This window comes from Fringilla coelebs (genome assembly GCF_963513975.1).
Source record: "Fringilla coelebs genome assembly, chromosome: 3".
NCBI lineage: Eukaryota > Metazoa > Chordata > Aves > Passeriformes > Fringillidae > Fringilla > Fringilla coelebs.
This window is the reverse complement of record NC_140030.1, coordinates 104,968,904-105,090,911: the sequence shown is the minus strand read 5'-3', so window position 1 is coordinate 105,090,911 and position 122,008 is coordinate 104,968,904. Positions and strand designations below refer to the sequence as shown.

The 122,008-nt window shown below is 46.9% G+C and overlaps 4 protein-coding genes and 1 long non-coding RNA gene across 10 annotated transcripts in view; 4 read left to right on the top strand and 1 right to left on the bottom strand.

The window, feature by feature from the left end:
• The first annotated feature begins 22,387 nt into the window (after window positions 1-22,387).
• ACSS1 (acyl-CoA synthetase short chain family member 1) lies at window positions 22,388-57,601 on the top strand. 2 transcript variants are annotated; one of them, XR_014616029.1, is made up of 15 exons: window positions 22,388-22,735; window positions 25,959-26,055; window positions 34,150-34,349; window positions 35,485-35,660; window positions 37,564-37,716; window positions 39,337-39,484; window positions 39,737-39,874; window positions 40,461-40,553; window positions 44,918-45,030; window positions 45,378-45,504; window positions 47,749-47,876; window positions 49,638-49,701; window positions 50,226-50,344; window positions 51,709-52,500; window positions 57,585-57,601. XR_014616029.1 is itself a non-coding variant. In XM_084202414.1 (14 exons), exons 1-14 carry the CDS (start codon window positions 22,441-22,443, stop codon window positions 51,880-51,882), a joined length of 2,025 nt encoding a protein of 674 aa, XP_084058540.1. In that variant the 5' UTR covers window positions 22,388-22,440; the 3' UTR covers window positions 51,883-55,144. The 2 variants fall into 2 exon arrangements, 1 of the variants encoding a protein (XP_084058540.1); XM_084202414.1 differs by lacking the exon at window positions 57,585-57,601 and having other exon boundaries at window positions 51,709-55,144.
• Window positions 57,602-58,769: 1,168 nt separating this feature from the next.
• LOC311151952 (uncharacterized protein) lies at window positions 58,770-92,696 on the top strand (the record flags this gene model as incomplete). The annotated part of the gene is made up of 30 exons (XM_084202664.1): window positions 58,770-58,798; window positions 58,889-58,991; window positions 60,015-60,061; window positions 62,069-62,124; window positions 62,322-62,399; window positions 63,314-63,525; window positions 64,453-64,535; window positions 64,626-64,728; window positions 65,342-65,466; window positions 65,751-65,797; window positions 66,209-66,417; window positions 67,949-68,109; window positions 68,570-68,616; window positions 71,041-71,228; window positions 72,754-72,914; window positions 73,380-73,426; window positions 75,240-75,461; window positions 76,822-76,895; window positions 77,851-77,998; window positions 79,095-79,262; window positions 79,989-80,121; window positions 81,750-81,855; window positions 82,609-82,844; window positions 84,358-84,510; window positions 85,650-85,767; window positions 86,725-87,080; window positions 88,412-88,613; window positions 89,714-89,930; window positions 91,012-91,098; window positions 92,461-92,696. 30 exons carry the CDS (start codon window positions 58,770-58,772, stop codon window positions 92,694-92,696), a joined length of 4,152 nt encoding a protein of 1,383 aa, XP_084058790.1.
• A 91-nt stretch (window positions 92,697-92,787) lies between these two features.
• LOC311151389 lies at window positions 92,788-97,357 on the top strand. The gene is made up of 6 exons (XR_014615995.1): window positions 92,788-92,906; window positions 93,364-93,569; window positions 95,109-95,269; window positions 95,725-95,771; window positions 96,435-96,651; window positions 97,082-97,357. It is a non-coding gene; the product is annotated as an uncharacterized lncRNA (long non-coding RNA).
• A 4,811-nt stretch (window positions 97,358-102,168) lies between these two features.
• APMAP (adipocyte plasma membrane associated protein) lies at window positions 102,169-114,738 on the top strand. 5 transcript variants are annotated; one of them, XR_014615986.1, is made up of 10 exons: window positions 102,169-102,306; window positions 105,128-105,244; window positions 105,741-105,856; window positions 107,040-107,132; window positions 110,353-110,469; window positions 110,970-111,144; window positions 112,204-112,338; window positions 112,701-112,893; window positions 113,152-113,339; window positions 113,894-113,999. XR_014615986.1 is itself a non-coding variant. In XM_084201578.1 (9 exons), the coding sequence occupies exons 1-9, from the start codon at window positions 102,215-102,217 to the stop codon at window positions 114,101-114,103; spliced, it is 1,248 nt and encodes a 415-aa protein (XP_084057704.1). In that variant the 5' UTR covers window positions 102,169-102,214; the 3' UTR covers window positions 114,104-114,738. The 5 variants fall into 5 exon arrangements, 2 of the variants coding, with proteins under 2 accessions (XP_084057704.1, XP_084057705.1); XR_014615987.1 differs by having other exon boundaries at window positions 113,152-113,249; window positions 113,894-113,986; XR_014615988.1 differs by having other exon boundaries at window positions 113,152-113,334; window positions 113,894-113,933.
• Window positions 114,739-121,485: 6,747 nt separating this feature from the next.
• Window positions 121,486-122,008, bottom strand: part of CST7 (cystatin F) — a 5,908-nt gene continuing 5,385 nt past the window's right edge. The window contains exon 4 of the mRNA XM_084202884.1: window positions 121,486-121,666. Coding sequence (XP_084059010.1) covers window positions 121,574-121,666 — 93 coding nt within the window. The 3' untranslated portion in view covers window positions 121,486-121,573. The remainder of the gene's footprint in view (window positions 121,667-122,008) is intronic.

Genomic DNA, 122,008 nt, shown 5'->3' with positions numbered 1-122,008 from the left:
AAATTAAAATACAGAGAGATAACTTGTGCCTGTGGTGCTCATCTTGCCCCTTTCTCCTGCCTTTATATGGAGCTCCAGATAGCCTATGTTGATATTAATTTTAAGGGGTTTTTGTTATAAATCTTCAGCAAAAATGACTTTCAGAAACACATTAACTCGGCTTTCCTAGAAGAAAATGAATGAAAGAGGTCTAATAAAAGATCTTGCTCAGATATTTTACTGGCTTTAGAAGTAGGCTGTATCTTTTACTAAGCATGGATCTTGGCAATTCTATTGTCATTCCCCAAAAATATGAATATCTTCCTTTCTAAAAATGAGTGTTACTGTAGCACTCTGGTTGCAAACTTAGATTAACAACATAAATACCAAATTTTTAAAAAATACTAGAGCTGGTCACTCAAGCATCACATTTCTTCAGGTTCAAAAAAAGGGCAAAAAAGTTACCAGTTAATTATGAGCTCAAGTAGAGAAAATAACTCATTCCCTTGCAATAAAAGGACTGAGAGGGAAGGCTGTGAAGGGGCCAGTATGTAATGTGCACAAGGAAGCAGCAGACAGAGGTATGTCAAAAGTGCAAGACAAAGGATGATCAAATAAAACACGAACAAAAGACCTCAGAGATCTTATAAAAATCTTCACAAAAGAAGATTTCATTCCAGATATAGAAGATAACTACATGAAAAAAAAAGAGCAGCAGACTAACTCAGCAAGAGGGCTGCTGAGAAATGTTCAATTCAACATCTGCTAAAGGATAATCAAAATAATAGAAGAGAAATAAGAAAAAACTGGGTATTAAAGAGATTCAGAAGAAAGGTGCTGCAAAATGTTCCAAATTCTCACTGAAGGAGCCCTGCATCTGTATGGGGTAGCCGTCAATCACTGGGTACAGAAGGAAGAAACTGGAAAGAAAAAGTACCTGCTGTGTTTGGCAGCACAACATTTGTGCTTCTTTGTCTAATGAGCAAGTGGAATGCCATTCCCAAGTTCCTTTATGCTCCTCAGAACACCTGAACCAGCCATACCTAAACTACCAGTGAGCACTGAGCACACAACCTCCCTGCACTTCACCTCAGGGGGCACAGGACAGAGAACCCCTGCAAAAATCTCCCTTAATGTTGACTTTTCTTCTGGTATTTAAAGAAATGTTTGTTAATTATAGACTGCCCCAAACTTTTAGCATTACAAACAGTGATAAGACACAGAAATAAGTATCCCCTCCCTACTCTTGAAGGTCTACTCACATCACTTTAGTGATGCACCTGCATAGTAAGATTTCAGTCTGGTGACTGTGGTGGAAAGTAATCCCAAGGAATAATTTTGGAGGAGAGACTGAGCATGAAAGTCCATGAGCACTCAAAGCCAGGCAAGGTACAATCTCTTTCCCCAGTGCACTATTCCACTTTCCTTTATCAAAATTTTAATACATGTGTACAAAGATATCATGTCTGTTATTTAAAGGAATCTGGCTTTGAAATAGAATAAAATCCTCCTGGGCAATACCATGAATAGCAGCCATTTGGCAATATGGAATTACAGGACTGAGTTTACAGATATGTTCTGGTATCACCAGAGTAATGCAGCCAAAGCAAATGCCAATTTAATTATAGTCTGAAAGGAATTCCAAGCTGTTTTAGATCACAGTAGCAGCACAATCTAAACTTTATTCCTGAGGTAGTACAAATACTGCAGAAATATGCTCAGGCCTATGGGCCAAGGATTACCTACATCAACCTGAAAACCCAGGAGGGTCACAAGGGGCAGAAGAAGCAATGAAGGTACATTTGTGCAGAAAATATCTGCACAGAAGGGAAGAGGCAAGAGATGGCCAGTGGGAGAGTGGTAAGGCAGTTCCTCTCCTTCGCAGTACACAGCAGAAAGCATCATTTCTGCATGTTAAATGTTATCCAAGCATCTTAAACCCAGATGCTGCACCACTCTCCTTAGCTTTGAAATGTACTGACTATTGAATATAAAGAAACATAATTTATACCACAGTGACTGTGAAAACAACAACTTTCAGTTTGTCTTTTTCTGTAGAAAATGGACAAGATGTCAAGAGATTCTTCTACCCCTGTCCTTTGAAGTCATGCAAGGAAATTGAGCAAGCTTAGGATACTCTAAAACTGCCTTCCTAGAAATAGCAAAGGAAGCACAAAGGAAAGCAGCTGAGAAATAAACAGTGACAACAGCAGGACCAAATTCCATCTCCTGGCCAACCTCAGCATGAAGAAGTGTGAAATCAGCTCTTCCACACTGATATCTCCTTCAGTCAACTATATAAATTTTACAGACAACAAACTTTATTGTTTTATAAATTTAGTCTTGGCAATTATAATAAAAGAAATGCAAAAAAAATCCCATGTTCAGCAGTTTACTGAAAGTGGCAGAGAGCAGCCTGAGGAGTCATTTTATATGCCTTTCCAGCTTTTATTCTCTATCCCAGATACCCATTCCTAGCTAGCTCAGGTCAGGATACTGGCCCAGATGGACCTGTGGTAGGACTCAGTACAGCCCAACTTTTGTTTTGGTGGGGTACTTTCAGCAGAAGGAGTGTATATATAATGTATATGTCTTCTTTAGCTCTTCAAGGTGGCCAGAGAACAAAAAATAAAGAATCAATGGGAAAAAGTCTCATATACACAGCCCAACCACCTTTACAAGGTTCTCTTTCATACAAGCAAAATTTTAAACAGCTTTATTGGAATAAAAACATTTCCTAATTTTACAGGATAATAGCATTCTTAAAATTAAACTTATAAATACCAAGCACACCCTGTAGGAATTCCTAATGAATAGATGAGATGTTTGCTATGCTGGCTTGCTTCAGTCCCAGTATACCACAGTTGGAGTGCTCAAAATACAACCTACTCACATCAAGCTCAAAACTCATCAGACACGAGGTTGTTCTTAAAGAGCAGAAGAAAGCTATGGAATTCTGTCTCTCACCACCTTACTAAGGGTCTAAGGGCAAAATCCCACTTCATTTCAGGACACATCCTTACCTCTGGAAGTATACAAATTAGAACAATTTAGACTGCTGTAACCCACGACCCTCTTTATTTGATCAAATTTTCCATCATGAACCAACTCAGGAGCAAGATCCACCCTAAGAGTGGATCCCAGAGGTGTTATGGAACGTTGATGGAAACTACAGCTTTTTTTGCTTGAGACAAAGTTGGATAACTGCAAAACCAAAAGATGTAGCCCAATAAACTGCAGTCTAGAAATCAGGTCAATCTCCCTGTCCAATACCTGCATGAGAGGAACAACCAAAAAATAGTTGTAAATAGAATTTAAGCATAATTTAACCGTTCCCAATATGAACATGAATGAAACAGATGGGCTGGGGAATAAGATGAGAATATAACAAGTAGGACTGAGAATGCTTAGAAGTCAGGAAACAAAAACCAGTGGAGTTTCCAAGTGCCACTTCTTAGCAGCACTATTTAATGGCAGCAGTAGCTGCATGGGCTCAGTGACCCTCACTGTTTTCCAACATCATCTCCTTCCAATACCAACCATAAAAATTAAATCACTCACATTGAAACAAACAAAAAAACCCCTTACATCTTTGTACCATGCACTAGCATTCTGTTATCAGGGTAGCAATGTGTGTAATGGTACAGGAAAATAAGTTGGTTAAAAAAAATACAGTGCACTGGACTAACAGCCCCTCAGCCCTGGAATGCACCATACTCCCTGCTGAACTTGAAACAGCAGTGAAAAACAAGCCATACACTGTTAGGGTAGGTCTGACAGCAGGAGCTCATAAGGTTCTGAATTATTCCTTGAAGACATCTCCCTTCACTGCCTGCCCCTGCTGCAGCAAACCCCGCTTAGAGAGCAGGCTCAACTCCTATCAGCTGCAGCCTAAAGCCTCCCCTGTGACATGTTCTTCTCATAGGCAGGGAATGGCACCAGCCTTAGAAATTCTGGACTTGCTGTTCACAGCATTTCACTTCTGTAAAAATCAAAGTATCTAAAGGTGAGGTTGCAAGATGCTGGGACTATTTTTCATCTTTGAATGGTTTATGACCATTAAGGAGTAACTGGGAAAAACAAACCAAAAAAAAAGCTGCAATCAAGACAGACTGCAATCAATCAAGGTCCAGATTCTCTGCTAACACGAGGCTGCACTGAGCAGAACATACATATTAAACACAGTAACAGATGCACCTTGACAGCATTATTATGGCTACCCAGTTGCACAGCCAACTGAATTATCACTGCCTGCTCAGTGAAAGCAGCAGCAAAGGACTAGAGGAAATCAAACAAAACCCCCAAACAAACAACACCACACTGCCAGAGCCTGCATTCACACACATTACAGAGCAGTCAGACACACCAGTAATTTCTGTGCCAAACCCACCTATCTGCAGGGAGAATCAGCACAGGTAATTATGACAACAAATCATTAGGAACACACACCAGATAAGCACGCCTACACTGCCAGGGGTTTATGTGATCCTAATCCTCCCCAAATACATCCCAGCAGTAAAAGCAAAACAATGGGGAGCAGGACAATTTGAAAGGAAAGTCTATTGTTATCTTCCACCAATCTCCTTGATAGAGTTGTTCCAAATTTGAAACAAGCAGAATATTAAATCCAACTCCAGGAAATCCCTCTGATATCATAACCAGCTCAACCTGCACTAATTTAACAGGCAAGCATTATGGTTTGCTTACAATGAACATTTAACTGCAGCTTAAGTTTCTGTACCTGCAAAATCAATATAAATCACTGCTGAAAAGCTTGAGTAGTCTGCTGGCAGCCAAAACAAATATATCTGAATAAAAGCAAGAACTAAACATAGGTTGTACTTATGATATCAGACTCAACCTACACCTGAGACACAAGGGTATGTTGTCATCACCTGATCCTGGACCAGGGTGACCAGATCCTCAGGTAATGCAGAATGTCCCATCAGGCATGTCCTCTCCCTTCTCTCTGCTTTTGTGCAGAGCCTGTTATTCATCTTCCATCAAATGTGGCCATTCCAAGTCAGTTTTCAGAGTGGTCAACAGGACCTTCCTTGAGGCCTTATTCTTGAAGAACAGGATTTTATCTTGGAAAAAACTACTCAGGCACACAGCAAACTGATAACATCTGTTGCTCAATGGTCTCATTATAACCTATTATATCAGGTTATTAAAGGGCCCACAGCCTAAGATCAAACATTTTCAGCCTCCATTCCAGAGAAAGCTGTGTTCATCTTACCCATTCAAAAATTTTTATGACAGATGCAGTCACCATAACCATCAGTTATTAAATAAACTTGCCAAAAAGTTCTTTAGAGGTTAGGAACATAACAGTAAGTTCCTGATGAGTGATGTCATCTGATTCAAATTCTGGAAGACAGGGTATTTTCCTAGGAAAATTCATGTATTTATAGATTTGCCATGTAGACTTCCTATTACCAAGCACATTCATAATAAAAATTAGCATAAGTGGGGCAACTGCCACTTGCTGCACTGATGTCAGATATCAGACTAAATGAGACTAAATGGGACAAATTTTTTCAGTCTTCAAGCCCAATGCTGATCACAACAGATATTCTATTTGTTATTACACAGAAGAGGTTTCCTGGGACTGACAAAAACATGACAAATCATGCCAACTGTTAGTCACTTTAATCATCCTTCCACAGCCCATTTTCCCATTTTTGTAAGGAACTCTTCCCCCTAGTTGGAGCATGCTCAGGGAAGCAGGTTCATCCCTCCTCTACTGCCTGCAAATTTACAGTTTCATTCTCTGATCTCCTGTCTCATTCCTTTTTAGTTTGCAGACAGCTGGCTAAGGAAACTTTCCTGTTTGAGCATTCAGGACCCACTCTGGGAGTCACACTGGCACCACTGGACTTTTATGCCCTTACAGGCTGTGTTCCTCTCGTGCTCTTGGCGCCCCTTGCACGTGCCTCTTCGTAAATGGGGATATTTGGTCTGGGGTCTTGTTTTATCTGGGTTCCACAGAGCCTCTGGATGAACCAGCCAGCCAGCTCTACATGTCCCCGTGCCCTTTCTTTGGTAAAGGGGTGACACCAGTTCATGGCCCCTTGCCTGGGCCTCCAGACATTTCCTGCCATCCAGGGCACAACCTGCAGCTCCCACTGCAGCTACCTGCACCAGGTGGGTTCCTCAACAGTTCTTCCTTTATCTTAATTAATCTCATCTGCTAACGTAGTAAAAGGAAAAAGAAAACAACTTTGAGGCGTTGAACCACTGTCCTTCTACAACATTACTACAAATAACAAACTTAACAGAATTGAAACTAACAAGATTACCACAGGGTAGAGTCCAAGGTTAGAGATTCCTGTGCACAAATACTTATGTGATTCCCAATACAAAATCATGAAGGATTCTCAGAAGCCAGTCATTTATCAACTGGTTGATCATCACTACTTGCTTGATGTGTGAATGGCATATTCAATTTTCCTTACCTAAATCTTTAACAGCAAACTAGGAACACAATAAAACAGTACATGGACCTTCCTGCACAGGTTCTAATTTGGATTTCCTAAAGAATGCCTTAATTAACACGTCACTTACAGGCTGTATATAATGTACCTGCATTCCAGGTGGAGTGGATGGATACTATACTTTGCTCTTAGAACTCTGTGCATATAGAAAACATACTGGATCAAGTGTACACATGCATCCAGTAAACTAGACATCACTGGAATTTAAGTTCCTGTTAGCTAAACACCTTCCAAAGAGAGTTTGTGATTCTCTGGAGCCATCCATGCCTTTTGTACTTTGTTAACTATTGCCTCTGTTCCCCCTGGGGCTTTTTCATGAAACCATCCAGCCAGAGTGATTAAATATTTCTTTGGCAGAATCAGTTTTACCTCAATTGTCTCTACTCCATCACCATTTTGGGTTGCTTCCCACTTTTCCCACTGTCTCTCTTCTTCTGTTGAGCAATCCTTCCTATGCATAGTCCTGGAGTCTATCAAATTTGGCCTTTGCCTCTGGTCACTGCCACAGCAGCACCTCGTCCCAGAGGCTGCCTGGCCACAGCCTTTACAGCTGCACTGGACTGGGTAATTCCTACAGATTCCCACAGTGCCTCTCCTGTGGGCTGGGAATGCATCACAGCAATTTCTGCAGGTAACTGTACTGATTCTAGCAAATTGCATATTTCCCCTCCACTATACACTCTTCCCTGCTGATATGGAAACCCTCCATTCTTTCCATAAGACTCTTGCTGCATGACCCAACCCAAGGGCACACTGAGGGTCCACACAGATGTCATTTTCTTTTGGAAAGAGTTAGTGCAGTTTCAGGTTTTGTGGTTGAGATGACCCCTCCCTGAGGTATTAGAAAGTCTTTTTTTCCCCAGACCCGCGACCAAAGAAGGAGTCGAGATTTGTTGGTTCTGCTTTTCAAGGTTGTTTATTTTTTCTTATTTATTATGTTCTTTTTCTGACTTGCTGAGATTTGTCTGGCAGGTCGGCTTGTGGCACAGTGTTTGCCTTTGGGGTGGTGTTAATTTTTTATATTAGGAATTATGTGCATTTTATTTACAATAATTTTCTAATACCTATCACCTACGTTAGACAGTCTGTCTCTACTCTAAATCAATCAAAAAGTGTTAGCATCTCAGCAGAAGATGGAGGACAAGAAGAAGAAGAAGAAGAAGAAGAAGAAGAAGAAGAAGGACAGGACACGCCTAGATTCTTCTGTTTTGCTTCTTGAATCCCCATTTTAAACCCCTAAAATTCTACTTTTTCACTTTGTGACAAATTAACCATCATTCTACTTAAATTTTTGTGGCTTGTAAATCTTCACACAAATTTGGTAATTGTTTTCATGGGCTAAAATCGAAGGCACAGGTGTCTTTGACTCCATGCCAAGGTCTCTGAGCCCCCTGCCAGGATCCCGAATCACCCAGGGCAGCCAGAGGAATGTTCTGGGTCCTGACAGCACAGCAATGATGTAACATCTCAAGGTGGGGCCTCTGAGGAGAAGCCTCCAACAAAGGAATCCCTGGGATACTGCACCCTCACTGTCTGTGCACTGCTTCCAGGGGTGGTATTTAGTCTATGCAAGAACATCCTAGTAAAAGACACAAAAATTCTTGTACGTGCAAGTGTGGTCTGTTTCATTCCTTTCTACACTGCTGTGAGAGTCAGTTTCCAAGGAATAAAGGTTACCAAGATTATGGAGAGCTCTACAAGCTGGTCAGGACTGCCTCTCTAAAAGCCACTTCCACGTGTGCTGAGAATACCATCCAGTTCACAACTGTCAGTACCTGCCTGCCCTCTCCCAGAACATGCAAACAATTGCTTCCCATCCAGGAGTTCTCCTACCTGTGGAGTAAAGCAGCTCTATGACTGAGCTCTATGCCTTCTCCTTCTGCTATCAGATTTTACACCAGCTCGTTGTGTCAGGGAAAAAAAACCCTAAAAATCAACAAACCCCCCAATAAAAACAATCAAAAACCACACCAGCAAAACCCCCAACAAAACTTTAAAATGTGTTCTTCTGGACCAATTCATTGACACAAACCACATTTATACTTTGATCCTTAATTTTCCAGTGCTATGCCAAGTAACTGGATTCTGAGAATTTCCTATTACAGAACTAATATGGTCAGAACTTGTTTCTATGAAAAAGCATCACAAACCTTACGCCATATTTTAATGTAAAAATTATTTTCTATTCATAGCTGTAGTAAAGTACAGGAAAAGTAAATTTTGTATGTGACTTGGTCAATGCTCATAGCAATTCTTCAAACCTATCTCAACCTGAAATGAGTAATTGTGCATTCTGTGCTCAGCTTGCCAGAGTAAGCTGGCTCCTGGTGAATGCTTCTAATAATAAATACTCCACAGACAGAGCAATTACTGGTTCAAGTCCAGCCTGGGATGTTTGGAAGGGGAAAAAATGTATATCATCTCATCCCAATCAGAAACACAGGCAGCAAGGTTAAAGAAAATGTGCTTTGCAAAAGAAACAACAAGCACACCAGAAATACCAGCTTCTGAGCTGCTACCAGGCTTGAAAAGCTGCAGGACCTATGCAACAAGATAGTCTGAGCCCTGGAAACCAAATGGCTCCTGTCATTTCCCCCAGATAACTGTCACAAGAGTGACAAACTACTTGACTACCTGCCCTTTGCATTTCCACCTTTTACATTTTCTTTTCTGTCCTGTTGGCTCACTGGACAAAGCCCCATAAGCCTTGTCTATGCTTGTGAAGCACTTTATTTCTTCATAGAAAATGGGGAACAGCAGAAAGAAAAAAGTGCATCTTCAACAAAATGCTTCTTAATACAACCAAAGTCATGCTTAGACATCTATGAACAAGCCATAGAGGTCATGCACACAGAGCAGAGCACTGCTACAGAGAGAAGCACAAAAAAAAAAAAAAAAAAAAAAAAAAAAAAGGGGGCAATTCTTTGCCTACTGGTGAAAGACAGCAGAGACTGGTAGAGTCCAGTGTCTCATGGTTACTAAAAATCCTGAATCAGAAAAAAAGGCTGGAAGGTGCCTTCACCTGAAAACTTAACTCTCTAAAAATGCATGGAACTTCGCCCAAATAAACCCCCAAAAGCAAGGGAATGTAGTGGAGAAGTACTTCTCTATTATGAAAATTTAAGAAACTGAAGGGCTCTGACATTCTAGCTCACCTTCTGCTAGAAGCTGAAACCTGACAACTGCAAATTAGTTTTTCATGGGTGTTTTCCTTAAGGACAGGATCTGGAACAAGAAAGAGGGTGGATGCTCTTTTCAGACCAAGGCTGGGCACCTCTAAGAAGGCATGCTTTAGCTACTACCAATTTTACTAAAAACAAAAACACATTAAAAAAAACCACCCAAAAAACAAAACAACAACAACCAAAAAAAAAAAAAAAAAAAAAAAAAAAAAAAAAACCCCAAAAACCCAAAACCCAAAAAACCCAACACCCACCCAAAAATCACATTTTGGGTGCTTAGACACTAATGAATGAAAGGTGAGAATTAATGGGAACACTGTTACACCATATAACCTACACTACCCCATAAATTCTACAGACCCCAATGCTGGATCCACAGCTTCAGGTTTCTAATTAGCCAATCTAAAATCCTGCCTGAAATGAAGAGAAACAGGTCCCCTCTCTCCTCCCAGCTCTGAACTCACGTGTGTAGGATTCCATCATGGACCAGTGGTCCACCATGGGTTCAGTGACCTGTACTAGCAGAAACATGATTCCTCTTCCTAATAAATAAGAGCATTTCCTTGGCTTAGAATTGGTTCACTGTAGGGTCAGTCAAATGCAAGTGGCAGCACAACAAGCACAACAGAGGAGCAGACCTCAGATCCATTTCAGCTTCAGTCAAGCTGTGCTCTGTGTTTGTCTCCACAGCAGGAAGCTCTTGGCCTTCTGTGAGATGACAAGATTCAGTCCCTTCTGCTTAAAAACAGCAACTCTGGAGTTACTGGAGTAACTCTGCCTGAGGCTAGCCTTTTTTTTTTCCCCCCAGGGATAACAAAATTTACAGAAATCAGTTAGTTTCAATAAATTACGCGCACAACTCCTAAACTAGTAAATTTTAGAAGTCTAATGCAGCTAGATTCTGTTTAAATAATTCAAGACATAACTAGACCACAAAGTCTAAGTTTCCTAATACAATGTCACCACAAAGGTGACTTCTATTCTCAGGCTGAGGTGCTACAGGAAGCAAACAAGCAACTTTCATGAAATGAGGGAAACAAGCCAGACAATTTATTAGATGTTCAATCAAGAGAAGCGCTGTTCTGATGCCTCTGTGAAGGTGAAAGTATTGGACAGCTACACCATACCCTTGTTTCAGTGAGCAGAACAGGTACCAAGAATTTAAGCTGCATGTCAAGAAGCTACAGATAAATCTGGGGTAGGAGAGGCACAACAGGTGCTGGGAGGCAGATTCTAACGAAGAGCTACAAGTTCAGGGAAAAAATGGGCTGAATTTTAGAAGAAACATCACACACACAAAGAAAGCGTAGTTTCAGGATTATAAGGTATTTAAATAGAACCCCAAAAAACCAAAGAGATGCAACAGGTTTCAGAGGTATGATAGGGAACAAGGATAAACGGATTCAAGGGTGAACACAGAGCTACCCAGGCACATTCTCCAGTGCTGCATGGAAAAAGTACACCGAAAAAGGCCAGGTCACTCCAGGGGAGAAATACTACTACACACTACAAAATAAACAGACAGATTCACAGGAGATAAAGAAATAATTTTGTATCAAGGCTAAATGGAAAAAAATGTAATAGTAAAACTACCCCATCAGACCAGAATAAAGCAGCAACAGTGATTTGCCATGTGAGAACAGATGGCCTGTGCCTTTAGGAAACAGGAGGCAATGGGGAACTTCAGTTTCCTCATGCAGATCAGGATATATTATCAAGATGAAATTTTAAATATAACTTACAAATAATTCCACTTTGATGAACAGAAATGTATCACCTTAAAAAAAAAAGAAAAAAAAAAGAAAAAGAAAGAAAAAGAAAGAAAAATCTTTCTTGTTTCCAGTGCAACTTCTACTTCGTTTTAATTCTGACTTACTGGGCCAACAGAAGGTTTTTAGAATAGGAAGATGTGTGCAAAAGAAGAAAGCAGTAAAAATTATTCCAAGTGATGATGCTCTTTCCTGATTATATAGAAGAGATTAAGTAAATTCTTCTGGATAAAATCTACATATTTTCTACCCATACATGATGGAGGCTACCCAGCCAGTCTGCAAAATGATGGACAGATAAGAAATAGAAGGACTGAAGGAAAGATCAGAAAGAAGATACCTAGGATTTTTGGCTGCTGTTTGTTTTGAAGAGCTCAGCAGAGGATCTGGAAAATCAGTCTTCCACAACAGACATGTTTAGAAAACTGAGATTAAAAATTAAACTAAGTGGCAAGCAGAAGGGAGAAGCCCTGATTTATAGATCTATTAAGATAGGTTTTAGGAAGACTCAACAAGCACATGTGTGGTATCAGACCAAAGGCCTTGGAAATTAGGATATCCCAGGATAAAACTAAAGTTTCTCTAAAACTAGTAACTGGCTAAAAGAGATGAAAACACATAGGAATGCAGAGCTGGGTTTCACAACAGAGTGCTCTTAGCACACAGGTCACACCTTGTGTACATGGAAAATTACTCAGGCCAACAAATAAAAAGGTTGAAAAGCTGCATCCTGCACCCCCCAGGTGATAAGGGGTGTGACCAGGGCAAGCACAGTGTGCCCATCTTCTTAGCCTTTCCTTGAGCATCATCTCTTGGTCACTGGTAGAGAAAGGACTGGAGCAGTCCAGGGGTTTGGCCTGAGCAGCTGAAATCAAAACCTTTTCACCAGACATCAATGCCTCCCTTTGTCTTTTCCTGTCTGACTGGGAGGCCACCAAAGCTTTGTACCCAGGCAGCTCCTGGGCCTGACAACATCTCCTGCTGCACAGACAGAGAGGAATCCACTTCCATCTGCCTCAGCTGACACCAGACCTCTTTCTGAAGGCTGGGATGCCTCATTTCTTCTAAGAGGAAATCTGTGCCCACAGGCATTCTCTGCTCTCCATTGCACCTATCCGGCTGGAGCCAGCCCAGGATCCAGTTTGTTCCTTTCATATTGCTCACCAAATTAAAGATGACACAGCTTGACACCAAAAGGAAGGGGTTTCCAAACACATCTTGTTTGATTAGCTCTACAGTCCATCACACTGTCAACATCTTCCTTCTCAACTACGAAAAAAGATCCTTTCCCATGTGTGCAGTTCTTGAGTAGAGGAGAAGGCCCAACAGTGTGGGACTGGGTAAGACCCATTTTTTTTATATTTTCTCCATTGAGTCTTAATATATTGATGTATCCACCAGTCTCCAAAACCAGAAAAGTTCATGTGAAAAACCACTTCATACATTAATGTCCAAGACACATTGCCATTGCTAGATTATTTTCCATATTTTTGGGGATAACTGCTGTGGCTCTCAACAGTGATCCACAGGCACTGGGCACTGTTGTGGAGAAGACCATGGACTGGCCTGACCAACAAGGATTGCCACTGTCCAGTTCATAGCTGGGCAAACTCTCACATGCAAGGGACTCTCAATTTTCAGATGCACCATGTAAAAGCCACACCATCTCCCTCATCTCTCATTCCTGAAGTTTCAACCAATACCCAGCAGATTCTCCCATTCTTCCTCTGGACTAGGGAGGGAGGTCTCATAGCTGGCCTTCCTTATTCCTCCCTCTCAAAGCAGTCTTAACATTTATTCCAAAGGGACTGTGTCCTACGAGCACATTTAAGCGGATTTCATGATGTTTCAAAGGAATACCCATTTTTTTGCTATATTTGATGGAAGAAGGGGAGGGAAGCACTGGTTCTATCCGCTCTGTATCTTGCTTAGTAAACTAGCAGAGCTAAAATAGTTTTTTAGCAAATGCTTCCACAATGGCTCCAGCAAATATTCAGACTGTGCCTTGCAATACTCTAAGTAGAAGATACCAACAAAGCCCACATGTCCTTAAAAATTAAGGAAGTTTATGAAGTCCTTGAAGACTTTATAAACACCTATTCCTCCATAAGGACCTATTTTCTGTCCTCTGCTCTGTTTTCAAAGTGAATCAATGTTACTGGAAGGTCACTATGGAGCTTTGGCAAACAAATCTAACCTAGGAGCTTCCCAGGATGAGGAACCACTCCTGAAGTGTTTTCTGTAGACTCTGCACATCGATACACTCAGAATAAGACTAAGGCAAAAAACTGAAAGGACACAATTGAAGAGATGAGCCCACAGCAAGACCCATGTGAGAGGCGTGTGCTACCTGATAAACCATAAAGAGATGAGTCAATCTTTCCATAAGAGAGAGCAAGAAACAGTATGAAGGGATTCCCACACTGAAGATAGAGAAGAAAGATGGATTTGGCTCTTCCTGGATCTATCTGATCATTCCTGCTTTAAAAAACAAGTGCCAACTGCTTCCACTGGAGGAGAGCTGCAGGCTGCTGTACCCTTCACCAACCAACACTGGGGATGGAGAGGGAAGGAAATCCACACATGGGCCATGAGCACCACTTGATCAGCACCAGTGGTGGGGACTGATGGAATAGATTTCCTAGCACTTGAGACACTCCTTTCTGGAGGACCAAGAGCATTGATAGGGATCTGACCTCTCCCTTGAGGACTATTCCAAAAACAAACAAAAAAAAAGAAAGGTTAGGCAGGTGTCCCCAAGGTGTGATAGAAGAGCCCTACAAGAGATTCCAGTGTTTTAGTTCACCAGAGCAGAGGAACACAGCCTGCTCCTGAAGGAATGAGATTATCACAAAGCACAAAAAAGCACACAGCAGTAACAGCAGTGAATACCACATACACCATTCATGAGCACCACATCTCAAAAGTTTCTGATTCCACCTATATCACCACGAGGATGCTCCTTGTGAGCTGGATGGTCACTGGCACACAAAGGAAGAAAGCCAAAACATTAACACATCATTTCTCTTCTGCCCCTCTTTCTCCTCTCAAAAGAAGGCAGCACACTGAAATGTGGTGACACACTGACACTCGTGAGACAGAACTGATGCTCTTTAGTCAGAGCACCTGTACAGGCAGAGCACCTACGAGCTGAGGGAGCATTAGCACACCCCGTGGCACAACACAACACGAGGCTAAATTCCACTCGTAGGAAGTCCCCAGGCTGAAAATCTCTGTTGTGACTCACTGAGAAGTTTATTGCTAAAAGGCAACATTTTCAGTGAGACTACAAGAAATCCATGTGAAATTGTAGAATTAAGGAACCTTTCCTTCTATCAATCAAACCACGTTGCAAGCCTAAGAAAATTCAAAACGGGTTTGGTTTGAACTGCTCAGAAACACCATACCAACAGGTATTGAAGTCCCCACCCCTCAAAACACACACTGGGTCTTGAACTTGAGCTGTCAGAGTGACAGTGTGACTTCAGTGCTTCGTGCAGCATTCTGGTTCCCTGTTAAATCCTAGACGCACGTCAAGGTCACGGTGTTCATGTGGAGAGTCCTCAGTGGGTCAGACCCAGGTTACCGGATACCTCCTCTCGCGGAATGCAAGGAAAGCACAATGACTATGGACACATCCAGCAATGTCAGCTTGGGCGCCACGAGCCATACCGACACCATAGCGGGAGACTGAGCCCCAAAGCTTCAGGAGACACGGCCACGCACACAGGAGCACCATTTCCACCCCGCCAAAAAGGAGAAACTCTCAGCCTCGCGCCTGAAACCCGAACACCACGGAGTTATCCCAACGTAACGCGGCAGAAGCGCTCGCTCCCCAGAGCCCTCCACGGAGCGGGATGCCTTTTCCCATGCGGCTGGACAGGCACCGGTGGCCCCGGGCGGGATGCCGTGCCCAGCCCCGGGCAGCACCTGACCTCCCGAGGTGGCCGACACCCTCCGTGCGTTTCCCTAGATCCCGGCCCGCCACAAGGCCGTGGCTGCCTTCGCACCTCGGCCCCCGCCCGACACCGGGACCGGCGGCGGCGGCCCCCGCTACCACCCGGCGGGGCCGCTCCCTCCGGCGGAGCCTCTCAGGGCTCGGGGCGCCCCCTCCCCTGCCGTGCACAGCGCAGCGAGGCCGCTGCCCGCCCCTCCCGCGGCGGCAGCCCCGGGCATCGCCGCGACCCCCGGCCCGGGCAGGAGCGGCGCTGAGGGGCGGCCGCCGCCCGGGCCCCCGCCCTGCCCTGCCCTCACCTCGGGCCGTCCCGCCTCCCCCCGCCGAGGAGGTGGCCGCGTCCGCCCCTGCACTGCAGCTGCCGGCACGCCGCCCCCCCACTCCCCGCCGCCCCTCTCGGCAGTTGGTTCGCCCCACCCGGCCCACCTTCTCATTGGTGCCACCGGGCCGTCACTCCGCCGCTGGCCCGCCCACCCCCGCGGGCACGCTGGGAACCCGAGTCCCGCGCGCGGGACGCTCTCCCTTCGGCTGGAGGCGCCGGGTGGGGCGGCAAACTACATCTCCCGCAGTGCCCCGCGCGCAGCCTCGGCACGGCCCGGCCCGGTGCGGTCCCCGGTCCCGCATCTCGCATGCTGCCAGCGGGACGATCCCTCCGTCCCTCCCTTCCCCTCCCGTGCCCGCCGCGGCGCGGCCCGGCCCGGCCCTGCTCACCTGGCCCCGCCGCCGCCGGCGCCTCCCGCTGCGGCCGGCGCAGGTAGCGCATGCCCCACGCCCTTCAGTGCGGCTCGTCGGGCGCGGTGCCGCCGGCCCGGTGCGCTGCGGCTGCGGCTGTGGGACGGGCCGGCCCCGAGCGCATCCTCCCCCTCGGAGCCGCGGCGGGCGGCGGGATTCGCCCACAATGCACCGCGCGCCGCACCGACAGCATCAGCCTGACATCACCCGCGGGCCGTCCCCGCCCGGCCGGGCCCGCCCCGGGCCCGCCTCCACCGTCAGCCGGCACCGGGCACCGGCTGGCGGCACACGCGGCTGGGCACCGCAGCGCGCCGCGACTCCGCGTGCTGGGAAGCGCACTGGCGTGGGACTCGGCCCGGGACCGGGAACGGGACCGACACGGCGCTGCCCCGCCCTGGGAGCGGGAACGGGACCGGCACCGGCAGTGCCAGCGCGATGGCGGGCCGTGCCAGGACGGGGAGCGGTGCCTGTCTCTGCGCTGGTGGCAACAGCGCTGGCATCGCCAGCACGGCCCTGGGCACTGCACTGCCCTGGGACCGGGGCCAGCGCTGGCACGGTCTGCACAGGGCCGGGTGACTGCACTGCTGGGACCAAGGCCAGAGCCAGCACATCTGCCTGAGGCTGGGCTTTGCATTGCACAGCGACTGGCAGCGTCACCACCGTGGGCCCCGTGCTGCCCTGTGCTGGCAGTGCAGTCAGCCCAGCAGTGCTGACCTGCAGCTTTCTGCTCCAGTCCTCCGGGGCCAGCGCCAAGAAGGGACTGGTGCACTACGCTGCTCTGCAAGTGGCAGCATCTCCACGGTCTGGCCAAGACAATATGCTGGGACCAGGACCAGCACCACTGGCACTGGTCTGGGCACTGCACCACTAGGATCAGGACATTCCCCATCCATACAGGGCCAGATCTTGCCCTGACAGGGCTGGGAGCAAACCCAGCAGCTCACAGCTGGGTGCGGCACCCAAAAAAGGCTCAGACAAGTGAACCTGTCCCTGCATGCAGCTGAGCAGTGTGCCTGTCCCTGGGCAGTTTCCCTGTTCCCCTACCCTGAGGGGCACAGCTGTGCCCCTGCTCCAGAGAGGTGCCATTCTCCCTGCTCCAGCTCACTGTGGATCACGTTGTACTTGAAGCACAGATAAGCACGTGGCTCCTACAGATGTGCTGTGCAACGCTCATGGCTGTGCCTTCTTGTTCCCTTTTCACTGCAAATCATCCATATTCATGCCTCTGTCCCTAACTGTGGATGGGCACTGTTCTGGGCCTTATACACCTTCCCAAAACATGCTGCAAGGGATACTGCTGCCAGACCCTCCCTGCCACACACTGGTGCCTTCTCCCTGTCCCAATCAGAGTGTCCCCATCAGACCCAGCCTGGTGTTGATCCATAGATGGAGGCTCCCATCTGTGAAAAACGACTATTTTATGATTGGCTTTTCACAAATATTAAAATGAATATTATATGTGTTGTGCTAGAAAGTTATGTTGTATTAATTCTCTTAAGTAGTGTGTTAAATATAGTTTTAGGTTAGAAAAAATGTTAAAATAGAAACTATGCTATGTAGGATACTTTTTTAAAGAAAGAACTCATACCACATAGCAGCCACAAGACACCAAAATCTTTCAGGCAAAAAGAATTTATTGCTCTCTTATCAGAAGAAATGAACTTCTTCCTGCCTCAAAGACACTGTTAGGATTCAGAGGAAGAAGTTGACACTGACCAGACAGAATCCTGTGTTTGAATGGAATTTATGCATCATGGATGGGGTGTATGAATATGCAACAGGCTGTTGCTTTTAAGGGTTAATCCTCTGTTAACGTGGGTCCTTTTTGGGGCTTATGCTGCCCAGAAAGAGGTACCTGGACTGTCTGTAACTCTTTGTTTCTGTTGTCTCATGTTGTCCTAATTCAAATTGTCCATGTTATTATTACTCTAATTGTATTACTATTTTTATAAGCATTATATTACTATTAAACTTTTAAAATTTTAAAAACAGAGGCTCCAGGGGATCTCTAGCCCTGTAGCAGCTCATCCTGCAGGCATTAAGACACCTGCAGATGAAGCTTATGCCAAGGTTCCTGTCACTCCAGATTAAGAGATGACTGTCAGTTGCCATGAGGGCTCTCTGTGCTGCAGGTCAAGACCCCACCCCTTGTATTCCCAAGCACTGGTTCCTGGTGCTGAGGCAAAGGAAGTGGGCAAACCAAAATGAGGTGAGGGAGCTGGTTTTCCCCAAGAGGTTGTCTTTATTTCTCAGCATCCTTCAGATCTCTCTTTCACAGTGCTGCTGGAGCACCAAGCACAAACCCAGCAGTAAATTGGGTTGAGCAACAGTACCAAGCTGGAGGGGATGAAAGGATTTGATGCTGGAGCCTTTATTCCACCCTCAGGCTGGGCAGCCCCAAATGCTGCCTAAGGGGAGATGTGGAGATTCATCAGCAAGGACTTTCTGGAACAAAGCACATACCAAACCCAGTGTGGGCTGCTGATGCAGGAGAGGAGCCAAATGGGGAGGGAAGTTCTGTGCTGATGGGTGTCAGCAGCAGCACTGAATCCCCTTGGTTTGAAATCTAGCCTTGAGCAGAAAACTCTTGAGAATGGGACAGCTGATGGCCTGGCCTGTACAAAAGCTGTCTAGTTATCTGGGTATTTTTAAGTATTGTTTTTCTCCCTTATCACTCACTGGGCATTTATTAGACATTCATAAATGGAAGCGCAGCAGATCTACATTTTTCACACAGTTTTGACCTTTGTTTCAGGTGTGACCAGATGTGAGCAGATCTGACAAAGATTCACATTCCAGATTAGCTCAGGTACTCAGCTCCTTCAAACCTGCTGCAGTTCCCGTTGCTTTGGACACAAGGTCTGTGCTCATCTGCTAAAGTGGTACCTGAGCAACTGCATTTTAGCTTTATTTCATCCTTGGTCTAAACCTCTCTTCTGCAGATGGAGTTGAATGCGCTTAGAAACCTGCTAGAACAGCCACCTGGGAACATGTCCAATTTAATCTGCAGGCAGAAATGTAGCTGAAAATGATCAAAAGATTTTATTAAAATCTGGGTTAATTGTGGCTTGGGAGAATTTCTAACACAGACCAGCGTGTACTTTTGCTCTCTGGTGGTGTTTTTGCCTGGCCCTGACTTTCTTTGTGGAGTCAGATATCAACTGTGTGCACACCGTGTGAGAAGACCATTGGAAAGGACAGCGAGGAGCCGATCAGTGATAACCAAGTGACAGTCCTGGATTCCACTACTTTACTATTCTTCTTTTTAGGTCATTAAAAATAGGAAAAACAGAGGGATGAGCAATTGAGAAACATAACACCTCAGTAAATATTTTATATACTGACAGTATTGTATTTGTGGGGTGCCCTGTGACAGGGAGGAATGATGGATCTGACTCCATGTTCTCAGAAGGCTAATTTATTATTTTATGCTATTATATTATATAAAAGAATGCTAAACTAAACTATACAAAAGAATACAGAAAGGATACTTACAGAAGGCTCAAAGATCATGATGAAAACTCGTGACTCCTTCCACAGCTTGGCCTTGATTGGTCAATGAGTCAAAACAATTCCCATGAAACCAATGAAACAATCACCTGTTGGTAAACAATGTCCAAACACATTCCAAAGCAGCAAAACACAGGAGAAGCAAACAGGTAATTATTGTTTTCCTTTTCCTCTGAGGCTTCTCAGCTTCCCAGGAGAAGAATCCTGGGCAAAGGGATCAAAGGGATTTTTCCAGAAAATATGACTGTGACGCTGACAGGAATCAAAGATAAGGCCAATAAGTAACTGCCGGTAGCAGTTAAGAATAGGAGTAGAAAGATTTGGAAAGTTGGGAGGTCTTGGGTTCGGGTTTTTTAAGGTTTTGGGGTTTTTTTGCTATAGTTCTATCAGCAGAAATCTCAGCCCCTACTCCAGTGGCATTGCTCATCAGTGCCTGCCACAACACCAGCACAGAATACCCTCAATCCAGGCCAAGATCTGCAGCTGTTCAGCAGCTGTGACTATTACCTGCTGAAATCTCCTGCAGGGCAGTGAGATTGCCTGGCTGGTTTGGGAGACTGTGCCAGGAGGCTTGGCTGTAGCAGGGAATGATTTCTTCTGCCCTGGCAGCCACAAGCCTTTGGAAGCTGCCACACAGAGGTGGCATTTCCAGATGACAGTCACCAGGCTTCTCCAGAGTTGGGAATGCCAGCATTCCTGTTGGGGCTCCACAATGCCAGAGGGCCCTAAGAATGGAGAGAGACACAGTGAGTGGAGGAAGCAATTCTGTGACCTGTCTTTTATCCAGCACCAGCCTTTCCTGGCACACTCAAATTACCTAAAAGGAGAATTGCTGTAATACCCCTTGGTCCTCAAAAAGTCAACAGCCTGATGTGCCAGCCTTCATTCCCTTGTTCAGGAAGTCATGGGTTGAACAAGAAGCATTGCAAAGTCTCAGGGACTCTTTTCCTCTTTCCTCATCTCTTTTTGAGGCAAGAAAGGAGATTTGGGCTTGTGCTTGGATTGAGCAACCCATCTCACTGGGGTGATCAGACTGGATTTGGGTTGTGTTGCTGCTGGCCATGGTTTTCTCTGAGGAAAAAGGCAGCCAAAATTTGAGAGCAGGGGATGTTCTGGTGAATCATGAGCAAAACAAAACTTCCTGGTAGAAGAGGAAAATCAGCCTTGGTGGAAGAAAACCAGAGAAAGGTTCCCAGATTTCAAAGGCTGCAAATGAAGCAGGTAAGCTTTAAGGCCAAATATTCAAATTCATACTTTCTTTTTTTTTTTTTTTGACAACTCGTTTGTTTTGTTTTGTAAAAAAACATTCCTCCGAAATCCTGAAAGGAGTAGGATTTGCATATGAGTCATCTCTGATAGGAACCTCTTGAGCAATCCTTGGGCAAACCAAGCGAAAGCTGAAGCGCTCTCCGTGCCCCTGTCTGGCACCAGGTGGCACACGTGCTGCTGCTTGGAATTTAGGGCTTGGGCAAACCGAAAGTGACAGTCAAAACACAACGGAGCAGGATCGAACTACAGCAGCCATGTACTACTAATGCCAGCTTTGCAAGGAAATTAAAATTGTATTTATTCTTGCTTTTTGCCTATAAAACACAGTAAAAAAAGTTCAGCAGTGTCAGAAAATCTCACACAAAACTCACAAAAAAGGGCCTGGTGATATATTTAGAACAAAACCCCACAATTTTTTTCTACCACTGCTAGAAGAAGCTTCATAGTGTGCAGAGTTATTTCAAGTTTTTAATCTTGAACATGAAATGTGTTTTACCTACCCAAACCCTGGGGGTGAGTAGAGTTGGTGCTCAGGTAGTTTGGCACTTCTTAAGGATGCCCAGACCATGCCACTCTGAGCTTTCAGACTTTGTGCTGGGAGGCTGGACCAAGCTATCTAAACGAATTCGTGCCAGAAAAGAGCTTGTCTCTACTATAGACAAGGAATAATCTCTGTGCTACCTGCTGTAAAACCTTGCTACTCATTGTTGAGGGTTGGCACCATGAAGTCGGGGTGAAATCTGGTCCCTAGATTAATATGGAGGAAGAAGTGTGATCCCAAAGCCAGGGACTCCACGTTATGGTAATGATGGTGCTCGTAGGGCTGCCGAGTAAAAAATGGAAGCGTACGCTGCTTAGAGACACCCACCCCATTTTGAGCAGAGGGGACAGGGTTAGGACTGCTGTGTGTATGGTGGTGTACGAGGGCACAATATGTTTGCCACCTACCCAGGAGCACAAGCACTGCTTGTGCATGGGGACTGTGCCACCGGCGGCGCTCACTTTGTGCTCAGTGTCCGGTAGATACGACAGCGATAGCGTGTGTGTGCCGAGAGCTGCTTTTTATGTTAAAGTGCCTGGCTGTACCTGGGCAACCCTGTTGTGGCGGTGAGGATGTGAACTGGATGTGAACTGGGCGCCCCTCTGCCTGCACATCCCCACAGGGCAAAGTGCTGGGTCTTTCTCTCCGGGTGCAGCCGTATCTCTGGGGGTGCTCCCGGGTGCAGGGTGTCCCTAGGTGTGGGGTGCTCCCGGGTACGGGGTGTCTCTGGGTGCGGGATGCCCCTGGGTGCGGGGTGTCCCTGGGTGCGGTGCTCCCAAGGGTGCGGGGTGTCCCTGGGTGCGGGGTGTCCCTGGGGGCGGGTGTCCTTGGGCGCAGGGTGCTCCCGGGGGTGTGCGGGCTGCGGCGCTCCCGGAGCCGCCCCGCCGGGGCAGCCCCTCCCCGCAGGCGGTCTCTCTCTAGCTCTCTTTCGCTCGTTCGGTCGCTCCCTCTCGCCCTCCCGGTCCGGGCGGGCGCGGCGGGGACAGCGGCGCAGGGCTGTGTCCCCATGGCGCTGGCGGCCGCCCGAGCGCGGACCCTGCGCGCCCTCAGCTTCCCCCGTCCCCCGGGCCGGGTCCCGGTGGCGGCCCGGAGCTGCTGCAGCCCGGCGGGATCCCCCGGGGCGCTGCCGCCCGGCGGGTACCGGGCCTGGCGGGAGCGGGCGGCCCGCGACCCCGCCGCGTTCTGGGCGGACGTGGCGCGGGGGTGGCTGCGCTGGGACAGTCCCTTCCACACGGCCTGCCAGCCCGGCGAGACCGCGGGGTCCGCCCGCTGGTTCCTCGGCGGCCGCCTCAACGTCTCGGGTAAGGGGTCCCGGCCGCGCATCCCCCCGGTGGGGCCGCCGGGCTGGACGGGAGGCGTTCCCGCGGGGAGAAGTTTCACCGTCGCCCGTTTTTGGGGGTGAAAACGAGGATTTCGGTTGGGCGGCGCTGGGAGGAAACAAGCCAGGAGTTGCGAAATGCTGGAAGCGGGGAGAAAATCCGAAGCCGGGATAACCCTGGCTGAGCCTCTTGCCCGGGCGCTGCCGCTCTTCGACCTGCGGAGATCGGCCCCGGGATGGGATGCTCAGTTTGGGCTCTGCCGGGTGCTGCCCGTGATGGCTCAGGACGATCCACAGGTGGGGAACGGTCCCCAGGCTTTTATGACAGAAGCTGCAGGGTTTTTGTTTTTGTTTTGTTTTTTTCTTTTAAACGAGGATCTTGGTCTTTTCCTCCAATGTCACCGCTCAACATGAAACAAGAGTAAAATTTTCCGTGGCTGCGCTGACTGCCTCTGAGTTTTGTCCGTGCCATGCCTTGCCCTGAAGGCTCGTGTGTGCTGCGGCTGTGCTTCATCCGGTGGGAGTGAGCCCCAGCCCCATCCAGGGTACCACGCAGTGGTGATGTCTCTTAGCAGGGATGAACATTTCTGACCTTCATTTCCTGCTCCTCGTGGAGGGCGCTGGGGCACTGGTTCAGTAGCGCAGTAACTGTAACATCTCTGGCCACTTTTTTTTGACAGCCATAAGAGAAAACCCTCCTCAGGTCTTCCAGAGAGCACAAGGGAGTGTCTCCTCCCAGGGGATGCTGCCCAGCAGTGGATCCCAAGCCTATGGAGAAATGTGTACAGCCCTGTGCCCAGCACCCAGCAATCAGAGGATTTTAGAGTTTTGTTGGCATTAATTCCTGGTGAAAGGAAGATCTTGTCTGAGCACAGCCTATCAGGGGTCTATTTCTTTCCTCTGTAGAGTGGGATCAACACTTTCTTCTGGATCCCGTGTCAGATCTTTGATACCCAGATATTGCTTGGCCTTGGGTCTGGTTCCTCAGCAGGCAGAAAATGCCACTTAAGTTTTTATTGCATACATAGAAGGAAATCATTGGCCTTTGAAACAGATGCACAGAATTAAACAGGTTTGCTGTTGCTGGTTTTGTTTTCAAGCGTGATGAAGGCAGTGTGGGGGGGCACAGGAAGTGGTATTTTTTTCAGTAGTTTGCCACAGCCAAGTGGCTGTTTTTCTCTTAGGAGATTCTGATTTCGTCCTTTCACCTCTTGATTTGAACACTGTCTGTGCAGAAACATGGCAACAGTTCAGGTCCCTGATCAAGAACATCCTGTGTGCACGTCTCCCAGCACAGCTGAACCATGAGCAACTGAGTCATCTGATGCTCTTTGCTTGGGGGCCCTTGCAGAAGCATTTTGGGGACCTGTGAGCTTCAGGGCTTCTGGATTTCTTGTGTTATAACTCCTGGCCAGGAGAATAGCCTGGCAAACCACTGCATTTCCCACCAGGACACATTCTCAGGAGCTTGTCTTACTGAGATTAATTGTTTCTGAGCAGTCAAGGAAGCAAGAAAATGTATGGAGAAACCACTAGGGTGTAGTAGTAAGGGGAAGGTCACTAAATTCTATTTTGTAAAATGAGCAAAAGGCTCATGTAAGCCTAAGATCAGGAAGGAAATAATAGCACTTGGCTCTGGTTCACCTGCTGGTTCTTACTGAGCACAGGGCTAAATCCCCCACTTGGCTCAGCCAGGGCTCTCAGCAGCAGAAATTCCCTCTGAAGGCTGTTCTGGCTGCTCATGAGTAAGAAAAGTTGTTTGGGCAAGGAATGCCATTTTGTGATGCAGTGTAGCGTGGCGCTTTATGTGAGGGTGGAGCTGTGAGGAGCTTGGAGGTGGGAGTTGCTGCTTGTTGTGGACCAAGCCATGGACACAGGCAGAGAAAACCAGTGTATAACTGCTTAAAAAATTCCCCATTTGGGCTTTTGTCCTCTTGTATCATATTAGGATGGCTTAAGAAATGGCTTGGTGTTATTTTTATAGTACTGCTGCTGGGTTTTGCATTAATAATAAAAGACTTTAAACAGCTGAAGGACGCTTTTTCAAATTTTTGAGAATAACACTTGGTCTTGCAATGAAATGTGTTAAATTTGGAGGAATTTCTTTCTCTGTGCACCTTTAGGGGCTCATTCCCACCCCGTGTGGTGGTGTGATGGTGTGATCACAGAAGAGCCAAAGCTACTACAGCACACAGCTTTTTACAATTTATCTAGAAAAATGAAATCCTTTCCCATCAGTATTAATATTTCCAAGAAATATGATCTGAAATCCAGCAATTTTTAAAAAGGTTTTCTCTGAGTTATACAGCAGTGTCCATGACTAGTTGCCTGTTGAAATAAAGTAACTGCCTTTGAAAGATTACAATGCAATAAGTAAGTGTCATATAGGCTTGGAATTAATATTTAACAAGAATGTTCTCTAACTATCAGGCAAGTTACTACTGGACATGCAGGCAGGTTTCTTTTGTGGATTCTATAAATTTCTTCAAGTTGGGTGCTCTCCCTAAGTCCTCCATTTCAAGTTGCTGAGGGGGACAGATGCACCTTTAAAAGGTAATTTTATACCTTTAAATTTTAGGAGGTGGCATACACAGCCTGAGACACATTAATCTTTCCCATGGGTCTGAAAATGTGTAGATGTCTGAACTTTGAGTTTACCACAGATCCTACAGTTTTAGACAGTTCCAGTTAGCGGAGGTTCAGCTCTTTGTTATACCCTGGAACAAAAATGTTTCACATGAGCTTTAATTAGAAAATCCAAATGGTGCAGTGCTAAATAAGCCAGCTGGGGAAGACTGTCCGAGTTCTGTAGTGAAATGCTGCTCTGGGGAGCAAAAACATCAAAAGGGTGTCTTGCCTTTGTGCTGCTGGGAGCAGGGGAAGGATTTGGGCTGCCTTCAGTTTAGCCAGTGGAGCTAAATGGCTGAACTGAGCCATGAATTCAGGCCATGTCTGGATTTGCCATGGCCTCTCATGGGTATCCATCTCCAAGGCCACTGTGCCAATTAAGTGTAGAATTTGTTGTATAGCTTTACTGGAGCTGCAAATGCTCTCAGTTCCTCTGTTATACATTAGTGTGTGTCTAGCAACCCAAAACCTGATGTTTCGTCCTGCACTTGCTTGCTGTTGCACTTGACCCAGCTAGGTTTGCAAAGCACCTTTCATATGTTCAGGCTTTGTTTAAACCTTTGGGGTTTTTTTTACAGTAAATTGCTTGGATCAGCACGTCGAAAAGTCTCCAAACAGAGTGGCTTTGATTTGGGAGAGAGATGAACCTGGCACTGCAGTGCATGTCACATACAGGTATGGCACCTTCTCACTTTGCCTGGCAGCGTGGGGGACTCAGGAAATGGGATTTTTTTCATCTGACAGTTTCCTTTTTGCTTGCTGGAGAGACACAAAGGGAAATTTCTGTGAGTAGCTTCTGGTTTCTCAGAGTAGAAAACACCTTGAGTTGGTGGTCAACAGCTTGATACTGAGCCCTGGCTGGAGGGCATTTTAAGCTCTCCATGTTTCTCTTTCCCATCCTCAGTGCAGTTTAGAGCAACCTTGAGGCTGCTCTGAGTGACACTGACTTGTAATTGATGCCATAGGTTGCAGGGTTTGTTAGAACATGGCAGGTTTAAGCACATTTCTTTTCTCCTTGCTAGGTGTCCTCATTCAGGAGACAGTCCTGCCTTTTACATCATCTCTGCCTCTAGTGAGATTTAAATGTTTCCCAGACTTGTACCTTCCTCAGGGCATGTTTTAGGGAGCCAAATGTTTGAGCTGCTGAATCTCAGGGAGCCAGATGTTTGTTCTGCTAGATCAGAAAGCGGAGGAGATGAGGAATGTCCCTAGCATCAGAACCTTTGCAGAATGTTTTCTGGAACTTGTTGGGATTCTTAGAGCTCCTTGGGTCAGAATATGTTCTAGTGGCCTGATTAATCTCCAAAATTTATGAAAGCTCCTGGAATCATTACTCATTCAAGTGAGGAAAGGGGTCAGCAGGGAGGAGTGGGTGTAAAAATAACTTTGAGAGGTTAGTGCTCCCTGCAACAGAAATAAACACTGTCTGATCTAAATCTCTGAGAGGAGTGCATTGGTTTTAATCTTGCTATTGTTGTTTGGCAGGGTGTTTAGGCCCGTTTTGTAATAAATATGTTGTAATGAGCTGGGCAGCTTGGCTAAGTGCTTTTGCATTTTGCCATTCTGGTGGTAAACATGGAGATGGAGCCTGAGGTTTCTCCCGGAGTTTATGTATGGTATGTTTTTCTCCCAGGTTTGTGCACTTTTACCTCTCTCTTTGTGCCTCAGGCACGAACACTAGGGGTAGGAGAGAGGTGACAATTGTGCTCAGATCAACCTGATAAGAGAAGCAGCCCAACAGACAGCACAGCCTCATTCAAGGCAGCTCTAACCTCCCCCTTAGGCTACTACTTGAAATGTACTGAGCTGCTGCAGACACTCAAACATCTTATCTGCAATCTCTGGAGATAAGGGACAGCTTTTCTGAACAGCAACAGGACTGGCTTTTCCCCCCTGGCCGTGCCCAAGTTGGGCATTTGGAAGAAAGTATATTTTCAACCTGTGGGATTGTGATTGCTGTGACACGAAGACGAGTAACCCAGACCTGAAAACTGAACCCTTCTTTGTGCAGCCTTACAGAGACACAGTGACTGCTACCAGAAAGGAGAAAGACCTACTGGCAATCCCTATTTTCAAACTTCTGCCTGTATTTGAGAGCCATGTTTCTGTTTCTGCCTGATACTCTGGGTCAGGTGTGACTGCATTTGAGTTTTCCAGAGACTTTGGTCCTACCACGTGGTAAAACAGGTCACTTGGTTCTCTGCTTATCTCATTAAGGCAGGAATAGCTTTGTTGAAAACAGCAATACCCTATGAGCATTTTGCCTTTTCTGTCATCTTTGGGCTGCATTTTTACAGGTTTTAAATGGGTCAGGAAGCTTTTCCCACAGTGTGTTGGCATCGAATTCCTTTTGAGACAGAGCTCAGTTGAAAACCTTTTGCAGTAGTGCCTTCTTTCAGCTGGAAATTTTGTGAGGGAAAGCCTATCAGAGAAGGAGGTGGCCCAGAAGCTGGGATGCTGGCAGTTCTTGGTGAGCCTTCTGCAGCACATCAGCCTCAGCACAAAGGGGGAATCAGAGGGATGCTGGGCATGCCTTGGCAGAAGAGACATGCCCCTTTCCTTAGGATCTGGATGCCCTTTTAATGGCACAGCAGCCTCAGAGTAAGGACTTGGCACTCTAGGAAAACAAAGACTTTAATTTGGGCACTGCCTTACGGACCAGCTTTGAGTAAGGTCGTGGATTCAGCTGGGAGAGAGCTGTCCAGGGCTTATGTGCAACATACTGCAAGGCACTCATTTCCTCATTATCTGCTTTGCAAAGCTTGCTGCTGTGAGCTGCTTCTCCTCACAGATAAGCCCTGGGCAACACAAGGAAAGACGCAGCTGCTGGCCTGGTCGTCTGCCTTCTCCTCTGGGAATTGTCAGGGAGAAGAAAATAGCTGAGTGCTGGCCCTGTTCCCATCACAGCCTGCAAAGGAAGAAGGTGGATGTGCAGGAAAAGGGCTGGAACAGGCTTTCTCCTCCCTGAGGAAGGGAAAAACCTTCATCAGTGGGTTGTCCTCCATGCAGTGGCTGGAAACACAGCTGCACTGGAAAGTGCTGTCCCAGCTAGCTCACCTTTGGCAGAAATAAAAGCCTCAATTTTCCTCCACTGTGGGCAAAGAGCTGGTGGGCTGTGCTGTCAGTGAGCCCACATCCCTGTGCACACTTGTCAGCAAGGTGGGCTGTATTTGTGCAGCAGAGTCCAAGTGCTGTGTGCTAGGGAAGGAATCCAAACACCTGCTGGTGGGCAAAGATACCCAAAGCCATGGGTGAAACATTTCACTTCTGCACCAGGAGATGATGGCTGCCCTTACAAGGTCAGTTGTGGTGATCTTTTTCACTGCTGAGTTTTGTCTTGTCTCTCTAGCTGATGCAACTCAGCCTTTCAGGAAAAAAAATTGTTCACTGGCCATTTTCTGCTTTTTCTTCCCTGTGGGTTCCATTTCTATCAAGTAGAAATTTGGCTGAGTTTCAGAGCATCTCTGGTTTTGAATGAGAAGGCAAGAGACTTGGTTTTTTTACTGCTTTGTAACAGCAGAAAGACAAACCTCTTGGGCTTTGGTGGCTGCAGTCAGCCGAGTGGGAACAGGTCATGCAAATCAGTTTTCCAGAGGTTCTCTGGCTCTCCAGAGGCTGAGCCACCAAAAGCTCATTGGCAGGGCAGTGGCTTAGCAGCCCTGTGGTGCTGTGAGCTGACAGCTGAATTTATTGTCAGAAGGGTCCAACCAGCCCAGGAGTATTTTGTCCTGCTCTGTGGATGCTGTCAGGGCTCAGGGCCTTGGAAACCTTGCAGAGGAATTCCCCGGTGCGTTGCTGAGCCTGGCTTTTTAAAGGTCCTGTGCCTTTGAAAAGCAGGTGGAATTGGTGGCTGGGGCTGTTGGGTTGCAGCCTCTGTAAGTTCAACAACAGGATGTGTTGAAGACAGCAGCTAAAGTTCTGCCAGCCCTCCCCCTGTCTGACATGGAGTTATTTATTCTCTCTGGTGCTCCCTGGTTTACCATGGTCTCTGCAGTTTATCCACCCATGACCCAGTGGATCTGCAAAATCCCATGGCTGTTATCAATGGGAGCTGTGGGAAGTGAGCAGCAGAATGCATTAGCTAGCCTGTTTTTCAAAAGGGTTGCAGGTCTCAAAAGAAGGGTGATCACTTTGGTGCAGATAATGTTGCTGCCAGAGAGAGAATTCAAAATGCAAAATACAAAGTAGGGGGAAAGGAAAGCTGAAGGACCAGAAATCAGGGTCCTAGGTAGGTGGGAGAGAAGTGGTTGGACATCTTCATGAGCAACATGACAGCTATGCCTTTAAAAACCCAATGGATTGCTCAGCCTGAGCTAAAATAGATGAAATTGTGTTGGAGATCACAGTGAAGACTGGAAGCCATGCTGGTACTTGCCATTGGCAGCAAAACTCTTTTCCAGAGCTGCCTTTGTAAGCTGAGGTTGCAAGTACATCTTGCCCAGGCTTGAGCTTTCCCCATCCAAGACAGCTCATGGATTTTTTACTTTCTCACCTGAAAAAGGTTGCAAGGGATTTCCCTTGCCTTGGGTTCAGGATATCTGCAGGAAGGCTGGGCAGTTGTTCTCTGATGCCCACTTTGGACACTCAACCTGAATTTTCAAACAGTTTCAGCCTAATCCACACTATGGTTCCTGGAAATAAACTGATTGCTCCCAGAAATAGTCAAGCCAGCTTTTGTGCCATGACAGCAGAGAACATGGCTTGGGCTAAGGCTCTAAACCAGGTACTGTCAAAGCCTGTACATGGCATTGAATGTATTAAGGATGAGTCTAGAATAATCTTGCAAAAGGCTGCTTCCCAAAGAAAGTCTTGCTGCAATTTTTGTTTTTATGTAAAAGGAACTGGCTTCCTTTGTTGAGAAAGCTGTACACTGTCTTGCTGTGGCAGAAGGTAAATCAGACTGACTGGAAGGCTGTTTGTGCAAAGCATCCCTGAAATGCGTCAGAGAAGGGCCACGTGGTGCTGATGGGTTTTACAGGAGTTGTTCCAGACACTGCACTGAGCAGTGGGCTCTGGAAGCTGTATCTGGGCAGGGATCTGGGAGAAATATGGTCTGTCAGTTCCTGAACAGAGATGTGAGGGCAGGGAGAGGAGTGCTGTCTGTCAGATTAAACAGAAGGCCTGAGCAGTGATATGCTGGCTCTGTGGGAGGGCCAGCCTTGTAGGTCCTGTGCTTAGGAGTGATGCTGTGGTAGCTGAGGAGATGCCTGCATAGAGAGTGATGAGTCTGGAAGACAACAGGCTCAAACCTTGTCTATGGACAAAATGGAAGCACACCTTATGGAGAGAGACACAAGAGTTAATTATTAATTTTAACCCTTAACACTCTAATCTTCTTACTCGAGTCCTAAATCATATAGAAAGAAATAGGTTCTGTTGGTGACCACTGATACCCACATTTGTCCAGCAGCAGGTCCTCATGTCTCTTTCTGGTCCTTCATCTGTGTTCATTAATGCCTCTGCCACCTTCCTGGCTTGCTTTGTTCTAAATGCACAGGCTGGATCTATTGCTCTTTCTCCTTAGCAAATGGTCTCCCCTTCTGGTGGCTGCTTCCCCGTTTCTCCTCTCTGCTCTGACACTTTACCCACTGGAGCGGTGTTTTTCTGTCCAATTTGTTCTCTTATTTGCTCTCAGCTCTTGTAATTTGCTTTTGCAGAGGATCCTCAGACTGCTGTTGCCATGGACCGACTCTGTGGTTTCTTGGTTTCTCAGCCCCCTGTCAGGAGGGCCTGGGCACTTCCCTTTGCTTGCAGCACATTTCCTTCTCCTGCAGTGGCTCTGCTGAGATCCTCCTGCTGTCTGCCCTGCTTGCACAGAGCCTGCAGGAGCCTCTGTGTGCCCCCTTTGTTCCTCTCTGGTGGTTATTCCTGCCTCCCTGTGCTGAGTGCAGTGCCTTGCCCTCTCAGAGATATCCTGCACTGAAATCCTTGGGCATGCAGGCAGCAGGTGGATGTGCCATGCTACCAACACATCTTCTGGCCATGCCACTGCCTCTGTGTCAGGGGTTTGAGGGTTTCAGTTGCTCCTGGCTCTTCTCACCTTGTGGGATGCAGGAACTACAATGCCAAGCTTGGCAGTAGCAGCAGATGGGGAGGGTGATGGTGGCTGTGGTCCCCTCCTGCTCAGGTTGTTTAGGTGCAGTGACTCTGCACAGTGCTCATTCCTCCCCAGGATGTGTCTGGGTGGAGGACTGACAGTGTGTAACACGCTGCCTCCCTGTTAGATAACCAAATGTGCTTGAAGGAGTCAAGGGAAGGATTCCTGACACAGTATTCCTGCTAACTCCCTTTCCTGAACTGGAGAGCAAGCCTGACTTGCTGCCACAGGAGCCAAAAGACATACCTGATGCTCAGGGATTTCTGGATGTCTTTGTTGGAGCTCTTGGCTTCACCTTTTCCTCGCCTGTGTGTCCATTCCTCCTCCAAGGCCTTTCTATCCCAGCATTTCAGCATACAAAGAAGAGGCAGATAGATCCATGGGTAAAGGCTGATCCATGTTGTCTGTCACCTCACTTGCACATGCTCATTAAGCAAATGTCAAATTGGGGTTGATCATAAAAAACAATGAGAGCTTCTGCCGTTGTGGTCACCAAATCCTGGATAAGCAAAAAGAGCAAGAGGAATCGTGGAGCTGCTCAGAAAACAAACCTCAGCCAGAGATACTCTGGCATTTCTGTCTAGGAGAAAGGCTGCAGCTCAGAAAGCACTTGAGTATTTTTCATTGCAGATAAGTAGTTTCATTTTACTTTCTCACAGCTGTCTCTCTGGGGCTTGCTTCCCTTCATGTGCTTTTGTTTTGCCTCTTTGTTATTTATCCACATTGAAATTTTTCTTCAATGTAGCATCAGATAAATTCCAGACTAGAAAATGTGGCCTCTTTTAGGACAAGGCACCAAACCAATGGTTGGCTGGGAATTCATCATTGCACAGAGTCACTCAGTTCATGAGCTCAGTAAAAGCAAAATAATAAATCTGACTGACTGTGCACCTCCATGGTCATGAGGGGCTTGGGAAGAGGTGTTCAATGTTGTGCTTTTGAGTTTAGGCTGATCTTCCACTATAAGGGGTTAGGGAGAATTCAGTCTGGGGTGCAGCTACTCCATCTCTGCTTTCTTCAGGCTTGTGGTCACCCTGCAGGGGCAGCTGTTACCAGCTACTGCCGGAGAACAGGCACTGAACATGTCTGGCCACCTCTCAGAGTTCAGAAATGGACTCTATACTTGATGCTACAGGAATAGTCTTAGAATAAATAATATGAAGTGCTGTGCCTTGGATTTGTCTCATTTTCCTTGTCTTCTCTCTTGGTTTAAGACAAGTTAAGGGGTTGACACTCCAAAAATTACTTATTCTCAGCCCATAGTTTTGATAAGGTGTTTCCAGAGCAGATCACTTCAGCTTTTATTTCCAACTTGCAGGGGTTTAAAAAAGGGAACAAAATAATTTTTAATGAGCCAGAAAGAACTTTTCATTTTATTTGCAGCTTAGCCACCAGTTGAAAATTGGGGTTTTCTTTGCAGCTATTGCCAGTTATGGAAGAAGAGGATACCTAAGATAAGGATTCATGCCTTACAGCTCATTAGGGAATACAACCCCCTGCCAAATTAATATATTTGTTAAAAGTTATGGGGGTCCCTGGTGTTATAGCTTAGAACCCCTGAGGGTTCACAGGTGTCAGGTGGATGATGAACATTCTGGAGAGTAGGAGATGTCTCTCTTCTCTGGGTCTCAGTACGCAGAGGATTTGTGAACCCAAAGGACAATTCCTGGCAGACTCTGTCAGTCTGCTCCTCTGAGCTGATGACTGGCACCAGAAGGAGTGCTCTGCTGCCCCTTGTCAGCACCCTGTGCTGCACCTCCTCCCTTGGCATGGGAGCACTCCTCACCTGGTACTTGTTCCCACAGCGCTTCCACTGCAGGCACACAGAGCTGTCCATGGCAGCATCGTGGTCCCAGGTGTGCCTGCAATTCTGTTATCCCATGTGCAGGCATCAGAATAAGGGAATGTGCAAGCTCTTGCCCACAAAGTGCTTTTTCATTCCTCAGAGGAATGTTTTTGCTATTGTCAGCATGCCATGGCAGAGTCCCATGAAAAGAGACTTTGTTCCCGTTCTTGATGTTCCCGAGTTTCTCTGTGCAGGAGTGGCAGCAGTACCTGCGTTCTGCAAGGCTGTTGGGCTGCAGGTGATCCAGCTTTGATGAGAGTCTTGTAAAATCTGCCCCTCATACAAGTGCCTCCAGAGTCCTCCTTTCTTTCCTTGTGCATGCAAACATGTTCCTTACCCTTGCAATTTGAAGAGAAGCTCCTGGTTGTGGAGCACTTCCAGCCGTTGCCCGACTTGAGCAGTGTGGCAAATCTTTGGACAACACTTCCATTTCATCTTGTGTTTATCCCACTTGTGTTCCCAGTGGCTTCTGGCTGACCCTCATGGGGAAAAAAAAGGCATCAGGAGTGACTGAAATGAGCCCTGATTTCCGGAGGCAGCATGACAGCACCTGGCTTGCTGCCTGCTGTGGCCGCGTTACAGCCCGGCAGCTCTGGACAGTGCCTGCAGCTCTGTCCCCTGTCCTTCTGCAGCAAGCCCCACTCTGCCCTTTCCTCTCCTCTCCTCTCCAATGGCAGGAGGAGCCTGCCCCAGGCCAGCCTTCTTTAAGATGCCCTGAATGAGGTGCAGAGGTGCAGCCTCACTCTGCCCAGGTTGTTCTTTTCTTTGCTCGCCCCGTGTATATCGGGTTGTGCAGTCGCATGACAACATTCCTTCTGTGCCACAGGGAACTTCAGGATCTGACTTGCCGCCTTGCCAACACCCTGAAGAAATATGGGATCCAGAAAGGGGACAGGGTGGCCATCTACATGTCTGTGTCCCCCTTGTCAGTGGCAGCCATGCTGGCCTGTGCCAGGATCGGCGCTGTTCACACCGTGGTCTTCGCTGGATTCAGCGCCGAGTCCTTGGCTGGGAGACTCATGGACTGTGAGTAGATGCAGCCTGGGGAACAAACACCTCTGTTTCAGTGCTCCAAGGCATGTCCCAGCCCTGTGTTCTCTTGGCAGAAAGAATTTTCTTGCTTCATTCTCGCCTTGCAGGGCAGTTCACTCTCCCCTGCAGAGTGCAGTGAGGAGCCTTTTCCTCACTGCGAGCGACACGTGCAGTGTCCTCTGGCCTTAGAATACTTAATAAATTGCTTAACATTCAGTGTACTCTGGTTATTGCTTGACAGCAGTGAAACTGGAAGGAAAACCAGAGCTTAGGGATAGGGCCTGATTTGTTGTTTTGCAACAAGTAATTGCAGTGTTTCTTTGATACTCTTGGACAGAACTAATTCTGCATTCTCAGCTGGGATCCTGTGATTTATGTGTGGTACTGGAAGTGTTGGCAGCCTGCCCCTGCTCTGTGAGCCCTTCTACCAGCAGACAGAGCTGTTCTCAGCCCCAAAGTACTTGTGTATTGTGATTAGGTAAAAAGTGATGCTAAAAATAGCAACAGAGGAGGGAAATAGCCAGTGGCTCATGCCCTAGCAGTCACATCAGTTTCTTTGTGGCTAGTGTAGGGGAATAAGTTTTACAGAAATGGTCATGTTCTTTTCTTCTTCTTAGTGGAGTTGATCTGCAGAGAGCAAGTGCATGTTTTAGTTATCCCTCACACAGGGAGCTGGGAAGAAGCTGTTCTGCATGTCAGCTTTGCAAGGCAGGGATGGAGGATTGAAGCTGCAGTGAGTGACACTGAGGCTGGATGTTGGGAAAGACTTCCTCACATTCATGGTAGGCTTTGGAATGGACTGCTGGGGAGAGGATAGAGTAGATGCCATTGGAGTGTTTAGGAAGATGGAAGGGATAGCTGTCAGGAGTGGTTTAGCTGGAGCAGACCCTGCCTTGAGGTGGGGGAGATGGACTGGATAACCTCTGGAGGTCCCAGCCACCCTTAATCTCTTTGTGTCTCAGGTTTTAAAGTGTTTTCACCAGTGACACTGACTAGTTTTGACTGACAGCAGTTCTGAGTGTTTGTCACACGTGTTGTCCTATACACCCCCCCCAAAGAAATGAAAGCTGGGTGTGCATACTAGCCTGGAAGACAGGCTGGCATGTCTGCTAATTCTTTCTCTTTTCAGCTGGATGCAAAGCAGTTATCACATACAACCAGGGAGTCAGGGGAGGCCGAACCATAGGGCTGAAGGCAACCGTGGATGAAGCTGTGAAGAACTGTCCAAGCATCAAACATGTGTTTGTGGCTCAGAGGACAGATAACAAAGTCCACATGGGCGACCGTGATATTCCCCTTGAAGAGGTATGTTCTTGTTGGATAACTCTCTTTAGGTCTGAGTGTTGGCCAGGATAATCTTTCTCTCTGTAAGTGCTTTTGGGACCTGAGTTCTGCTCCTTGCAGCATCTGGATCTTCATCCTCAAATGGACTGCCTGTATTTACAGTCTGCTAGGACTGGGAGTCCATGCAGCTCAATCTGTGTCTGGTCTATCTCAGCATGGGCAGGGGTTGTGCTGCTCCATTTCAGAAGTCTTGCAAACAGTGCTGAGATTTCAGGAGCGATTCCTGAGACCCAGAGGCCATGGAGACCATCATGGCTGTTGTTATTCTACCATGTTCAGACACTCTGTTAGGGATTGCATGTGCACACAGACACTGCTGAAAGGCAGTGCAGAGATAATGAAGTTCCTAGAGAGGCTTCATCCAGACATGAACAGTGTTGTGGCTGTCCCATGATGGCAGAACAGCAATGGCTTGGAAATATTTAGAGCCTGTGCTTCCTGGGGAAGAGAACAGCAGTTGTTTTTATGTGTTTAGCTGGCACACATGGGATTCCAGCCTAATGCAGAATAGCTTTATCAGTTTGCTGGCAGCAGTAAACAGGAACTACTCATGCTAATAATGCCTGGAAAAAGCTAATCTGCTGGCAAGATCATTGCTCAAGAGTCTCTGTGGTGGTCACACGAGATAGGAAGAAGTACTAGTGTAAGTTAAACAGAGAAGACAAGCTTTACTCGGAAATTGTCTTACTCCTTACTCCACAAAGGATGTTCTGATTGTTTTCCTTGGTCTGCAAACAGCCTGAGGTGCCTTGGTGATCCAAGAGCTGAGCTCATCCCATTGTCAGTTTTGGGGTCTAAAACAAAACAAGAATGAAACAGTTATTGATCTTTACAGCAGCTGTGCTTTCCAGCTCTTGTGCAATGGCTCACTGCAAAATTTAAGCTCGTGTTGTAATGGAGCATATGAGGATTCCATCTTTGTTTAAGAAACTGACAAGTCAGCCTGAATTGGCAGTGCTGAAATGTCATGAGAAATACCTGAGATGAGCAGCAGTGCTGTAACTCAGAGGCTAAGAATTACATTTTGTGAACTCTTCCTATTTTATTAAGCTTTGTTTGTCAGACACTTTTAAACAACTGGACCTACTGATGGTGATGTTCACTTGTAAATACTCTGTGTTTACAGTGTATTCTCATAAAAAGGCAGTACCAAGAAATTCCTCCAAGGAGCCACCTAATAATTCTTGTAGGAATTATTCATCAGGACAGTACAGATCTCGAGAGAGGCTCTGACCTAGCAGGGCATTGCATCCTTCCCTCCTGTGGTTCTGACTGTGGGGGTGAGGAGAGGATCTCACCCAGCTGGCCAAACAGGGGAGTGTGAAGAGAGTGACAGAACCAGGAGAGAAAAGCACTCTTCTTCTGGGTAGAAAAATTAGAATTTGAGGATCAAATGGACAGGACAGTCATCCACTGCTGGGGCCAGGGAAAGGAGATGAACACACAATTTAACTGTAGCACTGCAATTTTTACAGGAAAAGGAAAGTACTAAGCAGTACCCAGCCAGCCTTGCTGCTGCTGTCAAGTCTTTGCAGTCACATTTTGGATTCCTACCAGCACCTTGCAAAGGCTTGAAGTGTAAGCAGCTATGACTTACCATTTTTTCCCCAGAAATGTTATTTTATCTGGCCAGTTCTCCTTGACTTCTCTGCCCAGCAGAGGTACTGGTGGAAATGTTAGATGCTGTGGTAGGAACCTTTCCACCAGGTGAGCCCATTTAAGCTATGATATATCCATGGACATTTGTGAGGGGCAGCAGCAATGGTGGCTCTTGTCTCTGGATGCTGTTGCCTTGCCTACAGAGGGAGTGATGCTTGGCTCCATATAACCAGTCTTTCTGTCATCACCACGTTTCCTTTCTTAGGAGATGACCAAGGCAGATTCCACCTGCCCTCCAGAGAGCATGGACAGTGAAGATGTGCTCTTCATGCTGTACACCTCAGGCAGCACTGGGAAACCCAAAGGAATTGTTCACACCCAGGCTGGGTACCTGCTGTATGCTGCTCTCACACACAAGGTAACTCAGCTGCCTCCCCTGAGAAAGGTTCACTTACCTTTTATCAGTGCTGACAAGAGAGACCTGGATCAGGGAGGAGTGCTGCATTCTCTGCTTGCTGCCCAGTTGGCTTATTGGTTGTAAACAAGCTAGAAAACATCTGAGCTGTGTAATTAATCTTCAGGATTTGTTCTGAGGAATATGATGAAACCTGAACATAGAATTATGAAAGCGAGGAAATGGCAGCGCTGCTCTTGCATTTAAAATGTGCCAATGTTGGCTGCCCAGAATTTGCAGCTGAGGAGATTCTGGAAAGTATCTTACTGGCCTTGGTAATGTGGATATTATTGTAGTATTGGCACTGGGATGCTGCACTTTTTTTATTTCAGAGAGGATCTGGGCTCTTAAAAGAGCCTCTTCACATAGTACTTGTCTGAAGAACAAAAATTGCATTTCTCCTCTTGTTGTTGCACTTCTCTTCTGCTTTTCTGGGTGATCTAGGGAAAATGTTTTAACCTCCTTTCTCATGAAAATGGAAAGAGTCAAGGCACTGCTTCTTGAAGCTTCTGGTCTGAGGTCTGCATATTAAAAGGTAACAGTGAAATGAGGAGAGGACTGAGGACTGTGGTGAAAGATCTCCATCTGGTTTTAGTGGTATCATCCTTTTTGTAATCACACACAATTCATGTGAAGGCTTTCTTTCTTTAGGCTGACATGGTTGAACTTTTAGAAGATTTGAATGTTCAAGTGTCAGCCTTCTCTGCATGAAGGGCATTTTTTTGATAGCAGCTTTTCTAAGTGACAGCATAAACACCAAGGCATCTCTTTCTTAGTCCAGAAGGTAGATCTGCACCTTGGTGCACTTTCTCCACCTGCAGAGTGCATGAGAGGGAAAGGCACTTGGAAAAGTAAGGTGGGAATTGTCTTTTCTAGATAAAGGGATCAGCTGACCTGTGTGATCTCTGTGGTCTTTGCACTCACATGTGACACTCTTGTCACACACTCATGGGCTTTTTTTTTTTAGTTCTGATCCATAAACCTGACTCCTTATGAGTCAGGACCTCTTCACCATATGGTAGAGGAGTTAGATTTACAGTGGGAAGCATTTTCCATATCCAAGAGAAGATAATGAGTTCTCCAAGATCTTTATCTTGAATTTGATGAGCATGGAGAGGTAGCATCTGGAAAGTGATGCAGCTAAGAATATTTCTCAGTAAATGTTGGCACCTATGGGTTCCTCCAGATCTCTCCTGGAAATCTGTTGATATTGGTGAAGGGTCTGAGACTCTGTGGCCTGCAGTTTCCCTGCGACTCAGAACCAGCTTTACCTTGTGGACCACCTGGAGCAGGCAACCTTAGGTATCCAAGGCTCTGAGCTTTGGCTGGAGCTTTGTTGCTCCGGCTGAGCAGCTGCTGGTACAGCTGTGCTTCTTGTCTGTCTGCAGACGTGCCAGGAGCCTGGGAGCCCTGGTACTGCTTCCTCTGACTGCCTTCCTCACCCCAGGCTGCTCTTCTCATGTCCCACACCCTGGCTCCACTTGCCCCCTGCACTCTCCTGCTCCCAGCTGGATGCCCAGCCCAGCACCGTTCCTCTGAGCACTTCCAAGAGGAAATCAGCTGGCCTTACGTTTATCTTTGCAGTATGTGTTTGACTACCAGCAAGGCGATGTCTTTGGCTGTGTGGCTGACATTGGCTGGATCACAGGACACAGCTATGTCGTGTATGGACCACTCTGCAATGGAGCCACCTCTGTCCTGTTTGAAAGCACTCCGGTGTACCCTGACCCAGGTGAGGAAGTGGTGGGAAAAGGTTTGGCTGGATGTGGCAAAAAGAGGTTTAGAGACCTGTCCAGTGTGACCTGGGAATACAACACTCAGGAACATCTGTGAATCCAGGGCAGGAAAAAGAAGCTGTCATTGCTTTTGCTGTGTACTCGCAGTAGTAACAGCTCCAGCTTTGGCTGTTAACCTTTCAGCTGAGGGTTTGCAGCAGTATGTCAGTGCTGGAAGGAAGGGTAAAAAGCCAGTTTGTGATTTGCAGGTCGTTACTGGGAAGTGGTGCAAAGGTTGAAGATTAATCAGTTCTACGGCGCACCTACGGCGATACGCCTGCTGCTGAATTATGGAGAGGAGTGGGTGAAGAAGTATGACAGATCTTCCTTGAGGGTTTTGGGTTCAGGTAAGGGACATGAAATCTTCATCTGAAAAAGACAAAGAGTTCTAGCTGGGGAAATGAAGATGCCAGAGGAGCTCAGCTGATCCCATGGAATTTGGTTAGAAAAAAAGATGTTAAAGCAGGCTCTGTGTCTGGCTTTTCAAATATTTTCTCAGCAGAAGAAGCAACAAAATCACATTTTGGATCCATTGAACTTTTGTATGATTGCCTGTTTCCTAGATTATTTTGCAGGATCACATTCTTGACTAAAAAGATTTATCTAATGTTAAAGGGCATCACTTGGAATTTTACTGGCACAGGTGACCCAAGCAGCATTTTCCTGCATTATTTCCTATTCTGGAGGTTCTTATTACATGACCTACATTGATGAGTTGCTCTCAGTGATATTCATTTCTTGCCTTTTGGCCCTTCTGGAAAAAGTCAGTCCTCAGTTACACGAGTGCATCGCAGTCCTTTGTGCATCCCAGGAAAAGTGTGCTGAGCCTTCTGCTAGGAGATGATGTGCTCAGCTTGCTGTGCACCAGGAGGGAGGATGAACTGCCTGCAGTCTCCTGGCTCTCAGGTTATTTTCTTTCTTGTTTTGGTCCAGTGGGAGAGCCCATCAACAAGGAAGCCTGGCAGTGGCTCTACCAGGTGGTGGGAGAAGGGCGCTGTACCCTCGTGGACACGTGGTGGCAGACAGGTAAGGGGCAGCCTTGGGGGGCACAGGGGACCCTGACCAGTGGCAGGGCACTGGTGGGGAGAGAGGGGTTAACACATTTCAGTTTGATCCAACAAGTCTGTCAAAAAAAAAACCCTCCTGGCACTTGGATAAGCTTTTGAAAGTCACTGGGGAGTTTCTGCACAAAACAGCAATGTTATGTGCAGAATGTCTTTTACAACATGTAAAAGCAGTAGCAGTGTGGTTTTTTTTTTTGTTTTCCTCTAAATATTCTTTGATATTTTGAGTGCTGGAAAATGCCAATTGCTGCTAGAAATATGAGGCAGAGATTGAATTTCTGGGCAAAGCTGGCAATAGTCAGCTTGAATTGCAAAACTCATTTTCAGTTTATTAACTGTACTAACCTTGTTATGGTGTTATCATGCAAAAGCGTGATAACTGAAATCACCACATAGCCACAATCTATACTTGGGTGTGCTTTGTTCTCCTTTCTGGGAATGATCAGGGCAGGATGGAAAACTCAGCTGTGTGGTCAAAGGGACCTGGTGCAACTGCTCTGGCAGATTGGAAGGGAGTGAGGGGAGACTTGCTGGCTGCCCACCAGGTGGCTGGAGGACAGTGGCCATCACCCAGCAGGGCTGCTGAAGAGCACCTTCTCCCTTGATTGAGTTGATATTCTGGAGTTGCATTGGCCCTGGAGCTCTGATGCCTCAGAAAGGATGCACGTGTGTATTGGCAGCATGCTTGGCCCAGCTGTGTGCAGCTGTTGAGGTGTTTTTGCTGTGTACAAGCTGCTGGACACAGTGACTGCTGTCTCCAGTCCAGCAGGAGCAGAGCTGGCCTCTTCCTCCTGCCCCCCTGGCCAGCTGCAGGGAGAGGCCATGGGCTGTACCCAAAGTGGGGCTGGACTGCCTGGTGGGGCCCTCTGCTCTAAGGAGCCCTGCAGCTCCTTCCTGGCTCCTTCCTCAGCACCCAGTCCTCTCTTTTCTGGGCACCAGCACTCAGGAGTTGCTAGAGGTGTCTTGCAATATGTCCTTCTCAAGTCATGAGATCCAGTTTGCCATGGAGACAGGAGCACAGCTGCTGGCATTCTGCCTCTGCTGAAAAATAGTCTTAAACTACCATTGAGCAGCATGTTCATTCCCTTTCCAGTCAAGCTGCTCCTGATTTTGTCCTTATTCCTGCTAGCAGGCTCTCTATCTCAGTGTGATAAATTTTCTTCTGGCACACAGCCAAGTTCCATTTAATCCAGACCAGACTTGCAGGCTCTTATTTTTTTTTTTAATTTTCAGATTTGAAATAAAACCACCTCAGGATTCAGAGCAGCAATGTTAACTGATATCTACTTCACCTACTGATTTCTTAAATCTTTCTGGTTCCTACATGCTGAGCAGAAGGGAAGATGACTGGCTAGGTCTTTGCTCATCATATGCTTTCTTCCTCACTGCTCTGAAAGAAAACACCATGGAGAAGCAGTTGATTACTGCACATTGATGTAACTGAGAAGAATCCAGTTTTGCCCTAACACTTGTTGGTTTGTTTAACTGGCGCATGGAGTGTTATCTGTTTCCTCCAAAGTACAGTGTTACATCTTGTATTAAGCTGTATCTCTTCTGGGATGTTGTCAGGTGAGGGGTTAAAAAACACCCACTGGAGAGTCTGTTAGTGCAGAGTTCTTGGTCTTGCCTTGAACCAGGCACGGGTTTGTAGGTAAACAGTTACCAGCTCCTGGAAGCATAATTAATGATAAATATTCATGACATTGATTTTATTAGAAAGTGGAATCAATCTTTTTCTACAGTTGATGCTTTAATGAAGAGGAAGCCAATTTAATCTTGGAAAGATTATATCTGCCATTTAAACATGAAAGGAGCGTGGGAAGAGATCACAGGAGCGCTGTGATGGATGCTGGCTGTGGTCCTGCAGTGTCACCTTTCCTATACAGTTTCAGAATAGCTGGTTAATTGTGCTGCCATGTGCAGTGTCCTCCACGGGACACTGCTCTCCAAAGCAGCAACCTGTTGCCAGCTAATAAAGCCTGGCAGGCATCAGCAAATGGTGATTTAAGAATCCACTTTAAAGTCTTTGGATGAGGCAAATGAGTGAGAGAGCAATTATGAGAAGCAATTTTAAGAGTGTGGTGTGTGCAGATGAAAAATTCCTATGGATCCTGCTGTTAAGGTATCAGGCTGTGACTGACAGGAGTAGAATCAAAGCTGTTTGAGTTTTAGGTGTAGTTCTTCATGATGCAGAAGAGAGACTAGGTATTTTCACTTTTGTCACTGATTTCACAAAAAAAAAGCAGCCATGAAGAGTCTTGGCTTTCTGTGCTTGAGATGACCCCCAAGATATTGGAAAGTCTTTTCTTTCCCAGCCCTGCGACCGAAGGAGAAGCCAAAATTTGTTGGTTTTGCTTGTCAAGGTTGTTTATTTTCTCTTATCTAACACATTCTTTCTCTGACCCAGTGAGGTCTGTCCAGCAGGTTGGGTTGTGGCACAGTGCCTGCCCTTGGGGTGGTGTTAACTTTTTATACTAAGAACTGTGTGTTCTTTATTTACAATAATTTTCCAATACCTATCACCTATGTTAGACAGTCTGTCTCTACTCTAAACCAATCCAGAAGTGTCGCCATCGCAGCAGAAGATGGAGGGCAAGAAGAAGAAGGAGGACAGGACATGCCCAGATTCCTCCATCTTGCCTCTTGAACCCCCATTCTAAAACCCCAAAATTCTACTTTTTCACCCTGTGACAAATTAACTATCATTCTACTCAAACCCTTGTGGCTTGTAAATCTTCACACAAAGTTGGTAATTTTTTGAAAGGGCTAAAATCGAAGGCACAGGTGTTTTTGACTCTGTCCAAGGTCTCTGAGCCCCCTGCCAGGCCCTTGAGTGATCCAGGGCAGCCAGAGGAATGTTCTTGGTCCTGACAGAAGGGAAGCTGGTTTTGAAGGACATCTTTGAATATCCCATGGAAGCTTTTGTTGTTTGCATTGTCTCACATTGGTTTAGGCTGGGCTGGTGCTTCTGGAACAGTGCAGAAGCAGTCACTCCAATCTGTCTGTGGTGGCAGAGAGCTCTACTCTGCTGCCAGCCAGGATCTCTCCATGGCAGAGGGGAGCCTTGTTCAAAGCATCCATCCCCTGCTCAGACTCTGCTGTCCTTGCCCAAAGTCTGGGTGGGTTTGTACCCTGCTGACAGCGTGGGCACAGGCAGTGTGGAAACACAGCTTTTCTCTGCCAGCTCTGCCTCTGAATAGAAATGCTTCATAAGGGCAGAGTACAGCCTAGAAGTTTTGCTTGATGTCATCTGTCAGCAGCTAAAACAATTTATAATAGGTCTTCCCCTTGCAAATCATTTTTAAGGCACCCTTGCTACCATGCAGCTCCCTCAGGAGTGAGACTTTACTGTCTGGTGTGTGGCTGGCCACAGGATGTGGGGGATGTGGCAAACATCATGCTGAAACCCAGCCCTCAGTAGGATGAGGACTGGCTTAGCAAGAGCAGCCTTCAGCTCAGTCAGGGTCCCTGCTCTGATGCAGGTTTTGTCTGTGCAAGCAGAGGGCAGCAGGTTCTTCCTGGAACAATTCAAGCTATTCTTTTCAAAAGTTACAGAAACGAGAAGTGAATGCATGCCCATCGATGAAATGGGAAATGCTTCTATGTGTGAGCCACATGTGAAAACATTTGCCGCAGATCTAAAGCTTAAGGACATCAGAGACCCTTCTTCAGAGCTGAATGCAAATTCAGGGTCAAAATCAACCATTCCCCCCCCTGGTTTCAATTTTCACAAGCTCAGCAAATCTGCTAGAGGAATGCACTCTCCATGTGGCAGAACATACCTTTATTTATAGAGCTGTATTTTTAAAAGCCTTACTCTCCTTTGTTTTTGTTTCTCTCTTGTGTTTCTGAATTAGATTTAGAATAGAAAAGACCTCATTAAGGTTGGAGTCTGATTTAATGTTCATCCCAGCAGGAATGCAAAAGGATGATTAAAAGGTTCAATTTTGACTAGAAAATAAGCTCAACCTGCCTGTAAGGGGTGGGTTAATCTCACCCTCTGTAATAACAGTAATTCAGACTCCTGAAGTGTTGTTCCTGCTAACCTTAGACAGCTGTAGAAACATGAGAGGGAGATAAATCCCCTGACATGCTTATGCTTACAAGTGTAAAATCACTTCTTGGAAGAAGTGGGGCTGCTGAGTGCTGCCCAAGCCTGTGCTGCTTTCAGATGTCTTTGCTTTTTGGTCCTGCAGAAGTTATTCCCAGTGGATCTTTCTTGCAAGGTGGCTTCACTGTTTTCTTCTTGACCTAAGAAGAGATGGAATTTGCTTTCACCCAGCAGTGGATGGACTACATATATTCTGTTTTTCATTTTTCTTCCAGAAACTGGTGGCATCTGCATTGCCCCACGGCCCTCAGAGGAGGAAGCCGAGATCATTCCAGCTATGGCCATGAGACCTTTCTTTGGGATTGTGCCTGTGCTCATGGATGAGAATGTGAGTTGGGGCTGTGCTGGGTGCCCAAATGAGAAGCTGGTGTGTGTTTCTGCTTTTGGATGGCAAAGGAACAGGATCCAGAAGGATGCTTGTTTCTCCTTAAAAATGGTGGAATAGATGAGCAATTTATATTTATATATTGAAACATATATATATATAGAGAGAGCATATCTCAGTTGTCCATACAGGTTTCTCAACATGGCATTGCAAGTGTCTAGAAGAGTTGTTTGCACTTATTTTCTCCACTTTTGACCTTCCACACGACTCTTGCTGGATCAATGACACAGAAGCTCTTTATTATTCCTCTTTTGTTCACCTGTTCATCCTTCCTGTGCTTGGACCTGCAGGGAGAGGTTATAGAGGGCAACGATGTGTCTGGTGCACTCTGCATTGCCCAGCCATGGCCTGGCATGGCCAGAACAATCCATGGAGATCACCAGCGCTTCATTGATGCCTATTTCAAAGCCTACCCAGGTAAGGAGAGTGCCAAGGGAAGGCAGTTTCACTGCACTGTAAGCACAATGAATATTTTCAGCATGAAATTATTGAATGTTGAATATTCAGCATGAATACTAAATATTTCTGTACCGTGGTGGCTTGGGGTGTGTGTCACAGGTTGCAAGCAGGCCCTGATGGTTTTAGGTAGTGTTGACCTTTCTAGCTGTCAAAAGGGATGTATTTTCTAGAAAACTTTAATGCCCAAGCTTTAAAGTCCAAGTACCTTTTCTCTGGAGCTTTGCATCTCACTTGGAAAAAGGCATATTGGATGGGAAATACCTCATGCATCACTGAATCTTAACCCTGTGATGCAACCTTCTTTTTTCAAATACGGTCTAGTTGTCTGGTAAGTAACTAGAAGTGTCAGGGAAACATTTTTTGTAGGACATTGGACAAGAAAACTGTCTTCACTCAGGAGAAAAAACTGAAAGGGATTTGAAAGCTGCAAGAATTACACAGGCAGTCTTGAAAATCGTACAAAATGGGCTGGATAATAAGAATGGGAAACTGGTACAAGAAACTGAATGACCCCATAGTCTCTTATTACTCACTACATTTGCATCTGATGTCTTGTTGGTATTTAGTTGATAGTTGTTTAATTGATCTGGAAGGGCAGAAAACATGACTGAAAGTCCATGAATAGGGCAGTAATGGGTCCTGGCAAGAACCACCTTCAGATTTCACAGCAGTAGCTGCCTGCTGCTTCTCAGATGTGCCACTGGAACAATTCAGATCCAAACGTGGGCTTGGTGACGAGCCAACACAATCTGTGTTACAGGATGTTCCTCAGTGACACTGGAGTTTCCAGGAAACCTTGGGCCTTTTCCAGTTTCCATCAAATGTTTTAGACCCTCCATGCTTATCATGAGGTGGTTTGGAATTTTTAGCTGATCTGATTAGCAATGTTTCTCCCACATTCACATGGTAGAGGGTGGCTGTTATCTGGGATCTGGATCTTCGTTAGCTGGGAGGGAAAATGGCTTTTCATCCATCCTAGTGTAAGGGATTAAAAAACCTGGCAGTGTTCCCATGTACAAAATGTAATAGAGCTGCTCTCTTTCAGCTGAACACCTGGAGTTTTCCACTGTGTGCTGCCAGCAGCAGTTCTGAGCTTGACCAGTAGCCTGTGGCATGATGGCAAATGGCATTTGAAGTGGTTTTGCCTTGGTGCTGTGTGTGCACCAAGAGGTGTGAACACACAGCTGCTGTGCAGATGAAGGCAGGCAAAGCCTGGAGAGATCAGAGAGCCCCTCCTGGTTCTGTAAATCCAGCTGAGCATGGCTGGGTTGTGTGGCTGGGCTTGGTTTTATTACAGGAACATCAACCACGGGTCGCTGCTGATTGCCTGCAGTGATTTGTCCATCTTGGCAGAGACCTGAGCTTCACCATCTTGGTGCTATTCAGGTGCTTATTAGGAGTCAGCACAGCTCAGGTAGAGCAGAGGAGGGCAGGGAAGGCAGAGGGAAGTGGGAAATGGTGGGGGACAGGTCCCACAGCTGTGAGCTTGGGAAGCACCCTGCCCTATGGCCATCCTACAGCATGGTCTGTCCTGCAGCACAGCCCAGCACTGGTCTGGGGGTCTCTGTGCTCCTGGCTGACCCCAGGATGTGTCAGAGAGTCTTTTCCCAGCCCGGCAGCCAAAGCAGGAGTCAGGATTCTTCTGTTCTGCTTCTCAAGATTGTTTATTTGCTGTTATCTATAACATTCTTTCTCTGACCCACCAAGGTCTGTCCAGCAGGTCAGGTTGTGGCACACCTCAGAGGCGGTGTTATCTTTTATACTAAAAACTACCTGTGCATTATTTACCATAACTTTCCAATACCTATCATCTATGTTAGACAGCGTGTTTCTACTCTAAACCAATCCAAAAGTGCCACCACCACCCAGAAGATGGAGGCTAGGAAGAAGGAGAAAAAAGGACAAGGCACGCCCAAATTCCTCCATCTTGGGACCCTGAGCCCCCCTTCTAAAACCCCCCAAATTCTATATTTTCACCCTGTGACAAACTATCATTCTACTTAAACTTTTGTGGCTAGTAATTCCTTGTATAAGGTCAGTAATATTTCCATGGGTCAAAATCAAAGGCACAGGGGTCTTGGGCTCTGTGCCAAGGTCTCTGAGCCCCCTGGCAGGGGCTCGAGCCATCCGGGGCAGCCAGAGGAATTTCCTGTGTCCTGACACACTGGCACACTTGCTGGTCTGCCTTGTGTCTTTCTGCAGGTTACTACTTCACAGGGGATGGTGCTTACAGGTGCCACAAAGGCTATTACCAGATCACAGGGCGCATGGATGATGTCATTAACATCAGTGGACACAGGCTGGGGACGGCAGAAATTGAAGATGCCATGGTAAGCTCCAAGCAGGTGGGGGTCCCTTGACAGAGCATGTCTGTGGGGTAGGGTGACCCTTTCGAAGCAGCTTTGTCTCTTGCCTTCAAACCCTGCGCCTGCACAGACATAGCTCGATGCACAATGAGCAGCAAAGGTGCAAGAGGAAGCAGCTCCCTCATTGAGGAGACCACAAATGAGCAAGTGAGGGGAGCCACACTGTGGGCAGTACCTGCAACTGAGCTGTCACAGCTGTGTTTCCTCCCAGTGATGCAGTTTTATTTTGGATGCTGGTGGACACTCCAGAAGTGTCTCTCCTATTTCTTCCTTCCCCTCTGCCTTGTGGTGGTGTTTTCAGGGGTCCCAGGACGAGGGAAGAGATGAGAATCTTGACTCCATGTTTCAGAAGGCTGATTTATTATTTTATGATATATATTATATTAAAAGAAAATTGTATACTAAAACTATACTAAAAGAATAGAAGAAAAGATTTCATCAGAAGGCTAGCAAAGGAAAGGAGGGAATGATAAAATCTTGTGGCTGACCAGAGAGTCTGAGACAGCTGGACTGTGATTGGCCATTAATTAAAAACAACCACATGAGACAATCAAAAACCTGTTGCATTCCACAGCAGCAGATAATCATTGTTTACATTTTGTTCCTGAGGCCTCTCAGCTTCTCAGGAGAAAAGATCCTAAAGAAAGGATTTTTGATAAAACATGTCTGTGACAATAATATCTGTGTCTTTCCTAAACCTGTGGTTCCTGCTTACCTGAACTAGCTTAGTATGCCTGAGAATTCAGCAATGTTAAACATAAACTAACACTGATTTATGTCAGCTGCAAAAATAGCCTGTCATTCTGAGAGAAAATAATATTATCTCTGGGAATTGAAAACAAAAAGTCCTCAGAGGGTTTGTATTTAAAACTTGACCCATATATTTATTTCTATATTATGTGCCTTTATTTCTGTATTAAGTGTGTACAAATGGCACTTAAATGTAACATCTGATGAACCTAAGCTGTGTTTGCATGGAGCACAGGATCCTACTTTATCCTCTGTGAGTAATTCTTTTGTCTGTGCAAGTTTCTGATCATAGCTATAGGCTCCACTTCCTCTCACAATCTATGTACGTGCATGCATGTGTAAAAGAAAATATATTTATGTGCCTAGATTGCTCTATGATGGTTACTTTCATATTTTAAGCTAATTTAAGATAACATAATCCATTCTTTGGTGTGGGATGCAGATGCATGGTTTCTTCTGGTCTGTGCACTTCTTATTGCAGAAGAATGTTAAATAAAACTCTGCAGTGCAACAGAAGTAGTCACTGATGTGTAGCATAGTAACAAAAATACATTTGGGTTAGGGAATGAGGAAATCTGATTCTTTCTGCCTTTTGGTGTGCTTTGAGCACCTATAAACACAAGTCCAGTGCGGGCTGTAATGCTGAAAACTTCACTTTTTACCTCTGCTGGCCCCAGTTCTCTGTAGCACTGAGCAGTGCAAGCCTGGCTTTGCTTGTGATTTGGCAATGGCCAGTTGCCATCTGGGACCACAGTCATGCACAAAGAAAGAGAAAGAGGGTTTCCAGCTGCTGCAAATTCAGCAGTGGGTAGTTATTTTTTATTCATAAAAGCAGGGCCAGCACAGAGTTACTCCCTGAGACGTGGCTTTGGCCATGGGCACCAGCTGACCCCACAGTAGGAGGTTGGCATCCAGCTTTCCTGTAGGGCTTGAAGCAGTTCTGATTTGTGTGTTTTTGCTTGACTTTTTGTGAAGGCTGATCACCCTGAGGTTCCTGAGACAGCTGTGGTTGGGTATCCACATAAGATCAAAGGAGAAGGTATGTGAAAAGCACTGTCCTGTCATGATATCTGCATATACTTCCCTTAAATTCAAGCCCTGCATGTTAGGAGTTGACTGGCACTGCAGCCCCAAGAGACCAAGATAGCCAGGAAAATAGCTGCATGTTCCTAACCTGGGTGTTACTCCCTAAACTGTTTTCATACATAGTGTTCATGTATATGGTGGATCTTCCTTTGATAGGATTGTGCTTAGAAATGTCCTTTGAACAGAATGGGAATGGCTGATTCACATTGGCCAGCCTCTGATCCCAGTAACACTTTGGTCATTTATGTTGGCTTGTCATTGTCACTGACATCAGTCACAGATGCCAAGAAAAGGCTGGGCCATCATTTGAGGGCTGCAGTATGACTTGCTTTTGTAAAAAAAAATGGTTTTCTTGTCAATCCCTAGATTCTGCATAGGAATGATGTGAAACCTTCCTTGGCATTCAAATGGGCATCCTTGGTCTTTCCAGACAGTATCTAATGTGATGTTTGTGGCTTCTGCTCACTTGTCTTCCAGGTGCCTTTGCTTTCATAGTGCTCAAGGAGCAGACAGCTCGTGCAGACCACATCAAAGAAGAGCTCAAAACCATAGTGGCTTCCAAGATAGCAAAGTATGCTGTGCCTGACCACATCTTGGTAAGTTGGAGACTGAAACTAGCAGGAACTGGAAATGGTCACATCAAGCAACCCTCACTGTCCTGCCTGCAGTGCTGCTGCTGTCCTGCTCTGGCAGGATAAAGAGGCAGGAAAACAGAACTGGCAAGAGGGATCCAGGGAGGGGGAGGGCAGGTGCAGTGGTCTGTCTGCATTGAGAGAGGCACTGAGAGGCAGTGACACTGCCCAGCTAGCTTGCAGTGATGATTAGCATCAACATCAGACCTCAAAGCACTGACTGTCAGCTGCACAACAGAGTCCTGTTGTGGCCCTGGAAGCCCTGATGAGCTCCATGCTCTGTCTCAAGCCTCCTCACCTTTCAGCAGCTCCCTTTATTTGTTAGGGGGAGAGTTCACAAAGCTGCCCCTTGGCTGTCCCCCAAGGTCTGCCTGCATCCATTTCTCTCATCTTGGAGGCAGTGACCAGATACTTCTTTGAGGGGCTCTGCTTTAGCCACATGCATGTTAGGTGGACACCAAGGCATAGGCAACAGTGGCTCCTTCAACTTGGAGCACCCCAGGATATCCTCAGTGGATTGGAGAAGCTTCCAGAACTTGCAGGTGTGCAAGGGAATGGCTCCATTTCCCTGTGTTTTGGGGTAGTCCTGCAGAGAAGTCCTCTTAACTCTTTCCTTGCATGCCAGTTAATGCTGTAGAACTTTGTAGCCTACTGGCCTGATTGTGCAGCAAAATGTGAGACCTGTTGGTGTCTCTGCTCAGTGTCTGAGAACTCTTCATCAGGCTCACATTTATGCTAAAGCCTTTGAATTTGCTGCTAAGTCCTTCCCAGGAGACATAGTCAAGACATTTAAGATTGTTCTGGTTATGAAGGAAGGTGTGTAGGCTGACAGATACCAGGCAGAGAGAAACATCAGCAGACAGGAGATATCCCTTGAGTAGGAGACTCTGCAGCTGATGTGCAGAATTGTGTTGTTTTATATTCCTGCTCTGTAAAGCTGAATATATATATATATATTTCTGTCTGTTCTGGTAATGTGTTGGGATTTGTGTCACCATTCGTGCCTAAGTTTTCATGTGGAATTAGATTTTAATAGTTAACAGCAAATTCAGGACTTGATTCCTAAGAGAGCTGTGCATCCTGCAGCACTCAGTCTGGACCTGGAAATGGGGAACAAAATCCACTTAAAATAAGAATAAAATGTATGGCTAGTGACACTCCTTTCCTTGGATGTTATCTTGTGTGCTCCGTGATCTATTTCCCAGGAGCCTGAAAGGAGCTGTGGCCACGAAATAGTGTGCCAGGCTTAGGATAGTCCAGCCAGATTTCCTTGTGGTTTCCAGCAGGACCCAAGTTCCATTAAAGGTTCATCCTTCCCTCCTTTGCAGGTGGTGAAGCGCCTCCCTAAAACCCGATCTGGGAAGATCATGAGAAGGCTGCTGAGGAAAGTAGTCACTGAGCAATCAAGCAACATGGGAGATGTCACCACACTTGATGATCCAAGTGTTGTCAAGGAGATACTGGATGCTTATCAGAAATACAAGGAGAAGAATTCCTTGTAACAGACAGCCCTGGAATTTCTCTCCTTTGGAAATGTGGAAGGTCTCAAATAACCAGGCAAACAACATTGTCCTCTCTTGGTGTTTTTTTTAAAGACTGTTTCCTTCTAGGGGAACAAGATTTTCCACTCCACAACATTTTTTGAGGTGGCACAGGGCTAGGAGCAGTCTGCAGTTTTCCACCATCAGTGAACTCCTTTTCCTTGTGCTCAGGGCTGCTGTAGAGCAGCTGCTAGTGGTCTCCATGAGCTATGCTGAAATTTAACATGAGCTAAAGCAAGATGCAGATGCTCTTTTTAATGTTCCTCTTTTTAATGTTACTGTACAGGGAAATGTTTTTTACATGATACTTCTTGCTGTTTTAAAAGAAGCCCTGAAAAACACTTCTTCAATGTTTTCCTTCAGCTTGGATATCTGAGTCTAAGCAGCTGTGGTGCCTTTTCAGCAATTTTGGGTATTCTAGTAAGTGTTTCATGCATTATTTACTGGGGACATGAGAAGGACATGGCCACTCTCCATTATAATTCTTCCTTGACTTTACCCATTATTCTAATATCTCTTTTGGCTTTCCTTGTATGGATTTGTTCCAGCCACCACATATCCTGGGACTTCCCAGAGAAGGTGAGTCTGTGACCCTCCATGTCCCACCTAGGTAACCCAGCACCAGCCCTTGCAGCTGCAAAAAGGAGCCACAAAGCCCCTCAGTGACTGGACTTCATATCCTCAGTGCACTGCTGCCATGCTGATTTACCAAAGAGTTAAGTGCCATGTGGGTACCCACAAACTGCACAGTCCTCTAAAAAAAAGTGCCTCTTGTCTTTTGGAAAGTGAAGCAGCATTCCAGACCAGCAACCTCAGAACAGCAGGGAAGATCAGCCTTTGTCATTCCTATGCTTTCAAAATTGCAACTAATGTAGTCAGTGTTTTATTTCTGGGTTCATTTTATCATGACCACATTCCAGTTGAAGTGCTCCTTACATCTGGGCTGCACAGAAGAATTTGCTAGTAGGGTTACTTATTCCTGAATTTAATTGGAGCAACACTGCTTTTTCCAGGGGACTGTGCACCAGAAGGATAATTTGTACACCTAACTGGAGGCAGGGAAGGCAGGAGGGAAATGGGCAGGTGATCTGTAGGACTGGGAAAGGTGTGGGGAGTTTTTTGGCCAGCAGAGATTCTGGTAGCACAATGGGAAGCAGGCTGCTTGAAGTATGATATGTTCTCAAAGACAGGTGTGGTGTCTTAGATCCCAGTGTTCCTCTGAGGACATCAGCTGCATTTGCTTTTTAAAAAAATTATTTTAAATGTCTCTAGGGACTGATTAACACAGTAAGGAATACCATGCTTTGTTAAATATCCCATCCTTCTGTCTGAAATGCAGTATACATAAGGTAAGTAGACATCCTGTGGACTTCCTGGGAAGTTGAAGATCAGAAGGTTTGAAGGTTTGACAGGATATTAATATTTTAGGAGATAGACAGTACTTTATTGCCATTGCAATGGAAAAAAACCCAACCTGCTTCCTTAGGTAATTTTCAAGTGGGAAGCAGACAAGAGTTAATGTTTTTGACAGAAAAAGTGCACTCACTTGTTTAAACAAGTTGTCTCCACACAGCCTGAAATGACAGTGTGGAGGAAGAATAATTACTTTTGAACAAGATTATACACTTTTCATTTAATCAAGAAATCATTTCTTACATCATGGACATAGAATTTCCTTGTCTTGTTAACCTGAAATTTCCGTGTGTGTTGTACCAGTGGTCACAGACCCGTGGTTTAATTCATCTGAACTGTCTCACAAACACTGTCTGTGTGAGCAGCAATGTGCTTTGGTGCATTGGGACATTTGGCATCCAATTCCTCTGCTCAGGGAAAATGAGAGATGGGTGCACCTCCTCACCTGCATCCCTTTTGGCTCAGCTTGCATGGGCTTAGGGACCATGGCTGCCAGGGAGGTTCCAGGCTAACCAGGAAGCTGCAGAAGCACAGTGAATTCACAGCTGGCACAGCTGTGGTGCAGATGGAAAGCTGTGGATGCCCCATCCCTGAAAATGTTGAAGGCCAGGTTGGATGGGGCTGTGAGCAGTCTATTCCAGTGGAAGGTGTCCCTGCCCATGGCAGGGGGGTTTAACTAGATGATCCTTGAGGTTCTTTCCATACAAACCTCATTTCCACAGCTGAGCTGTGGTGCTTGGGATGCCCATCTGCTCAGGGGCCTGCTTGGGGTATTCCAAGAGAGCAGGTGGTGCTGCTGTGCTGCCCACATGGTGTTCTGCAGTGGACACAGCTTGTGCTGGGCAGCCTCAGTCTCTTGGTAAAACTGCACTTCTGCCAGTGTCCTAGCATTGGCTCTGGGAGCTGACAGCCTGTGCCCAGCCCTTGCAGTGGCACCCTGAGTCTGGTAAAAACACAGCTAGGCAGGGCTTGGAAAGAGCACTTCTTATGAAAAGAAGGATACTGTGCTTTACTGAGTAGGCTACTCATAGAAAGCTTTAAATTGAAATGAAAATTTTACGTTTTCCTTCCAGAGTTTAAAGTTTCTATCCAGAGAAGTCCCCATTTCTTCTTTCTACCCACTATGTCTGCTAGCTGCAGCAGTTTCCTCTTCACTGCAAACTTGAGCTGAGCTTTGTATTTTCATCAACAACCAGCACTGGTGTGTGGTGACAGTGCTTTCTACTTCAAATGCAGCAGGCTTGTGGCTCAGGGAGGGATTCAGCCCACAGAATTGGCACTGGTTTCCTCAGTGCCTGAATGCCAGGAAGGAGGAAGTTTCTGAAGTACCCCAGGCCTGCAAGGCTCTTAAGACAAGCTGATCTTCACCAATGAGTGGTCAGGTATCAGTGGGATCGTGGGACAAACTTGGGGGCAATTGCTTCATTTAGAAAAGCAGAGTTGTTGAATTTTTCTAAACCTTCGTGTGTTCATGACTGATGTATGGGTTGTTTGTCAGACTGCCTTTGTATCTTCATTAAAAGAGATCCAAAGTCAATTTTACCTGTTGCCATTTATTGCAAAGGGCCAGTGTGCTTTTTTTTCCCCACTCAGTTTGCCAAGACCTGGTCATGGTGCTTTTCCCCCCAGGTGGAGACAAAGACCATGATTTTTCCAAGTCTATAAAGGGAAAGCTCCATCTGTCTAGAAGTATGTTTTGTACAGTCTAATGTTAAGCCTTTCATTGGATTTTGTTTACTTGTAATCATGCTTTAAGCACATTTCTTGTCCTTTACCAAAACCAGTGTCTTCATTGATCTCTGTATTCATATTTTCAATAAAGGAAATAGGTGTGATGTTCTGGCTTTCCATTGTAGGTGTCAGACCTGTCCTCTCAAGGGTCTGGGAGTTTTCTCAGTTCTCTGAAATTTCAAAGAAAGGCAAAGGAGTTTGAGATCAGCATGAATTGTGATCCAAATTGCTGTTTTGCTTTGTTCCTTTTCTCTAAGCAGTAGCTCAGAGGAAATGAGTTAATGCCAGAAAACTGCCACTGCAAAAAAGAGTAAAGTTGAAGAACGTTTGGATGTCAATAAGCTGTATGTCTCCTATAAATCCTGAGATCCCACTGCTTTGCACTTTTTCCTGTGTAATGCAAACAGAGAATAAGGAGTGGGAATATTTAACTACCATTAGTTGATATGGATAGTTCAGTCACTTGCTTTGTGCACACCCTGCACAAGTAGAAAGGAGTGCAAGCAGGGTGTGTGTGGGCAACATGAGAGACAGCATTGTGTAGAAAGTGTATAGCTATTCCAGAGACAAGCAGATGAGAAGGAATTTCTTTCCAGGTGCCTTGGATCATTTGTAAGTGACACAAAACACATCCTCTGCAGGGTGTCTTGTTCCTTAAGGAGTGAGGAAGACTGAGTTTCACCGTCTGCCTACCCCGTGGATGAAACAATAGGTGTAATGAGGGGATGAACACCATTAGCCTTCTATCTCCAGCAGCTGCTTTTGAAAAGGTTCCAGTGCCACTTGTAGCCCTCTGGCAAGTCACAGAAAGATATAGACAGGAAAGCAGGTGTCCATCTCCTCATTTGTCTCTCAGTGCAACCCAGAACTGAGTGGGAATTACAGGAATAAAGGTCGTGAAAAGTAGCTCTGGAGAGGGTCTACATCCTAGACAGTGTGAAAGCCTCAGGCCTGGCCAGGCTGGGCTTAGGGCTGGCTGCCCTTTGGAAGGGAATGGAAGGGGATGGAGTTGGGCTGGGGTTTGGCAGCCATGGGAACGAGAGAACCATGGCCAGCGTGTCACAAAGGGGCAGCCCCAGGCTGGGCTGCTGAAGGTTGTGCCTGACACGGCCACAGCGGCAGCAGACGCGTCTGGCTCTGCCTCTCTGTGCCGAGCGCTGGCAACTGGAGTCACCCGGCCTTGTTCTGAGGCTGGGCACCGAGCTCCCGTCACTGTCAGCTCCCAGAGCGATCCCAGATTCAAACCCGGACACTTCTGCCTGGCAGAAGCACGGGTGCGAAGATGGATTTCACTAGAAAAGGAAAGGTCACGGAAGGGAAAGGTGAGGATAGAAGGGAGCTGAAAGGCTGGAGCCAAACAGAAAATAATCCCACCAGATTTCAGGGAAAACTGGTCCATGGTGGTGAGTGCTGGCTCTGTGTCAGAGTAGGTGGCTGACAGCTGCAGATGATCCTGCAAGGACACCCATGGCATCACACAGTGTCTCATTAGTTTATGGTGCTTTCACCTTTCTGACAGTGGCCAAAGGACTCATACTGTCAGCCAGGACAGGGACTGTGGCCACAGCTGACCCCAAACTGGACATGGTCATGAGATGCAAGTCCTGTTGCTTTCTCTGCCATCGATGTTGGGTCCCATTACAGATAAATTTCCCGTTCTTCCTCTGTTTGCTGATCGGGTCCAACACTGAGGATGGTGTGATGGTGCTACAGAAACACCAATAAAACCTGTCTGGTGGCTGAGAGGTCTTGGTGGCTTGCAGAGCTAGCAGTCACAGCTGTGTGGGTTTTTCCTGTGGATTCACAGAAGGCCAGCCTCAAGAAGGAATCTTTGTTCCCCTCTTACCGTTTCAGCCGTCTATCATTCCCTTCAGACTTGCTACATCATTTCTGTTCATTGTAATTATACAGAGGGTAGTTCCAGAAAAAATAAACCCAAAGGCATTGTCTCAAAAATTAAAAAAACCTTGAGTGTCTCACCCATTAGATGTGCTGATAATAAAGGTGGAAGTTCACTGAACCCACTTCTTCCTTGTGAGCATGGCTCAGCCTCACACAGAGGTAAGGAGGGAGCTGGGCCACTCTCTGTTGGGAGGAAGGTTCTTGTGGCAGCCCAGAGAGGCTGTGCACATTGCCAGGGAACAGTGGTGCCCTGCATGTGCCCCCTGCAAGGAGCTGTGCTGCTGCCAGTGCCCCATGGAGCTGTAGGGCTGCTGAGCTGTGGGGCAGGGAGAGGAGCAGGAGGCTGCATGTGCAGCTGAGCCATTCCTGGAGAGCACAGGGCTCTGGGCTCCCTGCTGTCCCAGGGCAGCCCAGAGGCCAGGCTGTTCCTGTGCTAGCTCTGGGGAAGTGGGGCAGGATTTTCCCCCTGGTCTGCCTCAAGTGTCTGCCAGCAGGAGCATGTTTCCCTGTGCAGCAGTTAGGAAGTTTCCAGGAAATGTGTCCCATGAAATACGGAGCTTCAGATACTTGAGGTTTGCATTGCAGGTTCTGATACATTTTGTGTCTCCACTTTGCAGGCCTGACTGGCTACCCTCTTGCCAAGAGGTTTCATCGGACGACTCCTTCCCTGCTCCTTCCATCCAAGCCGTTGCTGCCCATCCCCAAGATCTCTGCTTCTCCCAAGGCGAGCAGGCTGTTCCATGGAGAGCCAGAGACTGGGAAACCTGGCAGCGGCTGGGGTGAGGAGAGCAGAAAGAAACAGATCATTCCAGAGGAAAAAGAATTTAAGGTAAGGAGAACAAGCCAAGTCCAGTATCGTAAATTTTCAGTTTGTGTCCTGTTGGCAGAGCTGTGAGACCTTTTCCTGACAGGAACAGACCCTTGCAGTGAACTTTGAACAGGTCCTGATTTGGCTCTTTAGCTGGGCCAGAAATGATGGCATACTAAGGATGGGTGTGCATCTGCCCCTGCTGCCTCCAGCCCCATTCCTGGCCATGGCATGGGGGCCCTGGAGCAGCTTGGGCAGGCAGAGAGCTTGCAGAGAGCAGCAGGGCAGGGAGCTCTGCTGAACTTCCTAAATGGCAGAGAGCCTGAGATGATGGATGTGTGGGAGCTGGAGAGCAGCGAGCATGGCGAGAGCTCAGCAGCATCTGGGCTCCAAGGCTGCTGGGGAACTGTAGGAGGGAAGGGCAGCAGCAGAAGGAATGAGGGGCTGGAGAAAAGCAGGTTTGGACATGCTGCAGAATGGCTTTGTGGGGCCATGGCTGGAGATCAGCACTGGCTGTGAGGCACCTTAGGGGCAGGGAGAGAAGAGTGATCTAAACCCACTGCCATGCCATCCAAAAGGCCAGTGGGGGCAGTGGCACCCCAAAACATCTTGGTGTCAATGCCAGCTGGGAATGCAGCCACACTTGCAGAGAAGAGAGCATGAGGGGAGAGGTGTCAAATGTGTAACATGGTCTCTCTTTCATGAGTTCCCTTTGCATTCCCCATTCTGTGCCAATCTGCTCCATCATTTTGACTTGTTTATTCTTGGCAGTTCCCTGTGGAGTGCTTATCTAAATGACTTGAGGTAGCAATGTTGGCAATGCTGGGTGGTTCATCTGAGCACTGTGTTCTACTCTTTCCAGGCTTCCTTGCCACATGCCACTGGTGGGGAAATGAAGAAGGCGTCACTGAGACTGCCTTTGATCCCCCCAATTCCCAAGGCAGGAAGTCTCCCTGTTGACAGCGCTGCTGGGTCCTTGTGCACCTCTCCCGAGATGGATTTGCAGGAGTCCCCGGAGATGAGGTAAGCCAAGGTGTCTGCTGCTCCAGTGTGCTGTTCACCTCACTCTTCCCATCTCCTGTGGTGATTTCCCACAATCTCCCATATATTTAGGCAAGCCTCTGCATATTCACCATTTGGCCCATCCAATGTCAAACCCATCAGCAATGACCCAAGAGCAGAGGTGGTGGTGGGGAAGAGAAGGCAGGGCTTCAAAGTACCTTCAGAAGGGTCCTCTGTTGGACTTGGCCATTGATTCCTTCTGTAATTGTTGTGGGGTCATGTGGGAACTGTTCTGCATGTGTCTGGATCCTGCAGAACTTTGAATGCTGTGATCCTTGACTGTTAAATTCTTCCGCCAGGAGAATATGCATGGGCAAATATTGGCTACAGGAGAGGTGTCTGCAAATTCAGGTGCTGCTTCTGTAAACATCAGGTGTAATTTCTCTGTGCCTGGGCCTCCACTGTGAAATGAGATCCCTGATAATTTTGGGATACAGATTCACAGTCTGATCAATGTTTAATGTTTAGATCAGGGCATAAGATGAAAGAGGGCAAGGTGCTAGAGAAGAGTTACTGGACTATAGCCGATGGAAAGATATTGGCTTGGATATGTGTGAGAAAATGTAGCTGTGAAGCTTATCCCAGTGGTAACCATAAAGTGGGAGTCACAGAAGTTTCATTCCAATTGAAAATCTTGGGTAGGGCTCTGAAGTGCAAAGTGAATAGTCTTCCCCTAGCAGCTGAGTTGGAAAAAGCCATTTTGTTCTGGAAAGAGCCAGGAGGTGTAATTTCATTCTCAGGGGGCAGCAGTGCTCTGACCACATGTAGCACGAGGCTGTCACCAGTGCAAGGCACGGGCAGGCAAAGTCAAGCTTGGGCAGCAGAACAAAAGTGGCTGCCCTCCATGCAGACTCGTGTCTCAGCCCAGCAGCTCTTGCTGCTTCAGAGAGGCTGTAGGAGCCACTTGGCTCCAAAAGGAGAGACAGCAGCATTGGGGAGTTCTGAGGCAAGTTGTAGAATGACTGCTGCATTTCAGCCAGAGCTTGGCAGGTTCTGTGTGGCTCCAGAAAGCTTAGGGACAATTAATCAGCTTTGCACCCTCTTGGGTTTATGTGTTGCATTTCCTGCTTCATAGAAGTGACCATTCTAAGTAGTTTTGCCTCCTTTCATGGTCCACCCATTCCTTCGCTTCTCTTTTTGCCTCTTCATATATTCTTTTGTCCTCCATTTTCTCCAGGCTAAGATCCAGCAGCAGAAGACAAGAGAAGTCCATGGAACATGCAGGTAGGTAGAGGGCAGGTCTGTCTTAAAATGATGTTTGGAATCTTGACTCAGAGGTGATATTTGGAAAGCTTGGTTAAAACCCATTTTTTAAAAATTTCTTAAAATTAATTTCAATTCCTTGACGGGCTCAGTGGACTCTCCCAGATCCTAGTCAATGGGAGTGTGCTCTGGTGGTGCAATGAAAATTCCTGCAGTGTAAAATGTTCAGTGGCAGGAGCTGGAGTGGTACCTTGGGGTCCTGGAGATGCAGTGCTGAAAAAGAGATATCCCTCTCCATCCTGCACATGCCTTTTATTTCCCTGCAGCCTTTCTAGTGTCAAAATGAGAATAGAAGAGGAAGGCATTTAGCAGGAAATGAGAGATGTTCCCACTCCTTTTCTCCTGCTTTTGAAGGACAAAATCTTTCCTTGGGGCTGTTTCTGAGCTGAACCCTCTGAGATGTGAAGGAGATTCATGGACATTGCCTGGTTTGACACTAGGAGAAATAGGGAAACTTCCTATGACAGAAAGTCCTTTTGAATTTCCCAATGAAGGAGAGGCAGACACTTTCAAATGGATGCAGCCTGGGCAGGGTGTCAGTTTGTCATCCTCTGACAGCACAAGCCCAAATCCACCTATGGCAGGTTCACAATGACAAATCTCTTCCCTGGCTGTCCCTGCCTGTGTCAGGGTTGCAGGCTGAGGCTGGGGCAGGAGATGCCTTCTGCCTTGTCCCTGTCCCTGCCTTGGCTGGTCCCTGACAAGTGGAATTGTGCCAGACAAAATGCTGTGTCTGGTGCATCTGGGTCAGGCAATGCTTACAAGTTGGAAGCCCCATTGACACTGTTGTTGTTCCTTTGGTATCTCTGGGTGTAAAATGATAGGAGAGATGAGAGTTGAGGAAATAATTCTGCTGATGCAGGAAAAGGGATCAGATCCCCTGGTTCCTTGGCTTAGGGTTAGTTCTGCCAAATCCTGGATAAGGCCCCTTTGGAATGACTCCACTGCTGATCTGCAGCTGGAATGTTTAATGCAGCTAGGGAGAAGTACTGGTCATTGAAGAAGTTGAATTTTTTTCTGGATTAATTCTGGACTAGGAATGACCTATGTCATTAATCCATAACTCTCTCTCTTTTCTTACTGAGCGGAACATCTCACTGAGGGAAAAAAATCAGTTTTGAGACAGGTATTCCTCTCATAGTGCTTCGTTGCCCCATTATTTTATCCTCTGTGAAGCCATGTAAAGAATTAGTTCTAGTTCTAACAACTCTCTCATGCCGTATTTCAGAATGACCAGCCATCAGCTATTTCCATTAAGCACATTTTGAATTGTCAGTATCAGCTAAGATGAGAAATGTTTTGATGCAGATCATGTATACGTTAGTTTAGGTGTCTCTGCAATAAAGAAAGCAGGAAATAAACCCCTGGAACAATGAAATACAGCAAGAGAGGAATGTTTGGATGCTCAGTGAGCCTGCAGCTCTTGGCCAACTGAATTCTGGGGTCATCTGCTGGGGAGTGCAAAGCTTCTTTTACTTCCACCGCACAGAGCCATTGTTTGTGTCCCACAATTTTGTTTGATGTGAAGAGAATGAAACAAAATCCCACACAAACAAGCTGCAATCCAGGACTGAGTGGGAATTACAGGAATAAAGGTCATGAAAAGTAGCTCTGGAGAGGGTCTGCATCCTAGACAGTGTGAAACCCTCAGGCCTGGCCTGGTTGGGCTTAGGGCTGGCTGCCCTTGGGAAGGGAATGGAAGGGGATGGAGTTGGGCTGGGGTTTTGCAGCCATGGGAACGAGAGAACCATGGCCAGCGTGTCACAAAGGGGCAGCCCCAGGCTGGGCTGCTGAAGGTTGTGCCTGACACGGCCACAGCGGCAGCAGACGCGTCTGGCTCTGCCTCTCTGTGCCGAGCGCTGGCAACTGGAGTCACCCGGCCTTGTTCTGAGGCTGGGCACCGAGCTCCCGTCACTGTCAGCTCCCAGAGCGATCCCAGATTCAAACCCGGACACTTCTGCCTGGCAGAAGCACGGGTGAGAAGATGGATTTTACCAGAAAAGGAAAGGTCACGGAAGGGAAAGGTGAGGATAGAAGGGAACTAAAAGGCTGGAGCCAAACAGAAAAAAATTCCCCCAGATTTCAGGGAAAACTGGTCCATGGTGGTGAGTGCTGGCTCTGTGTCAGAGTAGGTGGCTGACAGCTGCAGATGATCCTGCAAGGACACCCATGGCATCTCACAGTGTCTCATTAGTTTATGGTGCTTTCACCTTTTTGACAGTGGCCAAAGGACTGATAGTGTCAGCCAGGACAGGGACTGTGGCCACAGCTGACCCCAAACTGGACATGGTCATGAGATGCAAGTCCTGTTGCTTTCTCTGCCATCGATGTTGGGTCCCATTACAGATAAATTTCCCGTTCTTCCTCTGTTTGCTGATCGGGTCCAACACTGAGGATGGTGTGATGGTGCTACAGACACACCAATAAGGCCTGCCTGGTGGCTGAGAGGTCTTTGTGGCTTGCAGAGCTAGCAGTCACAGCTGTGTGGGTTTTTCCTGTGGATTCACAGAAGGCCAGCCTCAAGAAGGAATCTTTGTTCCCCTCTTACTGTTTCAGCCGTCTATCATTCCCTTCAGACTTGCTACCTCATTTCTGTTCATTGTAATTAAACAGAGGGTAGTTCCAGAAAAAATAAACCCAACGGCATTGTCTCAAAAATTAAAAAAACCTTGAGTGTCTCACCCATTAGATGTGCTGATAATAAAGGTGGGAGTTCACTGAACCCACTTCTTCCTTGTGAGCATGGCTCAGCCTCACACAGAGGTGAGGTTGGATCTGAGCTGCTCTCTGTTTGGGAGGAAGGGTCTTGTGGCAGCCCAGAGAGGCTGTGCACATTGCCAGGGAACAGTGGTGCCCTGCATGTGCCCCCTGCAAGGAGCTGTGCTGCTGCCAGTGCCCCATGGAGCTGTAGGGCTGCTGAGCTGTGGGGCAGGGAGAGGAGCAGGAGGCTGCATGTGCAGCTGAGCCACTCCTGGAGAGCACAGGGCTCTGGGCTCCCTGCTGTCCCAGGGCAGCCCAGAGGCCAGGCTGTTCCTGTGCTAGCTCTGGGGAAGTGGGGCAGGGTTTTCCCCCTGGCCTGCTTCAAGTGTCTGCCAGCAGGAGCATGTTTCCCTGTGCAGCAGTTAGGAAGTTTCCAGGAAATGTGTCCCATGAAATACGGAGCTTTAGGTTTGCATTGCAGGCTCTGATACATTTTGTGTCTCCACTTTGCAGGCCTGACTGGCTACCCTCTTGCCAAGAGGTTTCATCGGACGACTCCTTCCCTGCTCCTTCCATCCAAGCCATTGCTGCCCATCCCCAAGATCTCTGCTTCTCCCAAGGCGAGCAGGCTGTTCCATGGAGAGCCAGAGACTGGGAAACCTGGCAGCGGCTGGGGTGAGGAGAGCAGAAAGAAACAGATCATTCCAGAGGAAAAAGAATTTAAGGTGAGGAGAACAAGCCAAGTCCAGTATCATAAATTTTCAGTTTGTGTCCTGTTGGCAGAGCTGTGAGGCCCTATCCCAGACAGGAACTGACCCTTGCAGTGAACTTTGAACAGGTCCTGATTTGGGTCTTTAGCTGGGCCAGACATGATGGCATACTAAGGATGGGTGTGCATCTGCCCCTGCTGCCTCCAGCCCCATTCCTGGCCATGGCATGGGGGCCCTGGAGCAGCTTGGGCAGGCAGAGAGCTTGCAGAGAGCAGCAGGGCAGGGAGCTCTGCTGAACTTCCTAAATGGCAGAGAGCCTGAGATGATGGATGTGTGGGAGCTGGAGAGCAGCGAGCATGGCGAGAGCTCAGCAGCATCTGGGCTCCAAGGCTGCTGGGGAACTGTAGGATGGAAGGGCAGCAGCAGAAGGAATGAGGGGCTGGAGAAAAGCAGGTTTGGACATGCTGCAGAATGGCTTTGTGGGGCCATGGCTGGAGATCAGCACTGGCTGTGAGGCACCTTAGGGGCAGGGAGAGAAGAGTGATCTGAACCCACTGCCATGCCATCCAAAAGGCCAGTGGGGGCAGTGGCACCCCAGAACATCTTGGTGTCAATGCCAGCTGGGAATGCAGCCACACTTGCAGAGAAGAGAGCATGAGGGGAGAGGTGTCAAATGTGTAACATGGTCTCTCTTTCATGAGTTCCCTTTGCATTCCCCATTCTGTGCCAATCTGCTCCATCATTTTGCATTTTGACTTGTTTATTCCTGACAGTTCCCTGTGGAGTGCTTATCTAAATGACTTGAGGTAGCATTGTTGGCAATGCTGGGTGGTTCATCTGAGCACTGTGTTCTACTCTTTCCAGGCTTCCTTGCCACATGCCACTGGTGGGGAAATGAAGAAGGCGTCACTGAGACTGCCTTTGATCCCCCCAATTCCCAAGGCAGGAAGTCTCCCTGTTGACAGCGCTGCTGGGTCCTTGTGCACCTCTCCCGAGATGGATTTGCAGGAGACCCCGGAGATGAGGTAAGCCAAGGTGTCTGCTGCTCCAGTGTGCTGTTCACCTCACTCTTCCCATCTCCTGTGGTGATTTCCCACAATCTCCCATATATTTAGGCAAGCCTCTGCATATTCACCATTTGGCCCATCCAATGTCAAACCCATCAGCAATGACCCAAGAGCAGAGGTGGTGGTGGGGAAGAGAAGGCAGGGCTTCAAAGTACCTTCAGAAGGGTCCTCTGTTGGACTTGGCCATTGATTCCTTCTGTAATTGTTGTGGGGTCATGTGGGAACTGTTCTGCATGTGTCTGGATCCTGCAGAACTTTGAATGCTGTGATCCTTGACTGTTAAATTCTTCCGCCAGGAGAATATGCATGGGCAAATATTGGCTACAGGAGAGGTGTCTGCAAATTCAGGTGCTGCTTCTGTAAACATCAGGTGTAATTTCTCTGTGCCTGGGCCTCCACTGTGAAATGAGATCCCTGATAATTTTGGGATACAGATTCACAGTCTGATCAATGTTTAATGTTTAGATCAGGGCATAAGATGAAAGAGGGCAAGGTGCTAGAGAAGAGTTACTGGACTATAGCTGATGGAAAGATATTGGCTTGGATATGTGTGAGAAAATGTTGCTGGGAAGCTTATCCGAGTGGTAACCTTAAAGTGGGAGTCACAGAAGTTTCATTCCAATTGAAAATCTTTGGTAGGGCTTTGAAGTGCAAAGTGAACAGTCTTCCCTAGCAGCTGAGTTGGAAAAAGCCATTTTGTTCTGGAAAGAGCCAGGAGGTGTAATTTCATTCTCAGGGGGCAGCAGTGCTCTGACCACATGTAGCACGAGGCTGTCACCAGTGCAAGGCACGGGCAGGCAAAGTCAAGCTTGGGCAGCAGAACAAAAGTGGCTGCCCTCCATGCAGACTCGTGTCTCAGCCCAGCAGCTCTTGCTGCTTCAGAGAGGCTGTAGGAGCCACTTGGCTCCAAAAGGAGAGACAGCAGCATTGGGGAGTTCTGAGGCAAGTTGTAGAATGACTGCTGCATTTCAGCCAGAGCTTGGCAGGTTCTGTGTGGCTCCAGAAAGCTTAGGGACAATTAATCAGCTTTGCACCCTCTTGGGTTTATGTGTTGCATTTCCTGCTTCATAGAAGTGACCATTCTAAGTAGTTTTGCCTCCTTTCATGGTCCACCCATTCCTTCGCTTCTCTTTTTGCCTCCTCATATATTCTTTTGTCCTCCATTTTCTCCAGGCTAAGATCCAGCAGCAGAAGACAAGAGAAGTCCATGGAACATGCAGGTAGGTAGAGGGCAGGTCTGTCTTAAAATGATCTTTGGAATCTTGACTCAGAGGTGATATTTGGAAAGCTTGGTTAGAACCCATTCTTTTAAAAATTTCTTAAAATTCATTTCAATTCCTTGAAGGGCTCAGTGGACTCTCCCAGAGGCTGTCTCTGGGATTGTTCTCTGGTGGTGCAGTGACAATTCCTGCAGTGTGAAATGTCCAGAGGCCAGGCTGTTCCTGTGCTAGCTCTGGGGAAGTGGGGCAGGGTTTTCCCCCTGGCCTGCCTCAAGTGTCTGCACCCAGGAGCATGTTTCCCTGTGCAGCAGTTAGGAAGTTTCCAGGAAATGTCCCCCATGCAATATGCAGTTTCAGATGCTTTAGATTTACTTTGTGGAGTCTCTTATATTTTGTGCCTTCACTTTGCAGGCCTGACTGACTACATCATGTTTAAGAGTCTTCCCCGGACACGTCCCTTTTCACTCCTTCCCTACAAGCCATTGCCTCCCATCCAGGAGAGCTCTATTCCCATCGAGCCAAGTGGGATGCATGATGGAGAGAATGGGAAATCTGGCACTGGCGACAATGATATCAGAAGAAGCAACCAGGAGCAGAGTGAAGAGGGAAAAGGACATAAGGTAAGGAGACCAAGCTAGGTCCAGTATGGTAGATTTTCACTTTATGTGCTGTAGGCAGAGCTTAGAGACCTTTTCCTGAGCTGTGAGCCCAGGGAAGCAGCTGAGCCAAGGAAGAGCTCAGCTGGACACCGTGCTTCAGGCTGTCTTTGCAATGGGTGTGTAGTGCAGACTTCATGTCCTCAGCATATATCAATAACAGGAAAGGTCTTTGAATGGTTCCTGGGCTCTGTTGTGGCTTCCTCCTCTGTCTCATGGCTGAGCAAACACCAACAAAGCAGTCAGAGCAGCTAAAGTTGTCCAATCTGGAAAAGCAATCCTTCTCCATTTACTAACCTCTTGGTATCTATGAAGCACCTCTATGTCTTGGTGGTGTTTTCTGTCAGCTGTGTCTGCTTTGGATGGAAAAACCTGTTTTCTGGAACCTGCCAAGTCAGGTTGTCTCAGCTAGTCAGTTGTACAGCCATGCCCTCTGCACAGTTGTCTCTGATGCTATTTCCCTACTCCATCAGCTTCTGGGCAGCTGTGTGCTCTGGCATGGCTTTGTCCAGAGGGAAGGGATGGGAGGTGGCCATGGGGAGAGCAGCCCAGAGCCCAGGCACAGAATTGCCTTTGCAGCAGGGCCAGGATCTGCAGTTGTTTTGGGTTTGCCGTGGGGTGCAGGAGGAGGCAGATGAACAACAGCTTTGGTAGACACAATGTCCAATCCAAGGCCTGGGTACTTGATTTCAGCCTTGCAGAGGAAGGGCCCAATGTATCCCTGACAGGAACTGACCCTTGCAGTGAACTTTGAACAGGTCCTGATTTGGCTCTTTAGCTGGGCCAGAAATGATGGCATACTAAGGATGGGTGTGCATCTGCCCCTGCTGCCTCCAGCCCCATTCCTGGCCATGGCATGGGGGCCCTGGAGCAGCTTGGGCAGGCAGAGAGCTTGCAGAGAGCAGCAGGGCAGGGAGCTCTGCTGAACTTCCTAAATGGCAGTGAGCCTGAGATGATGGATGTGTGGGAGCTGGAGAGCAGCGAGCATGGCGAGAGCTCAGCAGCATCTGGGCTCCAAGGCTGCTGGGGAACTGTAGGAGGGAAGGGCAGCAGCAGAAGAAATGAGGGGCTGGAGAAAAGCAGGTTTTGACATGCTGCAGAATGGCTTTGTGGGGCCATGGCTGGAGATCAGCACTGGCTGTGAGGGACCTTAGGGGCAGGGAGAGAAGAGTGATCTAAACCCACTGCCATGCCATCCAAAAGGCCAGTGGGGGCAGTGGCACCCCAGAACATCTTGGTGTCAAACATGGGGATGCCAGCTGGGAATGCAGTTGCATTTCCAGGGAAGTGAAAAGGCAGGGAGTGCTTGGAAATGTGGGATGTGGTCTCTCCCTCTCCCATTCCCTTTCTATTCTGCATAATTTACCAGTCTGCTCCATCAGTTTCTTTTTTATTCAGGCCTGGTCTCAGTTGAGGGCATATCTAAATGTCTTGAGGCAGGAATGGGGGCAAGGCTGGATGCTTGATCTGAGCACTGTGTTTTTATTCCTTCCAGACCTCCTTGCGTTATCCCAGTGGTTCAGAAATGAAGAAGGGGGCATTTGAACAATCTCTGATCTCTGTGATGCACAAGGCAGGAGGTTGCCCTGTAGGCAGTGCTGCTGGGTCTCTTCACAGCACTCTCAAGATGGATTTGCAGGAGTCCCAGGAGATGAGGTAAGCCATGGTGTATGCTGCTCCTGTGTGCTGTTCACCTCACTCTTCCCATCTCCTGTGCTCATTTTGCGCAGTCAAATGTCCCATGTATTTAGGGAAATTCTGTGTATTCAGCATTTTGCCCATCTATGATGATCCAGCACAATGTCAAACCCAACAGCAATGCCCCAAGAGCAAATTTGATGCTGGGGAAGGGGAGGCAGGGCTTCAAAGCACCTCAGGATGGGTTCCCTGCTGGACTTGGCTATTTCAGCCAGAGCTTGGCCAGCTCCTTTTTACTACAACAACTGAAAGCTTAAGGATAATTAATCAGATTTACATCTGGTTGGGTTTATTTATTACATTTGCTCCTTCATGGGAGTGACCATGCTAAGAAGGTTTGCCTCCTTTCATGGCATGCCTATTCCCTCCCTTCTCTTTCTGCCTCCTCATATGTTCTTCTGTCCTCCATTTTCTCCAGGCTAAGATCCAGCAGCATAAGACAAGAGAACACCTCTGAACATGCAGGTAAGTGGAGGGCATGTCTGTCCTAAAATGATCTTTGGAATCTTGACTCATAGGTGACATTTGGAAAGCTTGGATAGAACCCATTTAAAAAAAATTATTTTAATTCATTTCAATTCCTTGACAAGATCAATGGACTCTCCCAGAGGCCGTCTCTGGGATTGTCCTCTGGTGGTGCAATGAAAATTCCTCCAGCATGAAGTGTTGAGTGGCAGGTACTGGAGTGGTACCTTGGGGTCCTGGAAATGCTGTGCAGGAAAAGACAACATTCCTCTCCATCCTGCACATGCCTTTTATCTCCCTGCAGCCTTGCTAGTGTCAAAATGAGGATAGAAAAGGAAGGCATTTAGCAGGAAATGAGAGATGTTCCCACTCCTTCCTCCTGCTTTTGAAGGACAAAAGCTTTCCTTGGGGCTGTTTCTGAGCTGAACCCTTTGAGATGTGAAGGAGATTCATGGACATTGCCTGGTTTGACACTGAGAGAAATAGGGAAACCTCCTATGACAGAAAGTTTTTTTGGATTTTCCAATGAAGGAGAGGGAGACATCCAAATGGATGCAGCCTGGGCAGGGTGTGAGTTTGTCATCCTCTGACAGCACAAGCCCAAAGCCACCTGTGGCAGGTTCACAATGACAAATCTCTTCCCTGGCTGTCCCTGCCTGTGTCAGGGTTGCAGGCTGAGGCTGGGGCAGGAGATGCCTTCTGCCTTGTCCCTGTCCCTGCCTTGGCTGGTCCCTGACAAGTGGAATTGTGCCAGACAAAATGCTGTGTCTGGTGCATCTGGGTCAGGCAATGCTTTCAAGTTGGAAGCCCCATTGACACTGTTGTTGTTCCTTTGGTATCTCTGGGTGTAAAATGATAGGAGAGATGAGAGTTGAAGAAATAATTCTGCTGGTGCAGAAAAAGGGATCAGATCCTCTGGTTCCTTGGCTTAGGGTTAGTTCTGCCAAATTCTGGGTATGGTCCCTTTGCAATGACTCCTTCATTGCTGGTATGCTGCTGTAATGCTGAATGCAGCTAAAGAGGAGTATTGCTCAGCAAAGGAGTTGCCCATTTTTCTGGATTAATTCTGGACTAGGAATGACCTATCTCATTAAACCTTGCCTATCTCTCTTGTATTACTGACCGAAACAGTTAACAGAGGAAAAGAAATCCGGTTTTAAGATAGGTGTTCGTCTCTAACAGCTTGGATGCCACATGACTTTATCCTTTGAGAAACCATGTAAAGAATTAACTCTGAGTGTTAACAGCTCTGTTGGAGATTATTTCAGAATGACTTCCCCTCTGTGATTTCCATTAAGAAAATTCTGAATTCACAGTATTAGCCAAGATCAGAAATGTTTTGGGGCAGGTCATGTTTTATGTTGATTTTGGGTGTGTCTGCAGGAAAGAAAGCAGGGTAAAAAAGCCCTGCAAAAATGAAGCAGAGCAAAAGTGGCAATTTGCATTTGGATTGCCAGGTTTTTTTCCCCCTGCAGATTCGGACTCCTTGACTACTGGGGATATGTAATGTGGATTGCAAATCTTCTTCAAACATGAGGTGGCATTGCTTATGTGCCAGCACTTCCTCTGTTGTGAAGAGAAATAAATGCAACTCACCAAATCCAACTGAGTGAGAGTTACATAAACAAAGGCCATGAACAGTAGCTTTGAAAGCAATTAATTCCTAGGGGTAATTGTCAAATTGTCACTGTGGATTGCCACCAGTTTAGATGGAAAGGCATTTCAAAGTAGTAGATGAGCAATGAGCAACACATAAGCAAAGCTGTAGATGCTTCCTTTCATGGCCAGCTAGCTCCATACAGAGAAATTCTAGTGAGGCCAGTTTCACGCAAATAAAAACAGAGCAATCTTCTGAACACTAAAAAAACCCTCTTGGATGTCTCATCCATTAGATGGATTGATTGTAAAGGTGGGAGTTCACCCAATTTAATTCTTGCCTGGTGAGCATGGCTCAGCCTCACACAAAGGTGAGGCTGGATCTGAGCTGCTCTCTGTTGGAAGGAAGGGTCTTGTGGCAGCCCAGAGAGGCTGTGCACATTGCCAGGGAACACTTGTGCCCTGCATGTGCCCCCTGCAAGGAGCTGTGCTGCTGGCAGTGCCCCTGGAGCTGTAGGGCTGCTGAGCTGTGGGGCAGGGAGAGGAGCAGGAGGCTGCATGTGCAGCTGAGCCATTCCTGGAGAGCACAGGGCTCTGGGCTCCCTGCTGTCCCAGGGCAGCCCAGAGGTCAGGCTGTTCCTGTGCTAGCTCTGGGGAAGTGGGGCAGGGTTTTCCCCTGGCCTGCCTCAAGTGTCTGCACCCAGGAGCATGTTTCCCTGTGCAGCAGTTAGGAAGTTTCCAGGAAATGTCCCCCCATGAAATATGCAGCTTCAGATGCTTTAGATTTACTTTGTGGAGTCTCTTACATTTTGTGTCTTCACTTTGCAGGCCTGACTGACTACATCATGTTTAAGAGTCTTCCCCGGACACGTCCCTTTTCACTCCTTCCCTACAAGCCACTGCCTCCCATCCAGGAGAGCTCTATTCCCATCGAGCCAAGTGGGATGCATGATGGAGAGAATGGGAAAACTGGCACTGGCATCCAGGAGCAGAGTGAAGAGGGAAAAGGACATAAGGTAAGGAGACAAGCTAGGTCCAGTATGGTAGATTTTCAGTTTATGTAGGCAGAGCTTAGAGACCTTTTCCTGTGCTGTGAGCCCAGGGAAGCAGCTGAGCCAAGGAAGAGCTCAGCTGGACACTGTGCTTCAGGCTGTCTTTGCAATGGGTGTGTAGTGCAGACTTCATGTCCTCAGCATATATCAATAACAGGAGAGGTCTTTGAATGGTTCCTGGGCTCTGTTGTGGCTCCTCCTCTGTCTCATGGCTGAGCAAACACCAACAAAGCAGTCAGAGCAGCTAAAGTTGTCCAATCTGGAAAAGCAATCCTTCTCCATTTACTAACCTCTGGGTATCTATGAAGCACCTCTATGTCTTGGTGGTGTTTTCTGTCAGCTGTGTCTGCTTTGGATGGAAAAACCTGTTTGCTGGAACCTGCCAAGTCAGGTTGTCTCAGCTAGTGAGTTGTACAGCCATGCCCTCTGCACAGTTGTCTCTGATGCTATTTCCCTACTCCATCAGCTTCTGGGCAGCTGTGTGCTCTGGCATGGCTTTGTCCAGAGGGAAGGGATGGGAGGTGGCCATGGGGAGAGCAGCCCAGAGCCCAGGCACACGATTACCTTTGCAGCAGGGCCAGGACCTGCAGTTGTTTTGGGTTTGCTGTGGGGTGCAGGAGGAGGCAGATGAACACCGGCTTTGGTAGGCAGACTGTCCAATCCAAGGCTTGGCTACTTGATTTCAGCCTTGCAGAGAAAAGGGCCAATGTATCCCTGACAGGAACTGACCCTTGCAGTGAACTTTGAACAGGTCCTGATTTGGCTCTTTAGCTGGGCCAGAAATGATGGCATACTAAGGATGGGTGTGCATCTGCCCCTGCTGCCTCCAGCCCCATTCCTGGCCATGGCATGGGGGCCCTGGAGCAGCTTGGGCAGGCAGAGAGCTTGCAGAGAGCAGCAGGGCAGGGAGCTCTGCTGAACTTCCTAAATGGCAGTGAGCCTGAGATGATGGATGTGTGGGAGCTGGAGAGCAGCGAGCATGGCGAGAGCTCAGCAGCATCTGGGCTCCAAGGCTGCTGGGGAACTGTAGGAGGGAAGGGCAGCAGCAGAAGAAATGAGGGGCTGGAGAAAAGCAGGTTTTGACATGCTGCAGAATGGCTTTGTGGGGCCATGGCTGGAGATCAGCACTGGCTGTGAGGGACCTTAGGGGCAGGGAGAGCAGAGTGATCTAAACCCACTGCCATGCCATCCAAAAGGCCAGTGGGGGCAGTGGCACCCCAGAACATCTTGATGTCAAACATGGGGATGCCATCTGGGAATGCAGCCACACTTGCAGAGGAATGAGCATGAGAGGAGAGTTGTCAAACATGTGACATCATCTCTTCCTCCCCAGTTCCCTTTGCATTCCCCATCCTGTGCCAATGTGCCCCATCATTTTGACTTGTTTATTCCTGCCATGTCCCAATTGAGGGCATATCTAAATGTCTTGAAGCAGGAATGGGGGCAATGCTGGATGCTTGATCTGAGCACTGTGTTCTACTCTTTCCAGACCTCCTTGCCATATGCCAGTGGTGGGGAAATGAAGAAGGTGTCACTGAGACTGCCTTTGATCCCCCCAATTCCCAAGGCAGGAAGTCTCCCTGTTGACAGTGCTGCTGGGTCTATCCGAAGCCCTCCCCAGATGGATTTGCAGGAGTCCCAGGAGATGAGGTAAGCCAGGGTGTCTGCTGCTCCAGTGTGCTGTTCACCTCCTGCTCTTCTCATCTCCTGGGGTCATCCTGCACAGTCAGCTGTCCCATGTATTCAGGCAAACCTCTGGGCATTTGCCATTTTGCCCATCTATGATGATCCAGCACAATGTCAAACCCAACAGCAATGCCCCAAGAGCAGAGGTGGTGGTGGGGAAGAGGAGGTAGGGCTTGAAAGCACCTCAGGATGGGTCCTCTGATGGACTTGGCTATTATTTCATGCAAAGCTTGGCCAGCTCTGTGTGACTGCAGCAACTGAAATTTTAAGGACAAATAATCAGCTTTGCCTCCTCTTGGGCTTTCTGTGTTGTATTTCCTCCTTCATAGAAGTGACCATGCTAAGTAGGTTTGCCTCCTTTTATGGTACACCCATTCCCTCCTTTCTTTCTGCCTCCTCATATGTTCTTTTGTCCTCCATTCTCTCTAGGCCAAGAATCAGCAGCAGTAGACAGGAGAAGATCTCGGAACATGCAGGTAAGTGGAGGGCATGTCTGTCCTATAATGACCATTGGAATTGTCAGAAGTGACAGTTAGCAAGCTTGGTTAGAACACATTCTTTTAAAAATTTCTAAAAATTCATTCGGGCTCAATGGACTCTCCCACATCCCAGTCACTGGGAGTGTTCCAGTGGTGCAGTGAAAATTCCTGCCGTGTGAAGTGTTGAGTGGCAGGTACTGGAGTGGTACCTTGGGGTCCTGGAGATGCAGTGCTGAAAAAGAGATATCCCTCTCCATCCTGCACATGCCTTTTATTTCCCTGCAGCCTTTCTAGTGTCAAAATGAGAATAGAAGAGGAAGGCATTTAGCAGGAAATGAGAGATGTTCCCACTCCTTTTCTCCTGCTTTTGAAGGAGAAAAGCTTTCCTTGGAGTAGTTTCTGACCTGAACCCTCTGAGATGTAAAGGACATTTTGGACATTGCCTGGTTTTGCACTGGGAGCAATAGGGAAACTTCCTATGACAGAAAGTCCTTTTGACTTTTCCAGTGAAGGAGAAGGGAGACTTCCAAATGGATGCAGCCTGGGCAGGGTGTGAGTTTGTCATCCTCTGACAGCACAAGCCCAAAGCCACCTATGGCAGGTTCACAGTGACAAATCTCTTCCCTGGCTGTCTCTGCCTGTGTCAGTGTTGCAGGCAGAGGCTGGGGCAGGAGATGCCTTCTGCCTTGTCCCTGTCCCTGCCTTGCCTGGTCCCTGACAAGTGGAATTGTGCCAGACAAAATGCTGTGTCTGGTGCATCTGGCAATGCTTTCAAGTTGGAAGCCCCATTGACACTGTTGTTGTTCCTTTGGCATCTCTGGGCGTGAAATGATAGGAGAGATAAGACTTGAAGAAATAATTCTACTGATTCAGGAAAAGGGATCAGATCCCCTGGTCCATTTTCCCCCAGTTATTTCTGCCAAATCCTGGGTACAGGTCTCTTGGAATGACTTCTTCATTCCTGGTATGTAGCTGGAATGCTTAATGCAGCTAGAGAGAAGTATTACTCAGTAAGTAAGGAATAGTGCTTGGCTGCCACATGATTTTATCCTCTGTGAAGCCATGTAAAGAATTAGTTCTCCTAGTTTTACCAGCTCTTTTGGGGAGTATTTCAGAATGACCAGCCATCAGCTATTTCCATTAAGGGCATTTTGAATTGTCAGTATCAGCGAAGATCAGAATTTTTGAGATAGGTTGTGTTTATTTGGGTTTGGGTGTCTCTGCTGAAAAGAAAGCAGAGAATAAGCCCCTGGAAGAATTAAGTAGAGCAAAAGTGGAACTTTGGAATGAGCACTTTGTTTCCTACAAATACAGGCTCACAGAATATTGGGCACATCTAATGGGGAAAGCAAAGCTGCTTTTGTGTCTAACATGTGGTGCCATTGTTTGTGTCCCAGAACTTCCTTTCTTGTAAAGAATAATATAAAAAATCCCCAAAACTGCAAAACCCGACCTGAATTGAGTGGGAAATACAGAAACAAAGGCCTTGAAAACTCCTTTTGAAAACAATTACTTCTGGGACAGTGTCAGATTCTAGAGAGCGCTGTGAATTTCCAACTGTTTGGAAGGAAAGGGATTCTGTAGTAGTGGGGAGGTAACAGGCAGCACATGAAGTAGTAGAACCCTTCTCTCTTGGCTTGCCAGCTCCATATTGTTCAGAGAAATGAAACTGATGCTACTTTCATGAGGAATAAAAAACCAAGCAATCTTTTCAGTAACTAAAATACACTTTGAATTCCTAAATCATTAGAAATGCTGATTATAAAGGCGTGAGTTCAATTAACTCACTTCTTTTGTACCTCGTTGACAGCTTCTACTGAACCTATCACAGAAACCCAGATGAAGAATGAAATGAGCTCTCAGGGCAAGACAGGACCTGGGATGCCTCTGTTCCCAAAGGACCTCATGGACCCGTTCAGTCTGGAGATTCATGTGCCGGAGCCCAGCCTTGGGAATGGAGGTGTGGGCTCCCAGCCGGCTCAGGGGGCCTTGGCCCAGGAGCCCCAGCAGCCTGGCTCAGCCTCACACAGAGGTAAGAAGGGAGCTGGGCCACTCTCTGTTGGGAGGAAGGGTCTTGTGGCAGCCCAGAGAGGCTGTGCACATTGCCAGGGAACACTTGTGCCCTGCGTGTGCCCCCTGCAAGGAGCTGTGCTGCTGCCAGTGCCCCTGGAGCTGTAGGGCTGCTGAGCTGTGGGGCAGGGAGAGGAGCAGGAGGCTGCATGTGCAGCTGAGCCATTCCTGGAGAGCACAGGGCTCTGGGCTCCCTGCTGTCCCAGGGCAGCCCAGAGGCCAGGCTGTTCCTGTGCTAGCTCTGGGGAAGTGGGGCAGGGTTTTCCCCCTGGCCTGCCTCAAGTGTCTGCCAGCAGGAGCATGTTTCCCCGTGCAGCTGTTTAGAAGCTTCCAGGAAGTCTGTCCCATGAAATATGGAGTTTTAGAAGCTTTAGGTTTGCATTGCAGGCTCTGTTACATTTTGCAGGCCTGAGTGACTGCCATGGTCCCAAGGAGCTTACCCTGGGATCTGTAGTTTCCCTGCCATCTTCCCAGATGCTCTTACCTTCCAAGGCCTTCCATCCAGAATTGCCCTCCTTCCTCAAAGCCCAGATCTTACTCTCCTTTATTATTAAGCTGGCCATTCTGCAGGGGCAAATAGTCATGATTTATGACATTGATTGTTTTCTACTTTGCTGCCTCATGATTTTCTCCTCTGTGGAGCTGTTGTATAGAATGATTAGTTCTCAGAATTTTAACAGCTCTGTTGGAGAGTATTCCAGAATGAGCTCCATTGTTCTGCTTGCATTAAGAAAATCAACCTCTAGTCAGCCTGGCCCAAAAGTGGCCCACACTCATACAGCTGAGAAGGAAAATCCTTGGGGAAAATGAATTATCTCCTGTCAAGAACACAATTTACAGTTGTGTATCACTCCTGCAACCCTATGCTTTTCTTTGAATGTCCTCTAAAATATTCCAACAAAGAGAAGAAAATGTTGATCTAAATGCATCCAGGTATTAGAACCTGGGAGTTCTTTCAGGAACTGGGAAGAGGCTGTTTACTTAAATCAGCATGAATAAGGGCAGATAAGAATCTGTCAAGAGCAATCTCCATCTCTGCCCTTCTCTATCAGACACAGAGGCTCTCCAGCATGCAGGGGCTGAGGCCTTTGTCACGCAGCAGGTTTCAGTCTGATGGCCAACAGAGTAATGTCATGTCTGCTGCCAGCAGCCCATCCCTTGGGAGAGGGTCTAGGCATTGTACCTTGGTGCTCTCAATCCCAATCTCTGTGTTTTAGGAGAGCTCTGCAATCTGGAACCTGTCTTGCCTGTTGGCCAGCATGGCATTTTTGGGGGCTTGAAGTCTGCCAGAGATTTACAGGAACCTTTGCTTCCATTCCCAGGCCTCCCACTGAGCCAGGCCAAGGAGACAGATCATCCCACCAGTGCTGATCTTATGAAGGACGGCTCTGGAAAGGTAAGGGATAAGGACAGGGATGAGCAGACTTCCTTTCCAGTGGCTGTTTAGTGCTTGGCCCAAAATGTCACTGAAAATCATCATCTTCCACTCCTTGGGGGATGGGGATTCTCCTGGGAATATATTTGACAACTACAGGGCAATTGCTTGGCTATTTCCAGTGGTGCCAAGGTCACTGGTTTGGACATGGTTCTAAGGTCATGCCAGAAGCATTTTTTATGTGCAAAGGCTCTTTTAGAGAAGTTCTGAATTGCAGAGCAAGCTAAACATCAGCGAATGTGGGCAAAGTGCATCCTTGGAAGCAGAAAAGCAAAGATTCTGATGCTGAGTGCAAGCAAGGCTGCAAAATCAAATGGAGAGTTTGATTTTTCCTGGTTACCTTTGTGGCTGTATCTCACAGCCCTCTCATTCTCAAGTTTTCTGCTCATGAACATCAATGCTTCTGCAAGTTGTTTTTTCACAAGACTCCTCCTTTTGGTCTCCTGGTCTCAGAGACCAAGTCCTTGCAAGCTGAGTCCTTGAGAAGCCAGGAAGTGAGAAACAGCTGCAATTGCTGGCCATGAGTGTTAAGCAACAGCTCAACAGCCCTCCTTGCTGGATGTTGCACATGGTTTTCATTCTCCTGCCATGGCCTGTAGGAACTGAACTGCCTGCTCACTGGCCATGTCAGCTCTTCATCTGTCTTGGAGCACTCCTATGAGTTTCATGCTTCAGGCAGGGCTTACTGACATAGGCTGCAGTTGCAGCAGTGGAAGGTTGTGGCACTACAGTGCTCCACCTCACTGTGTGTAATTGCCAAGGTGAGGACAGGACACATTCCTCTGAAACTATTGGAATGTATATGGAGCTGCATTGAAGCCTGTGGCACTCTGGGGACTCTGTGCTCCTGATGAGATGTTGTGTCTGGTTGGTGTGTCTCTGCTTACAGTCTGTGATGTATTTCCATTGCACCTAGGTCCATGCTGCATTGGGCAAGCTGGCTGAAAAGAACTTAGAATGGAAGAAAATGGAGCTTTTGGAAAAAGTGATGAAGAGGAGAAAAAATCAAACATCCTTGCAGCCTCCTCCTAAGGCAGTTGAGCCCAGGGATGCAGCTGAAGCAAGTAAGTGGTGGCTACACTTGTGGTGGTCATTTCTGACCACTTGCTTACCCTCTGCACATTGTTGCAATCAGACTGGGGGGGCTGTTCTGCTTGTACCTGAGTTGAAGCTTGCATTAGGATTTAATTCTGTTTCCCAAAGAAAAATAGAGGCATGAAGTGTCTTGCCTATGGCCTCACTGAATCAGTAAGAGATCAGCTTCCCACCTGCACCTCTAAAGTCCTTCAGAGTAGAAAATTCTGTCTTACAAAGTACATTGGGGCTTCAGACTCTCTCCTGGAGAGCAGCCTCCAGGGAAGGTGAGGTCAAAAGAATGCTTTTCAACCAGGCTGCAAGCTGGAAGAAACAAAATTCACCTCCCTCTGATGAAAACTCCAGAGATCCTTCTCCTGCCTCTCCCTGCTGAGGAGATGGCCCTGTGGAGCTGTGCTGAAGCCCCAGCCAGGGCTTCTGTTGTAGCCCCAGGAGCAAGCAGCATTCCTGACTGGATCCCGGCTGAGGGGCTCTGCCTGCAGGGCTGTGAGCGCTGCCCGAGGGCGGCAGCGGGGCCTTGGGAGGCAGCACCCAGCCCGAGGGCATCACACAAGGCATCTGCACTTCCTTTGGGAACTTCCCCTGCCTGCCTCTGGAGCAGAACAAAAGCAAAGCAATACTGGGTTTGTCTTGTTCCTTAGGGGAAGCATCACTGCAGTTGGGTTTTAAGCTAGAAGAGGGTAGATTTAGATTAGATATTAGGGAGAATTTTTTTTAAATGAAGGGGATGAAAAGCTGGCAAGGTTTGCCCAGAGAAGCTGTTGTTGCTCCATCCTTGAAGGTGTTCAAGGCCAGTTTACATGGGGCTCTGAGGAACCTGATCTAGTGAGGATGTCCCTGCTCACAGGGGCTGGACTTGATGGTGGTTAAAGGTGCCTTCCAACATAAACTCTCTAGGACTCTCTGATTCTGTGATCACTGTACAATGTTAGCATGCCATTGTTATACTTGAAGTTCTTTGGGATAACAAAGAGATGTTGCCCAGCTTCAGCAAGTTTTCTGGCCCTTTCCATCGTCACCCTGTCCAGCTGCCTCCACTTACAAGCTCCTCTTGGGTCCCTGCAGCCTTTAGCCTGCCACCTGTCGAAGGCACAGCTTTTAGTGTGCAGAGGAAACAACCTGCTAGTGCCATGAAGAAAAAGGTTGAAGAAAAGAAGAAACAGGACAACGTGCCCTTACTGCCCAGTACACCCACCCTCGATGAAGATGGCAGCTTCCCACACAGCTCCTCAGGTAAGCCTGCTCCATGGCAGCTTTTTCCTGCAGGGGTTTGTGCTTGCACAAGGAGCACAAACTGCCTCCTGCCTCAGCCAGCACAGCTGGGATCGTGGGTCCATAGCCTGTCCTGAGAATGAACAGCAAATCTACTTTTGAGTCACTCCAAAAGTTGGTAGCCTAGAGTATTTGAAGTCAATGGAAAGAGAGGCGCTGTCAGGTGTGAAGGGTCAGGTATGGCGGTTCCCTGGTCCTTGCTCCGTGGGGACTGAGCCGGGCCCAGCAGGGCTGGGCTGTTCAGGCTTGGCTTGGTGCTGTCGTGAGGCAGCTGCAGGTCTGTCCTCAGGGAGCTGCGGATGCCCCTGTCCTCAGGGCTGGGGGAAATCAGGGCGCTGAGACAAGAGAGGCCCCTGAGGGTTCCCTCCTGGGCCAGCCAGCCCTGCTGTCGGCGCTGCCTCGCAGGGAGCGGGAGCTCTGCGCCTCAGGAACTGCCGCTGGTGGGGGCACCTGTGGCACTTGGGAGCTGGGCTGGGGGGGCAATTGTCAGGTTCAGCCTGGAGCTGTGCCCAGCTGGGGAGGCTGGGAGCAAGCAAGGAGCCCCAGGAGCCAGAGAGCAGGGAAGTCTCTGAGCCGGGGGCAGGGTGTGCCGCACGGAGCCCCGGCTGGGAGATGGGGCTGCAGGCCGCGCCATGGCGGGTGCCTGGCCCGGGGCTGCAGCGCCCATGGCCGACCCTCTCCTTACAGCGACCTCGCAGACGGCCACCGGTGCCAAGCGCCGAGAGGAGCCGCTCCGTGGGCAGGGGCAGAAGGACAGAGCCTCTGCAGACCCGCAGCAGGCCTTGCAGGAGGCGCTCTCCATGCTGGGCAGCGATGACTGGTAAGAAAGGCCCCGTTCCCTCTGTGTCCCCCTTAGCGTTAAGGCCGGTCAGAAGTGAGTCTTGCTCGTGCCTCGGAGCCCCGAGAGCCCAGAGGGCCAAAGGGCACTGGTGAAACCTCTGCAGAGCAGGGAGAGCACAAAGATGGGAGAGCAGCCTTTCTTTGGCCTTGCTCTGCAGCAGGGCTGCAGCTGCAGCAGGTCCATGCTGTTTCCTCCCTTTGCCTGCTGCTGCATGGAGCTGCAAAGGAAATGCTGAGGGAAGAGAGAAAGCTGTGGGATGAGATGATTTTCTGGCTGAAGGCAGAGGCAGGATGGCAGCAGTTTAGAGTGTAGAGATTTGGGTGCCTTGGGCCGCTGGCCCAGTGGGACTAAGTGAGATTCCTCTCTGTTCCCACTGCTGACAGCAATGGCAGGGACTCGTGCATGTGAGTCCCAGAAGCAGCCCCAGGGAGCTCCTGTTTTTGAGAAATGGACTGAGTTGTGCTTTCAAGTCCCTCAGCCTGCCATTAGTCCTCAAGGGCTCGTGGCAGAAGAGAAGGAAAAAGATAGAAAATCCTCTAAGAATCTTGCACTTTTGGAATTCAACTTTTCCTTCTCACTGCTTCATATGGGCCTGAGATGTTTTGTCAATACTCACAATTTGTCCCAAAATTCTACGCAGACAGAAGGAGGCCCAGAGGTGATAACCGTACAAATGTTAGGTGATAATGGCTGTCTTTTTGATGTCTGGGTTAGCATCCACTCACTGGTGGATGCTTCATTCCCACAGGGATAAGCATGAACAATCGGCCATGATGCATCTCCTTTGCTTTGGCCTTTCTCTTGTGCTTTCTCTTCCCCATTTCTCTTTGGTGCCCTGTGAGGTGCAGAGAGCTTCTGCAGGTGTGGGGGGCCCTGATGACACTCAGGGGTGCCCGTGGGATCAGCTGCCAGCCCTGTACTGCTGCCCTGATGCCTCTCATTCCTTCCTGAGGCTGAGGGCCTGCACAAAGCAAGTGCTGAGAGACAGAGTTCTTTGCACCTTATAATAACATGTTGCTGTTGTGGGGGTTGTTTTAGGTAGGAGTGTTCTGGGAAAAGCCAGAGTTTGAGCAGTTCTTGCCCAGGGGTGGAATCTTCTGGGACATCCTGCTGTGGTTTTGGGGAATGTGTGAGGTGGAGTGGGGTGGGTGACACACAGGCCCAGACTGTAGAGTGGAAAGTCAGCTCCAGAGTGGCAGTGCAGACTCTGAGTGCTGAACTGCCTGCTGGGGCTGACAAAGAAGGAAAATGTCCCAGTAACAGCCCAATGGGACTGTGTCTCAGGGACAGCTGCAGGGAGGTGACAAGAAACAGCAGCATGGCCCGGCCTCACAGCTTCTAGGAAGTGATGACAGAGGGACTTAATAGCAGAGGTTTTCAGAAAGGCCACAAATGAAGACTCTGAAAGCCCTCTATTTGCCTCATGGATTTGTGTATGCTTTTGAGAGCCACAGCATCCTGTGGCAATGTGTTCTATGATTTCATTAAATACTCCTTGAAAAGCCTCTCCCATTGTTTGACTGAGCTGCCAGCCTGGTCCTTTCAGAGGGTGCTGCCTAGTTCTGGGGTAGAGGGAAAAATCAATCTTTTTGGTACTTGCCTTTCAGGGAACTGAAGAAGAAGGGACTCTTCAACATCCCACGCCTGGCTGAGTCCCATCCAGAAGTCCTGCTCTGCCGACTTCGTGAGATTTGCTTGGCAGTTACCAGCGAGGTGAGAACGTTGCTCTGAATTGTCCCCCATACTTCATACACGGCTTGCAGAGTAGATATGTGCTTGTTCATCTCCATGTGTGCTCAGAGTGTGCCTCCATTTCTGGTTTTACACCTTCTGTTTCTAATGTCTGTCAGCTATCTGTAGGATCTGTGTGTACATGCAGCTGTATTTACTGGCAGGTTGGGTGTCTGACACTTGTCTTTGAGTGTGGTGCCATTATAATGCAAGGCAGAAAGTGAGACACTAATGACATTATATGCCGGAGTCTCAATTTCTGCCCAAGCTGTAACTGAACATTGCAAATTAGTCTGTAGAGCTGGGCCTGTGTTTTCTGTTTCCTGTCTGAGTGCTTCAACTACAGGTGTTGCTTTTTTGAACCTGACTGCTCAAGGCACCTGACTGTTTTATCTTTATGACTTGTGCCTTTATGGTTTGAAACATCCCTTACTATCTTTTGCTTCTTTGTTTTTCAAATCAAAGGGCCTAAAATCAAAGCAGTTGACATTATAAGAAGGGTTAAGTAGAACACTTTAGTGAAACATACTGCTTTATGCCTGCAGTAAGCAGGTGTCAGGCCAGAAATTGGTGCCAGAGTAAGTGTCTTTCTGTACTTGGGCTCTTCTGCTCTTCCTGTGCTTTTATGTTCCTCTATACACAGTGGGACATGCTGGGATTTCCTGGGAGTTTTGTCTAAGGAAACTGGTTTTCTTTCCAAGGTGATTCTTATGTTTCCCCTCACGATTTCCCCAGGTGACCAACCTCCGGTCAAAGGTGTCCTGTTCTGCAATCATCACTCTGGGAGAGCTCTTTGCCATCTTGAAGAAGGACATGGACTCTGAGGCAGATGAGATTGCTACGGTCCTTCTCCAGATGTTGTGTAACTCCCCAGAGTTTGTTCAGAAGGCAGCCTGTCTGAGCCTGGGGATGATGGTGCAGAACATGACTCCAGTACGAGCAATGACGGTTCTCATGGACAAAGGAGTCAAGTAGGTTCTTCTTCTTTTAGTGATGTTCTTCACCTTCCAGTGTGTAGGTGGGGCAAGGGATGAGAGAGGGAATGGGAATGGTGGGAGGGAAGGGTCCTGTATCCTACATCTTGTGTGGATTCAGTGACTTGATTCTTCAATCAACCTCATTTCTTTCCTCTTTTCACCTTTTTCTGCCCTCCTGCAGCCCATTAGGTCACAGAGTCACAGAGCTGTAGAATATGGGGAGTTGGAAGGGGCCCATCAAGAAGATCAAATCCAGCTCCTGGCCTTGCACAGAGCATCCCAAGGGTCACACACCGTGTGCCTGAGATTGTTGTCCAAATGCTTCTTCAACTCTGTCAGGCTTGGTGCTGTGACCACTGCCCTGGGGATTCTGTTGCAGGGCCCAAGCACCCTCGGGGTGAAAAACTTTTTCCTGATATCCAAACTAAAACTCCTCTGACTCAGCTTCCTGCTGCTTCCTGGAGTTCTCCCAGTCTGTTAGAGTTTCCTAGATGTGGTGAATAGTGGGGAAGTGCAAGTGCCTGCAAAGGCTAACGATAGAGCCTGGTGCTTTTGTGGGAAGAGGGACAATTGCAATTGCAGCTGTGAGTGCTGTTGCGTATTTTGCAGCACTAACCACAGAGGCCCCGGGGAAAATCATGTATCCTCATGATGCCATTACCCTAGCAATAAGGAGGGTCCTTGCTGGGGCGTGGAGCACAGGGGGGAGAATGTGCTGGGTGTGGCACAGCCTGCAGAGCAGGTGCAGCTCCTGCCAAAAGGAGTCTTGTATGAAGTGTCCTGGCCTTAGAGCTCTACTTTCTATTCAAACTGATGTTTCATGTTAAGCCTTGAGATGATGAATCACTTTCCAGGCACCTTCAGAGGCCGGGTGCCATGGGACAGCTGAAGCAAATGCTGCCCCTAGTGTTGGTGCTGGGCCTGATAGTTTCCCAGAGACAGCCTCTAGAACAGGACAAGCTGGCTAAACTGACTGTCACCCTTTCCTCAGCTTTGCAATAGGGTAAAACACTCAGCTGTATCCTTTGCCAAGCTTTACAAAAGAAACAGGCTGCATTGCTGGATATTCCGCAACTTCACGCCCCACAGCCTGTTTTCCCTGCATTTGGCTTTTCCCATATGTCTGCAGATTTGGGGATGGATGGGTGGAAAAAGCCTCATCCTGCTGCAGCTCTGTGTACTGGGTGCCCTCTGATGGGTCAGCATGAATTGTCTTTAATTTCTAAATAATTCATATGTAATCTATTACTTTAATCTTTCTTTTTGCAAAGGAATGGAGTATTAGCTAGTTCAGGGAGACTGAATTCCTCCCTCTTCCATGCAGGCAGTCCTTCTGTACAATGCTGACTTATTGTTTATCTGAGGACAGGACCTTCTGCAGGTGTCTGAAGCTGCAGGGAGAACCCAGGCTCCTTCCCCCAGCAAGGCCAGGGAGCAGGCTCTGGCCAAGGCCTGTGCTGCTGCTGCTCCTTGTCCCTGTGCCCCAGGGTTTGCTCTCTCCTTCCAGGAGTCGCTACGTCCAGGCACGGAAGTGTGCAGCCGAACTCCTCCTGTCCTTGGTGGAGAAAATGGGAGTCACCAAGCTCGCAGGCACCCCCAAGGCTGAGAGGCTGGCACAGGCGGCAGGGACACTGGCTCAGGACTGTCACAAGGACACAAGGTAATGATCTTCATTTCACCTTCAAAGCCAGGAGAACTGTTTTGTGTTTGGCTATTAAGGCAAAACCACAAAAGTGTGGAAACTCAAGGGAATAATAAGCGACCTCACTGTGTGGATAAGGGACATCGAATAATGGAATATGCTGAGTTGGAAGGGACCCATGCAGGTCATCAAGTCCAGCTCCTGGCCATGTGCAGGACAGCCCAAGAGTCACTCCATGTGCCTGAGAGCATTGTCCAAAAACTTCTTGAGCTCTGTCAGGCTTGGTGCTGTGACTGCTGCTCTGGGTTGCCTGGGGAAATGACTGTACCGCGTAACCTGAGGTTGGCCATCAAGAAGGAGCATTGCCAACTTGCTGTGACTTGAAGGATTCTTTACTGAGATCAAAAGAGCTAGATTAGCCAGTCTAACAGTTTTGATTTGCCTTAGGTGCACAAGAGAAAGCCAAAGTGTTGGCTAATGATAATCACTGAAGGATCCCAAACATCTGTTTCTCATTAACACTTCCCTAGAAATATTTCAGAGGTCTTTAGCCAATGTATTCAGTCTTTCTAAACCTCTTCTGCAGATTTCTGGAATGTTGTCATCTGTGTCTCTGTGACCTCCACATTTCTTCTTGAAGAAAACTGTGTTTTCCTAGTAGCAAAATCACCCCAAACCACCAAATCCCCTTACTTTGATGATGAAATTCCCATTAATAGCTGCCAAGAACACCAGAGCTGACCCTGTGCATGCATATAGTATAGAATAATCAAAAGCAAGGATGAGGTGTTTTGTCCTGGCTTCCCTGCCAGTTAAAGAAAGGCAAATTACTGTGCAATGGCAGCAGGACACTGCTAACAGGCTCTGACAACAAAGCAGATGTGTTTCACTTGTTCTCTGGGATCCTTTGATCCCACAGAAGCACACCCCCAGTTTCAGAGAGAAATGGTATTTTTCTGTTGCCCCACATTCTCCTCTTGCCTCTTGTATTCAACTACAGCACTGTGCAGTGTCAAGTGAGGTAAATCTTCCTCTTTGCTGAGTAGGTAGTGCCTTCTCATGCAAGGATTGCAACTGATGAGTTTAGGGTATCAGCCTCTTCTGTTAACACTCTTCTTTTGTTCACTTTTCTTTAATTTCCTTCCTTTCTTCCTTAGGCATTATGGACAGGAGATAGTGAAGATATTGCTGAACAATCAAAAATTTAAAAAGCTTTTGGAACAATCATTTTCCAAGCATGACCTGGAAGACATCCTGACAAGAATTAAGAAGAAAGTAAGTGCTTGGCAGGAGGAATATCTCCTTTGTGCAAGTATTGCCACTGCTAATCCGAGATCAAACATACCCAATGTGTCTTTATCTCTTTCCTCTTCTGCTGAATCATTTTGCTCCTGGGAATGAACTGTTTATCCTCAGCCTCTTCATCTGCAGACCACAGAGGAACTGCTATTATTAGGGGAAAAGTGGGGTTTTGAATACTTTAAATATGGTCACAAAGAGGAAAGGGAAAGAGGAGTAAATGGGTTTACACTCACCTGTACGCCCCCATCACACTCTCCCTACTCTGCCCCCAATAAAGCAATTAAGTGAGAATGATGCTTCTGGACACAACCGAGTCTTTGCAAAAGAGACTGGAAGTAGTAGAACCTAGGAAATTTCCAAACATACAAAAGATGTCCAAGTCAATCCTAGTTACTACAATTACTGTCTGTCTTTTGGGAATACTGCCCTGCTGTCAAGCCCTGTGGAGCTGGAAGAAACTTGGTGAATTCAGCAGCATCCAGAGGAAAATCATCTGTTTGTTTGGGAGGGGGTTTGTTCTTTTTATCTACATTACAGAAGGGAGTGTGCCTTTGTGCAGGAGCAGGGAGAGTAAGCGTTGAACCAAATCAACTTCCAACACAATGGGCCAACCTCCAAAGAGTCCAGTTTTTTCTGCTGCTTCCTTTAAGACCACTCATTGCCCATCAGTTTGCATTATTCCCATTTATGCTCAAGACTAATGAATTTGGGATTTTAGACTGCTGCTCAGTGTGGTAGCACACATAATCTGCCTTGGGCTATTGAAACCAGAGTTGGCATCACGGAATCTCTGGTCTGTTTATTTCTGTAAGTTAGGAAATGTTTCCCTAAGTCTTGGTAGCAGTGATCCTGGTTCTAACTTGTGTTTTAAAGAGGGAATTTCCTATTTTATATTTGGAAGATTCATGGGGTTTCTTTATGTCTTTGTAGGGGACAGAAAACCAGAAGGGTGAACGCCCACCTGTCAAGGAGGGGATGGAAAACCAGAAGGGTGCACGTCCATCTGTCAAGGAGGGGATGGAAAACCAGAAGGGTGTACGTCCATCTGTCAAGGAGGGGATGGAAAACCAGAAGGGTGTACGTCCATCTGTCAAGGAGGGGATGGAAAACCAGAAGGGTGTACGTCCATCTGTCAAGGAGGAGATGGAAAACCAGAAGGGTGCACGTCCATCTGTCAAGGAGGGGATGGAAAACCAGAAGGGTGTACGTCCATCTGTCAAGGAGCCGGAGAAGGAGAGGAAGGATGGCTCACAGAAGCCCCAGGCCAGAGTGCCTTCTAGCAAACGGTACTGAGCACTTTTGTCAGATGAGACAAAGCACATGACAAGCTTTACACGCCTCTTTCTCAGGCAAATCTTTCTGCTGGAGATGACCAGTACCAAAGATTGTTAGGATAAAAAATGTCTACTTCTACCTTGTGTTGAGCACAACTTCTCTGGAGGGCTTTCCACAAAAATTGGGTGACAAAAGACACCCACTGGTTGCAGCTCAGATGATCCAGTGCAGTGGCAAGGGCAGTGTGGTGGAGGCTAGGAGAGGGCCAAGTCTCTGCTGCCTGACTTGAGACAAGTAAATTCAACCAGGGCTTTTTTCATCCAAGTGGAGTCCTTTTTAGATGGGTGTTTTAATGAGAAGTCCCAGTTTAGAAGGAGCATTACATTCCCCAGACAAGCAGTTCCCATCTATGTGGTTTGGCATGGCTGATTCATGGTTTTCTTACCCTCAAACAGTACCAAGTTTGAGTAGTAAGGAGCAAGGCAATTCCTGAGTCATTTTGGTCAACAGGCATCTCAATGTGGACTTTTTGTCTTGGTATTCCTGTCCTTCATAGAGTTTGCTTGATGGACAGCATGTTTGGTTTACTTCCCCCTGTGCTGCAATCAGCATTTAAGACAAGAATTTGGTCCTTGCTGTCTCTTCATGCCACTGGCAGAGCTGCTTGTACCTGTTCTCCTCTGATAACAGAGGGGATTTATTTAGCTCTGTCATGGTCAGTGGTGGCAGGAAAGTGATCACATGCCTCAGTAGCATGGCTAGCATCTTCCCATGCTCATGGAAGAAACAGGTTGATCCCAGAGGATTATTCCCAGTGGATTTGTTAAGCTGTGCATCTAGTCTTTAGGGAAGGAAACGAAATGTGAGTGTAGTTCTGGCATGTCTGGCTTCTCTTTCTATCTCTGTTCCTGACTTTCTGGATCCTTCAGCTATGCCCCTGTTTATCTGTTCAGATGCATCTGAGCTACTTTTCCAGATTGTCATGCCTGGTGTAGAGACACTTCAGAGTGAAGAGTTTCCTTATTATAAGACACACATGTCCCATATGAGGAGGCATTTAAACTTGGAAGTAGTGTCTTCCTACAAAGCAATGTGTGCCTTGGAAGCCATCTGAATATGGATCAGATGCATCTCATCCTTGGTTTTCCTGAGTGAGCAGTGGTGAGAATGTTACTTGCAGATTGTCTCCCATAATGACTGTCATGAGGTCCACATTGTTCTTCAGAGCTTCATGATTTTCTAGCTTGAAATCACACCATTAAGAAAGCTCCTCAAGATATTTTGCTCACAATTAACTGAAGGTATTACCACCAACAGGTCCTAATTTGGTTTTGTTTTCCAGGGTGAAGTCTGCCCCTGGTGGACACCTCCACCATCCAAAAGCCCAGGTCACATCACCTGCAACTGTGGAAGGAAGGGAGTCACTCCAGAAGCTTTACCATCTCCTGGAAGCCAAGGGCTTTCAGACAAGGATGGAAGGAGTGGCACTCCTCCTAGACCTGTCCAAAACCAGGCCCCAGCTGATCTCCACTAACATTGTCCAAGTATGTATGATACCTTTATTTTTCCTTTCATTTAGCTCCTTTCCCAAGCCTGCAGAAGTAAAGTTAATTCAGTGTGTCTTGGCACTACATCCTGCCTGTTTGGGACAGGCTGGTCCCTCTTACCCAGACAAATTTAATTCAGGTCCAGGCTTCAGGACAAGTTCTTTCAGTCCAGCTGTATTTGTCTGGCAGGTGCCTATTGCTGCCGTTGATCAGATGATGGCAGAATTTCTGCTGGTGCAACTGCTGCTGTCTCCTACTCCAAGTTGGGTTAAGTGAAGGGAGTCCAGCCATTGAAAGCATGGCAATTATTCTCTTGACAGAAAATAGGTTTGGATGGGGAAGAGAAGTATCAGGCTGGGTTGCTTTAAACAAAATGTTTTTAAAAGGATACTTCTGTAAACTCCATCTTGTCTTGCATAGGCACAACTCTGGCTACTCATTTCCATCCTCATCTCTATTCCTCTTGGTAAAGACAGTGCTCACCTTTCTTGGGGGGCCTTTTTTTCTCTTTGGAAAAGGAGGAAAACAGCTAAGGACAGGTCTATCCTTTCTCCTCCCAGTAGCTGCTTTTCCCCTTTTTCCAGAAAATGGTGCCTGATACTGTGGCTGTCAAGGGACTGAACTGCTCTAATGAAAGCTGTAGAGCACATTACAATTCAGAAGTCTACCCGTTAGTTAGAGAACTGGTCTGGATCCTGGAAGAGTTGACCAGAGCCCTGCCCTTCTCCAGACACAGACAAAATAAAACTTAGATCTCCTCCAGGCATAGTTTTGCCAAAATCATAACTGCCCTCAGTACTTGAGGCAACTGTATTAAAAAATGGGCATGGTAAATATCTGCTTCCATACTTCGAAAGCAAAGAGTTTTGTCCCCAGCCAAAACTCTTAAAAAGAGATTAAAAGCTTTCAAGCAGCATGAGGTTGCACAACCATTCCAGTGAGTGGCCAGCAGGAAAACGGTGAAATTGTGCAAGCAAGGCCTGACCTGACAGAAAGGATCACTTTCATCTTTTATATTGCTGAGTGCTCATTGCTACATCCCCTCTTCAAACAAGGTCATTTTAATCCAGCTTTCATGTTGTTTGTTCTCTTCACAGATTTTTGATTATTTTGTCCCAAGAATAAATGACACACACAAGAAAGTGAAGCAGAAGGCACTGGAGGTGCTGGCAGAAATGATTGGACTCCTGGAAGATGCCCTGAACCCGGTGATGATCCGTTTGGTGGAGGGGATAACAAAGAACCTAAACTCAAAGGATCCCGGGGTTCATGCTGCAGCTGTGAACGCACTGGACAACTCCGTTTCTCATTTAGGTAAGGCTGAGCCTGGGCATGGACTCTCCTCAACTGTGTCTCTGTCTCTCCCACACAAGAGAGCCCTGAGTGCCTTGGGAGCTGTTGCTGTCTGTGGAATGCTCCAGCTGACACCCACCAGAAGTTGTGGAGGTGCAGTCCTTATGCACCATCCCAACAGGCTGGAATGTGCAGCAGCATTTCCCAACAGTCCCAGGCTCCTTTGGCTCTGTGCTGCTGGTCTGAAGAGCAAGTCCTGAACTACAGCTTTGCTACAATTCAGAGGCAAAGGGGTTTTGGAGTTTGCTTGGGCCCCATCTGACTTCCCAAATGAACAGCTTTGCTGTTGGCATGAAGGGACATCAGCCCATCAGAGCCTCTGCAGAGCAGCCACCTGGAAGGCTCTATATTAGAGGCATTAGCTGCCTATTTCCCACCTTTCTTTTTTGTCTTCTTTTTTCAAAGGGGAACCGATGATTCACCAAGTCCATTTCTTTAGAACAAATTGGTCTAAGTCCAGCTGTCAGTGATGTCTTGTTCCACACGTTGCCTTGCGTGGGGCAAGATGGCAACAGCAAATACCAGCCTAGCCAAGGGCTGCTGTAAATTCCTTTGCCACACAGATTTATGTCATCTCTGAAAATGCTGCACTGGGGGAATATGCCTGAAAAATTGAGTGTTGAAGAGGCAGGTCTTCAGGGGTAGTTTCCACTTTCTCCACCTCAACTGCTCTGTGAAGTCATGAACTGCCTGAGTCAGTGCCTTTCTGTGTCCCACGTATGGGCTTCTTCCTTTTTGCTCTGGGATGCAAAACCTTTTCACTGCTTCCATGTGACTGAACTCTTGAGATCCCTGATGTGAAATGTTTTAACATCGCTCCTGGGACAGCAGACAACTTTGGATTTACAAACGTGAAAGGAGAGCTTTTCTTTTGGAAGTTTAAACCCTGCCAATTAGGCTGGAAGGAAAGAAGAAAATAATTCAAACATAGCAGAAATTGACTATATTGTATAAAATGGGGTTGCCCCTGCCCTTTCCCTCCCCACTGTCCTTTCTCCTATGCCCTCAGAAGAGTGAGCAGAAATGTGTGTTTCACTTGTAGATGAAGTATCCCTGATGAAAGAGCTCAGCCACCAATGGAGCCAACTGAGTGGTGAAGCTCTGCTGGCGGTCACGGAGCGTATCACAGGTATGGCCTCCCCTTTTAAGCCAAGAGCTCTCTGAGGGAGTATTTACAGGGAATGCCTGTGAACAGTCAGTAGAGTAGCTCCTCCACATCGGGAGGTGCTGAGCTTGTCCCTCCTGCCCAATAGCCAAGGCAGGTGTATTTGGCAGGCTTTCCGTGGCTGCTGCAGAGCTGTGCAGCATCTGAGATGGGGGAAGAGCTCTCACTGAGGCTGAACTCTCACTGAGGCCCTTCTCAAGTTCCATAGTGACCAATGTCTTTAATTGCATTTAAACTCAAATGAGGTCCCATTTTAAAATGGGTACCTAACCCTTTTCCTGCTTAGCAGAATTTGTTTTTGGGTACTTCAGGAGCTCTTTCAGTGTTGATGACTGCTGGTGGATTAAAAGCATAGAGAAAATGAAGTCTCTTCCACCACAGAATAGTTAATGGCTACTACATAACATTTTGCCTGATAAGAAAATAAGACTGGTTTCCTGAGCATTTCAGATTTCGATCTCTCAGGCAAATCTGCCAGGCGAGGAGCCTGTTGGCAGTAAATTTTTGTTTGTGTTTGATATAGTTCAGTTCAGAAAATGAGCAGAGAGCAGATTCCAGAGATAATGTGAGAAAACACTTGTGTTTTGGCTAAATTTCAGTCCCCTGTGCAGCCTTTTTCTCTCTCTCAATGCCCCTATTTCACATTGCAAGAAAGAAATGCCATTAAAATGTGGAGATGCTCAAATGCCAGGGCAATGGGGTCTGGGTGATTCTCTAAGACACCCTGAGGTTTGAAAGAGCTCTTTGTTGGAAGCCACAAAAGCATTCTGCCAAAGACACCAGCTAGTCACTGATGTTTCTCATCCAGCTATCAAGCAGCACTCGTCTCTGGTGGGCTGGAGTGTTGAAGTATATTCTAATACTGCCCTTTGCTGTGTGCCATGGAGCAAAGGGAAGAGCCAGATTAGATTTTTGGCCCTTGACATCAAAGTTACAAAAATGGAATCATCCCTTTTATTAGAAATCTCCCAATTGCCTCTCTAGGGTGCATTTCCAAATCTTCTGTGTGGGTTTAGACAACTTGTTAATGGAAATTAAAGGCAATTTGAGGTTTCATTTGTTGCTCAAGCAGAAACAAATTGTAAAATAATTTAGTAAAGGTACAAAGTCTGCCACAGCTGCAAGGCTCTGGTTGTAGAAATTAGTTCTGAGGGGTTGGTGGTTCTGTTTCAGGGATGATCAGCTGCATTGCCCATTTCTGGGTCATGGGGCTCTGTGTGCGATTTCACTGATCTTGGCCAGAGGGGCATCCTAGAAGCAGAGCCAGAGGTAGATCCTTGTTTGCATTGAGGCTGGTGTTAAGGAGCTGTGTCTCTGTCCCTGCAGTGCTTGTGGAATGGGTTCATGCCAGGAGCGCTGAAGTGGTCCAGCGCTACGCCCTGCCCGTGCTCTGGTCCTGCCTGGAGAACAAGGCGCTGCCCGTCCGAAGCGCCAACGTCTGCACCGTGGTCACCAAGCTTGCCTGTGCCCTCTGCGAGGTGATGGGCACCCAGCTGATTAAGTGTGCTGAGAGCAAGCCTCCACACGTGCAGGAAAACCTCGCCAGCCTTTTGGGCTGGTGAAGGTTTAAAGTCCTCCAGAAAGTTGCCAGAAAGTTGGACACCTCCGGATGGGAGTTTTAAGCTGCACCAAAAATGACAAAATACTAAGGAAGGGTGAGCATCTGCCCGCGCTCTCTCCATTGCCCTTCCTAGTCATGGCATAGGGGGCCTGAAAAAACTCCAAACCTGAGGACAAGGTGAAGACCAAGCATGGATCAGCCTCACAGAGAGGTAAGCGGGGAGCTGGGCTGCTCTCTGTTGAGAGGAAGGGTCTTGTGGCAGCCCAGAGAGGCTGTGCACATTGCCAGGGAACACTTGTGCCCTGCATGTGCCCCCTGCAAGGAGCTGTGCTGCTGCCAGTGCCCCTGGAGCTGTAGGGCTGCTGAGCTGTGGGGCAGGGAGAGGAGCAGGAGGCTGTATGTGCAGCTGAGCCATTCCTGGAGAGCACAGGGCTCTGGGCTGCCTGCTGTCCCAGGGCAGCCCAGAGGCCAGGCTGTTCCTGTGCTAGCTCTGGGGAAGTGGGTCAGGATTTTCCCCCTGGCCTGCTTTAAGGTGTTGCTGGTAAGAGCATGATTCCCTGTGCAGCTCTTTAGAAGTTTCCAGGAAGTCTGTCCCAAGAAATACAGAGATTAATGTGCTTAAGATTTACTTTGTGGAATGTGTTACATTTTGTGTCTCCACTTTGCAGGCCTGACTGGCTCCCTATTGCCCAGAACCTTCCCCAGACATGTCCCCCTTCATTCCGTCCCTCCAAGACATTGCCTCCCATCCGAGAGAGGTCTTCCATCAAACCAAGCAAGATATAGAATAGAGAGAAAGAGAAAGGCAAAACTGGCACTGGCTACAAAGATATCAGAAGAAGCAACCAGGAACAGAGTTCAGAGGGAAAAGGAGGTAAGGTAAGGGGAGACCAAGCTAGGTCCAGTATGGTAGATTTTCACTTTACGTGCTGTAGGCAGAGCTTAGAGACCTTTTCCTGAGCTGTGAGCCCAGGGGAGCAGCTGAGCCAAGGAAGAGCTCAGCTGGACACCGTGCTTCAGGCTGTCTTTGCAATGGGTGTGTAGTGCAGACTTCATGTGCTCAGCATGTATCAATAACAGGAGAGGTCTTTGAATGGTTCCTGGGCTCTGTTGTGGCTTCCTCCTCTGTCTCATGGCTGAGCAAACACCAACAAAGCAGTCAGAGCAGCTAAAGTTGTCCAATCTGGAAAAGCAATCCTTCTCCATTTACTAACCTCTGGGTATCTATGAAGCACCTCTATGTCTTGGTGGTGTTTTCTGTCAGCTGTGTCTGCTTTGGGTGGAAAAACCTGTTTGCTGGAACCTGCCAAGTCAGGTTGTCTCAGCTAGTCAGTTGTACAGCCATGCCCTCTGCACAGTTGTCTCTGATGCTATTTCCCTACTCCATCAGCTTCTGGGCAGCTGTGTGCTCTGGCATGGCTTTGTCCAGAGGGAAGGGATGGGAGGTGGCCATGGGGAGAGCAGCCCAGAGCCCAGGCACACGATTGCCTTTGCAGCAGGGCCAGGACCTGCAGTTGTTTTGGGTTTGCTGTGGGGTGCAGGAGGAGGCAGATGAACAACAGCTTTGGTAGGCACAATGTCCAATCCAAGGCTTGGCTACTTGATTTCAGCCTTGCAGAGAAAAGGGCCAATGTATCCCTTACAGGAACTGACCCTTGCAGTGAACTTTGAACAGGTCCTGATTTGGCTCCTTAGCTGGGCCAGAAATGATGGCATACTAAGGATGGGTGTGCATCTGCCCCTGCTGCCTCCAGCCCCATTCCTGGCCATGGCATGGGGGCCCTGGAGCAGCTTGGGCAGGCAGAGAGCTTGCAGAGAGCAGCAGGGCAGGGAGCTCTGCTGAACTTCCTAAATGGCAGAGAGCCTGAGATGATGGATGTGTGGGAGCTGGAGAGCAGCGAGCATGGCGAGAGCTCAGCAGCATCTGGGCTCCAAGGCTGCTGGGGAACTGTAGGATGGAAGGGCAGCAGCAGAAGGAATGAGGGGCTGGAGGAAAGCAGGTTTTGACATGCTGCAGAATGGCTTTGTGGGGCCATGGCTGGAGATCAGCACTGGCTGTGAGGCACCTTAGGGGCAGGGAGAGCAGAGTGATCTAAACCCACTGCCATGCCATCCAAAAGGCCAGTGGGGGCAGTGGCACCCCAGAATATCTTGGTGTCAAACATGGGGATGCCATCTGGGAATGCAGCCACACTTGCAGAGGAATGAGCATGAGAGGAGAGTTGTCAAACATGTGACATCATCTCTCCCTCACCAGTTCCCTTTGCATTCCCCATCCTGTGCCAAGCTGCTCCATCAGTTTGACTTGTTTATTCCTGCCAGGTCCCACTTTAAGGCTTATCTAAATGTCTTGAGGCAGGAATGGGGGCAAGGCTGGATGCTTAATCTGAGCACTGTGTTCTACTCTTTCCAGGCTTCCTTGCCATATGCCAGTGGTGGGGAAATGAAGAAGGTGTCACTGAGACTGCCTTTGATCCCCCCAATTCCCAAGGCAGGACGTCTCCCTGTTGACAGTGCTGCTGGGTCTATCTGAAGCTCCCTCCAGATGGATTTGCAGGAGTCCCAGGAGATGAGGTAAGCCAGGGTGTCTGCTGCTCCAGTGTGCTGTTCACCTCACTCTTCCCATCTCCTGGGGTCATTTTGCACAGTCAGCTGTCCCATGTATTTAGGCAAACTTCTAGGCATTTGCCATTTTGCCCATCTATGATGATCCAGCACAATGTCAAACCCAACAGCAATGCCCCAAGAGCAGAGGTGGTGGTGGGGAAGAGGAGGTAGGGCTTGAAAGCATCTCAAGATTGGTCCTCTGCTGGACTTGGCTATTATTTCATGCAAAACTTGGCCAGCTCTGTGTGACTGCAGCAACTGAAATTTTAAGGACAATTAATCAGCTTTGCAACCTCTTGGGGTTTATGTGTTACTTTTGCTCCTTCATTGGAGTGACCATGATAAGTAGGTTCATGGTACACCCATTCCCTCCCTTCTCTTTCTGCCTCCTCATATGTTCTTTTGTCCTCCATTCTCTCTAGGCCAAGATCCAGCAGCAGAAGACAAGAGAAGATCTCAGAACATGCAGGTAGGTACAGAGCATGTCTGTCCTAAAATAATGACCACAGAATACTTGACTCATAGGTGACATTTGGAAAGCTTGGTTAAAACCCATTCTTTTAAAAATTTCTTAAAATTAATTTCAATTCCTTGACTGGCTCAGTGGACTCTCCCAGATCCCAGTCAATGGGAGTGTTCTCTATTGTTGCAGTGAAAATTTCTGCCATGTGAAGTGTTGAGTGGCAGGAGCTGGAGTGGTACCTTGGGGTCCTGGAAATGCAGCACTGAAAACAAAACATTCCTCTCCATCCTGGACATGCCTTTTCTCTCCCTATAGCCTTTATAATGTTAGATATTAGTAGAGAAAAGAAAGGCATTTAGCATGAAATGAGAATGTTCCCACTCCTTTTCTCCTTCTTTTGAAGGAGAAAACCTTTCCTGTTTGGAAGGAAAGGGATCCTGTAGTAGTGAGTCAGCAATGGGCAGCACAGGAAGTAGTAGAACCCTTCTCTCTTAGCTTGCCAGCTCCATATTGTTCAGAGAAAGTAATCTGATGCTAGTTTCACAAAAAATAAAAAACCAAGCAATCTTTTCAGTAACTAAAATATACTTTGAATTCTTGAATCATTAGAAGGGCTGATTATAATGGCGTGAGTTCAGTTAAGTCACTTCTCTTGTACCTGGTCAACAGCTTCTTCTGAATCTACCACAAAAACCCAAAGAAAGAAGGAAAAGAGCTTTCAGTGTAGGACAGGACCAGGGATGACTCTGTTCCCAAGGGAACTCACAGACCTGATCGGCTTGGAATGGAGACATCCCCGGCCTTGGGAATGGAGGTGTGGGCTCCCTGCCGGCTCAGGGGGCCTTGGCCCAGGAGCCCCAGCAGCATGGATCAGCCTCACACAGAGGTAAGGAGAGAGCTGGGCCACCCTCTGTTGGGAGGAAGGGTCTTGTGGCAGCCCAGAGAGGCTGTGCACATTGCCAGGGAACACTTGTGCCCTGCATGTGCCCCCTGCAAGGAGCTGTGCTGCTGCCAGTGCCCCTGGAGCTGTAGGGCTGCTGAGCTGTGGGGCAGGGAGAGGAGCAGGAGGCTGCAGGTGCAGCTGAGCCATTCCTGGAGAGCACAGGGCTCTGGGCTCCCTGCTGTCCCAGGGCAGCCCAGAGGCCAGACTGTTCCTGGGATAGCTCTGGGCAAGTGGGGCAGGGTTTTCCCCCTGGCCTGCCTCAAGTTGCTGCTGTTTAGAAGCTTCCAAGGAATCTGTCCCATGAAATACAGAGTTTTAGATGCTTTAGGTTTGCATTGCAGGCTCTGATAGATTTTGTGTCTCTACTTTGCAGGCCTGGCTGGATACAGTCTTACCAAGAAGTTTTGTCCCGTAGTTTCTGATTTTCCTGTATCAACCAAGTCCTTGCCGACAGTCCAGAAGAATTCTTTCCTCGAAGATCAGTAAGAAGCTGACGACTATCCAAAGAGTGTTTCAAGACTGGGATTTATGTTTTAGGCTTCACAGAAGTCTTTCCTCGAAGATCAGGAAGAAAAGCTGAAGACTATGCGAAGAGTGTTTGAAGAATAGGATTTATGTTTTAGGTTTCATAGTTTCAACTGTACATATGTTCTGATATTTAGATGTAGTTTTGAATAAAAATGTTTTTATTATATCTTTAAATTTTGATGATGTATTTTAATTGTATATATTTTATTTTGATGATTTTTAAAAACTAAAAAAATAAATAAAATTTAAATAAACCACAGGAGAATGTGAGACCAGGACCTGCTAGCCTAGAGGTTATGGGAGTGCAGCTCACTCCACGTGCCAGTGTCTCACCGCGTCCTTTCCTCACTGGGCCTCTCCTCTTCCTCTAGTGCCATATTTTTTGTGTGTTATTTGTGCTGCTCTTTGTTACTTGGCATTACAACGAGGCCACCATTGATATGTTTGGGGGACAATGGATCAAAAAGATCCTGTGTAGCCAAAAGTTTTCTACCTAGATGCATTCTGTGCTCACCTCATGCTCACTCCTCTGCAAGTGTGGCTGCATTCCCAGCTGGCATTGACACCAAGATGTTCTGGGGTGCCACTGCCCCCACTGGCCTTTTGGATGGCATGGCAGTGGCTTTAGATCACTCTTCTCTCCCTGCCCCTAAGGTGCCTCACAGCCAGTGCTGATCTGCAGCCATGGCCCCACAAAGCCATTCTGCAGCATGTCCAAACCTGCTTTTCTCCAGCCCCTCATTCCTTCTGCTGCTGCCCTTCCCTCCTATTAAGTGCATGCACAAATTTGCTGAAGTTCCTTTTGTATAACTTTGGTTACAGAAAGTTCCTTACTACTTCCAACTTTTTTCCATTTCTCTGCTCATGAATTTTCACCTCTATTCCGAAGTATCTGCCATGTATTACAGTACTTCTGACAGAATTCACTTCACCTGATTCTAAGGTTTAGGTAGTTCTCTTTCTGTCATACAGAAATACATGAATTCCTTTGAAATACAGGAGAAATACAGAAATTCTTTTGAAATACATGACCAAGAAGGTCCTTAGTCAGGCTGACTAAACCTGGCGTTACACAGCTCCAGCAGAAAGCACAAGCACCTTAAGGAAAATTTCTGGGAATGTTGTCCTAGGAAGAGCAGAAAAGCTCACATGTGCACAGTCCAAGCCTCAGGGATCTCCAGACACACGGATGATGGGAACATCTGGTTATGTAGAAGTGCTGTATGTATCTTTTCCTGCTTATGTGTTGAACCCAGTTCCCACTGGTTAATATATGATCAAGCCATGTTTCTCACCCCTTGGATCAATATTAAATATTTCATATTAATGTTCAATATATCTTCTGAACATCTGCATACAGCTGTTGTGCAGAGGGACATTTTCTCCACACTGTGTCTCCCATAGAAGAAATACTTCGCAGGAGAAATATTACTGCCTCAAAATTCCCCATTTTCAATTGCAAGTCATCTCCATTTGCAATTCACACAGGTGCCCAGGATGGGCTTATGATCTAGCAGCTGTTCTGGAAGGCACAACTGCTGCATGTTCAGCTTTCCTTTCCGTGGCCCTGAGCGAGGAGGGAACTGAAGGGTGCATGAACTGCCTGAACCTCCTACAATCTTCTATAGAGGGCAAGCAGAAAAAAAAGTGAAAAAAAGTGCTTTTCCACCAGGCGTCCCTTATGAACAGGCAGAGCCAACAGCGTGCAGTGATAAGCAACTTGTAAATATTCTGCTCCACCAAGCGTCTGCAATCGGATCTGCAGCACTGGGAAAGGCATGGAGAGGTTCTGCTGGAATCCCCTCTGCCTGAGACTGCAAACGATCATCGTGTCTTTCCCCATTCCGGTTCCGGCGACAGGGGAACAAACTGCCTCAAGGCACCAAGGAAAACTACTTGAATGTAAGAGGTGTGGGACTCCAGGGGCTCTCCAAAATGCAGTTTATTCCATCCAAGATGTTACAGCAGCCCAGGGTGGTGGGTGACAGAGCTGTGCCTACAGATGTCAGCTCCAGCTGCAGGCAGGCCTGGAGACCCTGAGTTTAGGTTACAGTGCATTATAGACTTTCCTTTGCTGAGCATCTTCATACATGAGAACCAATCTGTACCTTTACTTTTATCTATAGCCTAGCATAACTACTGTAATTACCACGTTCATGTTACTGTTCTCCAGTCACTAAAAGTCAGTACATTACAGTTTAAGCTAGAAGTTGTTTTTCAGTTTTCTTGCAGTGGAAAATTCTGAGACCTTTTTTCTGCTTGCAGCATTTCCTGACTTGTTTGCCTGTGCTATCTTTCTGCTTGGTAAAAACATCTTCTTGTTTGGGGTGGGTTTATCCTTTGCTCTAAGCCATAAAAAACCCCTTCCAACTAACAGACCATTTGCCTCCCTGGTTATCCAGTCAGACTGGCTCAGCAATTCTTTTCTTCTGTATCAAAACTTGCTTTCATTTCTATTCCTTCTTCAGATTCTACATTCAAAAATCTTTCTGCCAAGCAGACATATCTGTGAGACTTTCTTGTGAAAATTTCATCCTTCCCAACACTTGAAACATTTGGCTACAGCGCTGGATGGTGTTCTGAGGAGAAAGATGGATGATATATTGTCATAATATGGGAATATGACAACTACACACACCCCTCAAAAAACACATCTGGAGCACCAATCCAGCTTGGCAATTTCAGGCTTTTCTTCTAAATCTTTCCTCACTCCCACGATGAGGCACAAAATAATTTTTTTTTCATGGCATACCATAACATTGTTATGGCTTTCATTGTTCTAGACTAAAAGGTAGAACATATATTTGAAAACAAAACCTCTCAAAAAAAGTCACTAAGATTTAATGAAATATTAAAAATGTAAAATCAGTGTGTCTTCTTCTAATATTGAGGATCTTGCCCAGCAGAGAACAGTTATGCACAGATAGTGCAATATGTTCTCCATCCTCACACTGGGGAGGTTTTACACCTACTCCCCAAAACAGCTTTCACACCACAAGAGACAGGAATTGTGTCTCTGAAAAGGTTTTCTTGAGCTGTGGTAAATATAATTCAAGCAAACTTTTATTAGCAGTGGTAAGGAACTTTCTGTAAGCAAAATTTATTCAAAAGGAACTTCAGCAACTTTGCACATGTCCCTAATAGGATAAATCAATGTATTTTTTTTATCAGACACCACCATGAATTGGAAAAAAATGCACTATTTAATTTTAAGCAAAATTTTAATTTTAGTTCATAGGCTCATTTGTATTAAAAGGAGCTATTTCAAAATCAAATTCACATAAAGTTCAGCATTTAAATAAGCTGAAGTTATCATTGAAAGGCAAGGGCTCTGAATGACATTTCAACAACCTTGTGCAGCAACAGAAAAAACAAGAACACACAAAACCAGAGCAGCAATAACATCTCCCAGCGCACAGGATGAGGAGTGAAATTGTGCCCCCACTTCAGTGCATTGTAAAACACCCCCTGCAAACTGCTGCAGACTGGAATCCTGACTCCAACACTCACCAGGGCTGGGGGAGCTGGAAGAGCAGCTCTTCCCATATTGGAGTTTGCTTTTTCCACCTGAAGATGTGCAGGCAGTTCAACATGTGAAAAATGCATATTTTACGATTGGCTTTCTGCAAATATTGAAGTGAATATTATATGTGTTGTGTTAGAAAGTTATGCTGTATTAATTCTCTTAAGTAGTGTGTTAAATAGAGATTTAGGTTATAACATACTGTTAAAATAAAAACTATGCTATGTAGGATATTTTTTTTTAAAGAAAGGGTTTGAATGGAGATAGCAGCCACAGGACACCTGAATCTTTCAGAGAAAGAGAATTTATTGCTCCATTATCAGAACAAACGAACTCCTTCCTGCCTTGCTCAGCCCTGAAGACGCCGTCAGGATTCAGAGGAAGAAGCTGACACTGCCCAGACAGAATCCTGTGTTTGAATGGAATTGATGCATCATGGATGGGGTGTATGAACAGGCAACAAGCTGTTGTTTTAAAGGGTTAATCCTCTGCTAACGTGGGTCCTTTTTCGGAGGTACCCAGACTGTCCCTAACTCTTTGTTTTTATTGTCTCATATTGTCCTAATTCTAATTGTCCAAATTATTATTACTCTAATTGTATTGCTATTTTTATAACCATTTTATTACTATTAAACTTTTAAAATTTTAAAAACAACTCATTGGCATTTTCCACAAACAGTTGCTTTCAAAAACTGACTGAGCACATTCCCACGTTGACACTCCCATCTCCCTGCTGTTGGACTGGCAGGGAGTTGGACATTGGTGGCTCCTTGCAGAAGGAGGTTGCCCTGAATGCTGTCAGTCACGGCACTCAGCTTCCTTAGTCTGAAGCTGAATCTTGGCTTCAAGCAGGAAAAGGAAACCCAAGTAACTTGACTATGGTGAGAGTCAGTAAAAGCTTAGTTAATCAGAAAATCGTATTATTTGTTTGGAGACGTTTTCATATTAGCGAGGAAATTTGGTCGCGCCTTCCTTGTGGTTACAAAAAAAAAAGTGACAGGAAACACTGCTTTGCCAGTGAAACCTGTTTAAAAACCTCAGACATACGTCAAAATCCCAAAAAAATACCTGTAACTGAGGCCCAGTGAATGAGCGAGAGCCACACTGTGTATGGCAGTGTATCCAAATGACAAAAATCCCCAAACTTTCCTATGGCAGGAAATAATTCCTGGCACGTGCGGAGCATCTGTCACGGTCAAGGGCTCTCTGGGAAGCTTCTCGGCCATCCCAGGGCCTGGAGGTCACCGCGGGAATAACCGCGGGAGCCTGAGTGGGCGTGGCCGGGATGAAGGGCGTGGCCCGGGATGGGCGTGGTCCAGGTTGAAGGGCGTGGCCCGGGTGGTGGGCGTGGCCCGGGTGGTGGGCGTAGCCCTGGGGGCGGGGCTGTGGTTGAGGGGCGGGGCCGCGGTTCCGGTGCGCGGCGGCGGCGGCCGCGGGATCGGCCTGGGGATCGGGATGAATGAGGCGGAGGGGCTGCGGCAGCGGCGGCCGCTCCGCCCGCAGATCATCACCGAGGACAGCCCGGCGCAGGAGGCCAAGGAGGGCAGGTGGGAGCCCGGGCGGGGCGCCCGCCGTGGCACTGCGGCTGCAGGGCCGAGGCTGGGCCCGGTCCCGGAGCGCTGCCCGGGAGGGCCCGGGGAGGGCGCGGACACCGCCCGCATGGCGCGGCAGGGCCCGGGGAGCGGCGGGCCGGGCTCGGAGTGCCCGGGGAGGGGCTGGAAGGGCTGCGGAGCTGCCCCGGGGCTGGGCGGTGCGGAGGGGCTGGGACAGCGCCTCACCTGTTCTGGCGACCTGCAGGAACAGCTTTTAACAACAAAAAAATTGGGTTGGTCTTCCCCTGCCTTCCCCTGCCTTCCCCTGCCTTCCCCTCTCCTGTTTATCTTTTGCCAGGAAAGAAATAATAGTTATCCCGGTGTGGCTTGTACAGGTTTATTGTGGGTGTGATTAAGTCCCGTGTAATTGTGGTTTGTCTCTTTATGTCTTGGTAATAGTTTAAAGAGTAATCTGTAGTTTTTCGACTGATCTACACGTGTCTGACCTAGTAAACAGTCTGTGGCTAAGTTAAAAAAAGATTCTATTTACAGTTTTCTGTTTAGGAATTTTACAAAAAAATCGCTTCATTGTGACTAAAGGCACTTGCAGTAATAAAGGGAGTGGTAGTGTTTGTTTTGCCTTTCGTTGCATAAGGTAGCTGATGACTTGTAATACTTTTGTTCACCATCTATTACAGCTCTTCTGATTTGAGTACTTTGCAGATTCTTATCTCTGCCCTTTGAGGTCATGAGAATGAAAGACTGATGGCTTGCACTCAGTCCCTGTTTTTGGAGGAGAGCATCAGCATCCCTGAGCTTGAGAGACTGCTCCTCCTGCCTTCAGCCTCTCTTGGTGTTCAGATCAGTTGAATTTCTAGGGTTCTATCACTGACCCAGAGTATTCACTGGGGCTGCTCTGCATGAAAATAGTGGAGGAAGTTCCTGGGCCTGGCCTTTTTCTGGCTGGTAGCCATGGCAGAAACTCTTGAGGATAGATGCTTTTCTCTCCAGCCCAGCAGCTCTTCTGCCAAGGGGATGAGGCAGCCTGACCTCCTGGCTGTGGTGACCCATAGTAGCATCCTGCCAGCTTAATGTTGTCTTCAAGAGCTGGTTTAATGGCTTGGCTTTTTGGTTGTAGTGACAACTAAATTGCTGTAATTATAGCTGGAGTCCTGGTAAGTTGCTTTATTGAGATTTGGAGCTGCAGGCCATGTAGGATTAATCACAGAGACACAACTGACTAAGGTTTTCTGTTTCACTGTTAGTGGACCTTTACCTCAGTGATTCTCTCCAGTGACTGACAGTTGTCACTATTCAATATTGTGTAGATTAGGAAGGATTCTGAGTAGATGACTTTTTAGTTTATTTTTTTGTAAAGCTGTTGAGTTTATTTAAATTCTTGTTGTTTCAGCAGTGTCTAAACTAGGTCTTGCAGTTTGCAGGCTTGAAGTGTGACTTTGCTTGTCACCTTATTCTTCCTGCCTTTTTCCTTTATTGTCAGTTCCTTGCAAGTTTGCTTGAGGATCAGAAGTATGGCCCTTGCTTAGGTCATGCTTTTAGGAGCTTTAATTAGGTTGGCTTTGGCAGATGAGTTCTCATTCTGTTCCTGTTCATTCCCAGCTCCTTTTGTGTGAGCTGTTCTCAGCTATCACAGAGGTGCTCAGGTGTCTGCTGGCAGTACTTTTAGTCTTACATTGTTGAGCTTTCATCTCTTGAAGGACAGTGGGCAGACCAGGCCAAAGGCTGAAGTCTTTCTGTACACTTGGGGATTGCCTTTTATCCATACACCCTGCTCTCGATTCCAGATCCAAGGGGACACAGACTGCGAGGTTTTTGCTTCCCCAAGACATCTACTGTTAAAGTAGGAAGTGCTTAAATCCTGCCTAAATCCTTGTGCCTAGTTCTGTCCTTGCTGTTCTTGCTGATAATCCCAAAGGTTACCTTGATGCTGATATCGGTACCCCAAGTGCATGTGTGTAGCTGCCCAGTTGGGATATTTGTGCTCTGGGCAGTGGTTCATATTTCCTACTGTCTGGATGATTGGCTAATGAAGGACAAAACAGTGGAAGTGGTCCAGGGATTAGTGCAGCACCACCAGGCACTGTTTGTCTTTATTTAACTGATCCTGTCAGGAGCCTGGCTGGCTGGGCCAGTGAATGGTTCAGAACAGCTAAAATTAGATGTGCTGCTTTCCCAGTTCAAGGCTAGGATTTGTTGGGCTTGGCTCTCTGCTTTTCTCTGTAAATGCCTGGTTGATTCCTCTAAAACTTGTAGAGAGCAAGATACGGTTTTCTCCCGTGGAAGAAATTTTTACGTATTTTACTGCGTGTTTTAATGCATGAAGAGAAACTAATTGATTGCTTTTGTGTTCTGGGGTTTGAGTTTCAAACCAGTGCTCACTAAGTTAAGCACACATTCCTCTGTGTTTGTTGTTTTGGTGGAAGTTTTTATTCAAAACTTGTGCTGGATAGAAACCATTACCAAAACTAAAGATCAAGTTAAAAAAAAAAACAACCAAACCACAACCAAAATATCCTGTTTCTCAGGTGGTTTATTTTGGTTTGCCTTTTTTGTTTGTTTGTTTGTTTTTATTTTAGTCAGCTGTAACTTGTAGCATGAATGAAACTTTCACATAAAAATGTTCAGCCTTTTATGCCAGTATCCTGAGACCTTTCTCTTATCCTTAGATGTTCAAAATGGACCTTGAAGGTGAGGATGGTGGTTGTGCAAAAGTGTTACTGTTTCCTTTTCTGAAGAAAAGAGGCTGCTACAGATATTTTGAGGGCTGTTGTATCTGAAAACAACCTTAATCCTTTTTCTTGTTTGGTTTTGGCAGTACTTACAGCAGCAAGGTGTTCCGTGTTACCTTCCTGACTTTGGCTGTGTCTGTGGCTGTGCCACTGCTTGGAGTGACAGTTCTCCTGGATTGTCCTATAGACCCTCAGCCCATAAGGTAAAAGGTTCTTTTCTTTTGAAGCAAGTGTTCTGGAAGCCTAACTTCTCCTGTGTGCTCTGTTGTTGTGTTTCAGCAAGCAAGAGTTAACAGTGCAAAGTGCTTCTATCTGGACTGAGAAATTGGGGAGTGATTGCAAAATTATCCACAGCCAGTCTGTTTCTGAGCCATCTTGTGCAGTTATGTGTCCCTGCTGATCATGGAAGGAGCTGAATTACTTTCTTTAATCATTAATCTAGAAAATGATTGTCTGCTACCCAAGCTGTCAGTGCAGCTTGTAATTACACAGGTGCACTCTTGCCTTCTGTGAGACAAGAACTGCATTTTCACTGAAGGCCAAGTGCTCAAGCTACTGTGACACTTTTTGAACTATGCTTTATGTAAAGCATAAGTTAGATGTGTAGGAATTGGCAAACTGGGGGGAAAATTATCAAATATAGTGCTCAAGAATGTTTGCATTTTGTGCAAAGGATCACGTGCTCCTCCTGTTTTGTAGCCTGAAGGAGCCTCCCCTCCTGACGGGTGTTTTAGAGCCCAACACCAAGTTACGGAAAGCTGAACGGCTGTGGGAAAACCAGCTGGTTGGACCAGAGTCCATTGTCAATATTGGGGGTAAGCACTGGCAAAAGCAGCTTCTAAAGAAGGCTCTTTAGACGTTCTTCCATTGGCAAGAGTTTGTTCAGCAGTAGCTCTCTTAGATAACAAACTCTGGGAGTTATTTTCAATATGCAGATTTTCTTAAAAGTAATTCTGTTATGCAAAAAAACCTTGGTTCTCTATGCTGTTTTTCTCCTCTTTCATGAGTTTGAAATAAATCTCGTTATCACATTAAAAATCCCTGTCATCCAGGGCTGAGACCATCAGCAGTGTAGTCAAGGGCTACTTGCATTTGGAGGAAATGGTCCCATTTTTCATTTGGCTAGCTCTTAACTGGGAATTAATATTTAGAAGCTACTACCTGTTCTTTTAAAGCTCATTGCTGGCGAGTGAGCTGAATTTTGTGGTGTTGATCTTTGCTTTTATGACAGAAATAAATCTCAAGTTGATAAATAGCTTATTTACATTTTAATGCTGTTGCACAATATCATATCACATGTTCATAACTCCCTCATATTCCAGATTAATAACTCAAAGCTTAGATTCTTCTTGCAAGAAATCTAACCAACACAGGTGCCATCCTGTGCTTTCCTTTTGTGGCAGGTGGGTTCTTCCCAAGTCACAAACCCATGCCACCTCTGAGCAATTTCTTAATCAGTTCCCTGTTCTTCTGATGCCATGAGATCCTTGTAGTGGGAACACTGCATTGTGCAGGAGTTGTTTATTGTGCCTCCTGAAGGAGGGGTAAGATTTGGAACTACTCTTAACCCTTACTAAAAGATCCTTCAGTGCAGGAGGTGCTCAGTAGGTGCCATATAATTTCTTTTCCTTCTGCTTTGTCTTCTAATTTATTAGTAAAATATTTGTAAGAAATTACATTACCCAGTAAGAAGCTACTGTAAATTCTTCCCTCGGGTTACACTTTTTTACCTGTATCTGCTAACAGTGTGCTAAAGGGATTACCTGAAGTTATTGATTTTTTTATGTTGCCTGGTTTCATCAGTCTCGTGGGAAACTCTTTATGGAAACCTTCCTGCAAGGGACAGCTGACCTATGAGTGAAATAATCAACCTGACTGGGAATAAGTTTTCTGTGAATAAATGAGTTGAGTTCTCCTTATTCCCTACTTCAAGCTAGTAGAAGGATGCTTGCCAGTATTGTTTTGTGATCAACCTAATCACACAAGTTGTTTTTGCAGATGTTCTGTTTACTGGGACAGCTGATGGGAAGATTATCAAAATTGAAGATGGGGAAATACAGACAATAGCCAGAATTGGCCATGGTCCTTGTGGTGAGTGGCAGCTCCAGAGCACAGTGTGTTTGAAAATGTCTGGGTCAAGGGCATGTGTTGGTTAAACTGTGTTCAGTCTGGATTGCAGGTGCACATCTCGTTCTGCAGGAATTTGTAGCAGAAATATTAATGTGTTTGTATCAGTGAAGTATGAGTGAAAATATTGGAACATTGGAAGGAAGAGTAGAACAGAGGGCCATAGGAATGGAAATGGCTGGTCTTGATAGCAAAGCACACAGTTTCCAGCTGTAAAATTAAAGAATGCAAGGAGGTTTTGTGTCATGACTACCAGGCCTTCACCATGGATGGTGTGCTCATGGAAAATTCTGCATCTTATCATTGGGAAGAAGACAAGAATGAAGTGCATCACAAATAACATTCCTTTTCCTGTTAGTCCATCCAGAAAAAAATGGGCAGTAACCTGGTCTAATATTTGTGAAAGCTGAAGTTACTGAGATTCTGAGCTGAAGGGACACCTCATAAAAACTGAGGACTTCTAAACAAGCATGAATGAATGAACTTGAGCTAATTTGTGAGTGGAAAAGTGTCTTGGCTTAAAACAACTTTACAGACAGGACACTCCAAAATGAGTTATCTCTCCTTGTATTTTTAACCCTTCCTTTTTCACCAGTAAGGAGAGATGAATGTGAGTAGATGTAAGTGAAAAAATAGCAGTTGACTAAAAAATAAAACAACAACAACCAAGATAACAGTAACAACCACTAGATACAAATGTGCTGAATCTTGTTGTCAAATAAGAACAGCAACCAAGCCTCCATGATCACAGAGCCCCCTCATCCACCAAACAACAGCCATCATGGAACAAGGACAAAGCAGAAGAATCCTCTCCAAAACAGTCAAATGCTGGTGATCCATCTGCTGCACACCATCTGAGGAGCTCTGCTGACAGTGGCAGCTGGAACTGGGCCAGTGGCTGGGACTCCTGGAGAGAGGGGATGGTGCTGGTGGAGCTGTCCTGGGTGGCAGCAGCAAAAAAAAGATCTGAAGGAAACCTCCTCCCTGGCCCAGAAATGGAGCTGCCCCTGGCAGCAGCTGCCAGAAGGATGTTACAGAATCCTCCAAAGCCTGGAGGTAAACAAACCTGCCAGGCTGCTTTGCACTGCCTTGACTCAGAGAACCTGCCCCAGAGAGCTTTCTTGGCAGACCGGCCAAAAAAAGCTGCAGCCTCTGCTCCCAAGCCCTAGGGAGAGCAGAGGAGCTCTGTGTGCCTGTTCCTTCTCTTTTAGAGACCCCAGGTCACCTGCCTCCATGAGCCTGGGCTAAAACACCCCAGTTCTTCCAGCTCCTGGGTTCTAAAGGGACAGCAGTCATCTTGGGCAGGTTGGTGTAAGGAAGATATGGGATAAAATACACATTTTTTTTGGTTACTCAGGACAGAAGGACAGCAACTTACTTAGAGATTTTTGAGTATAAATATCACCTTCCCCATCTATGGAATTTTGCCTTGCATTTTGTTGTACCTCTTTCCCTTCCTGTGTTTGTAAGCACTGTGGGAGTTGTAGCTGCACTTGCTTTAGCAGAGATCCAGCATTGGTCATGGTATTTTCTCACTGCTAAATTTCAGTTATTTCTTGTGGAATTCTACACCTCTTTCTGAACAAATTATTTGCTTCATTTAATGGGATTTCTGGAACTGAGTGAGGAAAACTGGTAGCAGCTTATTTATTGCAGAACCATCTCTGTGGGGAGCTTAATGTCCATCTCAGCAGTGCCTGGGCAGTCTGAGAAGCCTGGCTGGCTGGTGGTTGTTGGGACTGATGGGAGTTTTGTTTGTGGCAATGATACAGAAACTCACCTGAGGTCCTGCAGCCCTGTGCTGATTGCCAGTTAGAAATTAAGGTCAGAACTGTTGCTGTCCCTATTAGCTCTCATTGACATGTCCATCATTTATTCTGTGTGATTTTATGAGGATGATTAGACATCATTAGACTCTCACATGATCAGGCTCTGGGCTGGCTTGGCAGCACTCTCTTGGCTGCCTGATAAGTAGAACAACCTTGGTAGGACAGCTGATGGGAAACTGGATTTAGGCATGAATGTGGGTGGGGGTGGGTGTGAAGAATCACCTTTCTTTCTCCTGCTCATTTCCACTAGACTTGAGCAGCTTGGGAGAGGTGGGAACGATGTGCTGCCCTGGTTCTTTGGGGCCAAAGTGGTGATGGGGAGCCTGGGCTTTTGTGCTCCTTGAATTTGGAGGTGGAAAGGCTGTAGCCATCTGCCTTCTGCAAAAATTTCTCTTGTAAGGTATACGGACTGCTGATGTTCTGAAGTTCTTAGCTCTTCAGGCCTCAAATATCTCCTTGAATTTATCTAAATTCTTCAGGTTTGCAGAATCCCCTTTCCTCTCTCATATAGAAGTCTTCAGTGTCTTTGTGTTGAGAAATGAGCTGTTCATGACAATTTGGACCTTTTCAGAGAAAGAAACGGTTTTTTAATTTAAAAATTATTTAATTATAAAAACAGAGCACACACCCCTCCGAACCTGCATAAAATTGATTCTTTTGGAGAAAAAGGATTTTGTTAAATCAAATTTTCTGATTTTGCCCCAGCCTGGGCAGCTGTTAGTTATTAGCCTGACAGATTCTATGACTGTCTCTAGACTGGTGAAAATATGGGATGGGGATATCTGTTTCACTCCCACCTGGTAAAGTAGGAATCATTTTTAAATGAATGCATGTGCCATATGTATGCCATAGAATTTTTATAAGCCACAGTTTGACTCAAAGGTCACATGTGCAAGCAGAGGAAAAAAACCAAACCAAACCTCAAATATTTTATTCTCTATTTTCCATCAGCCAGTGATGTCTGGCTGCTTCTCAGGAAGCAGGGCGGCAGCACGTGTAGAGTTTGTTTTGGAAGGCAAATGTAAATAATAATTGCTTCCCCATCCTCCTTCTTTTTCTTAGCTTTCATATCTCAGCTGACACCATGTGGCATTGGATGTCCCTTTGGTCAGTCTGGGTCATCTGTCCTGGCTGTGTCCCCTCCCAGGATCTTGCCCACCTCCAGCCTGCTCAGAGAGCATTGATGCTGTGCCAGTCCTGCTCAGCAGTAGCCAAAACACCTTTTTAGCTGCCTGTGCAAAGCACAGCACAGGGAGGGCTCTTCATCTCAGCCAGACCCAACACACCTGTGTAGGTACCCTGAATGCCTTGTATTTATTTCTGTTTGGAAAACCATTTGAAACTTGTTTCCTAAGGAGGCCGTGAAGATGAGCCGACGTGTGGAAGGCCACTTGGCATGAGAGTGGGGCCCAATCACACCCTGTTTGTGGCAGATGCTTATTATGGACTCTATGAAGTTGATCCTGATACAGGTATGACTTTTCTGCTCCAAAGTTTTCTTCCACTGACAAATCTGGGCTTCATTTGCAGTTCTGGCAGATGCTGCAGGCAAAACAATGCCTGTCTTTTTTTGTAAAGTGATGTGAAGTTGTCTGGATGAAGTGAGTCATGCAAGAACTTGATATTTATTTCCCTGTAGCAGTCACTTCTTCTCTGTGTCTGGCTGTCTGGATCAGAGCTACCAGTGACTTATCTTCTGGCATTACATAGTTTTTGTTGTTAAAATTGGTATCCTAGGATCCATGAATAGAGCTCTGTTGTAGCTGTTTTGGCTTTCATAAAAAAAAAAGAAAAAGATTGATACATAAAACCTTTTGTCATGTTTGCTGTACTTTTGTTTTTGCCTTGATCTCACTGTGGTAGTGAGAAGCTCTTCACTTCCCTGTAACCCAGATCTACACAAAGTGAAGAGAGATGCATTTTGGTGCAGCTACATTGTGTGTTTGGTTTTTTTTCTTCTTTTTGTGTCCAGGTGAAACAAAGATGCTTGTGTCAACCAAAACACCAATAGAAGGCCAGAAGTTGTCCTTTGTAAACGATCTTACAGTGACCAAGGATGGGAGGAAGATCTATTTCACTGACTCCAGCAGTAAATGGCAAAGACAAGACTACTTGTTCCTGCTTATGGAAGGCACAGATGATGGGCGGCAAGTATCACCTTCCCTGTCTTGATTTAGGGCAAATTTGGGAGAAAACCTCCAAAGGAGGCCCCTCCAGAAAGCAAACCCACATAGCCCCTCCCCCCAACTGGTTTGGGAAGGATTCCTTGGAGAGAGATGGAAAGAACCTGTTTATTTAACAGGCACAGCACTCCCAGCACACAAAATGAACAGTACCAGATGACAGCACTCTTTCACCACTCTGAAAAAGATGACAAATTCAGAAAGTCTCTCCTGGGGGTGGTTGCTCTGTTATCAGTCCCTCTGGCACTGGGGCAGCTGCTGCAGCCACAGGGTGCAAACTCTTGGTGTTCCCAGGTCCCAGTCCAGAGCAGGTTCGAGTTGGTCCAAAAAAGGGAAAGGAAAAACAGTCCAGGGAAAAATTTGGACTGCTTAGCTAAACTAACTAATGAGCAGAAGCAAAAAGCAAGAGCAAAATGCAAAAGCAGCACTATGTACTGCCCCGTGTGTGTGTCCCACCAGCCGTGGGGGAGCAGGCTGATAACAAAACAAAACTTTCCCTCTTCAGAGCCAGTCTTGAAGGCACAGAACACAATATCCAGTGTAAGCAGAACACACAAATGGGGATGCAAGCATCATAACGCCACCCTAGGACACCAAGGCATTTCACTTGCTGTCAGCTCAGCTGTAGGAGTGCAATTCACCACTTCCTTGATCTTCACATTTTTTCTCTCTATAAACCCACCTTTGTAAACACTGCACTGCGCAGGGGAGGGTGAGGGATTGTGTGGGTGTTGCTAATGAGACCTGCAGCAGTATAAATGAGATTCCCCTTTTTCCTTCAAGAGGACTGACATGGAGTTTTGTTTTAAAAGTGAAGGTGTTAGCATTATGTTCAGTCCAACTCCTTCATGAATGCTGCCACTCAAGTGCCTTGTTATTTCTCTTGTGTTCACAAACAAATGCTTCCTGGCTATTCTGCCTTCTTAGCTTAAATGTGGTGAATGTCAGAAAAGACGGAATGCCTGAAGAATGAAACACAGATGCATAAATATTCATCTTCCCTCAAAAATGGTTTCTTTTCAGCCTCCTTGAATATGACACAGTGACAAAAGAAGTGAAAGTCTTAATGGTGGGGCTGAGGTTTCCCAATGGTGTGCAGCTCTCTCCTGCAGAAGACTTTGTTCTGGTGCAGGAGACAACCATGGCTAGAATCAGAAGGCAAGTATGACTTTGGAATTATTTCTAGTCTGTGTAGGGATTGTTTAAATAAATGAATGGAATGACAAAAGAAACCCTACACTTCAGTTATGCCTAGTTAAAAATGACAAAGAAGGGTACCTTCCTCAATACCTAATTTTTTTATTTCACTTTAAACATCTGGGTTGCATAATCTTTCCATCATGGGCTTCTTAAGCACAGTGGAGTAAGCTACCTTTTTTCCTGGGGAGAAGTGTGTGGCAGTGCTGTATTTCCCTCTACCAAAATAATAGGAAAAATTATTTTTTAAAATATTGGGACTGTCATTTATTATTTAAACTGATTGAGTTTAGATGTTCTAATTTATTATCTATACTTTTCAGGTATTATGTGTCTGGGCTGATGAAAGGTGGAGCAGATATGTTTGTTGAGAATATGCCTGGTCTTCCAGACAATATCAGGTTAAGCAGCTCTGGAGGATATTGGGTAGCTATGGCAGCTGTAAGACCCAATCCTGGATTTTCTTTGTTGGACTTCTTATCTGAAAAAACATGGATTAAAAGGATGATATTTAAGGTAAAAAAAAAAAAAAATTAAAAGAACTTTTTTAAAAAATATCACCTTTAGTAGAGGAATGGAAGTGGTAAATATTTGTTTGTCCTGTTTCTTCCTCTTCGCAGGAGGATTTAAAAAACATTAGGTGCTGTGGTTAAAACTGTTGTTGCTTTCCCCTGGTAGAACAGACCTTATATATTAATAGGTAGTAAAATTTAACATTTGCTTCTTTGAATAGCAGGTACACATCTCTTAAGTTGCCTTCCATCTTGATCTTAGGAAAGAAAAAGAGACTGTCTCTAACCATGCAGCAAGACAGGATCTACATTTGGATATGTGAAGACTTCACCTGAAGTGCCTAAACTGCTTAATGCCAGGTGTCTGAAGAGCATTTGGGAAGTGTGAGCTGTTCCCATGACTGCCCTAGGCACCCTAGGAGACAGTGTGCACGTTGTGGATGGTGTTAGGTGACATTTTGTTCTGGTTCACTTATGCCTGTTTTTGTGTCACCCCGCTTTCGGATGAGCAAGGATAATGTGGTTTTTTTAAGGGCTAAAGAAACAGCATGGTGCTTTTTAAACAATGCAAAGACTTGAAAATACCTCTGTCCTCAAAAAAAAAAAAAAAAAAAAGAGCAAGCAGTGCTTAGGATTTCATTCCAGCTGAACAAGGTCTGTGCTGTCCCTGTCTCTCCTGGTGCAGTGCAGGAGCTCTGAGTGATGCTGTGGGGAGCTTGGCATCAGCTGCACCAGAGCAAGCTGGTGTCTCTTGTGTGGGCAGCCTTTCAGCCTGCCTCTGGACTAGAGTGAGCTTCTGCTGATCCTTTTGTTTCTTCTCAAGTTGGCTTTACAGATATTGATGTGTTAACCCTGTGTAAGAGTGTTCACTCAAAATGTGTCCTTGTGTTCTTAGCTGCTGCTTCTGAGGAGCTTGGAGTGGTCTTTGCCTGTATGAATGTCTGAGATCAGATTGTGGAGAGCAAAACCTTGTGTTGATTTTCTTTCTTCTTCTTTTCTTCCAGTTGCTGAGTCAGGAAACTGTGACAAAGTTTGTACCCAAATACAGCCTTGTTGTTGAACTCAGTGAGACGGGATCCTACAAAAGAAGCTTCCACGATCCCACTGGAGTGACAGTAGCTTATGTCAGCGAGGCGCACGAGCACAACGGGCACCTTTACCTGGGATCCTTCCGCTCTCCCTACATTGGCAGACTTGATCTCCAGCATGTTTAACTGCCTGTCCACATGAGTCCCACTGTCCTGTGCTACTCCAGAGCTGCAAAGGAAGCATGTGCTTGAGGCAGTGCGTGACCAAGTGACAAAAAGTGTGACAAAAAGTGACAGTCTGTTGTGGTGCAGAAGCACTGCGGCCATAGGAAGAGATGCAGTTTGCTGTACCTGTCCTCTGTCTTGGCTGACTGCTCATGCTCTGGAGTTGGCCTGTGTTACTGTTCATATCTGAGGACTATGGGGAGGCATCTTCGTTCAGTTCTTTGTTCCTCCAAGGAAATCCACTGATTTTCCTGTGCCCAGCCTTGTTTGGAATCATCTTGAACAGACACCATCATGTCGCCTTTAATGCAACTGTGTGTCCTCTTACTCTGGAAGGAATTGTGATGGATGGAATTGAATTGTGTGTGATTTGGGTGGAGGAGGGTGGCTTGCATGTGTTAATTTCTGTTTTAGTGCCTCCTGTCCAGGAGTGATTACAGTGCATGTTCTAATGTTCTACCATGGTGCTGTGGTAGAGGCAGCAACATCCAGGACATGCCTAGGAATCTAGTTATGCCGTTGGGTTTCTTCAGTCCCAGCCTGTGTAAGTAACATCAGACATTGCAATTAACTGTTAATCAACATGCAGAATCAAATTGGATCGTTACCTGTGGACTCCTGTGTTTCTTTATAGCATTGAGGTCAGATGATGAATGAAAGTTGCATTTTCTGTGTTATTAAGGACTAGTTCCAATGGGTCTGAAAAGGGTTGTTTGTAGTATTTCTTCCAGGTCCTGAAAACCTCCTGTTCATTATCTATGTGACCGTTCCAGGGAGAAGAGGGCTAGCTGCAGGAATCCTCTTCAACATGCTTTTTGTGAAGAACTGGTAAAGATTTTGGGGAAGGTTGGTGTATGAAGATGGATGTGGACTCAAATGGCACCTGTAAAATCTACTCTTGGTGGATGAGGAAGGCTTTGGTGGCAGTTTTTGGAATGCAATAGTAGCTCATGGATGCATGTCCAGGGGCTTCCTCTGTTAGCAGAAACTCTACTTGGTAAATCTGGAGAGTGCTTTGCTGCCAGCTATTGCAAAGGAAAGCCTGTGCTGTTATATTTTGTGGCTGGAATGGCTGGCAGCACAAAGGAATTCCAGACAAGAACTAAAGTTTTGTAAAGGAGTCAGGGATGAAGGGGCTGTGGTGGACTTTGTGCTCACCAACAAGGAGGGGGAATGTGCAGCTCGAGGGCAGCCTTGGCTGCAGGGATCATGAGGTGGTGGAGCCCAACTTCCTTAGGGCAGGGAGGAGGGTGTAGATTAAACTTGCTGCCCTGGATTCAGGAGGGCATACTGGCACCTTCAGGGATCTGCTTGGTAGAATACCGTGGGATAAAGCCCTGGAAGGAAGAAAGGCCAGAGAAAGCTGGTTGATATTCAAGGATCACTTCTTCCAGGCTCAGGAGTGATGCATCCCAATAGAGAGGAAGTTGGGCAAAAATGCCAGGAGGCCTTGTGTGGATGAAGCTCCTGGACAAGCTCAGACACTAAAAGGAGGCCTGTGGAGGGTGGAAGCAGGGGCTGTAGCCTGGCAGGAATACCAAGAGGTTGTTCAGGTAGCCAGGGAGGAGAGGAGATAAAGGTTAAAGTAAAGATAATGGAACTTAGAGGAGATAAAACTCAGAGAATTAAATGTGGCCAGGGACATCAAGAACAACAAGAAAAGCTTCTGCAGGTGTGTGGGCGATAAAAAGGAGCACTAGGAAAAATGAGGACCCTCTCTGGAAGGAAAGGGGAGACCTGATTGCCTGAGACATGGCACAGGCTGAGGTGCTCAATGAGATTTTTGCCCCCTTCTCCACCAGGAAGTGCTCCATCCACACTGCCCAAGTTGCAGAAAGGAAAGGCAGGGACTGGAAGACTGAAGAATCAACCACTGCAGATCACATTTTAGATCATCTGAGGAACATGAAGGTGCTCAGGACCTGTTAAAATGCATCTATAGGTCCTGGGAGAACTGAGGGATGAAGTCACTATCCATTGTATTTGAGGAGTTGTGGCAGTCCAGTTAAGAAAGGGAAGAAAGGAAGTCCTGGGGAACTGCAGCCTGTCAGTCTCACCTCTGTGCCTGGCAGGATCACGGAGGAGAGAGATTGGAACATGTTACTCAGAGAAGTTGTGGATGCCCCACACTTGGAAGTGTTCAAGGCCAGGCTGAAGGGGGCTCTGAGCAAGCCAGTCTCAGGAAGTGTCCCTGGTGATCTTTGAGGTCCCTTACAACCCAAAGCATGCTATAATTTTAAATAAGAACTTTTGCATCTTGAAGAACTAAAGGGGTTGCTTCAGCAGCTGTGTGATTTGGTGTATTGATGCTTTGGAATTGAAGATTTTGCTGCTCTCTCCTTTTCTGCCACTGGGTGACAATCCAACCTAAATTTACACTATTGCTGCATTTCTTCACCTTTGGAAAGGAAAGAGATTTGCTATAAATATATAATGAAAAGCACCAGAAAAGGGAAGGTGATGCTAAAAATGTTGCCTGATTTCAATGGCCTTCTGCTCTTCTATTAATGGAGGGCTATGCAAATGAAAGTGACTCTTCCCTGTCACTGTCTCTGTCACCTTGTTCTGTGTTACTGCTAGGCTGCAGCAGTCCTGTGGCAAGTAGCTGATGGCTGCTGGATCAGGCTGACTTGTTCCTGTACAGGCCAGGGGCTGCTCTTTTTGGGAAAACCCAGTCCAGGGTAGGCTGCTTCAGCACCAGCTAGTTAGCACTGCTCTGCCAGCCCTTGCAGCTGTTGGTCTTCTTCTGGTGGGCTATGAAAGTTAAACTTGATGGGCTCTCAAGTTGGGGTTGAAAAAGCAAATCTGCTGTGGTGATTCTTTTTTGCTGATGCTTTGGTACCCTTGGGGCAGGCACAGCTTTGCCTCTTGGTAAACAGTTTTCACTAGTGATTTATTTGCCAAAGTATTTCACCAAGTAACCTTTGGACAGAGTGCTCAGTTGATTTTTTTTTTTTAAGGGTACTGCAGACTGACTGGACTTGTACCCCATAAGCTCCCTCTGTTTGTACAGGCTGGACAGACAGGCTTTATTCAGTCTGACAGATTAAATCTCTCTGAAGTCTGTAAAGTCCCAACTGTAGTTGGGTGGCACAATGCTAAGCAACAAACTTTGCATGGTGACAGGCTGCTTAACCAGGCCATTGGTGTTCCATTTCTCATAAGAACCTTAACCCTTCATTTTAGCTGGCTCCCATTCCTGGTCTTGTGCTGGATCCTGATAATCCATCCAGGGTATGCAGAAGTGGGAGGATCTCTAGTAAAACCCAGGTTGACTGACACACAGGTCTCATTTTTCAGCACAGGGGGAGCTTAAGAACAGTATTTTTCTAGAAACTATTTTTTTTTCTAAAAAAACTCTCTAATCTTTGATTGGCTTTCAAATGGAAGAGTAAAGCAGCAGCACTAAAATGCCTGTGGAATAAACAAACTGGCATAAAGTCCTCTTGATGCTCCTGTGAGGACTGGTTTTACAGGCTCATTCCACTTCCACAGAGGCTGAGTCAGTGATGTGTTGATTTCAGATGGATGGTGACACACCTGCCTTGAGCAAGGAGAAACCTGGAAAAAGTCAGGCTTGGAAAAAGCCAGCCAGTCTTCTCTTTTGATGATGTGAGTGCAGGAACATGGCACCTCTGCAGCTCTGAGGCTGGCTCTTCTCTCCTGTGAGAAGTCTTACTGGATGCAAGAGAATTTACAGAGGTATCCAAAGGTCTTGTCAGAGCATGAGTGTCTTCTGGTGGCAGAAGAAAGGGGCTGTGGCTCCCTAAAAAGGGAGGAAGTCCTCTTTGCATAACTCCCAGGGAAGCCTGAGGCTGCTTCCTGTGTCTTACCCAAGTTTCTTTTGGGACAGACTGTGGCATGTGAGAGAATGTTGCCCTGTCTCCTGAAAGGCCTGGAGAAATTTTTGATTTAATATAAAGGCCTCCAGTAAAACAATCCCAGGAAAGGAACTGAGCTGGAGTGCACCAGAGCTGTGCATTTTAAAAATGTGTTTTGTTTTGCCTTGGTTGAATAGATGTTTCTGCAGGGCACAAGTATCAAGAAGATTTTGCTAAAAGTATTTAAAATGTTACTCCACAGTTAAGTGCCCTGTTTCTTGTCTGGAGCAAACTTCTGTACCAGAGCTGCTGGAGCATAACCTGTGTGCCCCTGACACTTTTATGCAAAGGCTGGTTTCTCAGTGTGACAGCTGATGGAAGTGATTGCAAAGTCTTTACATAAATCTGATTGCTTTCAATTTGTGTCTGCTTTGTGCCAGTAAAAACTTTGCAGGTGAGATAATGACCTCTTAAGCTTCTGGGTCTGTCTGCTCAGTGATCACAACAGGGATCTGATGATGCTGACACTTGGGCCTTCTCATCTAGCCTGCTTAAAAGCAGTGCTGCAAAAGAATGAGCACAAGGAGCAGCTGATTTTTGCTAATATGCTGATTTTTTTGAGGCAGGGACTGAAAAATGTAGCAGTAAGTTGTTGGAGTTAGCTATGTGTGGAAGGTTTTTCCTCACAGTCAGCAGCTGTCGTGTCTCCTTATCTGTCTGCTGCCAGCTAAACCTTGTGTTGGTTCCATGGAGCTGTGACTCCCCCAGCTGTCAGTGGGCTCTGAAAAGTCAGTCAGGTTGTGAAACTGGTACAGGCAGCACACCCAGGTCCTTCATATGGAGCTGCTGATGGCAAGAGAATGCCAAGTGGGAAGTCTGTCAGTCAGCAATGCTTTATATTTTGGTGGCAGGCAGTTTGTTTCCTGTGCCATTTAAAAAGTGAGAGTATGAGAGGAAATATTTGCAGAGCTGAGTTTTTGAGCAAATGCAGATCTCTGTTTGAGGATCACTGGCCACTTTGAAGCTCTGGTAAAACTCAGGTTGTGGTTGTCCCACAAGCTCTTAATGTCACTGCTGGGATTGTTCCTGTTTTTCTTCAACATAAAGAGCTGGCAGAAACAAGTTTTCCTTCTCACCTCATGCCCTAAATCTTTACTAAAAATATTATTGAATTGCCATTGTAACCTGAAATAGATGTCAGAGACCCAGCAAGGTCTGCAGGGCTATGAACTCCTTGGAGTGAATTGGTGAAGTCTTAACCTTGGTGTAAACAAGATGCAGAGGGCAGGGACATTGGCTTTTTGACTGCTGCATGTCATTGTGATGAAGTGGTATTTAGCTGCAGTTCTTTAGGTCAGTGCCAGCAGTTTCCTCCTCTTTAATTACCCAGATCTTTCCAGAGTGAAGTGGTCTGGGGTGATACAAAGAGCTCAGTTGGCTTTAGCTCTGCTCCTTTCTTTGGTGCTGATGAAAGCTCTGTTACCATAGCTGAGGGGATGATGGGTACTACAATTCCAGTGTGCCTTTCTTCTTGTAAAGCACACTGGAATTCTGGGTCACAGTGAACACTTGGATGCAGCTTGGAACATAAGGCTGATCTGTCTTTCTCAGCAGGAGCTTTTCTGTTTGGATAGAGAGGTCTGAACAGTCGTGCTGCATTTTCCTTGGAGAACAGCAAAAGCCTGTTGGGTTTGTCAGCCTGCATGGTGCCAAGTTCACCTGGCTTTAACTTTTGTTGCTCTGACAGATGGAGAGTTGGCTTGGTGAGGTGACTGAGATGAAGCACTGTGTGTCAGGGGCTTGCAGAGTCGCACCGGGGCCGCTGTTGTGTGACATGCTCCCTGCCTGCATGCATCTCTGCACAGACCTGAAGTGACAGCATGCTGCCTGCTCGCCCCCTTGGTGGCATGAGAGGCAAATGACATCTGTTCCTGAATACCAGGCTGTCCTGCTGGCTGAAGGAACATGGATCTGCCCAGACTGTCTGTAGCTGACAGCCTGGTTGGAAGCCTTTGGCACTGTGTGAAGCGTGCAGCTGAAGGAGAAGAGGCATTGAGACCTCTGAGATGCAAAGAGCAGCTCTTCCTGGCTTCTCCTGCTCTCCTACCAACTCAGCTGTGGCTTGGCTTTCCTGCTTTGTGGACAGCCCAAGCCACCAGTGCTGACTTTCTTTCTCCTTGTCTTTGGCACCAGGTTGTTGGTGGTGGCTGAGTGTAGCATCACATTACATCCTCTTGTGGCCCTTCTGGAGCTTTCTTTAGAGCACTGCTTCACTGCTGTTCCCAAAGATAAGATGTAGCACAGCTGCCTCTCCAGCACTGGATGCTGAATTTAAGCTGCTGCTGAGCCACCTGTTCATCACAAGTGTTGTTTCTGAAGCAGAACTTGAGACTTGCCCAGCTTTGGGATTACTTGGAGCAGATACTCAGCTGTACTATTAATACAATCTGTTTTAAGATCCCCAGACCTTGGCTTAGCCAGGCCATTCGCTGGCCTTTCTTGAGTGAATGGTTGTTAAAAGGGCTGAAATTGGGGCTGTTACTGCTGATAGGAGTCACAATATTGCTGCAGAAAGGCAACAACTTTCAGAAAGAAAGGAGTATTCCTGGGGAAAAAAGTGTTCTTTGTGGCTTCCATCAGGGCCCTGCCCATTTAGAGGTGCTGGTCTGTGTATGACTGATCATGGGCTCAGACTTTATGGCTGTTTTAAGGGAGCAGCTGCCCAAATCCTTCCTAGCAGGGACCTTAGTCCAGTGTAAGCAATAATTAGCCCCTAGATGGATGAAGAGTGGAGACTTGAAGGAATGGTAGATGGCCACCTAGAGAAGACCATCATTGTACTGAACCTGAATATAAGGTGTGGTCTGCCAGAGATTAAATGTTGTATATTAACCTGGATGGAACTAGGCTGTTTAACCTCAGAATTATTCTTTGGCAATATGATTAGATTTATTAGCCTTGGCATTTGCAGTGATGCCCTTTCACAGTGCAGCTTAGCTTTAATTAAAGTGGAAGCCCTCGTTGGACTGAGTAATTTCTGGGATGTCTGTGTTTCAAGACATCCTTATCTATACTTCTGTCTTAAAAAAAAAAAAAAGAACAGCTCTCCCTCTTGCCTTCCTGACACATGTGTCTGACCATTTCCCTGGCACTGGAAAATCTTAAAACTTGTGTGTGTGTGTGTGTGTGTGTTTATGTATACCCAGGCAAACCACCCCACTGTTGTCAAGCTTTCTTAGGTGTTGTATTCACACATGCTGTGGTTTAGACTTGTTTCCATCATGGCTTTGTGAAAGTTCATCACAAAACAAGTGCAAGAGAGCTTCCTGGGAGTGCTTGGGAATTCAGCCAGAGGATGGGTGGCAAATGAATGACAACATGTGTTCATGTGCAGTTTAGTTTTGGAAAAACAGATACAAAACTGGATAGCAAGACATTCAGTCAAGGCAGTCCTTGTCTTTTGAGTGTCTTTCTCAAGGAAAAAAACAACCATGTGCTTTGAGAGAAAAGCTCTGTGCAGTTCTGTACAGCTGTTCCCCACTTCAGTATTGACCTCAGCAGTCCAGGCAAGGAAAAACTCAGGGTAGGAGATTCTCTGGAAGTCAGGCTCTCATGGGGAAAGGTCTTGGTGACAGTGGGCAACAGGAATATGCACTTTGTGTGCCCAAGGTGTTATCCAGACCTCAAAATAGCATCTCAGCATCTGTGAATAAAAAAGGATTAGGTGAAAAAGTTCAGGTGTCTGCTGGTTGATCTCAGCATTGCAGGCTGTGATGGGGCAGGAGAAAACAGCATCCTTTTGTCTGCCCACTTTATCCTAGGGAAAGTGCTGTTTGCTAAGTAATCCTGTCTAGTGGGAAAGCCTGTGTAAAGTGTTTCCCACCCAGGAAAGCTATTTAGCACCTACTCTATTTCTGAACACTCTCCTCAGTCACTCAGGAATATGGGCCAGGTGGATGTGTCTGGTTCAGCTCCCTGCAGGCAGGAGCTGGCCCTGGATGCATGAAAGGCGATAAACTGGCCTCACCCCAGCTGCAGAGGAGGG

Bases quoted from the DNA above. Each gene is read 5' to 3' on its own strand.
- APMAP (XM_084201578.1), top strand. From the start codon at position 102,215: ATGAATGAGGCGGAGGGGCTGCGGCAGCGGCGGCCGCTCCGCCCGCAG. The intron at 102,307-105,127 runs GTGGGAGCCCGG...TGGTTTTGGCAG, and splicing joins CAGGAGGCCAAGGAGGGCAG to TACTTACAGCAGCAAGGTGT. The intron at 105,245-105,740 runs GTAAAAGGTTCT...CCTGTTTTGTAG, and splicing joins ATAGACCCTCAGCCCATAAG to CCTGAAGGAGCCTCCCCTCC.
- ACSS1 (XM_084202414.1), top strand. From the start codon at position 22,441: ATGGCGCTGGCGGCCGCCCGAGCGCGGACCCTGCGCGCCCTCAGCTTC. The intron at 39,875-40,460 runs GTAAGGGACATG...GTTTTGGTCCAG, and splicing joins CTTGAGGGTTTTGGGTTCAG to TGGGAGAGCCCATCAACAAG. The intron at 50,345-51,708 runs GTAAGTTGGAGA...CCTCCTTTGCAG, and splicing joins CTGTGCCTGACCACATCTTG to GTGGTGAAGCGCCTCCCTAA.